The sequence below is a fragment of the Acipenser ruthenus genome, chromosome 1, assembly GCF_902713425.1.
Source record: "Acipenser ruthenus chromosome 1, fAciRut3.2 maternal haplotype, whole genome shotgun sequence".
Classification (NCBI taxonomy): domain Eukaryota; kingdom Metazoa; phylum Chordata; class Actinopteri; order Acipenseriformes; family Acipenseridae; genus Acipenser; species Acipenser ruthenus.
In genome coordinates, this window is record NC_081189.1 from 29,966,269 (window position 1) to 30,072,368 (window position 106,100).

Below are 106,100 nucleotides of genomic sequence, written 5' to 3' on the forward strand. Positions count from 1 at the left end.
CTGTTACAGGCATATAACACTATAATGAATCTCATTATTATTATTATTATTATTATTATTATTATTATTATTATTATTATTATTATTATTATTCATTTCTTATCAGACACCCTTACCCAGGGCGACTTACAGTCATAAACAAAAAATACATTTCAAGAATCACAGTACTAATACAAGTATTAATACAATGAAGAGCAAGTAATATAAAATACAATGACTTCAGTTCTAGTATGTACAGGTAATCGGACAAAATATGATTCAATATCGGAGCAGATAACAGCGTCAGTGATAGTTACATCAGGCTACGATTAAATGCAAAACACTACAGATTGAATAACACTTGTGGCAGATTACAGTACAGTACTCTGTAAAGTACAGGATTAAATGCAGTAAAATAGGGAGCAGGTAAGTGCAAGTAAAGTGCATTAAGGAAGAGTGATAAAGTGTCCAGAGGGAAAAGAGGAGTTCTACAGGTGCTGTCCGAAGAGGTGAGTCTTGAGGAGGCGCTGGAATGTGGTCAGGGCCTGGGCAGTCCTGACATCTGTAGGAAGGTCATTCCACCACTGCGGAGCGAGGGTGGAGAAGGAGCAGGCTCTGGAGGCAGGGGAGCGTAGAGGAGGTACAGCCAGTCTTCTAGTGCAGGAGGATCGGAGAGGTCGAGTGGGTGTGTAGGGAGAGATGAGGGTCTGGAGGTAGCTGGATGCAGTCTGGTCATCCTAATATTGAATAAGTTAATATCATTGACATCAGCATAAGACCTGTACTTACCTCTCGACTACAGAGCTTGCTCTTTAGTTGAATGGTAAGGCGTTTGTCTTTGAACCGTATGGTTTACGGTCTGTGTCCAGCCCTTGCCTTTCCATTCAATTTAATCGGCTGAAATATCTAAAGGGAAGAATCTTGACATCTTCTTTGCATTATTATAGCTATAGCACGTATGCTGGCTTGTGAAACACGCGCTTCCATTCAATTCAATGGACTGAGATGCCAATTCATTACACTTTGCTTGAGTGAAAATTGGCTAGAATATACAGTTTCTCATATTTCTCCCACTTTGCTAGATATCTGTCTCCTGTACTAATTATATTATTATCTACCAGCCAGTGCAGTCTCTTTCAACCTATGTTCTGCATTAAGCACTACCATGACATTGAAATATTGAGACACAGTAACGGCAACAGTTTTTCCTTCTTTTCAAAATTAAGATTAGAAAAAAGTCATCTTATCTCCAAGGAAGTATTCAGCCTTTTATTTTCAGTAACAGTCTATTTTTTTCTTAGAATAAATTTGTCACATTGATGTATTGTCTTTATTAAAACATATTTATTACATGTGTGTATTGTTTAGTAACCTATAGATATTTTGAAATTGCAGTGCGTAAAATTCTAAATCTAGATGAGTTAAAGTTAAAGTTAGGATACCAAATATGAAAAAAATCGAAACTGTTTAGATTTTTCTGTCAGTTCACACAGTGTCAGATGTCTTTCAGCCAATGAGGATCACACTTCTGGATTTAGCCTATGAACTCCCCCAGCCAGTATGTCTTTACTTGATGAAAAAAAAAAATTGAATATTACATCACTGTTTACTTTTTGTTTTTAACTTAGCATATGATCTCAATGAACAGGAATTGCACATCCTTATAGAATTTTAATGTACACAATTATTGTAGGAAAATGGTCAAATCATGTACATTTCATATTGTACTTTGCCCACCAAGTCTGTGATTGTCATACTAGAGTGATGCATTGATTTTGGAATCAGAATTTGTTTATTCAATCTGATTATTTATGTGTTACAGGATGACAATGACCAATTATATTCACTGAAGGAGACACCTGACATTGATACAATATCATCGCACAGTGCAGGTCTTTACTTGTGATCTGCACATGCATCACACATTGCAGGTCATCACTTGAAGGTAACTTGACAAAGAGCATGTTAAATATTTACAGCTGTCTATGTATTTTTTCCAACATTTAAATATTGATTATTGATGAAGAATTTGGGAGACTATTACATATACAAAGATGAGACAAGGCATTTTTAGTGTTTTACAGAATACGATCACTACTCAGAACAAATTACTATACTAAACAGGGTCCAGTTTCAAATTATTTGGATTTCCGAGCCTAATATACTGAACATACTGTATTTACTAACTGAAAAACAACTCCACTCTAGATAGAGAACCCTATTCACAAAACTCTAACTTGCCTTGATTAACCGCTGGATAGACAGAGGTTAAATCTGCAGTGTCTAGGTAACAGACCAGCAAGCTGTGCTAAAAGAGCAGTGCATACAGAAGGAACTTTATATTAGGCAACTACTGGGGGCAGTGCATTTCAATGACTTACAGTTTTCTGAATAGCTCATAGAATGTCCCTCTTTAAGCCAGATCAATTTTAAAAAGTCCATAAACGTTGACACTGACAATTACTTTACATGACAATGACTTTTGCAACCAAGAATGGAACATTCTTTTTCTAGAATTTAGCTGTCGATTCTGCATCTTACTATACTTTTCTAGATTTTGCAAATGCATCTTGCAAGCATGGATTTACAAAAATATAGGCAGCTTTATTTTTTTTAGAATAAAAGTAGGAGTGGGGGGGGGGGGGTCAAACAATATACTTGTCCCCCGAGAAGGGAAAGTGGGGGGCCATGACCCCCTTGGCCCCTGTGGTGGCGGCGCCCATGGTGCCTGGTAATAGGGCTAAATCATTGATTGGATAATAGGTCGTAGTTAAAATATTTTGAAAAATATGATTGTAATACTGGTACTCTAAATATGCTGAATATGCATTTCTTGTTTATGTTATAAGCGACTTTAGCTATCAACATTATTGCATTAAAAAAGGGCAGCAGTGTGGAGTAGTGGTTAGGGCTCTGGACTCTTGACCAGAGGGTTGTGGGTTCAATCCCAGGTGGGGGATACTGCAGCTGTACCCTTGAGCAAGGTACGTTACTTAGATTGCTCCAGTAAAAACCCAACTGTATAAATGGGTAATTTTGTGTAAAAAAAATAATGTAATTGTATGTAAAAATAATGTGATATTTTGTAACAATGTAAGTCGCCCTGGATAAGGGCATCTGCTAAGAAATAAATAATAATAAAAAAGGGAAAAACAAAAGCATTCGTGTTTTGCTAAGTGCACTTCAAATTAAGAGCATTCATGACAAGGCATTCTATGTGTGATAAGGTTTTCTTAGCTACTGATTATTACTAACCATTGTAATTATTCTTAATGGTATATTGCAGAATGTAGTTTCTGAAACAGAGCCATTAAAACAATTACAATAAAAGAAGTATTTTAATGCAATCCATCACAGTGATTTTACAAAACAGAATGTCAAATGCCATTTCTCTCTTTAGACAAACATCCAATGTGCTTCACATCAGTTTTGAAGCCCTCTTGTTACCATGGCTACATCTTCAGTGCAGGTTATTTATAGCTGCTCATAGTATTCACTACAAGCAGACATCTTTTCTTTGGGAAAGATGAGGGTAAAGGAATGGAAGAAATAAAGAAAATATTATTAAGTAAAACCTGCTCATTATCAATGAACTACAAGTTTTAATACATACATCCATGCAGATGGATAGACATGGCTAAGTGTCTGTGCAACGGAAATTGCTTTGGAGTTATAGGGGCAATTTACGTTGCATTCATTTAACAGGACCAGCAAATAAATTGCCTGGCCAGCAGTAATGCTTATGAAAGTGCTAGAGGTTATTGCTTTGAATTTCAAACTAGGTTTTTATTCACAAGCTTTGCCATTGAGGTTCAGGAATCTTCCCTTAAATGTATTTTACGATTTTAAACTAAACACTGTTGGAACTCGGTGGCAAAATTGGATACCGGCCCTATATTTTTGATTAAATAATGAAATAAGCTGAAATATAAAATATATAACCAAACCTTGTCCAATATGTTAAATGCTGGATTATGTTACTTAACAAAAATACTATAGTTAATTAAACACACAAATGCTTACCATTCATTTGCTCAACAATATTGCAGAATAATATATTTTTATATTAGTTTAAAATGACATGACTTGCCATTGACAGACCCAATGTTTTCTGATCGATATACAGCAAAACAATCTATACAGAGTAAAACTATTGTTTATAGCAGTAAAATCACGTTTCATGCTGTAACTATTGTTCCGGTTGATTGCAACATAATGAAAATTATTTAAAAATTAATACATTTTTCAGTTCTATCTCTGATATATAATTACACTATGGGCTGAATTAGTAGAAACCAATTTCCTAAATTCTACATTACAACAGCAAACAGTCAACGGTGACTGGTTTATCATGTTGGTCTTTGTCCTGTGCCAGTGCAGTTCACTGTATTTATTTTCAGTGTTTATCTTGATTGAAGAATATAATTACAATTATCCATTATTTCTTAAAGAATATATATATGTTTTTTACTATTTGAACTATAACAACACTCATCATTGTTATCATTCTTATTTGAATTCTGAATGTGAAACACCAATACAGTTACACAAACCTCTCTACTCTGGGGTTACAGGCCATTCTCTGGTGCCTCATTTTCAGAACACAATGCTCCAACCAAGGCTGGTGACACATTGATTTAGAGCCTGGGCCCCTGAAACATACAGGCCTTCACGTGCCAGCATCACCATAGCAACCACGGAAGAGTCATTTGCAGAGAAGTCTAGGAAAACCTAGCTTAAGAAACAGAGAATGCCCAATCAATACTAACAAGATTAAATAGACTATTATATTGAGAATGCAAAGTGGATTCTAGTACAGCAGATTTATCAACAGACCTACAAGGAGTGTGCAGATTGCATTCCCCTGAGAGATATAAATCCAGTACTGGATAACTGCCCGCTTATTGTTTGTAGCATGGAGCTCTGCTGGTATCAACTGGTGTACAACAAGAATGGCCCAAATACTTTTTTTGTGTATTTCATGAGGAGGATATGATTCAGTAAAAAAAAAATTACCTTAGTTAATCTGCCAATCTGAGTCTGCAATTAAGCTGTTTGTGAAAATATACAGCATGTTGTGTCTGGGAGTGTTGAGTTGGAAAATGGTTGAATAAAAGCAGATGCACATTTTATCATTACCCAAATAACAGTGATATTCCCGGGACAGTTAAAGGATCATTCTGCTCAATTACCCAAATATATTCAATTGGAGCCTTCCTGAAATGTGTGGTTATAAATGTACTTCAGCTGTCAGTCATCAGAGCAGGGATAAAATAAATAACTATTTATTCATCTTTTTTCAAGCAAATACAAAAATTATTTTATCGGACACGTTTAGGTGTTTGGTTACTTCTTATGTTCTGAAAAAAAGGTGTTCTCCACACAGAAAATGTTTAATCTGAATGTCAAAGGATGTCAAGGGGTGTATTTGAATGTTAAATACCCATCTAATTTAACAGGTAGATGTTTGTTTTTATGAAATTGCCATTTAATACACGAATAGTACATTTTCAATACACACTAAAGGTTTTTCTCTCAAACTTACTAAGCTGTTTAGTCATTTTGAATCTAACAAGCTTTGTGTAAAGAATTTAAAAACTAAAAAAGAAATGCTTTGCCATAATCTTTCAACCCAGATCCTATTTTTTGCATTCCCCTACTTTCTTTAACCTAGTACCTGTACCTGTACAGTACCAGAGGGCCTGGAGTGCAGAAATAGGGGTCTGAGATCTTGTGCAAATTACCTACTAGATAATTTACTACAATGACAATGAATGTGAATGGGAAGGACTGCGGCACTACGCAAACTGACACGGAAGTCGTTTGGTCCACATATCATCTAATGCTGGTTTACAATCTAGGGAAATTATGCCGGTTACCGGCCATCGATGTGAAAACAGCCTCTTAAATTATCGGTCAGCTTCTCTTGAACACCACAAAACCTGAGTCGGATAATTTCCTACACACACACACACACACACACACACACAAAAAACTCCTCCCTTGATGTCAAGTGCCAATGCATGTCAAGTGCCAGTTTAGCTGTTCCGTGAATCCTGTATTCAGGTACTATTTTTTTTTCAGTGGAAGGATACATAATACATTTCTATTTTTTCCTTAAAAAAGCTAGTTTCTGTATTAAAAAAAAAAAAAAAATGTAGCCATTTTATAAGTGAAATAAGCCACACCAGAGTGTACGGTAAGACAATTCTTACCGCACTTCCTGGGTGGGTTATTTCTTACATGTTAGGCAATGTCTCTGTCAACAACTTTAGTTTGTGCTGTACCCTATATGAATACGGGCCACATTGTTCTATACATGTAGGAGCTACAAGCCTAACTTATTGGCAGATACAGACACTTAAAAACCTGATGATGTAGCAACGTATATTATAGTTTTGTGTTGTAGTTGAAGACAGTCCAGAACAACCTCAACCACTGTCGCTGAAGTAGTTTGACAATTTTCCTAATGCTGTAACTGTTAATTGTATCCCAGATACACGGTATTTACTTTTCCAGGGGTATGCTGCTATGCACACAGCAGCTGAACAACTTTGTCAATGGCATTGACAGGACTGCGTTCTTGGAGAAGGAAAGGCACATATAACCTGGTAAAGCACCCTGAACCCTAGAATGCTAAGGAACTATTAGCTGAACAAAAATAACTTCTGATGAGGCATGCATTCAGAATGATTACCAAATACCCAACCCTGAAAGAAGGATGATAATGGAAAGTACCCCCACACCACATCCAAACAGCGGATATAATTGGTGCAATTACTGCAATCGTCAAAGAGGGCCCTTGCTAGTGAGAACTGTTCTGATAATGAAGATGATTCAGTAACTTAGAACTAAGCAGTGTACAGTAAAATATATTTGTATTAATATCTTAAATGCATTACTGGCTGTATGTTTTGTAAAGTATGAATGTGCAACGCTGTTCATTTTGTGTTCTCCATACTTTATGATAAATAATTGAGTCACTGTATAAAAATTGAGTCGCTGTATTAAAACAATACAAAAAATCTATGATACAGCTGTATTAACTGTGCTATATGTCATGCTTCAATTTTCTGGTTATGTACACCTCACACAGAAGCAAGGCCTCAAAGACAAACAAACTTGTTGCCAGCTGTTTCTAAACAGAGGACCCCATATAATGAATTTAAAAGTATAGCTTTCAGGGGTCAGTACATACCCCACAAGGTATTGTTTGTTTATTCTGTTGTACACTTTAAACCCAACTAAGCTGTCACATAGAACAAAACATAGTGGCTAGATAACAGTATGTTCTCCTTAATGTCTATATTTAATGCACTACTTGAATACATAGGGAATTCCTATTGTCGTGGCTAGGGAAGCTGTTCCTTTAGTTAACCCAACTGACTTCTCCTTAGACAGCAGCAAGCCTCAGACGTGCCTGTGTTTACCATGATGGTGATGAAGTTCTGGAAGTAATAAGTAAGTAGGGATAACAGTAATCACCAATTTCAAAATGGCCCCCAAGAGGGTTTTTGGGCAGTTCTGACAGACTTTCTGACCATTACTTCCCATTCCATATTCAGCAGGAGGCTACTGGGAGATCAGGTTGGCTAATTCACCCAAAAGAGCTACAAATGAGAAACAAACAACTTATAAGATGTTTAAGAAACCATGAATTATATTAGTTAGTTGTTTGGTTCCAGTTGAAAGACTGTAGACACAAGCAGATACACTCTTGGGTAATACCTTTACAGGGTAAATTACTATTTATAAAGTAAATATTAGTTTCTATTAATAAACTTCTGTCTAAATTTCACAAATATTACAGTTTATCTCCATAATGTTAATCCAAATACACCAACTCACCATAAAACTAGATGCAGGCATCAATGTACAAAAATGTCTTGATAAATAATATTGTGTTTGAAGAAACATTTGTTTTCTATGTAAACGGTCTGGTATCATGATTCTGTATACAAAACAATATCAAATTTAGTATACAGCACATGCTGCAATAATGTGGTGACAGCACTATTGAAGCTCACAGCTATCGTTTATGATGGGCAGTACATTTGTTATATGCTCATAGATGCCATTGGCTTGGAATTAACAAGTCTAAGGCTTCCAACATCCATCACACAGCAAAAATGTAAAATGCTTATATAGTATTGGTGTGTTAATGTGTCACTACTGGGGTTCAGATTTATATACTCTGTGTGTGTGTGTATATATATATATATATATATTATATATATATATATATATATATATATATATATATATATATATATATATATATATATATATATATATATATATACACACACACACACACACACATATACACACACATATAAACATACACATGACTTACCCAATGTTGTTCTTTTCAAGACCTTTTATCAAGATAACAAAAAAAGTATTCAAATTGTATGTAGACTCATTATAATCTTCTTTAACATGCATGCTATCAATACAGTAAATCACAAAGGCATTCCCAAAGACAATAAAATAAAATTATTAGTTTCATGCAAATACAGCAACTATTTACAGTAAGTATCTGGTTCTGAGAGAAAAACAATTTTAAAAAAACAATACTTATAGTACTGTAACATGTTTGCCTCAATGTGTGCAGTTTTGCTAAAACATCATCACTGTTTTATCACTGGGGCTGATTCAGTCTTGAAGTCAGTTGCTTGTTATTAAAGCAAAAATTGAAGGTACCACAAAAAGGGTATTTTGTATGTAGGGGGTGTGTCACATGATTATAATGTTAACATACTAGTACTGGTATAAGTGTATTTTTATAAGTGAAATACAGGCCCTTCCTGGCAGTTAATGACTGCATCATAGCTCAAGTACCTGTGCCACTGCAACAGGACCACTGAACAGTATTTGTTCCAAATTCATCATGTTACAATTACTGGTAATGGTTCTGCTAGGGTTCTTCTAGGTAATAGGATTTGTGACATGAAAGACATTTTCTTTCTACTATGCCATGCACATGTTTCAGCAAGGGTACTAGTTTGTTTTAATACAAAATGAAAACCCAATAAGCAATTTCCTTTGTTTAGTTCTTTTTATGAAGAAGACCTTGCGAGATGATGTGAGCAACAAGAAGAGTTAACAGAACTCCTGCCAAATGAATCCTCTAACTGTGTCCTGAAAACAGTGATTTGCTCCAATAGGTTTAGAAAATCTTTGTTAATAGCTCTTGACTTCATTTAGAGTTTCCTCATCAAATATTCCTGATGAGGTTTGTGTGATTTTAATTGGATGTGCCTATTGGAGAATTGAAGTCCCTTGATACTCAACAATAATTTGGGCTACTTGAAGTCAATATGTTGGCATGCACAATATCCCAGAGCTCTTTGTTTAAAATGTGTCAGGATATTCACAATAGAATTAATACCACATATTTAAAATGCGTAATTACTTAATACACCAATAAGTCATTTCCCTTCATACTAAAATTATTGGAATTAGGATTGATTTTATTTGACATACAGTATTTATTTAACTTGGCATTGTACATTTTTAATAGGTTTATAAAACATGTCAACACATACCTGCTTTCTTTATTCTTCTTTAATGGTTTGTTTCAGGTCCTGTCACAGATTATTATTGCACCAAAGATAAACTTGATGAAGAAAGCTGTTCTGCACTTAACAGCTGGTTATTTCTTATTTGATATTGTATACTTAAATCTGCCATGCCCTAAACGGTTAAAATGTACAGACAGCGAACTGCTTACTGTATGTATCAGTACATCATTTGTTTTACATATTTAATTTCTGCTTTAATGAAAGTCCTACCTTGACTCCCAGTATAAGATCATTCAAGTTGAAGGGTGAGGGGTGAAGGCAGTGAAGAGAATAAAGGTTATTACAGTTTTAAAAAAAATGTTAAAAGGCGTAATTACTTATCAGCAAGCAATGTTCTTGCCAAAACATTATGGCAACATTTTGAAGCAACGCAGAGGCACATACTGTAAATAATGGTATACAAATAATGGTATAAAAATACTCTGAACAGTAATTTAACTGCGCCAACCTACAACTATGTTGTTTTATATTACTGTATATAGTGGAAAAAAATGTATTCCTTTCAAATCAACTGCCTTTGCACTTGCTTCACCAAAGAAATTCTTGTCAAAAAATAAACGAGTGCTAGATTCTAACAAGCATTTACAGGAAGTAAGAAATGCAGGTGCGTAATAGTCTGGGCTAATTTCTAATTTGCATAAGTATAAGAAACTATGGATTATAATTACCCAGAACCAATTATTATCCATCTGCAGGGTTTATGTGTATACATTATGGTGGCACAGTACCTTTGTCAACCATTGGTTACTATCAACAGAATAATTATAGGGGGCTGGATTTCTGGTAAGGAGTGACAATTTTGCTCTCGTAATGCTTCTATTCAACAAAGGTTTTGTAAAGTGTCAATGTGCAATATGTGTAGCCTAAAAGCCGACATACACAATGATAACAAAAAAAAAAATAGCATCTCATGCCCAGGGCTCTAAATTTGCAACAAGGGCAAAATGACCTTCAGTTCAATACATTTGTAAAAATGTATTGAATATGTGTAAAAAAAATAATGTAATTGTATGTAAAAAATAATGTGATATCTTGTAACAATTGTAAGTCGCCCTGGATAAAGGCGTCTGCTAAGAAATAAATAATAATTTGTAGAGGGCACCAAGGCCACTAAACTTAACTCAGAGTGTAGGATGTTGTGTAATTTTGCTTATAATTCATATATAAAGCTAATTATTGGCTACAGAAAGAAGCAACACAGTTTAACTTAATAGTAACTATTTATTTAGTCCGACAATGCAGTTTTATTTATTTATTTATTTATTTTTTTTGTCAACCAGCAGCGTAGACAGGGCTCCAGACTAAATGTATGCCTTCGTAGCCAATGGCTGTTAGGCCAGAAAAAAACTGCCAAATCCAGTTGCTGAGTGCCACTTAAAGAGCAAGTTGGTTGCTACCATATTCAACTACTTAAAATATAACTACTTGTTAAGACACTATAGTACTGCACTATGGATACTGGAGTAGTGGTTAGGGCTCTGGACTCTTGACCGGAGGGTTGTGGGTTCAATCCCCAGTGGGGGACACTGCTGTTGTACCCTTGAGCAAGGTACTTTACCTAGATTGCTCCAGTAAAAACCCCAATGTATAAATTGGTAATTGTATGTAAAATAATGTGATATCTGTATAATGTGAAATAATGTATAATGTTAAAGTTGTAAGTCGCCCTAGATAAGGGCGTCTGCTAAGAAATAAATAATAATAATAATAACTAAAACAGCAACTTATGTTAGTACTCGCTTGTTTGTTGCCTCATTCTGTTGAATAGGTAATCTGTGCAGCTGATGACTGCAGTGAACTCCACATTTTATATATGAGATATTTTGCAAGTGTTGTGTTGGGAATTGGTGACCGTACCTTGAACTGTGTCCAATTGTAATGGTAAATAGCATACTGCAACTCGCATGCTCAGTGTTAGTGGAGTCCTGATCGGAGAGCATGCAACACAGCCATATCTCTCTCTCTCTCTCTCTCTCTCTCTCTCTCTCTCTCTCTCTCTCTCTCTCTCTCTATATATATATATATATATATATTACTGTACATGTAACAATTTATTGTTTCAGTAAAAAAAAAAAAAGTTTCAGTGAGTTTGCCTGCTCCATAATTCAATTCATGATTCTAACCTTCTAAAATCCAGCAATGGAAAAAGTTAATGCTTTACTATTTAAACACTGAAAAGCTTGGCACAAGATAAAAACAAAATAGCTCAATTTGAAAATATCTGGGGCAAGATGTTGGAGGATCTCCGGCTCTCCGATTCTTAGTTGAAAAAAAAAAAAAAAGTGGATAAATACATGTTTTATCTTTTCTTTAATTGTTTGTTCGCTGTGTTCCTTATTTTGGAAATGTAGAATAACAAGTTATTGTACAACAGTTCCTATGGTATGTAATGGTTTTGCAGTGTGGCAGTGTGGTCCAGTGGTTAAAGTCCAGAGCGTGTACCCAGAAGGTCACCTGTTCAAACCCCATCTCTGCCACTGACTGACTCACTGCGTGACCCTGAGCAAGGCATTTAACCTCATTGTGCTCCAACCTGAGGATGAGATGTTAAATCAATGTCTTATTGTATGTGACTCTGCATATAAAGCACAGTTCACAGCCTACCTCTGAAAAGCACTTTGTGATGGTGGTCCACTATGAAAGGCGCTATATAAAGATATATTATTATTATTATTATTATTATTATTATTATTATTATTATTATTATTATTATTATTATAAGTGCATAGGTTCAAATACCTTATAATGTGAGACCCCCCACCCCCCTTCCCCCATTGTTTTACTGTCGTTTATTGTCTTTTGGTTTTGTGTAATTGTCTGTTAAAGCAAAAGGTAAAACAATAAACTTAGTCCAAGATTATTGCTAATCAGGGTCTATAAAACCATTTCACGTAGGGACATAATTTAGGTTTTCTCATTTTACTATATATTCCTACTTAAGAAATCAATACAAAAGAGTGAATTGGTCTGTGAAGATAAATCAATAGGGCATTGTTTACTGCTTCTACACAGAAGATGCTGTAAGCTTTTGACAACAATAAATAGAAACTGTATGACAGATGATGATTGGGGGGGGGAGGGGCTTCTTGAGAGATTCCAATTTAAAGAAACCAGTGTAACTGCATGTATTTCTAAAAGGCCAAAAAGTAATACTCCATAGCATTTGAAATACAAGCTTACATCTACTGTCAAATTATTACCAGTAACGTGTCAAGAAATCAAATTCTAAATATCCTACAATTATAGCTGGTGGTTATAGTACAAGACCTTTGATTTTCTATGTTATACTAAGAACATTCAACTCAAGTTTCATCGCACAAGTTTCTCTGAATCAAATCTACAGTAAGTTTCACGAAAATAAATAAATAAAATAAATACTGTAAATAGTGAATATGTGGCCAATTCACTAATCTTGCAGAAGAATTTGGGGGAGAAATCTGTAGTAAAGTCTTTTGGAAAGAGTTCCTGGTTCACTTTTGAGACTGTTCCTTGTGAAACAGCACTCTCTATCCTTTACAGTCTTCTATACAAATGTAGCAAACACTGTCCATTGGACCTCTACCAAAGTCTGCCAGGTCTCATGTCTTGCCCACCATAAATAAAACTGACTTGCAACAGGGATACGCACATTTTTATACAATACATTTCAGGGAGGTCATTTGCATTACAGATGAATCAGGCATGTGGGAGACAGGTACTATCAATACCCTCCAATTCAGATAAGAAACATGCATACTGTGTTTATTTTGAACATGTGTTTAGTAGAGAGTTTTACTGAACCTTACATCTTTGCACAAATGGATAAAGGAGGTTGAAACAAGGCTGTCAATCAATTAGTTGTGCTCTTGGCATCTGCAGTATTTCTCCTATTCTGTATGGAACTGCAATGACTCAGATTATTATCCTTTCAAGTGCCTCTTCATTTGCCCATCACCACAACCCATCTATAAATACAAAAACATTCTTTAATATTAGATTCTAAGGTAAGACCGATGAGAAACTAAAGCAGATAAAGATTTTGACCAGGGACTCAGTCAGTCTAATCTGTTCAGCTGATATTTGCTCTGCTTTGGATACAGAACCCAATCAATTTAGTTGCTAGTTTTAATCATAGTTTTCATGCAACTAGTATTGGGATCTGGGTCTGTTCTTTATGGGTGAGAAATTGTATAGCATTTATATATAAATGCTATACAATGTGGCTGTTCCACGCTTTAAAAACCAGACCTGTGGCTATGGGATTAAGGTATTTATGCAGTTTTAGGGTGTCTAGCTTCATTGAGTACTTTTAAGCTTGTTATTTTACCAATTTTTCACTTTTTTCTCACTCTTCACTCTCTTCTAAACTATATTATATTTCCCTACTGCTTTGATGTTTTCATTTGATACCTTACCCCAAGCTACAGGAGCTCACAAGCACAAGGTTGGTGAAGCTTTCTGGACTTTTACATTGGATCACCTGAGCTCTAATGGGACTCAATGAAGAATATGACTTCAGCTGCTTTCTCCCTGATAGATACATTATTGGATACTTGTGCTTGGTAATACAATGATTTAATTAATCACAAACATTTTCTGGGTATGTGCATCCATGAAGATTTTTTAATACGTTTGGGAAATATAATTAAATTGCGTTGTGAATAATGTAATACTGAAATGTATCATTATAAATATACCTATTTTTAAATATTTGCATTGTAACACAATAGTTTTGTTTAAAAACATCATTATGATGATTTGAATTGTTAACTTTGAATGTTAAAATCAATAATGAACTCATTGAGGTCCTGTGCTAATGTATTTTAATGGCGAGTGCTGTGGCCTTGATGAAGGCCACCTGGCCGAAACATTGCTCTGTTTTTAACTTTGTTCTTTTTATATAATAAATAATAAAGAATGGAAATGTGATCTACAAGCTATTAGTATGGTGTTGCACCTCTACTTGCATTAATAATGACATGGTAACAAAATGTGTAATGTTCATGAATATTTTTTAAATGATATGACTCACTTGGCAGAGCTGTTGCTGTTCTACGGCATTACAGAAAGGGCAATTTATTTTTCTGCATAACATAAAAAAAGAAAAGCCAATGGAAATAAAGTCTTCCACATGCCTCTTTCCTCCATTGAAGAACATCTGGCCTGCAGAATGTTATGTGCAAGGGGCACATCCCTAATATCGTGTATGATTTTGTGTCTGCGGTTTGTACAGACATATGATTTACTTACAGCGTAGCTTCTCCCAAGTTGAAAAAAATAACACATTTCTATAGAAATTCTGTTTTTAATGTGAAGAGTTATGTGTGACAAGTGTGCGTGGCACAACTGAACACACTTACAAACATGTATCAAGTCGTAAAAGCAAAAGCGACAAAAAAGAACATGATTTAATTTCCACCAATAAATGACAAGGAAATAAAGGGTGTGCAGCAAGGGGAACATATTGATTCGAACAGCACACAACTCCTATTCTGTATATGAGATTCATTGAACAAGTCTCATCTCAAGCACAGATAAAAACAGTTCACTGGTTGAAAGCCTTCAGAAAAGATGTCAAATGTGTTCATGTTGTTGTTATTACATGTTTTCCCTATTCATAACACGATTGCCATCATTGGGTATAGGGCTTTAGAATTGTGATTGACTTAAATATTTGCATAGGTTTTTTTTCGTTTGTTTATTCCTTTTACTTTGACAAAAAATGGTTCTTGAACTCCTAACTCTGAACCTACTGTAGTGGACTCCAAACCTCCAGAGTACTATTGTGAGCTTCAGTGGAAATCAAAGGCAAGTTGGGAGGGAGCTGAGGTTGTAAGAACAGGTCACTAAAGTAGAGTCAGTCACTGCGTGCCAGCCCTGAATGTTCCCTTTTCACAATAAGAACCTTGATTAACATCGGTGCTAACCCATTACACAGAAGCTTGTCTATTTGTCTCTTTCTCTTCATGCCTGACTGACTGCTGTGTGCCTGCGCGCGCACGCTCCGCCCCCTACTCACAGCCTCTATTCAGCCTCCTAAACAAACACGATATCCTTTAATCACAACCCGAACTGTGAATACCGTGTTGGAGAAACCCTGGAAAAGAAGATGAAGAAGTATTTTGGATTTTTCTTCGGGGTTTCATCACTATAAGAAAAAAAAACAAACAAATAGCAAGGTAAGTGATGGAAGGGGGCGGTGGGTACAAATGCAATCATGTGCGGAACATTGACTCGCTTTGCTATTGTCTTCAGTTGCATTCTGTGATTTCAATATTGTTGTCTGTGTTTTTGTCTCAGAAGTTTTTTTTTTTTTTTTTTTTAATTATAAGGAGTCATATAATTAGTTTTCTTTTTTTGCGACAAAGAATCTGCAAAAGTGTATTGTGTGCGTGAAGTAGCATCACTTTGTATAATTTATTGACTATACAGAAAGCTGTTGAACATTCGATTCCTTTCTTTCGGTGCTGTATATATTTATCACTGAAAGAATGAACCAAATCTTTAAAATATCATGCAAACACATTTACATTTTTTTAGCCTAACTATTTCTTGTTCTGTATATTTAATATTGAGACGCATAGCATAGCTGTAGTGTAGCTATAGGGAGCACAGTCGCTTTCAGAATACATTTGGGATTTCTCATCCCGTTTGGTTTGGATGAACGGTGAATTCTACGGTATACTAGGTAGGATGGAAATTCGAGGAAATGTGATAGGTATGTCTGTGTGTGTTTGACTTCATTAAGTATGCTATGTCTTAAATTTTAGCCTATACTCTTACAAAAGGTGCCTTGGTCACCAGAGGCTATATTTTAAATAACTTGAGGGGGAGGTATATGTACCGTTGCATTGATTTGTAGCTTTAAATGAAGATGGATGGAACCCCATGAGTGAAATGAGCCCTTGTAAAATGATTTTTTTTACCCTGAAATGGTTGCCCTATGCATTTGTAATTACAAATGGTTTAAATTTAAGGTATTCTAAGGAATTTGACTGGGATGCCTTCGCTCCACCCTAAAACAGAAAAGCCTCCAGAACACAGTGCTGATCAAACACCTTTTTCTTTTCTTTCTGAATTTAGAAAGCAAAATACATTTTTTGGTTAAATTTCGAGCCATGTTTATTTGAAAACAAAAGGGGGCTGTTTTGTTGTACATTTCTGTACAGTGTCCTGGCTATACATTTAACAGCATGGACAGTTTCTGTTTATGTTGTCGCGAGAGGCTTCTCAGTTTTGACATGTTTGAATGAATCATTTTATATAAGAACCAAGTAGGATAAGGTGTTTGGTTGAAACTATTACCGTCATCACACTGCTGTATACTTTTTTGGAGCTCTGTGCAGTATGGAAAGCAATTTCAGCACCAGGGAGCGAATGTCCATAAGGGCTGCGTTAGTACGCCAAAAGAACAGGGACAGAAACAGACCTGGGCAGTATTCAACTTCAAAGAGACATATTCAACTTCAAATAGACATATTCAACTTCAAATAGACCATCATTTAGTAAAAGTAAAACGACAGATTTAAACAACGTTGCCATATTTGTTCCAAAAAAGACATTAAATTCACGTTAGTGATTTCAACATTAGATGTTTTTTTTTTTGTTTTGTTTTGTTTTTTTTATTAACGGTTTGCTTATGATTAATAGTTTGTTTGTTTTTTGTCTTAAAAAACAAAACATAGTACTCTGGATCTAAATTCGCCAATAATCTCTCATCAATCATTAAGAAATCAATTTTTTAAAAAGCCAATTAACACAGACCTCAGCTGTTTAAATAGATCCTTGTTTTTTACTGCACTTTTATGGAGCTTCCATTTACCATTCACTGATCTGTTTCATTTTGCATTGGGTGTTTACATTATGAATGCATGCAGTATACAGAAATATGTACTGTATTATCCCATGCTAGGGATGCATATTGATGTCACAATGTGTATGTCACAATTCAGACTTTTACATATAGGCCTACTGTATCAAGCCCTTTCATTTGTAATGAAACTTTTCGGGGCATTCTTTGGTAAACGTAAATCAATACATGTGGGTTTTGCATGATTTGTGATTTGAAATAGTGTTGATTCCCTTCTGTGGATACTTGTCTTGTCTTTCAGTAAAGAACAAGTAAGGAGCTAGACTGAGGCGTAGAAGATACAGTACAAGCCATAATAAATACTGTACCACCAAGAACCAATGCTCTGCCTGCAGTATATCACTTCTTTCTGTGTAAAGTGTTGGTTAACTAGTGTTTCAGACATATTACTGGAGATCAGGGTGAGAAGAGTTCCCTAAAGCATTGTCACAGCCTTCAGACCAGGTTATCAGATCAGAAATCTTTTTTTGGCCCTGCTGTCAGGAAGTGTTAACAGCTGACAATTGTTTTAAACATGTCTTTAGGCTTACATCTGCTAGCACGCTGATAGAAGTAAAGCTCCCATTGCATCGCCACTCAAGTTTTACTATAAGCCTAATCACGTGAACAGTAGAGATCACAAGAACAGGTGCTGAAAACCAGGAATTGCTTAAGACTGCTATGCTGTGGGAGTCTGGACCATCTTTGGAAAGTTGTTGCATTGCATGGTGCAATATGTAGAATATTGACAGAATAGAGCCACACTCGTGGCATGTGGAAATTCCTATTGTCATGTAGATTATTATGCACTCAATCAAGGTCCTTCCCTCATACCTGTGCAAGGTGTACTAAATCTGCAAAAAGCTCTCTCTAATTTGGTGCTCAGCACCTAAAAACATGACACAGGTTTTGTGTGGTAAATTATAAAAAAGCTTCACCTTCAAGATGTTGCTCACTGAGAACATTTTATGTTTAGTTTTACAGTACAAGTATGAATGCCGTTATCAGAGGTGCTACAATAATGATTCTGTAAGCAACAAATTAATAAGCATGCACATTATTTTATATAAGCTTCAATGATATGTACAGTGATCACAGTTATTTTTGTATAAATACAGCATCTGAGTCTGTCACAAGGAACTGTAATGCAATTATGCTTATATGAATATATTTAAGGGAAACAAGATGAATGCAAATCATGTTTATCTCTTGCTGTTCAAATGACTGTCGTAAGCAAGATCATCTGTGGACAAGCTTGGTGTACTGATCGCCTTTCTGGGGCCATCGGTTATCTAAGCAAAACGCAATGATGTCTTCCTTGCTGTTTTTTGGAAGATAGGCCTACTGTTTTAAGTGCAATCTGTTTCCTAGCAACTAGAAATGTTATATCTTGTTCTGCAGTGTGTTATGTTTATGTTTGTGGTGGGAAGATGGTGAATGCCTTCACCATGTTGGCAGCGTTGTCAGTCACTATGCCTGAAACTTTGTCAGCCATGTTGTAGACTTCAGTAGTCTCCTCATACTAGGGCTGTCAGTTAAGCCTCAAAATAACAATTGATTAATTGGGCACACAAAATATTATCATTTGAATAAATATCAATGATTGTACCATTTTCGGTGCATTCCTCTTCCTGTGACTATTATTTTAATTCATTGCAGTTAAGTAAAAGCTTGAGCACAACAATTGAATGCGAGGGGTAATTACGCCTTGGTAGCGTCAGGACGAGAAAACAAACAAAAAACAAACCAAACAACATTCGCAACAAGCATAAAGCAAGATTAACATACTACAGGAGTGTTACTAAAATATTTATTCCAAGAAGATTACAGTACTTTGGAATTTAATCTATATAAACTAGATACGAGTTTATGAAAAACGTCTTTTTTTTTGTTTATTCAGTGGCAGCTGCAGCATCATGCATTGCATCTTGTTAATACTGTACCACCTAACCTTCACTATGTGTGAAATACAATGCAGAAATCCCAGCCTAGAACATAATAATAAATTAATTTACTTACCACAAATTGCATACCCGCTAGCTAATCCTTACTCCAAAATTACGTTTAACATCACTGATTGTTTATTTAACGTTATTGAATATTGTTAAATATTCATTATAACAGTTCATTTTGAAACTCTAAAAGCAGCACAAACTATATACAGCCAGTTTTCTTCAATGTGCACAATTTATTTACAGGCTGTTTGCCAGGAATACAAGCCTGTCGTCCTGCTTTGGATACAAGGTGGTAAGCTTTTTTGTTTTGTTTGTTTATAGAGTGAATTTATACTGGCAGAAATACTGTAAATAGCAAGGTAGGGCGTTCAGTGCAGTTTCATTGATCAATTTAACTAATGTTATTAACTATGCACGTTACAAAAATTAAATTATTGAATCCATTATCCAGTATTTATAAAATCGATGTATATGATGAGGAATGGAATCCATTGAAAAATCAATTTTCGATTTAATCGTAGCAGCCCAACCTCACACGTTCTGCAGATGTTCTCTGCAGTATGAGGGCCCCTAATACACAGACAAGCCAACATTACAGTTTTTAGTGTGTTGTCCACGATGAAGTGGCCTGTGATGCCAATAAAGGACCTCATATCGCTACTTGACCACAGATCTATGGTGAGGTAGATGTCCCTACCCAGGTAGATGTCCCAGGTAGTGAACCTGTATTAGTTATTGTTATTTATTTCTTAGCAGACGTCCTTATCCAGGGCGACTTACAATTGTTACAAGATATCACATTATTTTTTACATACAATTACCCATTTATAAAGTTGGGTTTTTACTGGAGCAATCTAGGTAAAGTACCTTGCTCAAGGGTACAGCAGCAGTGTCCCCTACCAAGGATTGAACCCACAACCCTCCAGTCAAGAGTCCAGAGCCCTAACCACTACTCCACACTTTACACAAATTTGCTCTAAATATTTTCTACCTGCATCATAAAATTCACTAATTAAGCATAAACACACCAAACATTAAAAGTATAAATTTATCTAAGAAATGCAGACATTCAAGATATGGATTGTCACATAATATACTTACTTTGAGGTGCCTTATGAAGTTGGAAGTAGAGACAGGTGTTCTGCAATGTTTACATATAGCACAATGGTTTCCCTCTTTGCTACCTTCACTTGGCTCATGAAAGTGATCAAAGACTGAGGTCTTTCTTGACATTGTGGCACTTAAAGTAAAGAGAACAATGTTTAAATCATCTGGTAAAGTTCATGGTCAAAAAGCAAGCAAAATGGTCGTTATTCCGTTCCTCAGTTCCGTGTCCAGTCCAGGGTCAATCACATGACCAGGGTTCTCTGTTCCAGTCCAGGTCCAAAATCCAAGCAATCCTTCAACTACTCTCCAAATCCTAACACTCCCAGTCGCCCTCCTTGTCTTTCCAAAAATGACTCGCTTGTAAAGATGTCAACAAGCAATTTATCAATAGAAGTGGCAACTAGTGATCTGCCTAGCTCGGGCTCCTCTTCCTTGTGGAAACTTAAGCTGTAATCAGCTCATCAGTCCTGACACCTGTTGTTGTGATTGTGTAAATTACATACAGGTGTGTTGACTATTGAGCCAGGCTACACTGGGAATACTATTCCTCAGGTTTTTTTTAAAGCAATTCAGTGCAATAGTTTTTTGCAAAATTGGGTGTTGTTCAGTGCAATTGAAATGGAATTGATAATTCCATTCACTAAATTCAATTCAATTCCAATTCCAAAGCTTTGAGATTTTTCTCAATTCCAGTTTATTACCAATTCCACACTTGTTCACAGTTGAATTCGAATTGACCTCTGAATTTCAATTCAATTTGGAATTGACCCCAATTCTGTAAAACAGTCAAATAATGCTAAAAAGTAAATCGAGATTTACAAACATCAACCAAGGGAGCGTCCCTCACAGTACTGGGCAGGTCCATAATTTCGGTGCAATATAGCAGAAACTTTTTTTTTTTTCTGAATAATGGGTATAGAAAGGAACCTGGCATCTTCAGATCGGAGTGTCTGATTGGGGACGTATGGTGTTAAAAGATATTTAAAGTAAGGTGGAGCAAGGCCATTTAGAGCCTTACAGGTTAATAACACCTTCAAATTATTATTATTATTTATTTCTTAGCAGACGCCCTTATCCACATTATTTTTACATACAATTACATTATTTTTTTTTTTACATACAATTACCCATTTATACAGTTGGGTTTTTACTGGAGCAATCTAGGTAAAGTACCTTGCTCAAGGGTACAGCAGCAGTGTCCCCCACTGGGGATTGAACCCACAATCCTCCGGTCAAGAGTCCAGAGCCCTAACCACTACTCCACACTGCTGTCAAATCTATCCTAGATCCTATCCTAAGACAGGAAGCCAGTGTAGAGATGCCAGCACAGGAGTGATATGATCTTGTCTCTTAGTCCCAGTTAAAACTCTTGCAGCATCATTTTGTACAAGTGTGACTAGAATGCATGAACAAAAATATAAAAACTAATAATGTAAACCAAATTAGAGTTTACTGGAGATGTGTGCAATACAATATATTACGAAGACAGAAGAGTGTTTTAAAATTAGTTTACTCTGACAGTGATACTTCTAGCAAAATGTTTTCAAAATGCGATACACCTCCAACCCCGTTTCTCTAGCTTTTTCTGTTATACCAGAAAAAAAAGATACTAATAAAAAATATTATATACTATAAAAAAAAAATACTACAAAGATACAAGATCATAAGACATTTTATGACGGGAATGAGCTATTCAGCCCAACAAAGCTCACAATTTTCCTGAAAGCCATGTGGCTAGCAGCTTGAAATATAACAAGGTATTATCGCTAATTTATTCTACACATTCATATTAAATAATGGTAGAAAAGTGTTGCTAGTTTTCTGGTACTGCAAACAAAAAGTACAATTCTATTAAAAAAAAAATCTTTAAAACTAAATAAACAAGCCTGCTGTGTAATTTAAATGTATCTTATAATTTAACAAAATACATACCAACAGAGGTGATTTTTTTTTCTTCATAACAGCTTTTTTAAACAATTCACTGCTGCAAGTCGTTCTTTTGAACCTTGACAAAGTCCATCATAGTCTTTTTGTTCACAATTACTGCATCAATCTCATTATATATTTACTTTATATCTGAGGGCCCCATTCATCCTTAATGAAAATCTATTTATTTTAAGGCTACAACCCCTGCCTCTAACTGTTATCATTCAGTTTTAAAAGGAAACCCTATAAAAAGGTGGACATCCAACATACTATATTATATGTAAATGTATTAAATTGAATCTCTCGATTACAGCACCTGTTCAGTGCATAATTCAATACAGTTTATGGCCAATTCTGTACATTTACATAAAAGGTACAGTTTAACAACAGCCAATCTAACAGACCAGGTCTAGAGCTGTTTTTTAGCTTCGGTCTCTTATTGACTCCTGACAACCCCATGTGCGACCTGAATACATTGTTGTAGTTTGGGGTCATGCAAATTAATCCTTTTTACATTATCAATATTAAAAGTAAGCAGTAGCATTTTAATTGTAGCCAACTGTAATCATGTTGTAATTATATTCAGCTTCAGAAATAGTTTACCATGGTGGAATGCCTAATGAATTTTCTTTATAATTAGATTAATGTTAAAGGAAACAATGTATATCTCTATATTTTGTTTTACAAATGTGCATGGATGCTTTATATACAGTATATGATGGTTTAAATGTTTGTTTTTTGTGTTTTAACAGATATACTTTTAAATAATGCTTTTTAAGCACCTGATTAAAAGTGTAGCAAGTCTAAATATGTATCAGCATGTTCTAACTCCAGTGTGTTTAAATGTAAATGAAAAGTTTCTAAATTAAATACATGGTATGACAGTAAACACATGTGCTGTAGATATAATCAGTTAGTTTTACAACATCTTTTCAGTTTTGATTAAAATGTGCAGTTCTTACTGTTGCCAAACAGGATTTTTTTGAGCCCAAAAGACCTTTGACAGGCTCGGTTTCTTCTGCTAATTTACGGAATGGGGTTAAATCTGCCAGTAATCACAGGTGTGGCCATTACCAAATTAGGTAATTAATGATTATTGGGGTGTGGCCATATGTATAAAAGTGGGAGGAGAGAGTGAGTGAGTGAGTGTTTGTGCTCTGATTTTTGTATTGGTGTTCAATGTGGTAGTGAAGGCAATGACCAGCCTACACAGTTATTTTTTTGTTCCTGTTTTTGTGTTTGGTTTTGTTAAATAAACGTGCTCACTAGCACTTAAACTGTAGTGTAATGTCTCTGGGTCTCTTTCCTGCCGGTAAAAGCTTGGCCCGTGGTGCTACCCTGTCACATGCAGTTCTCTAGGTAACCATACTAACCATGCTTAGCCCAGTAAGTCAGCGGAGGCAGGGACCTTAAGGATAGATAGTTACAGGAGAGGGGTATTTATTTGGAGACGTTAAATAATAGAAGTAAACTGTAAAATAGTATTTGCCGTTATGGAATGTACTGATGCGATTGGGAATGAATGTGCATACTGAATGTGTGATTAAACTAAAGTTTATTGATTGATGGTCGCTTAAATACAGAGTGAGTTGTAAACAAAGAAGGATTAATAGATAAAGTGCAGTGATCACTTGTTCCTGTATTATGGTGTGTTGCCAAAAAAAAATGGCAACCTTTCAATCTTGCATTCGACAAGACGAAAGGAAGGCTCCCGCGGGCCGCCAATTGAAGAACTGCTGTATGGACTTTTAAGGACAAACAAGGGACAATTGGCCCCTGTCCATCAAGTCTGGCCCCCCCATCTCATATAATTAATTTCACCTTTATCAATCATTCTGAAAATGTAGAGGTAACTTACACAAGTAAACTAAGAATAAAAATAAACTAAAATATTATTTTGGCAATAAAACTGCTTTTGATTTGCAAAAAGCTGGTGTACCTTAAAAAAAAAAAAAAACCTCTAGAATCAGAAGTTATATATCGTCATTTGAAACAACAACTCTTAATTGAAATTCATCTATATTTTTCCTATAGTGTCTCTTCTTCCACATACTGTAAAAGAATGTTGAATACTGCTTCATGATAAACAAGCAAGGCATTTTACACTCCACATGCCAACCTGAGTATTCATTTGGCAGGAATTTGAGTCTGGTCAGGTGCTTGTGAGTCTTAGCAAGCGCTTGTACCAGTGTTGGCATACAAATATGTATAAAGAAAAAATGCGAAAAAAACAAGGTTATTTAATTATGAACCAGAATGCCATTCAGTCAGGATGCGATTGCAACATAATACACAAATGTATCGTGGGGGTAAACTGGAACACTGCCGTTAATCCTTTGGCAGGGTTTCACTGTCATGTAAACCCTGTGAAAGATGTGGACAATGCACAAGTGTTGTGCTATAGCTATAGTTCAACTTCTAAAACCTCATTTTAATTGGAAGACAATTTCAAATAGCCTAATTTTATTTGTTTTATGACAAACTAGATATTTTTGACTGAAATGCTATCAAAACTGTCACCTAAATATTAAATTGATACATTACTGTTATTGTAAGTACTGCATACCATGTTATTATTATTATTATTATTATTATTATTATTATTATTATTATTATTATTATTATTATTATTAATAATAAATGTAGGATAAGATCGTCTAAATTTCATTTTCAGAGTGAATCCCTAAAACAAATTTCGATCAAACATATCTTGTTCGCCATGAACAGTTTGAAACAGGCTGTTTGTTTGTTTTTGATTAATATTGAGTTTTGGTAAGTTTAATGTTGAACTGAGAAATTCTAGCACAGCTAGTGAATTGAAATACTTGAAATTCGAGTTTCTAGCCACTTAACACACTCTAGCGTGCAAAACACATAATGGCTGCTTAAACAAATGGGGTATCGCACCCACCAACATAGCAGTTCCTGCTGCAGAATGTGACACATTTAGAAAGCAGAACAAATGTAACCACCTAGCATAATTAAAATGGATTGTTCATGTCTTTTTATAATCACATTTAACATACTATAAGCCAGGGTATAGAATTTGAAATTGGCAGCAATATTTGATCGTTGTGCACTTTGATTAGGGCACACACAAAGCTTTGATCATGCAATTTCTAACTCAAGGGCTTTGTCACTTTGTTTTGAACCCCTGGTTTAGAAGTTTACAACGAAAAGAAAAAGAAACCAAAGTTGTCATGTATTATTTTTTCAATGACAAGAAACTTAATATAATTAGTCCTCAAATCGCTAAGTATCAAACTCATAAACATGTATTCATGAATGTTTTCATATACATATCTTCTATAATGGAAATAACAGGATTATAGACTTGCCATCAGATATTTTCTTACCAACATAAAAATGCTACATTTAGTTAGACATATCAGGCCAAAAGGATCATTAAAGAAATAGTAGGCCAAAAAAATTTTGACCCAAGATTTAAAATGTGTTGTTGACTCAGAATAGAGTCCAGGGTCATATTCAGTAAACATTGTGCTACCATAGACCTAATTGAATTTGTAAATTGGATGTACTGTACAAAGATAAAAACAATGAAAGTAACCACTTGTGCAGCGTTAATGAAATCATCCTTTCCTTTAGGGGACTGAAAATGGAAGCACAGACACATAGATTTAAATGTACTGTCATGTGGAGTTCATTACTCATTTTATTAAATATAATACAGAATCCAATAAAATATGACCGTGTGAATTATACATTCTGTACATTATTTCCAAGGACACGAGTGGAATACTGGTTTGGAACATTCTATTTCTATATTATTCTAGAAGTGTAACCTGGATAACCTGTTCAAACTAAAAAGTCTAATCAAGTATAGACCCCTGGGAAGGCAAAAACAAAGTACAATAACATAAATCAGTTAACTGTTGGAAACTGAGGATGACAGTCCTCAAGAGGGTCAGATGACACGTCTACTACTTCATCTTTCCAGATGGGTCACAATTAGAAGTGTTTCTAAACATCTATCAGTTCCTAGTTTTTCATGCAATTGCCCCACATTATTGGTTTCTCCAGACTTCCAAATCCCATTCAGAAGCTGAACTTTGAGCCGAAGCCACATCTTTGCAATGCTCATGTGCACAAGGCATTATAAAATGTCATTCTTCTGTCACTATTAGTTCTGTATAGCTCTACTGCTTACAAAGTGGAATGCTTCCATAAGGCCTGATATCCTTGATCCATATCACACTTGAGCTGCTTACTTGAGTGGCCAAGATACATCCAAACAGCTGCTTGTAACTGAAAAGTGAAATTGACAGAAACCATTGGAGGATTTTAAGGTGATTTTTACTTCATTGGAGTGTGCAATTGTGTGCACATTCTTTTCCTCAAATTTGTGAAAATTCACAGGTAAGACCTATTCTATCATGAAAGAAGCCTCTTGATTGATGTAAGTGTTTTTTTATTGATCTGTCCAAGGCCTGTTATAGGTAATTGTGTCTGTCATACTGTATAAATACTGGTTGTGCATTGATTGTTTTCAATCTTGATCAGTCTTTGACATTTGTTTTGGCCCTGTTTAAAATGCTGTGTGTTTCTCTTTTAGACTCCTGTATACCTCAAATTTTAGTACATTAAAAACTCAATTGAAAAGTATTAACTAGAAAATAATGCAACCATTGCTTTCAGTTTCAAAGATATACTTACAGAATTCTTGTATGCCTATATTATTTTAATAAATGTTCACAGTATGATTAACAATAGCACTATATGTAATGCTGCTAGAATCCATAGGCCTGTTTGATAAACAAGACCTGCTGTTTTGATGTAGCCTACTGGTACCTGTAATGTCACTCTCTGACAGTTTTCACTTGCAGCTTTGAACACAGACAGACACTTCCGACATGTACATACGATAATTCCTAAGGAAAAGGATAATTAGTTGACACTCGCTCTGTATGCAAAAAGCTTATTATTATAAAACTAACTTATGGCAACAAATCATCTGAGAAAATCTCATACATTTTAATAGGATCTGTTATTTATCTATAAAGTTTTGATAAAAAAAAGACTGAGAGTGTTAAGCTACAGTAGCTTAAATGGGAAGGGAAACAACAGGAGTTTGTGCATTAAAATTATTCATCAAGTGCTAAAGATAACATTTCCCCACTCAAAACACCCATGTATTTATCATATAACACAATAAAAGACTTTTAAAACTACGGCAACCCGCACTTAAATTGTGCTGTGTTCCGCCATATTGACAGAGTTTTCCTGTGACATCACTGGTTGGAGCGCTCGACCGGTGGGTATAAACAAAGATGGCAAATCTCACAAGAACACTGGAACTAAGTGACTTTGAAGAGCTAGAACCTATTGGTAAAAACGTTCTCTATGAATTTGAGCCAATCATAGAGCACCCAATAGGCCCTATTGAAACTGAAAGAAAGGATTCAGATTCCTGTTAAACTGATCCAGATAGTGAGAGAGATCCGGATCCTGACAGAACAGCATACAATTTCTGTTGCAGCTGCTGTAACTGCACAATAATCCCGACCCGTGATGAATGTGTTTTTGTTGTTTTGAAATTCCTCGCATACAGAATTCCTGAAAAATTGTCAGGCTGTAGGTCAAGCTGATCGTTACTCCATCACGCAGAATGCCAGTTTAAAAATTGTGTGCCTGGATAGAGAGGTCCTGGATACTGCACTGCTGGTTTTTACAGACACCCGAGCTGACTATGTACGACTTATCGCCAGCGTAGCCTGTATTTGTATTTATGTGTTTCATAATTCTCGTAGGCATTGCATTATTACTATTATAATAATAATAACCGCCCTTCATAGGTGTTAAAAATACATATAACAGCTTTAATGTTATAAATTAAATGATAAGTTGTTAACGTATTATTAATATTATTTTTATTATTATTATAATAATAATTTATTATTATTTTTAAAGTTTTATATTTTCCCCATGGGTATAGTTTCTTTCTCATGAAACAACACCGCTAAAGCCACATCTTCTCCACCTTTGAATCTCTATTGCTACTCTGTTTGCAGAAGCCTAAACATGCGTGATCTGGTCAAAAAATCCGCTTTTCATGATCCGGCTTTTTTATCCCATAGTACAATCATCCTCAGGTCACTGATTCCAAGTGCATTTACTTTATTACTAAGTACTATGGACATTTGGAAACTGGACAACTCACGTAAAAGCTACATGTAAATCGTATATAAATGACTTTGTTATAATGATATTGTTCAAAATCATCATCATTAAGTCACAATTACAAAGCTCTGAATCTCATGTTAAAATGTGACATTTTCCAAACAATTTGCATGAGAGAAATCACTGACTGCATACACTTCACATACTTCTCCCGCTGCTTTCTCCAACCAGTGACGTCACAGGAGGGATTTCCAGCAATGGCGGATTACAGTTTGATAGACCGCGGAATTTAAACAGCTCGTTTGACATATACTGATCAAAGCAAACCCGAGATTACATTGCTTTCCCATCTGTCTTATCATTTACAAACAAACCGAAAAATGTTTCCTATCCCCTTTAACCCACTGGAGTGTTGGGATCTACAAGGTAAAAAAACCCTGATTTCCCAACTGATGCAGAGATGTGCTTTCAAAATCTTGAATTAACCCAGTGAGAAATAGTACTACAGTAAGGATATACTTAAATCAATACGTGCTAGTGTAAAACTGCTATATTTCTGCACTGGGAAAAATAAAATTGCATTTTGAGAAATACACATATTTATAATGTGCGAAGCTGTATAATTAACAGAGCTCCACATTTATTTTCTATTTTTCTATAGTGAAAAAAGCCAACTTAACTGTAATTTACATGCAATAAAAAAGGAGAGCCTCGAAGATTGTTTATTTCTATTGGGAGCATTCGTATCTGCAGCTTTGGAAGGAAGCAATATGCGTGATGATTGCAGTTTAATCCCATTGTGCTAAAAGAAATGCATTCAGGCTGCTGTGTGTAATTGTTGTACTCTTTTTTTATTAACTTACACGATGTGCATCTGTGGATTCGACTGATTGACTGGTTTCTTAAAGATTTATTATACAAGGATTTTATCACATTTTAAGACTGCCTGTTTTCATTTTTCTAGGTTATGTTTACACAAACACACATGAAGTCACATATTTGTACCGTTTACTTAAAATCGATTGCATCTAATTCGGGGAAGTTAGGGATAGACAATAAAGGTCCCCGTTTAAACTGACTGTTCTGATAAGTCCTGTTTAAAAATAACAGAATAGTAGTTTTTTGGTCTAGTAGTGATGTGTTGAGAACATATTCAAATGTTTCCTGTTCCAGAGTGCTTGATTACTATAAAACAGTGACTACATCCATCCGGTCGTCAATGTGTTTCTGCTGTATAGAGACAGTCCACATGGGGTTATTGTCTTCATATTTGGTATACCACAGTATACTGAGTTTAGTTACTTGTGCATTCACTGCAAAATTGGGTAAATCTCTTGACATATCAACTTTACAGATCGCATACTTTTTAACATATTCATTTTACTTACATTATGCCTTGGGATTTAAATAAAAAACAATTTTGTATTTTTTATTTAGATCATTATTTAAGTAAAGTGTCTGTTGCTGTGGAATGAAGAGACAGACCGAGATGGATTTTTTTTTGGTTTTAAAACAAGTCCACCAAACTGACAAGTGGAGGACTGAAGAAAAAACGTTTTTAATTTTACATTCACATCACAGCCACTTTGACAGCTGACAAACAGTTCTGAGGCTTACTGATTTTAAAATTCTAAACAGACTGTGTATGGAATATAGATGGGAGAAAAATTATCCTTCAGACTTTAACCCCTTCAGTGCTAGGGGACGTACAGCGTACGTCCTAAAAATATACTCCTAAAGTGCTAGGGGACATATGCTGTACGTCCTCCCATTTATCGCACTGTCCCACAGGCTGTGAGTAACCAATCGTTTAAAAAATTTCACGGAGTGTGTGGGAGGGTTTAATCTCTAGAAATATGTGAATGGTTGATCAGTTACGTCATTTAAACAGTGGATGATTCATGTCTAAATTAGCCTGTAGGAGTTATCTGTGTTATTCAGTCTAGAATCCAGGAAGTCGAGTCAGCATACTAAAGTCTGTATTATTATTATTTATTTATTTAGCAGGCGCCTTTATCCAAGGCGACTTACAGAGACTAGGGGGTGTGAACCATGCATCAGCTGCAGAGTCACTTACAATTACGTCTCACCCGAAAGACGGAGCACAAGGAGGTTAAGTGACTTGCTCAGGGTCACACAATGAGTCAGTGGCTGAGGTGGGATTTGAACCGGGGACCTCCTAGTTACAAGCCCTTTTCTTTAACCACTGGACCACACAGCCCCCTATTATATTGCGGGTCGTGCTTTAATCTGATCAGCTCGCAATGGCTACAACATTTAGGGGATCGAAGGAGCTATTTAGGCAAACTCGATCATATTTTCAACAATTATTTTCAGAACTAAACAATCACTATTGTTTGCTGCAGGCTGCCTTATTTTGTACCGCACGCAATCTAGTATATGTCAGTGGCACAGTGCCCTGCAGGCTGTGAGTAACCAATCGCTTCCACAATTTTAGGACATGTGTGGAAGGGTTTAGTCTCTCAAACTTTGTGAATGGTGCACCGGTCACATCTATCAAACATGCATCATGATTGATGCCTTAACTAGTCTATAGGATTTATCCTTGTTGTTCAGTCTGGAATCCAGGAAGTCATGTCAGCAACCAAAGTCTGTATTTATATAGGATCGTGCTTTGATCTGAGCAAATCGTGATGGCTATTTTTGGCATTTTATTTTGATGTTATTTTCAACGTTATTTTCAGAACTAATCGATCGCTAGTGATTGCTGCAGGGTGCCCTATATTTTACCAAATGAGATGTATATCAAAGGCATTGCCCTGCAAGCTGTGAATGATCAATTGCTTTGAAAATTCTAGGACATGTGTGGGAGAGTTTAGTGTCTTTCGAAATACTGTAAATCCATAAATATTTGGTGAATTACACCTATAAAACCTGTTTTGGTCCAGAAATGTTTGCGACCTGTTGCAATATACAAAGCATGTATTGTTAGTGGAATTTGATATTCATGCAAAAAATGTTTGCAGTTTTTTTTCATATGCGAAAAAAAAAGGTTTGCAAATATTTATGGCTCTACAGTATGTGAATGGTGTACCAAACATAATATCAATAAAAACTGGCTATAAGAATTCTCCTTTTTGTTTTTTTTCTAGAATTCAATTATTGTCTGGAAACTAGCTAATCTTTCATCACTGTGCCGCGGTGTGAGTTGAGCGATTGAGATTGCTATAACACTGAAGGAATCAAATTACTTAAAAATAATTGCTTATTCAATAAATAGATCTGAATACATTTCTGTATTTTGTACAGCTCTGTTTGAGTGTTCAGAGGTCAGAGTTCTTTTCACAATTCTAATACTTTTTTTTTTTTTTTTTTTTTGGTGTGAAATGCTTGTGCCATAGTATTATTTCTTATATATGTGCCAACACCGTCACAGTTCATTTCAGAACTTTGGTAGCTCTGTCAAATATATTTACTGCTCTACATTTAATTAATTCCCTATATCACTTGTTATAATACGTTTATCTTTTTTTTTTTGGTGAAATAATTGTTTTTTGTCAACACTGTCCCAGTTCATTTCAGAATCTTTGTAGCTGGTAGATACATTTACAACTACATTTAATTCCCAATACTAGTTCTAATACACTTCTTATCTAATTTTTAAAGCAATTTTATTTGTGAAATAATTGTTATATATTTGCCAACACTGTCCCAGTGATTTTCAGAATTTTTATAGCTGTCAGATACATTTCCGACTGTACGTTTAATTCCCATATTTTTTTTATTATATATTTTTTTTCTTATTGTGGAAAGTTTATTTTATTCATTGCTATATATTGCAGTAACTACTGTAAATTAAATTTCACGCAAAATGGTTGCGACAGAGGAGGTGGCAAGGATGATGATGGAAACTGACAGTGACTCCAGAGTATGACCCTGGTCTGATTCCATCTGAGTCTGGCAGTGACTTTGACTCCAGTGACACCCCCAGTGATGTTACTGAGGAAGAGGATTCCCCCTCTTCCACGGAACTCCAGTTAGAACTCCAGAAAATGAGTCTGAGGAACAACCTGCACGTCCCAGGAGGCAGGTATAGCCGGACATACCAGACTTTATTGGTACTCCAGGTCCAAAGGTGGATACTGCTAGCTTCACCCCTCTGCAGTATTTCCAGCTTTTTCTCACAGATTACCTGTTGGAGCATATGGTCACCATGACCAAAAGGTATGCTGCCCAATTCCTACAGCAACAAAGAGAGTCTGCAGCCACATGCCCGTGCCCACAAATGGAAAGAAACAATTGTCCCAGAACTGAAAAAGTGAGAAAAGAACGGGCCTCAAAAAGATGCAGGGTGTGCGCAAAAAAAACCAATATATAGTTTTCCTATGTTTCCTAAAGACATGTGAGAAACTTGACTTTGAAATGATTCAGTCCCAAATTCAGGATAAAACTGTAGCAATAGCCCTAGCAGCGAAAGGGTTAAGAAAATGTACTGCTGGCTGGCATACTTTTGAGTTACTTCTGTTGTATCAAGAAAAAAAAAAAGATAAATATAAAAATACTTTCTAATAATGACCTCTTCCCTGTGTCGTTTGGACAGTATCATTTGAAAGGTATCTTTTACTGTTGTATCACACTTTGAACGTTTTAGATTCATATGTGCCATTTGCAGAGGACTTGACCAAAACAAAGGAGGAGGCAGTGGCCTGCATTTTCCATTTCTCCTTATGACTAGGATATATCATAGTAAAATGAAGGGTTAAAAGAAGTGCAGATGTCATGCTGTTACAAAAAGAGTAGTTGATCAAACTTAATTAGCGGCACTTGTCAGCCATATTTTGGGCACTAACCACCAATTGTATCTTACTTGGCTGAAGTAAGGAACCAGACCTGTAGTGTGTTGTATGATGGGCCGGGGTTAGAAACTAACAATATTGTGCTACTAGTCCAAAGGAATAGTACCTTTTGAAACTTGCTAGTCCTGATGTGAAGTGCCTAAGTTGGAATCAACAACAACAGTTGGGGTTCCTAAAAATAGGCTTAGATTTTATTTTGCTAAAAAATAAACACCGTTATAAATTGATTTACATTTTTTTTCAAACAAAGAACCTTCAAATACACGCTCATACAGATTGATCAGTCACCTGTTTGCACCTTGTTACTGAGCGACTAGTGTACTGTGTGCTGAGAAACTGACACTGACCGCACCAGACAGGATGACAGAGGAAAAAAGTCTCTCAGCTGTGTCACTTTGCCGACCATGAAGCTCCGCCTGGAATTGACACTGATCACACAAATAAAATGTTTGCTATTTACAAAAATGCTGGCTGGCTATGAAGTACAAATTTAAAGACAGTACGTTTCACTGTAGCCCTTGGGATGAAATTGTTAGCTAGGTGGCTTTTTTTTTTTCATTAGCAGTGAGAGAAAACCGCTTCAGCAAGTACAGTAGAATCTGCCAGAACTGCTGAACCTACTAGGTTTAGATACAAATGAGAGCATAACAAATACAAAAGAAAAAAGAGGGAAACGCAGATCTTTTCAAGAAAGCTGGAAGACTTTGTATAAATGGATTTTATATTTTTAAACGCTGCAACATATATTTTTAATCAACATACTACAATAATGTTCATTATGGTAATTGTTTGTTTATTATTTTTAAAATGTTTAGTAAAATGTGGCCTATTATTTGACCTCGTTCGTACAACCGGCCCCCTTTGTGAGTTTCTAACCCTGTGGGCCTTGTAATACAAGTCCCTGGTGTGTAAAATAAGTGCTAGCTGGTTGGGTATCCTAAATGTCTGTTGGGAGGGAAATACTTTTGATCATCACAGAGTATATACAGTGGATGTTGATGTGAGATTTCAGCTATTTTAACGATGGTATATTTATTTATTTGGTGTTACAGTTTCATTCAGTGATGAACTGAAAACGTTATTGTAAATATAAAACTGCTGTAGAGTTATGCTTCTGCAATGCATATTAAAGTTTTTCTTGTGTACAACGACTGCCTAATTAATATTATTATTATTACTATTATGATTAACATTATTATTATAGCTACATAAATATCAAACCTTAATCAGAGTACCATGATGAATGTTTAATCGTAGGAAAACATGTAAATAACTTGTATGCTGAGATTAATTACTACAGTACACTAGTCATACGATGGGGTGGGCAGAAATGAAATCTGTTACTTCTCACAATTCTGCGATTCAAAATTCGCGCAGAGTTCTACACTGCCGAAATCCTAATGTGGACATCCTCACTTCAACACAGTAAGGTAACATTTGTATATGTATTATAAAAACTGAAAATTGATGTGTTTGAGAAGTGTTTATTTTTAATAACCGAAAATAACTGCCCCCCCCCCCCCCCAAACTGAACAAAAAATAAAAACCGAAAATTTCAAGCCCTACTTATTATCTACCTCGTTAACAGCAAGGTAGCTTTTTTAATGCCAGGTGTCAGCAAAACATGCAATCTGAAAGTTTTAAATCATATCTGTTCTTTTAAATGGATACTCTGGTCTGAGGCCTGAGGCCTATTCTTCTCAGATCTGCCTTTTGGACTTGAGCTACAATTTAATGAGCAGTTTGTGGTCTTTTAATTCTTTAAAAATGGTTGTGTTGGATGCTAGTATGGCAATGAAGTCCTCTGTAATTATCCACCAAGCCTGTATAGTACTAGCCATATCCTGTATAGTACTAGCCATATCGTGTATAGTACTAGCCATATCCTTGCCCAGTCAACCATTGCCCTCTTGTTGATACTGGATACAAAGGTGTATTGTACCAATTGAGGCTTTATGATGTGGACTACTGAGGGATATGAAAAGACTCCTAGTCTGATTTTTTGCCGTGAGGTGGGGAAGCATATCAGTGTTGCACAGGCTGCAGTGCACAACGCGTCACCTTTGGGCTTCAGCTCAATGTTAATGTGCTTCCCCTAATATACAAAAAGTGAATGCTCTGCCAGATCTGCTAAACGAGCATCTCCCCTGCTGAGCTAGCAACATATTTGATCACATTCTCCTCCGGCTTAAATGGTTGCATTCTATTGTTGCTGCTCTACTGCTGTATTACAGTGATGGGCATGAATCTGCAGATTGTTGTGCTTGATCTTTGTGCAGTACTGTTCATACCTTGTGTTGTGTCTTTTGTACCTGGTGCAAAATAGTAATAACTCGTACACACAACAATATCCAGAAAACTGCTGCCTTCTTCATTTGAGGCTTTATCAGAACTAACAGGCTGATGGGTATAGGTCATGTAACCAAAACTAAACTCCCACCTGGGTCTTAAAGTTCATTACTATTAAGAAAACTTATAGAAATATACTACACCTTGCATTAGAGTAAAACACAGGATTTGTTTATGTGGATAGCAGAGGGAGGATTTAAACTTACTGTCCAAAGATGACGTTTCTAACAGGTTGGCTAAAAGAGATGGCTTATTTCCTGAGTTATGGCATTCATCATAAATTACTGTACAATAAGTAAGGCATAACACATGACAAGGCGTGGGTTGTGTTGCACTAACATACAAAAACAAACTTTTTTAATATTTTTTTTATTCTTCCACTTTGGAGAAAAAATAGTCCGTCAGACATGGTTAAACTGGAGGTTTTCAACATTTCCAACAATAAATACAATAATAGAATACTATTTTATCCCAGCTGGGATCAAAATAATGAATTGTAGCCCTGTCCAGCTACTTACCTCAAATGCCTGAAGCTAGTTAAAACACGCAGTCGAGAACGTGCTAGACCCGGGGGAAGGGCGAAATTTAGTTGCAGGCTTTGCAATGCGCTAGGCTTCGACAGGGGATAACTAGCCAATACGGCTAAAATAAAATTAAAACATGGCTAAAAACTTAGCGACTGTAAATATATATGCTGCTTTTAGTGAAAATGTTCGAGAAAAACAAGTAATAAGGTATAATAGAGTAGTAATAAAAAACTATACTCAGTGTCCAGTAGACATATCAATAATACAGATCTTTTTGGCATTTTGGCATATCTATTTTACTTTGTTTGAAAACAATTCACTCTGATATGATGTTCCCTTAGATAGTTCACAAAAACATTCTAGTTATTTTAATGGAGTTTAAATTATTTAATACAAATACATTTAAATGAATGTCTGCTTGAAAGCATTTATTATTCAAAAATAATTTCTGGAGTTCTTCAGATAATTATGAGCCGCAATAGGAAGTTAAAAAAATGGCATCTTCAAACTCTACTGTTGCTCAGGGAAGCAAATAAAATTGGAAACAATTGGATATTATGTGAATGCCTACATATGAATAGTTTCAACATGAAAACAGAAACCAAATTTATACCTGTGTAAATGTACAAAATTGCAATTAAATCATACTCCTATTCTGACAAAGATAAAAAAAAACAGAATGGGTCTGCATCTGTTTCATGGATATACTTAATAGGAACCAAGTTTAAACAATTGTACCTGACTAACTGTACAGAAGTTTAGCCCTAATATTCCATAACCTTGACCATGAGGTTAATGGTCAGACTAATAACAATCCTTGTCCTATTTTTCCTGTGTGACTTTGACCCCCTTGACCATTAAGACATGTTTTGGCACACAGAATGGAGCATTCTTTGTCTAGATCTGTGATGTCATCATACCACCATTGTACATTGTGCCACCATTTTTTTTTTAACATCGTAGGTCATAAATGAGTATCAAGATCAGGTTCCCTCCTACAATGCTTGTTTTCTGCTCCCACAATCCATGTATTTGAATCAGAGCACCAGCATTGTTGCGGGATAGGCATCCTGCATAAACTACATTCTGATGTTTAGTTGGGGAGGCCTATATGCAAATTAATATGTATATTCTGGGCAGCTCAGACAAAACCTGGACTGTCTGTAACTGTTCGTTGTGCTTGCCTTGTGCAATAAAAAATGTAAGAAAAAAGAGGTATAGTTTCCAGCCAGAGTGCTTTTGTTGAATCTGAGAACGTTAAATGTAACTAGACTAACTGGAATAACAAAATTAAAAGTATTTCAGAAAGTCAGAACTACATGAGATCGATCCCCTTGGCATAAATGGTTATTTCTATAATGAATGTCTTGCAGTATATAATACTGCTATTTGTCAGCAGGGCTTTTAAACTATGATTTAATAGCTGTCTGTTTGTGTGAAAAATTACTTTAAGTACTGAAGCCTGTAACTTTTTGTGGATGAAAAAAAAAACAATTCTAAGTTATACAACCATGGTAAAATGTCAGCTTTAACTGTGGCCTTTTAATATACATATTCTAAATAGGCCTATTACATTTATTACAGTTTCCATTTGGCAATCCACGTAATGCCCCATATTGCATTATTTTTCTAAATGTTTCCCAAGGGAGAGTACTCATAAGAACCAGTCTTGTTTCATGACCCTATAGGTCAAAATACCCAGCCAAGCCACTGCCTCAGTCCCATCTGTTCATGTCAAACTTGTGGTCTTGCAAGGCCAATTTATGGGTCTAGGCTAAAATTATTATTTTCACAATACTGGATTATGGTATTAATCAAAAGTTATCAGGATTTTTAAATATATTTAAAATAAAAATAATGCACTTATGTTTTTGTGTGTGTGTGTGTGTTGTAACATGAACCTTGTGGCTCGGGTTCGTTGGCCCTTTAAAAACTTGACCCAGTACAGCAGACTTTGATTTTTTTAGCGCTTATGCGCAATTCGTTTTAATTAAACACAAAATGAACACCTGGCTCTTTTTGAGCATTAACTACACATACAATGACCCACACTAAATACCGGACGGCTACCCCGTTTACCGGTAACACAAATACCTTCAGCGGTCCTGAGCAGATTAACTGCCCCCTTTAAATACCCTGCACCTGGTCCTAATTTATAATTGTTTCCAGGTGCAGGGAATAACTAACAATTAAACAATAATCAAATTAAAGCAATAAATCAATCAACAAAACCCTTCCCCAATTAACAAACTAATCAAACAATTACATTTCCCCAAACTAACACAAAACCACACATTTTACTGCAGGGAGGATTTCAACCCCATCCCCGCTGTGCTACAGTGTGTGTGTGTGTGTGTGTGTGTGTGTACCATATATTTAAAAACATTTACCTCAATACAATAACTTTTCAATAAAGATAAACATTAACAAATGTTACATCCTTCTCCTCAGATCTCCCTCTTCCATTCATCTTCTGCCAAAGGCTCAGCTGATATCCCAAAAGTAATCGTAATACTTTTTAATAATAGTAGCTGTTGCAAATATTGTTTTAGGCGATGGGTCGCGGCAATTAGCGGCTTATTTTGAAAACCCTGATAGTGTTATATATGCATTCTTGTTCAATTATAAGCATTTTTCCTTTACCTGGAAAACTTTCCATGCAGTGTTTTAGCATTCTCTCATTTTCTCATTTCGGAGAGACCTGCCTTGTTGAGTTAACTGAGCAAATCATTTGTGCATTTTTTATTTACATAACAATTGTTTTCAAAAGGCTGCAAGAATCAGTATTTGCCTGCTCATCACAATAGATGTACTGTAACCTGTTATTCAAATATTGCTAATGTACAGTGGAGGAGAACGACACTCGGTTTGGCTTTTTCTAAAGTGACCAGTAGCATTATAAGTTCTTAAAATCATGTTTTTATAAACATTTGCAATGCATTTATGAAGAGGTGCGTTTTCTAGACCTGTAATATTGACCACAGTCAAGAATAAAAGGATAAATATAGGCAAAATATTTGACAATTATGGTCTACACAGATGCCAATTATTATAATACTGTAGAGCTAATAAAAATAACAGTACACATTTATATATACAGTGCTCCCTCACTATAACACGGGTCTCGGGGGACACACAATATGAGCGTTAAAACTGAAGAGCGTTATAAACGGAGGTGGTGGGCGGTGCCACGGGACACACAACAACACACATCTGACTAAAATACAAAATAAAATAACTCCCTCTCTATAATGCACATATAGTGAAGCAAAAATGTAACGTTCCATGAATTAACCATGCATAAAGCACCATGTAATCAACGCTATATTTTGTACAAAAAAAAGGTAACATCCCCACTCATGGATCATTTTAATTAGCAGTTTTTAAACTTTAAATAGCCTGGCTAAACGGCGGTTGGGAGTTCAGTTCAAAGTGACAGACAAGCAAACCAAGTGCGAGAAGGAGAACGGATCGGGAGAGGGGAAGAGGGAATGGGCTCGTCCAGGTATGGCTGCCAGAGCTGGGCTGAAGCGTTTGGTCTTCCGGAGAAAGCCGCAGCTCCTCTCGCAGCAAAAAAGTAAATACAGTGCTCACCCTTTATAACACTATAGTGGGAAGCCATAGTTACAAGACCGTGCTATTTGTGTTCTGCCTTATAACGAGTATTATTATTATTATTATTATTATTATTATTATTATTATTATTATTATTATTATTATTCTTAGCAGACACCCTTATCCATGGCGACTTACAATCGTAAGCAAATACATTTCAAGTATTACAGTACAAGTAATAATACAATTAAGAGCAAGATAAATACAATGACTTTGGTTCAAGCAAGTACAAGTGTGACAAAATACAATTCAATAATACAGCAGATAACAGTGTCAGTGATAGTTACATCAGGATATAAGTAAATACAAAATACTACAGATTAAACACTTGGCAGATTACAGTACTCTGAAGTACAGGATTAAATGCAGTAAAATAGGGGGCCGATAAGAGCAAATAAAGCGCATTTAAGGAAGGGTGATAAGTGTCCCAGGGGAAAAACAGAGTTCTACAGGTGCTGTCTGAAGAGGTGAGTCTTAAGGAGGCACCGGAATGTGGTCAGGGACTGGGCAGACCTGACATCTGTAGGAAGGTCATTCCACCACTGCGGAGCGAGGGTGGAGTAGGAGCGGGCTCTGGAGGCAGGGGAGCGTAGAGGAGGTAGAGCCAGTCTTCTAGTGCAGGCGGAGCGGAGAGGTCGAGTGGGGGTGTAGGGAGAGATGAGGGTCTGGAGGTAGCTGGGTGCAGTCTGGTCAAGGCATCTGTAGGCTAGTACAAGAGTCTTGAACTGGATGCGAGCGGTGATCGGGAGCCAGTGGAGTGAGTATACAAGGGCTACTGCAATGGCATTATGGAGCAAATGGGAGCCATGACCCTACCGTGTTATAACCGATTCCGCACTATAACGAGATGCGTTATAACGGGTGAGCACTGTACATTAGGAAAGATAACCATGTAATAGGCGTGTTATAACTGAGAGCCTTATAGCGACGGAGCACTGTATGTGTGTATATGTGTGTGTGTGTATATATATATATATATATATATATATATATATATATATATATATATATATATATATAGTATTTATTTATTTGGCAGACGCCTTTAACCAAGGCGACTTATTTTAGCTCAAAATTATCCTGTCAATAGGTGTTGTAAAGTGTATAGCTTTTGCTTCTTGCATAGTTTTTTTTTCTATTGGAATGGACACTTGAAAAAAATAGCAGAAACTAGGTTCTACACAAGGTAAATGGAAACAAAATAGTGAACAGGTTACTATACACATATAAAGGGTTGAGGGTCTTATAGGGGGATCTCAGTTATATGACAATAAATCTCAAACACCAAAATGCCTTTACTGGTTTATTTACCTCAGCTCATTTTGTGAATTATGTTTACTAGTGCTTTGTATTCCAGCTGTAAAGTAGACTAACAAAAAACAAACATTGACTAATCTAATTAATGTTTGTGAAACACTGATTGTTGGGCAAATGATAAAGAATCTTAAGCAAATACATTGACATATTCCAAAGTTTTTTTTTTCCTTTCAGTCAAACTTTGTGGGTTACTGAGGCACATTGCCTCGGGCATAAGTGAACAGCAGTACCCACTGAAATTTCATTAAACAAATGAAAGCCACCGCAAGCCCTTGAAGCTTATTAACTCCATTAGCATAAACAGGAATGTATAACCAGTCGTCAAAGGAATTTGGCACAGGATGCCTGCAGCAAGAGTTCCAGTGTATTTGTCAGTTGAATGACAAAGCTCAGTTTTGAGCACCAAGAACCTTCACTTCGCTTTGACTCATGAAATGGTCCCAGGATACCATATAACTGCATCTGCTTCTTAACTAGAAGCTACACTGTTGGGTGAGTTGGCATGAATTGAGATGTTTCTAATTAACATAAATCTATGGTTACATTAGGAGTGAGAGAATAACATGAATGGTGCATACTCTCGCTCCACTCTTCATAATGTGTGTGTGTGTGTGTGTGTGTGTGTCTATATATATATATATATATACAGTGCCTTGCGAAAGTATTCGGCCCCCTTGAACTTTGCGACCTTTTGCCACATTTCAGGCTTCAAACATAAAGATATGAAACTGTAATTTTTTGTGAAGAATCAACAACAAGTGGGACACAATCATGAAGTGGAACGAAATTTATTGGATATTTCAAACTTTTTTAACAAATAAAAAACTGAAAAATTGGGCGTGCAAAATTATTCAGCCCCCTTAAGTTAATACTTTGTAGCGCCACCTTTTGCTGCGATTACAGCTGTAAGTCGCTTGGGGTATGTCTCTATCAGTTTTGCACATCGAGAGACTGAAATTTTTGCCCATTCCTCCTTGCAAAACAGCTCGAGCTCAGTGATGTTGGATGGAGAGCATTTGTGAACAGCAGTTTTCAGTTTTTTCCACAGATTCTCGATTGGATTCAGGTCTGGACTTTGACTTGGCCATTCTAACACCTGGATATGTTTATTTGTGAACCATTCCATTGTAGATTTTGCTTTATGTTTCGGATCATTGTCTTGTTGAAAGACAAATCTCCGTCCCAGTCTCAGGTCTTTTGCAGACTCCATCAGGTTTTCTTCCAGAATGGTCCTGTATTTGGCTCCATCCATCTTCCCATCAATTTTAACCATCTTCCCTGTCCCTGCTGAAGAAAAGCAGGCCCAAACCATGATGCTGCCACCACCATGTTTGACAGTGGGGATGGTGTGTTCAGGGTGATGAGCTGTGTTGCTTTTACGCCAAACATAACGTTTTGCATTGTTGCCAAAAAGTTCGATTTTGGTTTCATCTGACCAGAGCACCTTCTTCCACATGTTTGGTGTGTCTCCCAGGTGGCTTGTGGCAAACTGTAAACGACACTTTTTATGGATATCTTTAAGAAATGGCTTTCTTCTTGCCACTCTTCCATAAAGGCCAGATTTGTGCAGTATACGACTGATTGTTGTCCTATGGACAGAGTCTCCCACCTCAGCTGTAGATCTCTGCAGTTCATCCAGAGTGATCATGGGCCTCTTGGCTGCATCTCTGATCAGTCTTCTCCTTGTATGAGCTGAAAGTTTAGAGGGACGGCCAGGTCTTGGTAGATTTGCAGTGGTCTGATACTCCTTCCATTTCAATATTATCGCTTGCACAGTGCTCCTTGGGATGTTTAAAGCTTGGGAAATCTTTTTGTATCCAAATCCGGCTTTAAACTTCTCCACAACAGTATCTCGGACCTGCCTGGTGTGTTCCTTGTTCTTCATGATGCTCTCTGCGCTTTAAACGGACCTCTGAGACTATCACAGTGCAGGTGCATTTATACGGAGACTTGATTACACACAGGTGGATTCTATTTATCATCATTAGTCATTTAGGTCAACATTGGATCATTCAGAGATCCTCACTGAACTTCTGGAGAGAGTTTGCTGCACTGAAAGCAAAGGGGCTGAATAATTTTGCACGCCCAATTTTTCAGTTTTTTATTTGTTAAAAAAGTTTGAAATATCCAATAAATTTCGTTCCACTTCATGATTGTGTCCCACTTGTTGTTGATTCTTCACAAAAAATTACAGTTTCATATCTTTATGTTTGAAGCCTGAAATGTGGCAAAAGGTCGCAAAGTTCAAGGGGGCCGAATACTTTCGCAAGGCACTGTATGTATATATATATATATATATATATATATATATATATATATATATATATATATATATATATATATATTATATTTTAATTGTCTCAATGCAAAATTACACAGTATAACAAAAATAACATAAGTAAGTAACAGCTTGGCAAAATCTTTGAATTTTAGAAAACTGTATACATACCTGCAGTAATCTTTGGTGCCACAAACAGTCTTGCTATTTATGCACAAGCTTCCCCAGTAAGGGTGGAAATGCTATTAAATGTACTTTTTTGTGTCCATGTAGCCTTTTTTTTTTTTGTCCGTGAAATCTACTTTTGACGTGAAGTGAAGCTACAGTTACGCACACCAAAAGGCCAACCAATAGAATGTTGGCAAAAGCTGTGAAGAGGCAGTCACCCTAGCAACCTGCAGCAGCCCTCAGTCAGCTCAGTTCAAATGTTTGCAGTTGTCGGTGGTTGGCCATTTAAAGTCTTGCAGAGGTTTCAATATTTTATGACTTAGCTTGCTGTTTATCAGATACGACTGATGGTGGCGGCTGTAGCGTCAAGTATTTTTTTTATTTATTAAAACGGCACTGCCAGAAAACAAACTTACAAACGTGCGTAAAATAAGTTAGGAAGCCTATTTCGTTTCCAATATTTTAGAGAAATGTGCTATCCAAGAAAACAAAAATAAACACATACTTTGTTGGTGACAGAATGTGACTGATAGTATGCACTTGTGTATACATAGAATAGAGAAGTTTAAGTTGCAAGCTCAATACAAGCCTCTTTTTTTTTTTTTACGAACAGTGCCAAAAGCGCAAAAACATTGTACGAGCTTCAAAGGGATTGTTCGAGGCTTATTGAATTCCAGACGAACATTTTCATTGCATCTCAAGTTCCTGGGTGTAAAAGAGGAAATTGGCTTGGCCGTGGGATCAGAGGTCGCCCGCTGAACCTTCAGTTCTCCTGAGCTGTGTGGGGAACTGCTGCTGCGGTGAGGGGAAAAGAGCATTGGAATTTGTAAATTGGGAAGAAAATCGAGGTTACAATTTAAAAAAAAAAAAAAAAAAAAACAACTGCAGTTGCAATAGCTGCTCTAAGAATATTAACAACAAATACATTCCATAAACACAGAATTTCCAGCAGTGGTGGCTAATGGCCAAAAAAAAAAAAAAGATGGGGAGGGGCTTGGGGGTCCCATTAAGCCCTCAGCAACAATAGAATCTTATTATTGTTGTATTCTGACTGGCAACACTTCTCATATTATTATTTATAATTTATTTGTCAGATGCCTTTATCCAAGGTGACCTTAGGTGTTACAGGGCAGGACTGTATAGGCTTACAATGCAAGATTAATATTTCAATACAGTATAGTTTACAGTAAGTGCAAATACGACTACTAAGATTCAATATGAACTAGGATGCAATAAGTTAGCATTAAACAAGTTATTATCTACAATGACATATTAGTAGTGCAGTAGTGCAAGGATAGTGCATCAGCTGAGGATCCAGTAACATGGTGCTGAGGTCAGGCAAGTCCAGTGCACAGCAGTAGGAGAGGTAGTTCAAGAGATCTGCAAGGCATTCTAAACAGGTTTTACCCCAGTTCAGCTGATAAATGCTGTGAGGGTGACACCCTCACTGTAATATTTAAATGCATGTTATTGTGTTTATTATTTTTATTGTTATTCTACTGGCGATAGAGCCGTGGTTTATGTATTGTGCATGTATCTGATATGACGGTATATTGCTTTATTTAGATAAGGGCACTTACCTTAAAGAGGCTGCCGTAGCTTTACACGTGGGATAGGTGTTTTGTTATAGCCATATGTTCAGAAGGGTAATGCTAATGTTCAGTTTTTACTGATAAGAGTTAGGGACGAGAGAATGATATTAATAATAATGACAATGATAATGATGATAATGAGTAAACCTAGAATAATGGACTAGTTTATCGATCGTTTGTAAACAAAGATGTCATTCATGCAGGTTAAACAAAAACGTGTAAAGGGGAAGAAACATGTTTAATGTAAAATATCTGAATGTTTATTGTAAATGGAATAAATGTTTAATAATGTTTTATTTTTGTATAAAATCATTCCAGGTGTTAATGTTTATTGAATAATTCATCCTGTTAGGAGTAGGCAGGGCTGGGGCTTACTAACATACTTTGCATACTATATTTTCTAAACAAAGTTGTTAAGGCAGGAAAAAGGCAGGCAAAAAATCAAGCACATCCTATCGACTTAATTTGCTAAACTTAAATTAAATGACCAACAAAATAATTACATACCTACCGTACATGCGAAAAAAGAGAGTGAACAAGTTTGCCTGCGCTGGGGAAAATAAACAAATACTGCTGTGGAAGGGCTAAAATAATATAAATACGACTTACAACAAACACTCACAGAGGAAAAAAAAAACCAACGACTGCATTTGTTCCCAGAGAAAGAAAGTGGTATCATAACATGAAACTTTGAAGATATATCTAATTTTACCGATGCTATCGTCCCAATTAAACCCTGTGCTCAGATCACATGATCTGCTACTGCTAGTACTGTGGTTAATAGCAGATAGGAGTTTATAAAGGAGCCTTGCCTCCTCTGAGGCGCCAGAACTGCTGTTAATATAGGAATGTTGAATCTAGGGTTTAGGTTAATATATATATATATATATATATATATATATATATATATATATATATATATATATATATATATTGTTTTATTGAACATTATTATATTATACTACTACACAACTGTATATCCACTGATTTCTAGGCATATGTGCAGTAGAGTATAATTTTTAGGATCTGCCATAAGTCTATGTGGGTGTTTTATAGCATATAAAAAGATATATCAATGTGAATGTAGCTAATTGGTTTGTTACCGTCTGGGTAATTTGACATTCAGAATTTATTTAATTTAATAAATGGCAAAGAACATTTAGAAAGGGTGAATGGTTTCTTAAGATTACTGATTGTGCACATCATCGACTAATTAAAAAGAATGATGTCATTATTGTTTTTTTACTTGAAAATAACTTTATTTTAAAGTGTAATTTTATTTATTTCATATTATGGATTTCCACTTTAGCTTAATTTCACTTTAACTTAGTCATTTTTTTTTATTTGTTACATTAATCTCTTCTCTTTCTTGAAACTAATTTACTTTCCCCAAATGTATTTGCAAATAGAATATATAATGTTGAAAGTAGCAGTCGCTTGTGCGGTTTTTGAGATACAGAGTGAAAAAACAGAAAGAAATGCTACTTTTTTGCAATTTTTTCCCTCTCTCTGCGCCAAGACGGTTTGGAATTTTGAGGGGTCGAAGACGCTAGAGTGACTGAGTATACCTGCGTTCGTTTTGTCCACTGTTGTTTTCAATGGGATTTCCACTTTTTTTGGACAGATGTCTGATATGAAAAAATATATATTTTCATCAGACCCTATTCTTTTGTCGTCAGAGAAAACTCCTTTTTCGCGAGGCCGTCATCTTGTTCATTTTTTTTTTTTTTCAGCATCTGGGCTGGTTGCACTCGTTTGGACACCCGATGGTCTGCCTTGTCTTGTTTTTATATTATAGAATGTTAAGAAATATAGATTTTAAATCATTTTTTTCGAAAGGCCAATTCTTTTTTCACCATCTTTTTTCACAAGTGTGAAAGAGGGATGGGACCTGACGAAAAATATTTTTTCAATTATTTTTTCGCAAGGCCAATTCTTTTTATGTGAAAAAAGAAATCTCTCACACCAGCTCCATTTTCTCTTCCTGCTGTCAGTTCTGTGTGTGAGGTATTTACATCACTGTTGGGGAGGGGCATGAATGAAGCACGAGCCTGTAGTGTAGTGGTGAGCACGTTTGCCTAGGACACCAAATATCACTGGTTTGAAAACTGGTGAAAACATTTTTTATATTAATTATACTTCTATACTTTTGTTCATGAGTGCGAACATCCCAAATGCTAACAGTGTATTACATTTTATATATTAAAGATTTTAATGGTTACAGTAAAATTAAACGTCCTTGCTTGAAAACGATCAGCTGTTATGTTTTTACATTTATTTTTTCTTCCTGAGGGAGATTATTTGTATTTGGTTTTATTACTTTTCTTTTTTAGTCCTTTTCTTTTTTTTTTTTCTGAACCCACTTTAATGACTAGACATTAAAAAATAAAGGAGGTCCCTTCTACTCCACTGGGATTACAAAAACAAAACAAAACCTAATGTTAATGGGTCAGTGTGAAGGTCATGTGATTGCTCTCTACAGAACAATATCTACCGGAAGCCATAATAGTTTACAGTTGTATTTAATGTCACATTTTTTTAATTGTTGTCAGTTTTTCATTAAGTATGGAAAACTACACAGCGGTATGTAATTCAGTATGTTAACATAGCATTATTCCACAGGCTTCATTCGACTCTGTGAAGCAAAATGATTTAATTATATAGGGAGATGCAAAACTTTTGGCCATAGCTGTACTGCTAATTCACTGTATTCTACTAGATAAATTACAACTGTACATGCAATACTGGCAAAATACAATAAACGCAGCCTTGATTTACGATGGTCTGCACTGTATAGCGAGATGTGTTTATATATTTAACCCATAATATTAATGTTATAGTATTATGGTCAAAATTCGGTAGTTAAAAAAAAAAATACATGCTTTTGGGATATTAATTTGTTAGTTTGTTCATAGAATTATGTTTTCGTTTATGAGTTGTAATGAATGCATTCACTGTGGGCTAGGGTTTGACATGCATGTGTTTTTATTTTATATAAACGTTTTCATACTAACTTCTGTATTTGATAACATTAATTTAAAAATCCAATTGATGCCTTTGATTAATATGTTTTAATGTATTTTGTGACTAATTTGAAGCTATGAATATATTTAAATATTAACTAAATTGAGTTATTAATCAAATTGGTTCCTCTTGTTACACAATTGCTTTATTAAAATGTTTGGATATACTGATTTATTACTGTCTTGTTCACAGTCATCTTAAAATAAAGTTAGTATTTGTTTTGTTGAAAAAAAAATGTTTTTAACTGATTTTGCTGCTGATGTATTTATTAAAGGTTTTCTTTAGGTTGTGCTGTGTTGTGCAGCACTGTGCGTTTTTTTCTTGGGGGGGGGGGGGGGGGTTATTACTTCACAGTCTTGCACCAAGGCCCAGTAAATCGTAGCGTCGGCACTAGATGGTGGGTGGGTCTAAGATCGCTAAACACTTTATGTGAATAGGTGAATAAAAACTATCATGTGTGTTATATATAAACCTGTGTCAGTGTTTAACATATATACACTTGTGACGTGTTTAATCAAGTTTACAAATATAGGCAGTTTGTGCTCTATAATAGAATATACAGGCTTTCTAGCTATAAATATATTCTCAAAAAGTTCTCAAACTTTGGTAATGCATCAATTGGGTTGATTAAAACGACAAAAGTAGGGGAATGCGATTGTTAGGGTGTCTTTTGAATTTCACCAAAGGAATATTTATTATAAGTGCCTGTATGAATTACTTCTATTTTGTGATCTCATGTTTACTTACGGGTACAGTAAGAGAAGATGACACATTTGAAAGCCCCTCCCCTCCAGCAGAGAAAAAAGCTGATTAAGAAGTAAAAGTAGTTGCTATTTATATATACAAGAAAGTTAGACTTGTATTCCTTATTTGTTATTTATACTCAAAACAGCAATGAAGGGCTGGACACCCTCAGCTGGTGTGAGGTTGTAGTCTGTTGCATATATTCTCCCTTGTTATTGCAGCACGGTCCATGTCAACCCCCTCACTTCATCCATTCATCATGAACGTCCCACTGGATGGTTAATGTGCTGATTGTAGATCCTTTAAACTTGTCAATGTTCTTGCATCCTAGATGTTTTCAGACCTTTAACCTCGACTGTATACATAGAGTTCTTTATTCCCTAAGAAGTGTCAATAGCCATGTTTACTGATCTGGCATATCAGCTTGAAGCTTCGGAGTGTTGCTCCACTGCATTTCTTATGGCGTAACATGCTAGGAATCAGAATAATCAATATGTGAGACAATCAATGGACGGTTCAGTTCTTTTGGCCTGTCTTGTCCTAGTGCTGGTGTCACTATTGCATGGGTGAGTAAGCTCTTGGCAGATGGATGAGTTGTAGGATTTAAAATATATATATATATATATATATATATATATATATATATATATATATATATATATAATATATATATATATATACACCTACATACTGTAGCAAGAGCTACATGTGGATAAAATTAATTCTATGCAGTCAATAGGCTAAGATAATAGACAGTAAACATTACATTCAATTATAAACCGCTCAAGGTTGTTTCAAATAGTCACAGAACAAAATTATAGCCATGCTGTTATACTACACCCCTGGATGAAATGTGCATCACAAGTGAATTTGATGCAATTTATGTACCATGTTCAATTCACTAAAGCTCCATACGCCATACCAGATGCTGCTACTTCACTAGTCTATATTTATACCGGAAAAGTCCCATTAAGAAATGCCAAGTAATAGTAATAAAATACTATGAATATGTGTTTGTGAAGTGGTATGTTTTGGTAAAACCCTCATACCCTTTATTCTGCAGGCACATCTTTAAGACTCACATTAAATAACTTCTCCACGCTTTTCTTTTCCAGATTCCACAAAGCAACATTGACATCATCTGAGAAAGAAGCATGGCTTCACAGAGCACACGGCGCAGTTATTCCATTATACCCTGCTTCATATTTGTAGAGGTAAGCAGAAGCACACTTTCTATTAAAACATATGATCAATGTCTGTAGCAATTCATTATCTGAGCCTAGATGTTTTACAGTGTTGTGTCAAATGTACGTCTGTAAGGAAACTACATTATTTATGTATGTATTTCTCTATGAAGGAGCGCACGCAACAAGGATTTAAGCAGAATTGAACAAGTTTACCAAAAATCAAAAGTTCCACTTTACAGGATAATCATTATCATTAGGCACAATGATGAGGCCGCTAGTTATTAACAGAAATTAAGCAATGATATCAGTTAACAATTTCTGGAAGAAGCATCGGACACGCCGCTGCAGTGTGTTCTGCAGGCTCTTGATGCATCTCAAATGCACCTCCATGTACATGCTGTTTTATAATTTTTACACACCTTTGCTTAAAAAGCTTAGTTGCTGGCTTATCTCTATATGTCAGCAACATTTTGACCAGACAGCTCCTGCTTGCACTCTTTGTAAGTCGCCTTGGATAAAGGCGTCTGCTTAAAAAAAAAAAAAAAAAAAAAAAAATCTAGGAGGCTGTGTGGGCCAGTGGTTAAAGAAAAGGGCTTGTAACCAGGAGGTCCCTGGTTCAAATCCCACCTCAGCCACTGACTCATTGTGTGACCCTGAGCAAGTCACTTAACCTCCTTGTGCTCCGTCTTTCGGGTGAGACGTAATTGTAAGTGACTCTGCAGCTGATGCATAGTTCACACACCCTAGTCTCTGTAAGTCGCCTTGGATAAAGGCATCTGCTAAATAAACAAATAGGTCAGATAAGGTCAGTTTTATTTACACTTTCCTAGTCAAAAGTAATAGACGCATCCATCTACACAGCTCTCTAGTGGACTCAACACAAGATGAATTTGCTAGGAAGTGTTTCTGGCCCTTATGCATTTTCTGACATTTGTCTGCCACCTAAAAAAGTATAGTTTAGTTTTTAAATAGGGTGGTGTTAGCAGAACCATGAACATACCTCAGACATTAAAAGGTATATCCAAGAATAAAATATATTGGTTAGGTTTTTCATCATGCTAAATCCTATATAATACACATTTATAGCAGACCAAAAGCCCCAAAATTTCACTAACATAGATCATTGTTTGCTTATTTTTTTTGCAATTTATTTATTTCATTTAAAAATGTGTAATTTCCAATATGTTCTCGGGGTAGCAAATACATTTAAATACATCCTTTTCAATACAAAGGCATCCATCACCAGCAAAACATATCAATTACAAATAATTAGGTTCAGCAGGTGGTACATTAGTCTTATCTTAAACACACTAACATTGACAGCTGCCTTCAAGTCAGCAGGGAGTTTAGTCCATAATTGCGGAGTCCTGTAAGCAAAGGATTTTTCACTGTCTCATTACTCTGGGCATCCTGAAATTCTATTCCTTATACAATAGCGTTCCAGAACAAGAAGGTGTATACATTGTACGTTCCAGAACGGACATAGGTATTAAGAAGTTTGTAATACAGTCAACCCTCTTTATACCGCCAGATAAGGGCCATGGGCAAAAACGGGCAATAAGCGAGGGTGGAGTTATAGTGAGGGTCAACAAAAAAAGAAAAACACACACAACCTTCTATGTTTGCAATAAATTCAAACTTTTCATTTTTTTTAGTTATAAAATTACAGTATCTCCAATCTTTTTTAAAACTAATGTACTAGTTCTTAACACAACAGTAGGTCTACTAGTGACGTTTTATCATAATTTCCCATCTGAGTGAAACATACATGGTTACTTTTGAGGAACAGTTTATACTTAAAAAATAAAATAAAAATAAAAAATAAATACTTATTTAGTGTCAAATCACCCAGACAACAGTTCCATAAAAACAAAAAAGCATACAATTTAAAAGAAAAACATTTTTATTTGACTTTACTGGTCATGTGAACTTTTCTGTTTGTGGCACGACTGTAAGCCTGCTGAATACTATCCCCCATTGAACGATGCCATCTATTTATTTTACAATGCAATTTAAGCTCAACCGCATCCACTTTTTTTAAACAGAAAGTAAAAATATATATAACGCGGGACAACTGTATATCTGTTAGACAAACAGTCTCCCAATTTAAAGTAGTTAAGAGTGTTGCTCCATTTCATTCTTCATTGTCTAACATGCATCGTCACAACACTTTTGGCCTGACATTTCCTATGAGGAGTGTAAGACAGCAGGGAGGGGGTTAATTCCTCCCTGCATAAAACATGTGCGTATGCACATTTTGTTTAATTAGTTTAATTGTTTCATTGTTAATCATCCCTACACCTGGTGGTAATTGTAAATTAGAACCAGGTGCAGGGTATTATAGGCCCTGTCTACACTATGCCTTTAAACCATATTAGTTGCATTTAAGCCGGCTTAAAAGTGCTAAATACGGTTTGCGTCCACACTACACAGCATTTAATACTGTACTCGAGAACCGGACTCGAGACCACCTCAGGAGGTAGTCTTGAGTCCAGTTCTAATTAGATCACATCAGGTAGTGCGGTTTATCAGAAGTGTGGACGCTGTAATACCAAACTACATTTTATTGGGTATCCTCCAATATCCCAAAATGCTTTGTGGTATGTTTGGTGAAATACTCAGAGCAGGCACCGGAAGGACTTCGTTACTTCGGACTTCGGACTTCAAAACACAACGTTAAATTAGGCGACTGCAAAAATGAAATGCGAGTTAAAAGTAGGATCGGGGATGAACAAATCACGTAATTTGTCAGCTCTGTTTGAAATAAAATTAAGAGGACCAGAATTAGGCTCAGGCAAGATATGAAGGTAAAAACAAAGATTGTTTTGTAATTAACAGATTTTTCTGAGTTTAATTATAAAATGGAATCAGCTCAATTTGTTTAAAGGGAGTTCACCTAATTAAAAATAAAACCTGAAAACTTCAAGCCCTACTTGTGTGTGTGTGTGTTCGGATTTACTTTTTCCACAATACTTGTTATATTTCTTTTTAGCAATATGGACCGCTGTTAATATGGGGCATAACACATTATTTAAAAATAAAATACAGTGCATGGTGGGATACTATCGTATTAATTTCCACGGTTCGTTGCGCTGCTGGGAATTGTAACTGAACTATTATTCTAATGGTGTGTGGACGCATTAAGCCTGACTAAACATGAAACGGTGCCTCAGTGTACGGTTCTCGAGATCGGTTATGTAGTGTGGACAGGGCCTAAGAGAAGCAGTCAGTCTGCACTGGACTGCTGTGTTGAAGGAAGCAGAAGGCGGTGTGCTGTTTCCAGGCAGTCACCCTTATGAGTACTGGGTTGTTACTGTGTGTTTTGTTTATGCCAGGTAAACGGCTTAGCCGTCCTGCGAGCTGGTCAGGGACCTGCATACTGTTTAGTTAGTGCTCCAAAGGAGCTAGGTGTTTATTTTGGTTTTTGTTTATTTTGTGAATTAAATATAGCGCATCAGCGCTGGAAAAATTCAGTTTCTGTGTCCTGGGTCTGTTTTTAAAGGGGCAACGAACCGTGAGTGAGTGCAATTGTTTTACAGCAGGTTCAGACAGAACTGTGCTGCAGGGACAAGTAGACTCTTGGCAGATGGATGGATGGGGATGCCTGTCCTTTATTCCTACATAGCAAGTGTTACATAAGGTTAAAATTGATTTTATATAATCAATAGGCAACCATAACAGCCATGTACAGTACATGTACAGTATAGCCTACTGTATACATCTAATGAGCATGTAAATACCGTATTCCTTCGAATTTAAACTCTCCCGGATTTAAGACGCAGCCCAAATTTATCACCCTCAATTTGAGGAAAAAATAAAACATCAAATAAATATGCATTTACAAAGATACAACCTCAATTACGCTGTTGTATCGTACAAAACTGACCCGAAACAGTGTTGTTGCAGATTAACCACAGAGCTTGTTTATTGTGCTGTGTACTATAGTACTTAAGATGGCGTCTCTGTCGTGCACACACCCCTCACTCACTTATGACATCACGCATCCCGGCAACAGCAAGCACGACACAACACTCCACTACATCAGGCAACATGTAACCCAGCAACCACAACAGCATTGCAGACACAACAGTAAAACGGTATGCACAGTACCCACAGAACTTAACATACGCATATGGAGATTACTCGCACCTGTTTTTCTCCCAAATACGGGGGTCTGATCAGCATTTCTGATCTGTCCACGCTGGTATTGTTTTTCAGAAATGCTGAAATTGTAAAAGCTTCTTTGAATTCCTCAGGAAGCTAATGACTCTTCTTTGAAAATGGATGATTCGAGATCGGGCAGTAGCGTTCTGGTTCGTCTTTTATCAGCAGTAAGTCACGTTGCTGCTTATGTATTCGGGCAGTGACGTGTTTGTTCGTCTTTTCTCGGAAGTCAGTCACATTGCTGTTTGTGTACTTGGGGACACTCGTGGTGATTTTAATACACGCATCACTATACTGTACTTGAATTTAAGACACAGGCTAATTTTGAGAAGCAAAAAATGGTTAAAGTGCATCTTAAATTCGAAGGAATACGGTATGTTTGATAATATGCTAGCTATTGTAAACTGTTTCAGAATACCTGTAGCAAAAAACTACATACCTGTAGCAAAAAAGCTGCCAGTAGAGTTAATACACAGATGAGTTCTATCAGCACACCAGATAGATGTCAAGCTGGTGCAGCCCTGAGGATACTTTTAGGCAATTCCTCTTACTTTCTCAGAAGTGCCCTTATAAAAGCTTACTGTGGTATAAAAACTAAGCATACTGAAAGCCTAGTTCAAGAATGATGAAAATATAGTTAACTGAAAAAACTAAAGCAAATATATCAGGACAAGTTATAAAAAAAAAACTGTTAGTCAAAATCCTTTCAAGTTGAAATTCCTTTGATGGTGTTTCTCTTCTCAGCGGTTACATTATTTTTAATTCCACTTCTCTTCAAAACACTTTCAATGAGCCACTTTGTTAAATGAAGGTGCCCTTCAAAGACTACCTGATTCTCAGGCATGAAGAGACAGCATGGGACTGTGACTTTCACAGTTACTGTATTGTCAACTGGGCAGTTCTATGTGTTTATACTAAAATGCATCATATTTTCTTTGGACTAACCAGTAATTTTACAAACCATATTCCAAATCAGCAGAACCCATAACTAGTGGGTTGTGAGTGAGTGGCTCTCTGTTATACATTATAATGCTAATGTAAGAATAACCAATAACAGGCTACAACATCCCCAAGCAATTGATCATAGTGAATAATTACATCTGGTAGCATACTGGACTCATACATTGTGTTACCATGGTACTGCAGTTAACCACTGTGGTGCCATTCTGCAAATACTGTAGCTACCTGTGTGTTACTATTGCTCCCAGTATAGAAATGCATTGTTATTATAGTGTAATTACATTGCCACTCAAGATAATTTAGGAATGGTTCTGTATTTCACATGCTAATGAATGTAGTGGCGTACTGAGGGATTCTTTAAATGATTGATTGCAAATCTGGTTCAGATGACAGACAAATTACTGTGGTCATCTCATCTAAGTAATCAATTATACACAGTTTTGTGCTTTTGATAATCGATAAATGTATCCCTGACACTGCAGCATGGCTAACTCGTAACATCATCAACATAACATAATATAGCCACCTACTCTTAAGCAGTATGTATGGTGCTGTACTATACAGAACAGAATCAATCAATCAATCTTTATTTTATATAGCGCCTTTCATAGTGGACCACCATCACAAAGCGCTTAATCAAAAGTGGTATGTGTGGAATGATGGAGTGTGCGCTATCCAGTTCCTAATATGTAAAGCTAAATATTTACTCTACAAACTTCATTTTTAACATAATAAATCAGTTTTGTTTAACAAACCTTCTCAGCTCTTTGTTTTAGGGTCTGTAGCAAGGCACTGGTGCTGTGATACATCTACAGATGCTGCTCTGCACATACAAATCTTTTCCTGGATTCTGTTTTTCTTTTTTTTTTTTCAACAGAATTCACGTGCAACCGGCATCTTTGAATGCGTGAATGTCAATGTGTGGAGTATTCGAATATAAAAAAAATACTGCTTAAATAACTCAAGTAACTATCCCAGCATTAAATGTGTATAACCCCCAACAACCTAAGAGGAGTTGCATCACTATGTGACAATGATTTCCCTATTCTGAGAAAGTGAAGACATTTGAATTTAAATGTGACAGGTAGAATTGAGCCAAGTCAAGTTTGGATATATAAAATAAAGCAGAAATTAAAGAAGACAGTAGTCTAAAGCACTGTGGTCAAAAAACATTAAACAAGTACAAAAACCGCCAAGCTAGCATAAAGGTTCCAGTCATGTAAAAATGTGATATCTACGAAAGGGCCCAAGTAGATATCATGTCTTTATATGGCTGGATCCTTTATGCTAATGTGGTACATGTGAAATGTTCTGAACAGATTGTTAATACTATAGCTGCTTTATCTCATCATACTCATATATTTATTCATGAGCTCTTTTGAAATCTCTTGTTTTAATATTCATGGTCCACAAATATAAAAAGAAATATCAGTTTTAATATCAAGACTATACTAAAATATACATTTCTGTCATAATTCAGGCAATTTGATGTTCAAATATCACAATGGTATTGCATTTTACTGCTAGGTTGGTTCTGTGAAAGCAAGATATTGAAAATGTTACTTTGACCTTGCTATAACATTGTCTTACTTCTGAAAGTGATCATGTACAACACTGCATGAAATGGTAGACAGAAGTCTTGGCCCCTGTACACCTGCTTTTGCATAAAAAAATAAATAAATAAAAATTGAAAAAATATATCAAATTCACTTTAAAGTTAAGCAGTGTGCTCAAACGTTCAGGAGGATAGTGGTGTGTGCCTTTTTATGTTCTGTGTTACTGAAACATTGTACTGGTTGTATAAACAAATACTCCATGAAGGTTCAGTCGTGTGGTGTTTTTACTCATGAGCATGGCTGTAAACATTCAGGTTGATCCTTTCGGGGGCCTGTAGGTTATGTGGCTGTCATCGTTGTGGAATAACTATAGTACTCTATGAATATTTATGGTGTATCCTCTAAAGTATGTAGCTCAAGGTGAACAAAAATGTAGTTATTAAGAAGGCATGGCAGAAATGCACAGTGCATACTAACAGTACCAAATATGGTTTTAATTGACATTCAATAATTGTTCCTTTTTAAATAGGAAACTATTGTGTGAATGGAGCTCACATACATTAACAGATTATAAAACTCTCAGTAGCTCTCAATAACCAGTATAATCATAGACTAAAACATTTAAGGAAAGGTGATAATGTAAAACTTTTGCCAGTTTATAACTCAAACTTCAATGGATTTTATCATTGACCACTAACAAAACATTATCTTATACTTCATTATTTTTTGGGTTTAATTTAAAAAGTGGACATCTGACTTGCTTTGAGATTACAGTACGTATACATGCTGTGTTAATCCTCTTACAGTGTATAATCTTATTAGTATTATCGGTATGCGTGACATAAAATAATATGATTTCATATTAAGTCAGCCTTAACTGAATACATTAATCATTAATTTGCTAGAGTTAAGCCGAAGTGAAACTTTGCTGATCTTGTATTTTAGTGACAACCAAATAAAGTTTTTAATATCAGATAGAGTATTTTGTTAAATTGTTAATTGAATACAAGTCCTTATAATGCATGTAAAATATACAGCTCTTAACCTAGCATTGAGATAGGTGATATTACTTTCATCACAACAACAAGAAAAATTGAATATTTTAGCACATAGAAATTGATGGTTAACCTATCATGAAACAAATATACATTGTGTCCAGCAATATCAAAAAGAGTCAGCATTTATTAAGCATCTAATTACATTTAGTAAATGTCTCAAAGCAATTCACAATTGGGAAGCAGCAGCATACTGGCATCCAAACTGAATTAAAGCAGTTATTATACATAGGACTGAGGCCAGGTTTTCAGCAAGATTTAAAAACTATTTTGCTGATGAAGCTTCCCTTAAAATGAAGGTTGGACAACATTTCAGCCTAAGTAAACCACAGATCGTGATTCAGAACATAATGTTGGATGGAATTCACCAAGTAGTTGTTTGTACTGTAGCTTGAGTTTTGTAAACTTGTGAAATGATCAGTGTAATGCACGGCTGTCAAACTTCTGAACCCTGCAGTTTAGACAAGGTATGAATTGGGGAAAAAACACCACTCCATGTGAATGAATCGTGCACATACAGTAGATAATGTAGCTTCAGATTTGACTGTTGTGACGTTTGTAATCATGCTGAGTGGTTCTTATAGCACTTTCTCAAAGCTTCTCTTCAGTTACAGTTGCCTGCCAGATATGTGATGAACAGGACTGCAGGCTTGATCAGTCTTTATATTGGTAAGTACCAATCTAGCTTTAATTGGTAACTGGAACTGAAAAACAGCCCCTAAACTCAAAACACTGAAAGCACAAGTGAAATTGCAATAAGAAACCACTCGGATCTTATTGCAAACAGGAACAGTAAGTTTGATCAAGGTTGGTGGTTTACCGAACCATCCTCTGTGCACTAGAGAAGGAGAGCCATGTTGAGTTTGGACAGACAGCATGTCAATGAGAAATGTCGGGAAACAGGCAAGCTCTGCAGCTGTTTAAATATGAACTTGAGCAGGAGAAAAAAAGTGCAATACAGTATCCAGTTAAAAAAAAAAAAAACATATACTTAAAAACACACCTTTGGGTATGGGTTTGTAAAAGGTACCCTGCATGGTTAATGCAGACTAGCAGTCCATATAAGCTGCGTACCTGCTGTTTTTACGCATTAAAAAAATCCGAAATACGCTGTTGACAGGCATTTAGATTCAAGTATTCACCGAAAGAGAAAGGCGGAAATCCAGAGCAGTACTGAGACTGCTTTACATGCAAAGAAACAAAAAACTGTGACTTCCATGTTCCAAAAGTCCACTGAAAACCATGAAGGACTAAACACATTAAATTTTGATCTGACAGAAGCATTTGTTTGCGCAAATATCCCTCTTGAAAAACTGGATAACCAAAAGTTATGTAAATTCTTCAGACTGAGTGTAGCAAATGGAGTGATTCCTTCATCAACCAGCTGAGACATGAATACTTACCTAAAGCTGCCGAATATTACAAGCAGGAGATTATGGAATTGGTCACTGACGAGTCGACTAATGCCCGAGATCAGTATGGGTTACACATTGTATTTGTTTTGCAAGACATAAGTGGTGAACATGCATCTGACGTACTAGAACTGAAAGCTGTCCTTGCAGATACACTTTACCTACAGGCTGTTAATTACAACACTGTTCCACAAACTATTGTAAAGTGTTTGAATAACTTTGACGTTGATTTTGATGATGTCAGTGCATTTATCTTTATATTTGATGTTTAAAAAATAATAATAATCTACACATAATTTATAAAATAGTTTTGTGCACATCCTGTGAAAAACAATACTTTACCCATGACACTGCCGTTAATTTTAAAGAAAAAACAATAAAAAAAAGGAACAGCAATATGTTTAATAAATAAATATGTTGATAAGATCATAAGTACTAACACCCATAGCAATGTAAAATATGGTATGACCAACTTTAAATTTATCACTTTCTATTGCATGTACAAACTTTCTGCACAAACCTGAGAGATATCTTTCACCACTCTTCTCAACAAATCTGTTTCAACTTCTCAGTACGTGAAGACTGTATTCTTTTCACACACCTCATTAGCTCGATCCAGCTGTGCTCAACTAGATTCAGAAATGTAGATTGGGTTATGTACCAAGAACCCCAGGAGTCAAACATTACTCACAGTGAACATGTATTGCATGGATAATATTAAAATGAATAGAGGGTGTCATCTGAACCACTTTATTTATGTATGTTTGTGAGCATGGATGTGCAAGCATTACACAGGAATCGACAGTAGTATACAGTATAAGCCTTTCTTTGTGAGGAAAACAATGTATTTTGTGCTTCATGTGAAAGTGCAACAAAGATGTTTGACTGTTTGGTATCTGAACAGAGAAGAGTTCAGTGTTGTGGTGGTCAGTATTGTTATTTAATATATATATTCTGTAACATCTGACCGGTACTTAATTACACTCATATCTTATTACCTCGTCTTACCAACAGGGGGCTATTACCTGGAACAGAAGTGTTATAAAAAAATAATAACGCCCACTACACAAGCTAACTCTGCATTTTATATTCTATAATTCAAAATGTATTTATAATACAGTTAATGTGGTTTTCGTGCCTCCCATAATATATGTATTCATACACCTACAAAAGCAGCAACAAGAAAGCTGTGTTCTGATGGTGTCAATGACTGACTGCTTTGGTTGAGCTATTGTATCAGCCCACCTGTTTTGATGATTCATATACCTAATCCAATAGAGTTATACACCATAATTATACAGTATTGTACCTCATAAAGATTTGTAAAGAAAAGACTCCTGCTGTCCATTTAAAAACGCACACAAAATAAAAATATACATTAGTTTTACATGATAGTTTGGGTAAGGGTATGGTAAAGGTAGAAATCCATCAGTTTTTATATGTAAACTCATGTCATCAGATTCAATGTATCTTAACCACTAAAGGTTTATTACATTGCTCCGAACCAGGGTCATACTTGCCTCCCACATGTTGTTGTTGGATTTTGTTTACAGCATTCTGCATTAGCTTAAACAGTTAGTTTACATTCCCAAGAAACACTTCGGCTTAGGTAACAACCTTGTGGTAAAATTGAATTTTCCCTTTGTAAATGCTCCGCCCAAAGGAACAGGAGATGTGCTTAAAAGAACACCTTCTGGCACCAATACCGCTTCAAATCTGATACAGGACTGTTTTGTAACATGATAACTCATCATCATCAAATTCAAATGGTTGATTCAATCATTCCAAAACTCACGTGTCATCACAAGAGTAATGTAGCGCTGCTGAGACCGGCGTTTATATTAGATCACTAGCTTCACATGCTACATGCAGTCGTTGAGAAGCTGCTAACACACAACGTATCATTATCAAAAATAATTCATTGTTTATTCTCAAATTTGTACATTGTTAATACAATAAAACATGTTAAGGTACACCAACAGGTTTGTATCTGGCCTACTTTCAGCACGCTTAAAATTATCAAAACCTTTAATAATGTAATAACTGCAGTAAACAAATATGCATTACATGTAGGCCTACCTTAAATTACATTTTCTATTATTATAATTTATTAATCCTGAGAGTCGCTTCCATCGCTGTCACTTATTAGCAGTTCATTACGCTCAAGCTACTCCTCATCTTCCTCAGATTCAACGGCAATGACAGTCCCGCTGTTTATTTACAATATTTGCACTGAACCATTCACATTTACTTTCTCATTCTTTCCTCTCCACTAAACTGACACTTTTGTAAAGGTTTTTCTTCCCCATTTCAATATATTGATGCTGTTGCGTATGAATCAACACATGTGCGTGCAAGCAGCCAACCATGACTCCCTCAGTTTCTGCAGTACCAGCTGAGCCAGCCCCCACAGGGCGGAACCTTGGGCTATGATGTAGTACAACACCAGAATGATCTACTGCAGGCATCAAAAACTGCTTATAAGAATGCCAAAGGGCTTCTCAATCAGAAATTGTGTGGCAGCATATGAGTCAGCAGAATTGAATGCCCCCAGTATTTAGGAAAATGCAGCTGGAAATACAAAATAGTATTTGTTCAGGATACTTCTCCAAAAGGTTTTTGCTTTTTTTGTGATTTGCATAATTATCAATTTTAGAAATTCTCACTAATTATAGTTCTTTGTGCAGCAATGAATTACACATGATTTGCATGAACAAATAGGGATAATGCTTTGCTCCAACTGGTATACTTGACTGTTCATTTGCAAACAATGTGCCCACTGGCCAGCATGTTGCCATTATCTCCCTCCAGGGAAGCATGTCCCTGCTGGGGGATACAGTGCAGGTGGGTGTACAGCAGTGGTGTGCCGTCAGGACCTTCAAGGTATTCTCTGCTGACCAGACAGTGCCAAGTAAACCGTCAGTCAAATGACATTACGTTGCCTCACTCACTTGCGTACAGTGTGCTTGCTTATACTATGAAGCATACTACTCTAATTATTATTTGTTCATTTGTCTGACGCCTTTATCCAAGATGACTTACAGGGTTTACTAGAGGTTTTTTTTTTAGAGTCTATGGGTTTCCTGAGGGTATTCTCCATTTCAGTTGAAGGTCCTGCGTGAGATTAACCAATAGGCGCGTTGTACAATGTCCTTTTTTTTAGACAGGTGACCAATCAGGAGTGAGCAGAGGCAGGCCATAAATCTCCCAGGGTATTCTCTGCCTCACTTGAAGGCCCTACTTTAGCAACCAATGGGAAAGTCAAAGCTCTGACAGCTGACCAATCATTAGTGAGCAACCCCAAAACATGAATATTCCTTGGTTAGCACTGCAGTTAGGAGGATAGCTGGATTTTGCACGATATTGCTTATAAATATACATTTATAAATACAAATACTTTTACAACATCTAATTATTTCGAATTTTATTTTACACTAAAATAAAAAAAAATGTGAGAAAACAGAGACATCATAGTCGATTTGGTTACGAATCCTTTTTCAAGGAGAACTTTCCCTGAAAAATTGGAGATTGTTAAAAAAGGATAGCAGTTGAATTGAAAAAAAACAGGTTGCATAAAACGACGAAACTGCACCGAACGCCCTGCCTTGCTATTTACAGTATTTCTGCCACAGACAAGCAGTAGGCATGCTCTTCTTTTCCTGCTCATGTTAACTAGCATCTGATTTGCTGGTCCCATTCTACCAGCAAATCAGTTTTGAAAATGCAGGTACGCCTCTCTGTGTATACACTGTAAACAACAAGAAAAAAAAAGCGCGCCACGTATCCAGAGCAGGGCGACAAGCTTGTATTCCTGGCAAACAGCCTGTAAATAAATTGTGCACACTGAAGAAAACTGACTGATATAGTTTGTGCTTCTTTGGAGTTTCAAAATGAACTGTTATATAATGAATATTTAACAATATTCAATAACGCTAAAAAAAATTTAAAAAAAATAAACGACCAGTGATTTTGGAGTAACAATCAGCTTGACATAGCGAGTCTGCATGTAGTGGTAAGTAAATCAATGTATTATTATTATTTTTATTATTATGTTTTAGGCAGGGGTTTCCACATTGTGTGTTTCACAGATAGTGAAGGTTAGGTGGGACAGTATTAACAAGATGCAATGAGTGATGCTGCAGCTGTCACTAAATTAAAAAAAAAAAGACATTTTTCATAAACCTGTGTCTAGTTTATATAGATTACATTCCAACGTACTGTAGTCCGTTTGGAATAAGTATTTTAGTAACACTCCTGTACTATGTTATGCGTGTTGCGAATGTTGTGGTTTTTTTTTTTCTCCTGACGTTACCAAGGCGTAATTACCCCTCGGATTCAATTGTTGTGCTCAAGCTTTTACTTAACTGCAGTGATATTAAAATAATCACATCGGGGGAGAGGAATGGAGTTAAATGTATGAGGGCGGTACAATCATCGATATTTATTCGAACGATTGTATTTTGTGTGCCCAATTAATCGATTGCTATTTTGAGGCTTAACTGACAGCCCTAGCAGTTACAGCAGCTGCACCAGAAATTGTGTGCTGTTCTGTCACAGGATCCCGATCTCCCTCACTATCTGGATCAGATTCCCAGGAATCTGAATCCTTTCTTTCAGTTTCAATAGGGCCTATTTGGAGCTCTATGATTGGCTCAAATTCATACGGCACTAGAAAGTTTTTACCAATAGAGTGTAGCTCTTCAAATTCTGATAAAGAACTGTCACTCCAGTGCTCTTGTGAGATTTGCCATCTTTGGTTACAAACCTGCCGGTCGATCACTCTAGCCAGTGACGTCATTAATACACATTAATATGTAACTAAAACAGAAACAAACCCTCATATTCAATTACAATATATTCAACAAAATATTATAAAAAAGAAGGCACTATTTACTGAGGTGTTTATGCAGTAGGGCTGCAGATTGCCCTGTGTGTGCTAGTTATGAAAGGGGCTTGTGTTTATAGGTTTAATTCGATGTGGCTCCACATACGTACACAACCTTATGGCAAGAGCTGTTTTCACATCGGATTCTGACCGTGTTTTCATGTACAAGAACTGCCACTACTTTTACATTGCAGATTCATTTTCTTTTCATACAAGTTTGACCGGCACTACTTTCTTAATGGAATTGGTCCCTGATGTATTGAGCAGTCACTTAAGGTGCAGCTGTGTCTAAAGTTTAAGATAAAGTACAGTGCTTTTTTGACAGCTTTTTTTAATGGAACTTGAAACGTGTACCCTTAGTATCTTTAGAGAAGTTTAAATTGGGAATTAAGGGGCTAAAACTATAACAAGTTATTTAAATAATGTGGTTTTTTTTATAAAAATAACTTTTTTCTTTTGATTTATAGAAAAAGTTGTATGTTCATGAAAATATTTGAGTAGTATGCTGCGCTGAAGGTGCAGAGGAATAAGTATAGTAAAATTATTCCTAAAGAGCAATAGTTAATAAACTATGAACTGCTTACAATAACCCCTGCAGAAAGTGGTATTTTGCTGCCATCTGCTGGAACATGGTAATATTGTATGATGTTGAAGTAATATTGCATTGCTGTACAAGTGCACTTTTTAAAACTCTTAGAATACAACTTTGCAAGGTTATAATAGACACGTCTTATATATGATACAGCAGCAAACAATAATGAAATTAAATAAATAAGTAAACCAGCCAAATAAATAAATATATCACTTGTCGTGTATCAACACATGAAATTAAGAGAATAAGAGTAAAGCAATAGGCAAGTGTATGTTGGTGGTGCTCAGTGTTATTATAGAAGGTTCTAACACGGATTGTTGAAGGGGAAGTAGTGTACCTGAGCAGGAAACTCTTGCCTAGAGAACAAAATTACGCTACGGTAGCGAAAGAATGCTTAGCAGTAAAATGGGCGGTTGAATCTCTCCGATATTATTTGCTGGGTAGGGAATTCACCCTAATCACACACCATGCAAATGCAACAATGTAATCGTGCATGTGCAAGCTAAATATTTGACTTTTTTATGCTGTCTCTAATCCTGAAACCAGGAGCTACGAGAGCAGGCCTGCAGCTACAAACTAAAGATTGCAGGAATCAAGATTTACCTGCTCACCTCAATACAATTAAGATACTACATCATTGGCAGTGGAAGCAGCACTCAAAATAGCTATTTCCTGTAATGAATAGTGACACTATACAAATCCCACTATGTATCTAATGAAGCCAATTATGTATGATCTGGTCTCGATATTTAATTTATACAGTTACCGTTTTAGTAGTCATTCTCAAACTGGTTCATAATACACACAAATGTAATTCAGGTCAACCCAGAACATTGTAAACAACTCAGCAAAGCCCGATACATCTGGCTGTATAGTAAGAATTTATATAGACATACTGGGGCTGATGTAAGGACAGGCGGAGTGCAAACAAATGCGGCTGCAAAATCCAAATTGCCTAGCGGCCAGGCAATTATTTTGCACTGCGGCCTATGTAAGCTTAAGAGCAGTGCAAGTTACTCAACACACACAAATAATTAGCTGCAATCATGATAATGAGGGTCGCAATGAGCGTCGTCTGTGCATCGGGGTATTTAGCGGCCGCACTTACAGCCCAGAGGTGAGGTGAGTTAGGAGTAGAGAGAGGAAGGGCAGCAAAGTCCTCTTGGTGTACAGAAAAGAAAAGAACAGTTTTCTGAGGAGGAGCTGAGAGTCCTTACTGCTGAGGTCACTCAGCATGAAATTTAGTTATTTGGAAAAGCCTCAGCCAACATTATGCTACCAAAGATGCCATATGGTCCTCTATAGTAGAGAAAGTCAATGCTGTCGGTGTTACCAGGAGGACAGTCACCCAGGTGATGAAAAGGTGAAATTCAGCTATTAGATCTAGGATGACCTGCGGAGTGAGACGATAACGCCTTGCCACCGCATCCTCCAGCATCCCAAACAAAGTGACCCTGGGTTTAAATATGCAGGGTCTTCTCCGTCTTGCCCTTCTCTAAAGATACTAAGGGTACACATTTCAAGTTCCATTAAAAAAAGATGTCAAAAAAGCACTGTACTTTATCTTAAACTTTAGACACAGTTGGTAAACAAGGAGGCAACAGCTTTACACATTTACTTTTAAAAAAGTAATCTCAGCCAATCAGTTTCCTAGTACAGTGGTCATTGTCCCCAAGGTAGAAATCCTTTATGAGCTAAAAGGAGTTTAGAATCTTGAAACTCAATTCAAACGGCAACATAAATTTCAGGTAGCTTAAGCAATTCAGTCCAAAATAAAACCTAAAAACATGTTTAAAAAATGTCTTCATACAAAAAAAATAATTCCTCCAAAAGTCACTTTTTTTTAGCAGGAACATTAATTCTTAACACTAGAAGGACCGGAGATATACTCATACCTAGAAGCCCTGCAGCAGTTTCTGACGGCTGTATTCAAAACACTATAAATAGTATAACAAAAGGAGAAACAGTCGGATGTAATTCGTTTTTTTTATTATTATTATTGAGTATGTCACATAAACATCTGAACAACCAAAACATATATATATATATATATATATATATATATATATATATATATATATAGATGTGTGAACATTTATTTATTTTACAAATCAAAACAAGAAAATATAAATAAACATGTGAACAGACATCGGTTTACCACATACATATTTATATGAAATGATAGCAATACATTTTCAATTCATCAGATGAGCAAAAGCAACTGAATAACATAGATAAATAAACTTAGAAAAAAAAAACATTTTACAGAAGCGTACAGCACAAGAAGTTATAAAAAAAGGTCTAATTTCTTTCTACGCACGTACGTCAAATGAAAACCCACTTACAGTACCGTGCCGTACGTGCGTACGTCACATTTCCCATTCTATTCTATGATCGGTTTCTCAGTCTAGCGTTTCAGGTTTCATTCTCTAAAGCAGTGCTAGTACTGTAGAATGTGCAATGAAAGTTGGGGGAGGGTCAGGTGACATTTTTATCCAATTGCATGTCATGTAGCGATTCCAATCTACCTGTGGGCGTTTAGAAGACTGAGATATATTATATAAATTTCAGATGGCACCTGCAGCAACTTTTACAAGTATATACTGTATATAGCATTTTAAATTATTATGTTTTGTTTTATTATTAGTTTTACTTGTTTAGTTGTAGTTTATATAGTTTTTAGCGAACACTAAACATGGCAACGTACATGGTCTTTCTATAATGAGCAATGGGAGTGAAGTTGGTTCGGAGGATTTTGATACCGGCGACAGTGATGCTGACTTATCACTCAGCGATGATGATGAAAAGGGTGTGGAGCTAAGAACAGTACATACAGTACAAACAGAAGAGCATGCAGCTACTTTACAGGCAAGCCGGGCTGCAAATGGGAAGCTGTTTGGTTTGAAATGGCAGTGCTGTGATGAAATACTATCAAAACACAGCACTGGGTATAAGGCATTGAGGCAGCCAGATCCATCACAATGCCTGCACAAAGTAGCTGTATACATGCATTTGTGACTATCCCTCCAACTCAAGGGAAGCAGAGACTGCAACAAAGGTGCAGGGTCTGCTATGAAAATGAAAACAAAAGACACAAGAAAAATGTGCAGTCCGGGTCCTGTTGTATTGAACATTTCAATAAATGGCACAGAGCAAGTCGATAATGGCACACGTTTTGATGTTGTTTGATTTTTATTTGATAAATACTGTTTACTGATTATTATTATTGTTATTAGCAGTGTTTTTGTTTTCATTGTTAAAAAAAACACAAACGTTTCATTTTTACATCTGGAGTTGAAGTGGTTAAATGCACAGGAAAGTATATTAAACTGAGGTCAAACATAAACTAGGGGATTTTATACTTAACTTTTAAAACTAAAGATTCTGGAAACTGCAGGGTTTCCTCAGGCAAACAAGTTTTCAGTACTTGCTTTGAAATTCATGTAACATATTACTTCACTGAATGAGAATGAGATGAGGATCATCTGCCAACGCTGGTGCAGCTCTTATCTGTGAGAGCACGAAACTGGCAGATTCATAAAAGAATCGAAATATACTTTGGGGGGAGATTCAATCTAAGTTGTCAGTGTCTATGAATTATACAGCAGGTGCCGATACCCTGGATTTTTTTTTTTTTAATATGCTTTTATTCTGATTTCAGGTATATACAGAGGGCTTTGAAAATGGTTAGTGTTGTTGACGTCATACTGCAGGTAAAAAGTCTGTCAAAGCCTTATATCTCACAGACCATTTGAAGTACTTTTAATAAGGCTGACCATTAAAAAAATACTTCATTTTGCATTTAGAAACTGATGTTATATAAAAGCAGAAACTAGAAGAAAATACACACGCACGCACACATTCACGCACACACACACACACACATGCACGCACGCACACAGTCGCAGACAAAAGTATTGACACCCTACACTTAATATAAGATAATTGAAGAAAGCATGTTAAATACAAGCATTAAGTGAACATTAGCCAATAATTAATGACAAAGACCGAAATACACAATTTCTGGTAATTTAACTAACAATCTTTATATTAAAAAAAAGCACTTAAGCAATTTCAAATATTTGTTCATGACAAAAGTATTGGCACCTTAACAGTCAGTACATTTAAAAATCTGTAACAATTTAATAGAAGGAATTAAAAAATATATGTTCATTGATTGAAAACCATTACACTGTAACTGAGCTGCATTATAAAGTCAAAGCCCTGTCTGCATTCACTAACATGTTACATCCCTGGGCACTGCCAGATGCTCTTTTTGTCCTGCATATGTTTTCTACAGTATGGCTGTACAGATTGGTATTGCGGCATTCTGTACGGCAGCATCAATGCTCGGAAAAGACTGGGGTGTTCTGCACGACAGATTTGTGAAGGTCTTTGAATCATCTTCAAACAACAATGACAAGTTTAAAGGAAGGATATGAATCTATCATTTTTAAGCTGTCAGTTGAATAGGTGTTATGACTTCCATCACAGTAGTTGTTGTGTATCATGTTTTGAAAACAACATTCTCCTGCTGGCAACAAAAATAAGATTTTATGATATCATGGGATAACATTTTAGTGAAAGTACTTGATAAGTCTCACGTTTTTTAAACCAACAAAATGGTGTTTGACATTTAACAGGTAGTTGATCCTGACTCGGTAGGTACAGTACCATAAATACTGTGCAAAAGGGGGTTACATCTTTAGTTCTTCACCTACCTACATGTGCAAGCCACTTACTTGCAAGCATACAAACACCAGGTGTCTGGTATACAACTGATAGATACATTTACGTAAGTGGTAAACTTACATCACCTATTGATCGCTTTAATAACGCTTTGGGGCATTGAACTAAGGTGTCATTACACTGCAGCTGAATGTTTAGATATGTAAAAGAAATGTCAACTTGAAACCTTCCCAGATACAGGATGTGACAGGCTGTCAATGACTGAGTTCTAATACAGTTTCACTGTTCAAGATTTAACTGCCGTGAACTTATGAGATGTGGCTGTGATCAGCATCATTCACAGCTGCCTTCGTTCTCCCTGGTTCCAACTTGTGCCTTATTTCTTTGTCACTGGACTGGAACAGGCACTAAAAACCAGTCCTGTGCTTTCCCATTGGAAGCAGACAGATACAACTGTAAAAGGATTGTGGGTTGGGGGAAATTGGTCTGTCCGAATCGCTGTGGTGGAGGAAGTTCTCTCAGCATTCAATGTGAAAGATGCTAGAGGCAGAAGTATGACCTTTGTTTAATATCTGGTTGCATATTTTAAACTTACGATTTCAGATGGCACCTGCAGCAACTCTAGACTTTTACTGCCAGGTTTAATAGCACATCTAGAAATGGCACAGGTTTAAATTAATAAGATTTTTTTCAGGAACCAAACTTGATAGGGTGGTTCTGTTTACATCCAGTTTCTCCATTGCCAGTGGTGACTGTCAGATGACAGTGGTGGAATAGCTGAAACAGTACTGGAGAACATCAAGGGCACCCATACTTGGCTAATGTAAAGCCAGAATGCCTAATGCCCTAATGTTTGTCAGCCTTTTGAGAAATACGAATCATATTGCAATTGTGCTTGAAGTGCACAATGTATTCTGTGGTCTTTCTTTATCACAAAGATGGAGAAGGTCCTACCAGATCACATGATGTATTCTCTGTGTACACTTTAATGATAATGTACATTGGAATCTTGAAAGATGAACGACTAGTAAAGTACACATGATCAGAGATTATTATTTTTTTAAGATTCTATACCTAATTGACTACCTGCAGTGCTTGCCAGCTGTGTGATATAGAAGTGAGTGGCTTCTCTGTAATGTTTTATGACATGCACTAAGTATGTGAAAGGAAAAGTAGCTATTAACCAGACAATAGGTCAGCATTCGGCATGCCACTGCCAGATGTTTGATCACCTGGAGTTGCCTTTACATACCTCTTTCGCATTTGTCTATTCCTTTATAATACTGAAGGTGCTTTAGCATGTATAAAGACAACAGAAGCACTGTTGTGGGATTCATTGAACTACAGTACTGATACACCAATTTATGAATATACTAAAATAAATAAAATTTCTTGAATGTTGCAAACAGACTAGAAATAATGACAATACAATGTACAGTGGCGGCTCGTGACTTTTTTGACAGGTGAGGCACAAATTACTAAATAGTTATTACCAACCCCCACTCAATGGCTAACGTACAAAAAGTAAATGTACTTTGTTCACTGAGAGCATTTTAATGCATTCAAATAACAGACTGCAGTTGCTGTGTAAAATATACAGTGCTGAGCATCATTAGCACTGTAAACAACACACAATTTACAGAATTGTGGATACAAGTTTTTATAATCAATTCGCAAATCAGAAACTGAAAACCATGTTTTATTTAGTTCTACAAGTCATTACGTGACACCAGCGTGGAACATTCGCTATAAAGACACAAAGACAATATCACAAAATCATTAATTTAAAAAAAAAAACAAAACAAGGCAGCTTGTCATATTGTGGCAAGAAATTGACAGAGATTAATCTTCCTTATTTAGTTGAATGAAGGAAACATGGCCAGCAATAGTTTTTTCACAGCGCTGCCTGCCATTTTATGCACTACTTGACGCATTTGTTTACTGTCTTTCTTAAAAATCTCCAGTGCTCGTGTTATTCTGCCGTCCTTAAAAATTGAACGTCTCTTTTCTTGGGATCTTACTGTAAAACTTATTTTCCTCAGGTCGCATATAATATCAGATTCAACTACATTGTTGAAAGAAAATTAAATTGCACAAATTCGAACTGCTCCAAATCCAGTGGGTGCCTCACCAAGCTGCGATTACCACAGCAACACCTTCAGAAAGGGACCCCAGCATGGTGAGTTGCCATGGGAACAAGCAGCTTTGTGAGGCACTCAAGGTTTGTGCCTCACACAGCAGTGCGGCAGCACTACATTGTTCTACATTTCCGGCATTGCGCTTTCACTACTGGTGAAAGCGAGTTGTGACTTTTAAAAAATGTCACAAGCGCGTCTGTGGCCTTTAGTGTGTTTAATATGCTTAACTTTGAATGTGTTTCTCAATTAAATAAAATGTTTTTTCAGCCTTTAGGAATTATTCTCACTTGCCACGCCTGACGAGCCGCCTGTGATATCAGACCTATGCAGTCTTCTCCTGAATTAACACCTAGTTAGTTTTACCCTTTGATGTGGATTAAAGTGCGGTTCGCTTGGAGTTATATTAGGGTGGTCAAACGTATTTTTAGATTTCAACAAACAAAACCCAGAATAGGTTATTATCAATAGTTTTTATTTAAACATATCTACAATTAAAATACAAAAAAGTGTAAAAACATATTTTTTACGCATCAAATTAGACTACATTTCCTGCCCAGTGGCCATCTTGGATTTTACGCTACAACTGGTCCTGGTTTGTGCAAGAACGATCCCTTGGCACTTACACTGTCTGATGTAATTCTTTGTGAACAAGAAAGAATTTTTTTATGAAAAGCTAAACTAACTCAAACTTAATGCTGAGAATTTTATTGGAAGCACAGGTAAAGCATTTTAAAGAAGGTCACGATATTAGGGAGCTAGACATCGAAAGTGTGCAAATGTGCTGTAGTGTTGTTTTTCTAGCGTACTGTATTATATATTAAGCCTTTTTTGCAGTCTTTTTTTCTTTTTCTTTTCACTCTGAAACTGTTTCAGTACTGTTTTTTTCTGTCCTATGTACTCCATCGTATTGTTGTTTTAAACTTATATAAATGTTTAAATGTGCTGTACTGTACTTTCGTTTCTTTCTTGAATAAGTACAGTGTGTTGTATAGAAAATACCAATATACAGTGCTTAATGGAAAAAAAAAACTAGATACAGGACAAGAACTAAAAATCACAAATCCGAACGACCACAATTCCGAACTGAAAGTATGTCCCCCCCAGGCGTTCGGATTTGAGACATTTTACTGTATATGTGAAACCTCTGAGAATCACGTAATTGCACCAGAATGCGCATCAAACCAAGTGAACTGAGATCACTTGAAATGGTCTTCTCGGTTTGCTTGGAAGTGGACGTGGTATGTTTGCCACTTTGCTCCGTTTCAAATTTTTGAAATGTGAAACCCAAATGTATTCCAGTTCACTTGGAAACAAACCGCTCCAAACAGCAATGTAAATAGTGGAAGTGTCGTACTTCAGCAGCACCAAGGAAAGTGTCTCTCCTTGTTGCACGTGCGCAATGCAGGGCATGTCAAAAACACACACACATACATATCGGAGAAGAACACCATAATGTCACATGTACACAACAGCACATTGGGGTTATTCAATGATATGACGCTAATACAAGTGTTTGAGATTTACTATTGCAGCATGCACATTCTTTAAGCATAATAGCAAAACTGTCACAAGGCAAAGTCACAGGCAATATCTGAAATGACAATTGAATAATGATTTAGCACGTGTATTGCGTCTGGCTTTATTGTAGTTGTGCCATATACACTCGCAGGAAAACATTGTTCCAAGACAAAGCATTGCCTGAGTTTAGTAAACCAGCTCCTGTTAAGAACATAAGAACATAAGAAAGTTTACAAAGGAGAGGAGGCCATTCAGCCCATGTTGCTTGTTTGGTTGTTAGTAGCTTATTGATCCCAGAATCTCATCAAGCAGCTTCTTGAAGGATCCCAGGGTGTTGGCTTCAACAACATTACTGGGGAGTTGGTTCCAGACTCCCACAATTCTCTGTTTAAAAAAGTCCCTCCTATTTTCTGTTCTGAATACCCCTTTATCTAATCTCCATTTATGACTCCTGGTCCTTGTTTCTTTTTCAGGTCGAAAAAGTCCCTCGGCTCGACATTGTCAATACCTTTTAGATTCAATTCAATAGATTCAATTCAATTCAATGCAATCAATTGCATGCAATCACACAATCAGATTGCACAGAAATTGTATAGTGTATCGTGGCCTTTAAAGGACAACAGGTGGAGCAGGAAGTAGGAATAGATTGCTTCTCAACTTAAATCTTCATTTGTCTTCTACCTTGGCAGAATTGTATTTACCATAAACCCATATCAGCTACTGTTTTGTTTGATTGAATTTTATGGTGCTTTTGTCCTTAATAATAAGTAGTCTGTTGATGTGAGATCATTTGACATTAGCTTAAATTCAGTACAGTATTATCTGTTGTATACCAGCTCAATATACTCTGCCTTCAGAACAATATTAAAAATATGTTTAGCTTAAATTGATTTTATCAAAATACATTTTCTTTTCACAATTTAACATGCACAGTATAACCATATAAACCCATCTAAAATAATGTCAGACATGCCCTGTTGGTATCTGCTATTGCAAATGCTGAAGTCATTTTCATCTACAGAGTACTGTATCATTTCAAATAAAAACTATGTAATAACAGCTTGTGGAGGTGCCTTTAGGCAATCCTACAAGACTCATTAAACTTAGAGTACTTTAAAATCATGCATCAATACCAAACCATTGAGAAATTCCATAACAATGATTTATTAGCTAAAGAGACCCAGTATGCTATTAGAGCCAGAAGTAGAAAATATCATTACCAAGCTCCGAAACGTGTTATAGCTTTCAAAGACAGCAGAGATACTATGCTGTACACTTTTTATAGAAACTTGTTTGAGGTAAATTAGGGATGCAACGAATGGTTATACCTGACCAACTTTCCAATGCCCTTGTTTCCAGGTTGCTGTGTCTTTTTGATTACTTACTTATTTGGCAGTGTTTACCCCTACATTTGAACCCACTCCCTTTTAATAATTCTACAATTTTGTCACAACTTTCAGGCATGGTTCATTACTTGCACTTCACACTGGGCTTTAAGACGGTAGAGATAGTGCAGTCTCTACATTTCGTTTATACACAGGAGGAAAACGTGTAGCTCACCTTACTCCAAAATGAACTATACCTCCTACAGTAAAAGGATTGTGAACCAGGATCTGCATTGCACAAGATTGTACCTTGCCTTAGCATAAACATCTACCTCACACTACTTGTTTTTTCCCAGTGTGTACACAGTCATGGTTGAAAGCTGGGACAAGGTTTGGGAATTTGATTTGAACACATCCAGTATAAACATCTGCACTTTGGGCTTGATAACTAATGTGAAGACGAGGAACAATTGCATATTAACTACAGTAGACAAGAGCTTGATACTAAATTGTATGGTGCTGTGTGTGAAAACAGTATTAACTTATTTTTTTCACATTGTAAAACTGGGTTTCACCTGCCCTTGTGTACTACTGGTATATAGGCAATTGCTTAAAGTCAGCTGTCATGGTGACTCCTCCATACTGTACAAGCAGGTTGGTTGAGACACATTCCGGACATCCCACTGGACTAACTACTAGATATTAATAGCTGTATGATATCTTCCAGATGTAGATTTACTTTTCTCAGTAGCTGTCCATTTAAGACAATAGCTATGCCAGTGTAGCTCTATTAATATTGTACTTTCTACAGAATTCTCGTTTGTATGAATTCCAAGGGACCAGCAAAGAAATGTGACTTACTGGTAATTTGTATTCTCAGTAATCTAAAGCCAAATGCATACTGTCAGTTTTTTTTATTGAAGTTACAGTAACACTCAAATACATTTTGCAATTACAGAACAATGAAATGTATTATAAATTTAGAAGTACTGTGAAAACGTATACATTAAATGAACTGCACTTGAAACCTGCCGGTCCCATTCTGATCACAGGCATTTTTAAACCACAAAAGCAAGGCGTCCTGAACATTAGGTTATTGAGCAAATCAGAAACTGTTTGCATCCTGTTCATCAGCCTGTATTATTGTATCCAGTTTTTTTTTTTTTTTTTAATGGGTGACAAAGTGCCGTGGGAATGTTGAAATCTGTAGCAACATCTTTCTTTTTCTTGTACGCAAGGATAGTGCACATTTATTATGTGAGCACTGTGGTAACTCAAAAATCATCATAGCATCTGTCGTCCCCAAACAGCACTAAAATACAATGCAGAGGCGCTAATGTGGATGCAAGTTAATATATTTCCCAATATCCTTTACACTGTTTGAATAGTTTTGTTTTATTCACATTTTTCTTCCCTGGGAGGGTTCCAAAGTAATTTGCACCAACAGGAAATTTGTGTTAAGTGAATTCATATTATAAGAAGTAATTTACAATAAACGACTGCTAAATTTAGCCGGAACCTTGTAGAACATTCATACTATCAGAAAATTTGCCTAATCTGTGTTTGTTTTAATGAGAATTGACTGTATAGCAGTGATACCATGTTACACCGTGTTTGTTTTATGGTTCAACAATGAACTATTATCATGGTCAACTCTTACCGGGTTGTCTCTTACTTGGTAAACCAACACCAGACCATGGCAGATATATAGAACCACAGCCAAGCCATGTTAAGCTCTTACAAATGTTCATTGTCAAATCTGAGTTTTGAAATATAGTTATTAGATAACCAGTAATTAATGTACAGCGAGGACTAGTATAAAATGGTACCATGGTTTACTGAATATCCAAACAATGTATTGGTTTGGGATGACAATATCTGAAACTTGGTTTGATTTCTGACTTGAATACTTATATAACAAATAATTTTAATAGAATATAGCATCTACATATTCTTTTTAACAGACATGAATGCTGAATGCTTTTTAGCACATCCCAGATTTTTGACTACTGGGCATATTGAATAGTCACCTGCTGCCAAATCAATATCTTTATACATAAGTAGCATACAGAGTGCTAAAATCACAAATCAAATCGACTGAACTGTCTGCTGTGTCACAATGGGTGGCTCACATTGAGGCAGAGCAAGAGCCGTTTCATATGCATGCCTTCGATTTTCAGTGTTGATGTAAAAAAAAATGATGTCAATAATGCAGAACAGACCTAGAAAATGTTCAACTATTGCGTTGGTAAACTAGAATCATGTATTCCGGTATCTGCAGCCTTACCCATTACCCTACACATCTGCCCTACGCCTTGCAAAGAAGGATGTACTTAACTGTGCATTTGTATATAATTTAATCAGATGAATCAATTCTACCCCTACTGTTTTGAAGGCTGTCAGGACGTATTTATTTATATATTTTTGCTTTTTTAATTAAAAATCATTACTCAAACTATATAGTATGACAGTGAAGCTTTGCTGCTGGTGCATATATTGGCTGCAGAATGGATCTGTTGTGTGTGTATAGAATACCAGTACATTATGAGTGCAAGTTGCACACTGCCTGTGTCACTGAACAAATAGCAAGCCATAGCTCATACAATTGACTTGCACTAATCACTGATACAACAAACTGCATTCTTGGGAGTGGTTGCATTGATTTCCCTCACCATATTTACACCTTGTATGCATGCACCGTATCACAGTCTTAGATAACTGTTGAGCTCTTGTATCTCAGCAATGTAAAATAACGTCCCAATGGAGAACTGCTATAGGGAAAGCAATACATGAGCTACTAACCTCTGGAATATGCTCACAATTGTATTGAGAATGCTGACAATATCACGATTTATACAGAACTAAATTAATATGTTAATATCCATTTGTTTATATTAAACTGCTCTTGCATAGTTAAAGTAATTGTGTCTCGATATTGAGCTTTTGCAAAACCAGAGACAGCCACATGCTCTTTAAAGATTTTAAATTAACATTATATCATATGGTAATATAATATGTACAATAAGTATAATATTTTTTTTATATGAACAGATTGGCAATAACAATTGGTCTAAATTGCAAAGATGCTCCCAACTGTTGTTAGTAAATTATTATAAATACATTCATTAAATGCAAGTAACATTCCTATTGGCTAAAACAATATAGGTAGTGAATGTAAGAATAGTTTTCAATACAAAATTATCACTGATACAATTTATTTGAATCCGCTATCATAATTTTTGATATTATTAGCGTACTGTCTCTACAGATTTCCTTTTGGGTGAATTTGACATGACCTGCTCCTATCCTGGTGCTTTTACAGTATAACTTTTATTTTTTATATGATGACTGTAGTAAAACATAAAATACATATATCTGATCAGTAATGCAGTAAAATTCTGAACACAAAGGAAATCAAGTACCTCTGTCTTTAGTATATTAAAAAAGTATTGTTTATGCTGCAGGGAATACAGACCTGAAGCTTGGTGATGTGATAAATCGTGTTGCTGCTTTGCCCAGTGATGGAACTCTGGGTGTAAAATGGCTGTTTAGTGTTCTGTGGAGCCTAAAACATTAATGTCAGATTCAGACGTCGGGTAACAGCCAATAATGACAGTTTTGACAAATCAACCTGCATTTCATACTGTTCTCTAAAGGAGTCCACAGAGATGCAAATAGCTCCTTATCAATCATCGTTATATCTAAAAGGGAGGCTTGTTTTGTTGTAGCAATTTCTTGGGTACCACAAATCAAAAATAGCACAAGGCAGAAGTTCTTTATGGGCATCATTTTGGATCTGCCAGCCATTAAATAGCTACTTACTCACATGCTGGCATACCATGGAATAGAATTGTTTGCAAAATGGCACCATTCAATTACTGTCAGAGCCATTCTTGTACATTCATGTCTTGGCCATGGTTTTTAAGAGCATAAGAACAGTATGAAACTAATTTCACTTCAAACTCAGGCCTCGAGAAATGAAAACCTAGTCTAGTGTCAACCTGTCAAGTGGAAATTTGATGAGTACAAAACTCATTTGATTTCAAATCCACATTGATTTGTTAACCGTGGTATTGTCACTCTTGTGTCCTTTGATAAAGTTGTTGCTGAAAGCATCATTCCTCTATGAGTCGTTTGTGGTCCATCTTTGATTTGAGACGTTCATTAGAGAAGTCTGCCAAAAGGTTTATATAACAGATGTTACAAAGTAGGGAGCAAGCTTGAGAGAGAGAGAGAGAGAGAGAGAGAGAGAGAGAGAGAGAGAGAGAGAGAGAGAGAGAGAGAGAGAGAGAGAGAGAGAGAGAGATCCAGTCTTACAAAGGAGCAGTTGGCAAGGAGATGGAAGCAGGGTGTACTTTGGGACTACAAAAGATTTAAAGCACTGCTCAATCTGATGACAGATACTAATGTGCCCCTGTAATCATGCTGTACTTTCAGCTTGTCATCATGGCTGGGACTGTGCTGCTGGCTTACTACTTTGAGTGCACAGACACCTTTGGAGTGCACATCCAGGGTTTCTTCTGCAATGACGCTGACCTGATGAAGCCCTACCCAGGTGTAGAAGATGAGAGTTTCATCCCACCACTCGTCCTGTACTGTGTAGTTGCAGCCGCCCCCACAGCTATTGTAAGTAAAATCTTTCACCTACTGTATTCAGCTATTGGGGGTAACTTTTACTGCCCAGAATGAAAATTGTTAAGAACAATGGTTTATTATGTTCTGTTGGCTGTTTTTCTCTAAAAGGGGCTAACTTGTTTAATGTGGTGTTTTATAAATACATGCTGAAAAAACAAAAAAAAAATCATGGTTCTATATTGGTTTAAGCATTCTTTCTCAATGCTAGTTTTAAACAATTAGCACTTTGCATTGTTTCAACGGCACTAATAAAAAATACAAATAATAATATTAATAATAATAATTCTAACAGCAACAGCGACAACATATTTTTTAACTAACCCGTAAAATAACATAACTGACAAAGATTAAGACACCATAATCTACAAAGCATTTTGAAAATCAAATAAAAACTAAAGAAAACTAATGAATTAAAGAAGTGTTCAATCCTTACAGTTATTATTATTACTTTTTGTATACATTACTTTCAAATTACTGGTATGATGTAATTGTGATCAGCGAATACAGTCATTCTAAAGCCAGCACCAGTCTGGAGGCAATTTTATGCTTTATAAGACATTATGAAATATTGAAAGAAAACAAGATAATGTCCCTCCCCAACAGCCAGTTTAGCTTGTTTCTTTCTTGATTAGTGTGTAATATATAGCAGAATTTAGATTGACTGTTTAAGATTGTTTTCAATGAAGACCTCAATACTGGTCTGCAGTGTTAAAGGATGTTTTCTTTAATATCTGGTCAAGGCAAACTTGGGTCATGGCATGACTTATACCCACCAGACAGAAAGGTTAATAACAAAAGTAATACTGATACCTGCATTGTAAATTATTATTAATTAGTCATTTAGCAGACACTTTTATCCAAAGCGATTTACAGAGACTAGGGGGTGAACTACACATTAACAACTACTGCAGAGTCACTTACTATAGGACCTTGATGTTACGTGTCATCCGAAGGACGGAGCACAAGGAGGTTAAGTGACTTACTCAGGGTCACACACAGTGAATCAGTAGCTCAACCGGGATTTGAACCGGGGACCTGCTGGTAACAAGCCCCTTTCTTTAACCACTGGACCACCAAGCCTCCAATTAGGTGATTTGAGACAGAGACAGAGAAAGAGAACAAGAACCTTTGTAATTTTTGGGGCTGATTCATTTACCGGTCATTTTAAAGCCAAAATCTGCAGGCAATTGGGAGCTTTAATTTAATTAGCAAGTTGCTTCAATGTAATTTTGTTTATTTGTTTCACCTTTCCGTTGTATTGTATTGCATTGTGATAATTGATGAGTTATTAACATATTTCTCTATATCTGTCTTTGCCTGGCTTTGAACTTGCTTTAAGTTTGTTTGGAGAATTCCAACTGCCCAGCACATTCCATTCAAACAATGTGACAAAAAATACTTTCCAACTGCTGGCCCAACATACTGCAACCTACATCTACAATCTACATACACACACATAGAGAGGGTGAGTTGGTAGGACCAATATGAAGGTGACTTTATCACATTTCAGCATTTAGACTTTTCCAGAACAGCTCAAAGAAAAATGATAAGAACTTAATATTGGGTCAGCCGAGCTCATAACTTGGTATTACCATTATTTAGCATAAGGTTTTTGATAATATAAGATTATATATTATAAATAATATAAGAGTATATAGGCGGGTGTCTGTTCATCTGTACTACCCATCTGTATGTCACACATATTTACATTTTTGTTCCATATATATGGAAAACCACTCTGTCAATTGTCATGAAACTTGCTATTGACATTATTAGCATGCATGAGAATATCAGATTCTGGATTCTCATGCATGCTAATATTCTGGGTGTTTGGCAGTCTGTACATCCATCCATCTTTATGCCAGACTTTAAACCTCTGAATTCCATGTATTTGGCCCAGTGTTTTTCATAAATAATAATAGAATGGGTGGTAGAAAAAATCCACATGCATAACACATAAGAATCACTGCAGTAGAAATAACGTTGAGTATATACTTTGTTTAGTGTCATCCTGGGACCTACTGAATCCTCAACATTTTTCTCCAGACCGTATCTACATTTTCTTAAAGGGGAATAACATTTGACTATTTGTGGCAATGTGCTCCGCCCCTGTGTGCATTTCTGTGTTGTACGTGTTGCGTGTAAATGTTGGTGTATAGAGATGGTACACGGGATATAAACGGGTCTGTGTTTCACGTGTAATTAAAAATGTAGATTTGTATTTAGGCACGAGGATGGCACAAATCACTTCACGTGCTGGTTAAAATGTAATGTGTGGTCACGGGAGTGCACTTTAATTAATTCACGTACAGTTGTACCGAGATTCCAATTGAATGATTGACTAGCAATCGAGTCTCGGTACAACTGCATAAAAGCAGCATGTTTTCACACACTTGGGGTTGGGTGTTCGGTGAGTGGAGAACGGGTGTGGAGAAGGAGTTAAACGAAAAGAGTAATAAAATAGTGTTTTCACTCACCGTGTTTGTTCGTTTGTCTGTGCATCCACAGTTTGTTAATGTTAGTGCGTTTTGTTTGTCTGTTTATTTTGGCGTAGAGTGCCGTGTCCTGTTTTTGTGTTCTCTTGTTTTGTTTATTAAATGCTGAGCACAACCAAGTGCTCAGCTTCACCAACCTCGCTGTCTCTGTCTGTCTGTTTCTTCCGGGTCTGACGTGTCACCACTCAGCCAGCCTTGTGACACTATTACATATTTTAAGTCGAGTATCACAGAGAATACCTTTGCACTTATGCAGCCTGGTGAAACTACTTTTAGATTGTTCTCTTAAATGTAAGTGCCTGCTTCAGGGAACTGTTTCTCATACAGATGTCTGTGTATTTGGAAAGACATGTCAATTATATTTTACTGTTCCAGAAGAGTCAGTCAAAGAGTACAGCAACTAGATTATCCTTCTATTCTATGGCAATATAAGATTTTTCCAGTGGCAAAGTATTAATGTATTTATTACTAACACATCCATATCAGACATGGTCTGTTATGGAAGATTTGAATTGTGCCAAAGAATAAAAAATTAATAAAAAAAACAAGGACATGCCCATTTTTAATTTGGTCATTGTAGGGCTTTTGCACTGTAGTTGGTGAATTTGCCTCATCAGAATAGTATATGATTTTCAAGCTGGTCATCGCAGTGTTTTCTTTTAACCAAGTAGAGGCTGCAGGTCCAGTGTTATCCACGGACATTCAAAATTGTGTTGACGCTGTTATTTCCTTAACAGCTTTGCCTTAATGCTTGCAATAAGATGACAGATTTCAGCGGAGCCTGAACTTTTAAATTACCATACAACAGAGATATCTTTATATCTATTTCTAACTTAAAACTAGTATGTCATGATAGGGTTGGTGATTGTTTTTTTTATTTCATTGAGAAGGAGTGAGTTTTTTTAGACATGTTTAATGTTTAAACAAATGTTCATTTTACATTCACTAGGGTGAATTACAGTATCAAGTAGGCAGAAAACAAATACAATCAAAACACAAACACCAGGAAATACAATCACTTTAAAAATGGCTCACATCTGCATCAGGCTTGAAAATGTAGTGTAAAGCCTATTGATTATTAATTTATTAAACTATTAGTTGCAAAATTGAATGCCATTATTCTTGTTAAGATGTATTCTCCTGTGAGTCAATTTGTATTTTATTTATTTGTGCATACTTATTTACTTCAGCCATACAGTAGATAACATCTGTAAACAGATAGAATGCCAAAATCAAGCCTGAAGGTAAAGAAATTCCTTGTAATTCAGGTGGGGCTGAATACTGAAAACTCTTCGAGCTTTCATAAGATGAAAGAGGCAAAGGCACCCTGCTGGCTCTATTGGAGACAACAACCACACTTCAGCCTCAAAAAGTTCTGAAACTGAGTCATGTTTATGCAAAGCACAGTGGGATTTTTGCCTTGATGTTGATAATGATTGAAGTGGCGTATGATTCTTCAAATGATAACACCAGTTATTTACTTGTAGATTACCTTGCACTGTAAAAGAAAGTGACACTGTAAAGTGAGTTAAATCAGATCAGCGTGTATTGTTTCCTTATCATATGAATTAAGAGGCTAGCAGTGTGAAAGCAGGTTGCGCAGTGTAGCTGCAGTCTTGCAGAAATGATTCTCTATTTATTATAATTGCACTATAATTAGGGCGCTCCTAGTCAGTTGTTACACAGATAGAAATCAAAGGCTAGATTTACATATTATTAATACAAATAATACACAGTGTCCCAGATATATGGAAGGGAATTTGAATAGCAAAATTAGCTTTTCTCAAAGAAAACATCTACATTGGCTAAATATGTCCAGTTTACTGATTTATTATTAGTTTTCAAATGTTATGTTAGTAACATGGTTTGGCAGCATCTTTAATATTTAAAAGTGTTTAGCACAGCCAGAGAGAATACGCCATTACCCGCTTTCACTCTGGGGCTTGACTCCGGCCAGGCGAGCACTAGGCCAGGAAAGCAGCCAAATCCTTCTCATTTAGAAAATAAATTGATGTGTGGAACTCAGTTAGTCACTTGGAACCATATATCCAGAGGTGACTAGGGATATCAGCAGAAAAGCTGCATGGAAATGAGTTTTATAACAATGGTTGAAGTGTGCTTTTGCTTTGCATTTGCAGTTGTATCTGAGTGTGCTGTTGTTGTAAACTGCAGACTGTTCTAATAGTACAGGAAAGATATAACATGACTGTTTATTTCCGTTGCTTTTTTTCAATATACACTGAAGCTGTTTTTATTCTTTTATCTCATAAAGACTCACATGGAAACTAATATTAATTAGCTAGGTGGGTTCCTGTTGGCAAGGAACCTTATTTTAAAAGTATTCCAATGTTATTAAACTTGACATGTAGGTTACATATGTTTATGTGCTTACCACTGGTCCCTGTGTAAATTGTTACCAGGTGTTGTCTCTGTAATTGTTGAATGTAATCAATATAACACAGTTAGTACTGTTTACTAAAGCATACACTATCCGTACATTGTTTTCTTGATCTGTACAGTATGCTGTTTTTTTGGGGTATTTTTGTGCTATACAGGCAGTCCTATTTAACAGAAAGGAATGTCATTATGTGAAAATGCCTTCTCAATTGACTGACTCTGATTAGTACTTTAGTCTCATCAATAAAAGCTTTACTTCTGTCCTTCACTGAGTCGAGACCATTTTCCCAAAAGCACATTCAGGATTTCAGCTCAGGAGAATCTAAATGGTATCTTGCAATACAAGGTGGGAAGTCGACAATCCTGAGTTTAATGATGTGTAAAAAAAAAAAAAAAGTAATTGTAATTTAAAATCTTCTTTAAAATAGGTCAAAACTGATTATTATCAAATGTGTTATTTCTGTGTTCTGTACCTTGACATATCCTTATAAATGACATCTGGGTATTTGGTTTTATATTCAGAGTGTGTATAATTATCAACAGTGACTTGCAGTCATTCCTTCATGAGTATGTTTATACTTCTGTGTGTATGTGCTATAAAGGATATATTTAATTACTGTGACTTCAGTGTGAGTTATTGTTGTTTTGTCATAACAAAATAAAAGTGTGCTCTGTGGATATTGATATGCTGAGGGTCTGTAACAACCACCAGTCTGGTAAGAGGCAATCCAAAGCACATCATCAATGTATTGACACGTTTGAGTCAAGGTATGACCTTAGATCAAGTAACAATCATGCATGCATGCTATACACAAGTGAACATGCTGGTACAGATCACACTCAGAATCTGTCTGCATGTTGCTCTGTAACAAACACGGTTTAACTTTAGATTACACTGATAGAATAAAATATGCTAAACAGAAAAGGTTAAGAAAATCAGTCAAATATGGGAGAATGATACTTTAACATGATGAGACAGAGAAAGATACATCAACAAAAGCAAAAAAAAGCTATTTAAATACATTGAATGAAATGCCTTTCACATCTATGCCCCATATACAGTTGTACTGTATATAGAATACCATTTAAATTACAAATTGGCAATAAAAGTTGGAACAATTAATCACTGGCAGGTTGAATACTATTGCTGTTTGCAGAGAAAAGGAGAAAAAAAATGTTTCAGGACAGCTGATTAACTTATCCAAAAGTATGTACCGAAGAGTATCAAGTAGAGTTTGTAGATCATCTACAATGTCTGCTAACAGGTTTTTTTTTTTTTTAACTATAGATTATTCAGATTTCATTGCAAATGTTGTAATACCCTTCAGCATTTTTTAATTTAACTTTTGTACGTCCTAGAAACAATTGTACTAAGTCTAAACTAGAGACAATATTAAAGATGACATTTAATCAGGCTGCTTCCAAATAAAAAAAAAAACCGAAGGAGGCACGATTAATTTTTTTACTGGTTATTTTTGAACACAGAGCAAAAGTAGCAGATCTGAGAGGTATAAGGAGTATTTCAAGATCAGATCAATCAGAGCTTGGCTGAAGCTGGTGTTACAGTAAGATAAAGACTCCCAAATTGTTTTTCTCTGTGTTCCACCTGACCTTCAAGTCACTTCTTTCTCGACTAGTTTCTCAGAAGAAAATGCCAATCTGCCAATCAGGTTATATACAAGGTTTAGATGCAACAGACGCTTGATTCAGAACCTTAATTTCACTGTAGGGGTTGTGCGGAAGTACTGAACATTGACTGACAATCGAAATAACATCAGCTACTGAATTACTGCCTAAGGGAGAAAAAATGAAACACACTGGTAGACGGAACTGTAATTAAATATAATAATAATAAAAAGTAGTAATTATAACAGTAATTCATGTTATTTCCAAAAGTAGTATTTCCAGCAAAATTGTTAGCTGCTTAATAGTTTCCTTGATTAAAAAAAAAACAGTAGTAATCAGTAGGGCCTAATCATTGATCCATAGCAAATGTGCCTTCTGCATTAAATAATGTTAACTTCTTGTGGTGCTGTGGTGAAAAACTAGGTCTCAGTGTTCCCTAAGGGAACAAACAGTGTGAGGAAGCAAATGTTTTTTTTTTTTTTTTTTATTTAACAGTCAATGTACGTATGTTACTCATTTGATATGATTTATGCCTTTTTAAGCTTGCAGTGTAGAACAGGTTTGATTCTTTCATCGAAATAAGTAATACAGGTATTTTGTACAACAAGTAAATGCTTGGGGCACAAGTCTTGTGGTCTGAATAACATGTTTAGAAAATGCTTTACTAATATGCAATGAGGGACACAAAGAAATGCATATAGGCAGCATTCCATATAAGGTTTTGGGTCATTGAGTAATTTACTCTCCAATTTAGACACAATGCAAGTAAAATGTATTTTGCGTGAGTAAAATGCAACATAACCCTGAAGTCATGAGTACTATAAATACAGTACATACTTTACTGCTAACATGGGGTATGCATTAACTACAGCCTTACAGTTTAACTGTAATGTTACATTGAACTACTGTACAAAAACCTGGTCTTACAATAAAAAACAAAAACAATTATTATTATTATTTGTTTTATTGACCTCAAAAAATATGGCATTTTTTAAAGATGAAATATACTTAACAAAAGGCCTGCGTGCACCTGCTATACATTTCTAAAGAAACGATATACAGTAATCCGTTGTGTATCCGCTCTTCAGCAACGTTAGTTTATTATTGAGCAGAGAAGATTAGTTCAGAGATTGTAGATCCTACCAATGTTTTCGTACACTGTGTTGTATGCGCTCTGTGCGCTGCCATTGCTGGCAGTGTCACGTGAGCTGTTCAGTGTGTTGATATATAAATAAATCCTGTTCACCTGTGGGGCGTAGCAACTTCAACTGCCGTCTCGATTTCCTGCCTGTCACTCAGCAGCGAATGCAGGCACCCAAACGTATCTTTCTAAACAAGGGATTTAGGGGAGCTCTCTAATAAAAGCTGAACCTCAAAACAATAATTGTGTGAATATAGTAATTGTTACAGCTGTGTATAATGGTATTTAAAACAGGATTCATTCAGCCGACTTTTTACATATCTGCCCCCACTCTGGTCTCACCAGATATGCAATGGATTACTGTACTGTATTCCTGACTAATCGCATTGCTATAGCAATATAAAGCATTTTGACTCTCTTCAAACACAGAATATAGTATTCATTATATAGATTTACCTTCCTTTTTGTTTGTTTCAGATTTTCACTGGTGAGATTTCTATGTACTTCATAAAATCAACAAGAGAAAGCCTTATAGCCCAGGAGAAGACTATTGTGACGGGAGAGTGCTGCTACCTGAATCCTCTTATTCGGAGAATTATACGATTTATAGGTAAGTTATTACCATGCTTCACTTTACTGCAGTCCGGGGCAGAAATCTTTTCAGGAATAATACTTAATCGCCCTATTAGGTATCTGTGGGACATTCCCTATTTTTATATGTAGCCTAATATAAACAAACCAGGCATCTTTTTGCTATGACTGTGATTACTTCTGCTTCTTCACATCATAGAAATGTAATGCTGGTGAACAAGTGAACTAACAAAGTGTTTTATAGTTATGTATGAAATACCACACTGTGGCAAAGTGCCCCCCCTGTGTGTGTTATATGTTACGTGTTGTGTGTAAATGTTGGTGTATAGGCATTGGTACACGGGATATAAGCGGTCTGTGTTTCACGTGTGTGTAAATTGTATATTTGTATTTAGGCACGGGGATGGCACATCACATCACGTGCAAGTAAAAAGTAATATGTGAGCACGGGGAATTGCACTTTAATTAATTCACGTGCAGTTGTACCGAGATTCCAATTGAATGATTGACTAGCAATCGAATCTCGGTACAACTGCATAAAAGCTGCATGTTTTCACTCACCTGGGGTTGGTGTTCGGTGAGTGGAGAACGGGATAGGAGACGGAGGTAGTAATTGTTAGTAAAAGAAGTAGTAAAAGAAGATCACCGTGTTTGTCTGTGTAGTTCGTTTTGTCTGTCTGTTTATTTTGGCGTGTAGTGCCGTGTCCTGTGTTTTTGGTTGTGTTTAAAACCTTTTATTTTCTGTTTATTAAATGCTGAGCGCAATCACGCGCTCAGCTTAAACCAAACTCCACATCTCTGTCGTTTGTGTTCCTGTTTCTGGTCTGACGCCACCCACTCCGGCCGTCTTTGTGACACGTGGTGTCAGAAGTGGGATAACAGCGCCTCCAGGGCTCAGGCCAGAGCGGGAACCGCAGTTTTTTTTGTGGAAAAGTAAATAAAAAAAATAAATAAAAAAAAAATGGAAGGCTGGAACTGGAGAGACGGCTGCAGTGAGCTGGAGGATCTCCTCGGCAGGTTGGAGGACCAAGGTTGGTGCCTTGCCTGCGGGGTGTATGGGCACACGGTGGCTGTCTGCCCCTTCCAGGAAGAGGAGGAGGAACCAGCCCAAAGGAGGAAGGTGAGCAGAAGGAGGCAGAGAGGGGGAAAAATGAGGAGGAAGCAGAGGGAGCCAAGGTGGTGCACCATGTGCATTGCTTATGGGCATGAGGACGAGGAGCCCGAACGTCCTGCGCCTGAGTGGGAGGAGCCCGAACGTCCTGCGCCTGAGTGGGAGGAGCCCGAACGTCCTGCGCCTGAGTGGGAGGAGCCCGAACGTCCACAGCCCGAGTGGGAGGAGCCCGAACGTCCACAGCCCGAGTGGGAGGAGCCCGAACGTCCACAGCCCGAGTGGGAGGAGCCCGAACGTCCACAGCCCGAGTGGGAGGAGCCCGAACGTCCACAGCCCGAGTGGGAGGAGCCCGAACGTCCACAGCCCGAGTGGGAGGAGCCCGAACGTCCACAGCCCGAGTGGGAGGAGCCCGAACGTCCACGTCCCAAGAGGGAGGAGTCGGTGCGTCCACGTCCCAAGAGGGAGGAGTCGGTGCGTCCACGGCCCAAGAGGGAGGAGTCGGTGCGTCCACGGCCCAAAAGGGAGGAGTCGGTGCGTCCACGGCCCGAGAGGGAGGAGTCGGTGCGTCCACGGCCCGAGAGGGAGGAGTCGGTGCGTCCACGGCCCGAGAGGGAGGAGTCGGTGCGTCCTGTGTCCGGAGGGGAGGAGCTGAAGGCCCAAACCCCTATTTTTTTTTGGGAGGGACGAGGGCGTGAAGCTCAGGCTCCACAGCAGCCGCTGTTTTTGCTGCTGAAGGGAGCCCAGCGGAGACGCCCGCCACCAGCTCTACCCCCGCTGTCGGAGGAGCCGGCAGCGCCACCAGCCCTACCCCCGCTGTCGGAGGAGCCGGCAGCGCCTCCACCACTACCCGAGGGAGAGGAGCAGGAGCTGCCTCTGCCTCCACCACCACCCGAGGGAGAGGAGCAGGAGCTGCCTCTGCCTCCACCACCCGAGGGAGAGGAGCAGGAGCTGCCTCTGCCTCCACCACCCGAGGGAGAGGAGCAGGAGCTGCCTCTGCCTCCACCACCACCCGAGGGAGAGGAGCAGGAGCTGCCTCTGCCTCCACCACCCGAGGGAGAGGAGCAGGAGCTGCCTCTGCCTCCACCACCGCCAGGAGCAGAGGAGCAGGAGCTGCCTCTGCCTCCACCACCACCACCGCCAGGAGCAGAGGAGCTGGAGCTGCCTCTGCCTCCACCACCACCACCGCAAGGAGCAGAGGAGCAGGAGCTGCCGCTGCCTCCGCCACCACCACTGCAAGGAGCAGAGGAGCAGGAGCTGCCGCTGCCTCCGCCACCACCACTGCAAGGAGCAGAGGAGCTGGAGCTGCCGCTGCCTCCGCCACCACCACCGCAAGGAGCAGAGGAGCAGGAGCTGCCGCTGCCTCCGCCACCACCACTGCAAGGAGCAGAGGAGCTGGAGCTGCCTCTGCCTCCACCACCACCACTGCAAGGAGCAGAGGAGCTGGAGCTGCCTCTGCCTCCACCACCGCCAGGAGCAGAGGAGCTGGAGCTGCCTCTGCCTCCACCACCGCCAGGAGCAGAGGAGCTGGAGCTGCCTCTGCTGCCCGTACCTCCGCAGGGAGTACGGTGGCCGGAGCCCCAGAAAGGGGAGCTGCCGGCCACGAAGAAGGGGGAGGAGGTCTGGAGACCACTTTCCCCAGCAGCAGTTTCGCTGCAGGAGTTCTTGTGGCCGGAGCCCCACAGGAGGGAGCTGCCGGCTATGAAGAAGGGGGAGGTCGGGGGACCACCTGCCCCCGCAGCTTTTTCGCTGCAGGACGGGACCAGCATGCTGTCAGCCGTGCCACTACCGGCAGGGGAGCTGACAGCATTTCCAGCCATGGGCCCACTGAAGCCTCCCTTCCCAGCCCGAGACTTTTGCCTGGACTGCTGGGTATTTAAGGGGGGAGGTGGCCGTTGAGGCCATGTGTGCGTTGCACAAGGGGGGGGTATATGTGGCAAAGTGCCCCCCCTGTGTGTGTTATATGTTACGTGTTGTGTGTAAATGTTGGTGTATAGGCATTGGTACACGGGATATAAGCGGTCTGTGTTTCACGTGTGTGTAAATTGTATATTTGTATTTAGGCACGGGGATGGCACATCACATCACGTGCAAGTAAAAAGTAATATGTGAGCACGGGGAATTGCACTTTAATTAATTCACGTGCAGTTGTACCGAGATTCCAATTGAATGATTGACTAGCAATCGAATCTCGGTACAACTGCATAAAAGCTGCATGTTTTCACTCACCTGGGGTTGGTGTTCGGTGAGTGGAGAACGGGATAGGAGACGGAGGTAGTAATTGTTAGTAAAAGAAGTAGTAAAAGAAGCTCACCGTGTTTGTCTGTGTAGTTCGTTTTGTCTGTCTGTTTATTTTGGCGTGTAGTGCCGTGTCCTGTGTTTTTGGTTGTGTTTAAAACCTTTTATTTTCTGTTTATTAAATGCTGAGCGCAATCACGCGCTCAGCTTAAACCAAACTCCACATCTCTGTCGTTTGTGTTCCTGTTTCTGGTCTGACGCCACCCACTCCGGCCGTCTTTGTGACACACACCTTTCCTGAGTAGTATCTATAAAATACACAAAGGAGATTCTTGCAAATCATAAATAAAAAGATTCCTGTATAAAGAGTGGTAATATTTTACAGTAAATAATGCCAGAACAGCGTGCTGGATTACAGTCGCTCTAAAATAATCTAATAGGGTACATAAAAATGGTTAAATGACAAAATTATTTGAACACTGTTATTCTGTACATACAGAGTATGATAAACACAACAATGCTTCGACAACATCTTGACCTGTTATTATCACGAGCCTGTTTAGACCATTCCCACAGAAAGACGTTCGCTTATTCGCATGCAGAGTTCATGTGCTTCATTTTAAGTAGGCATCTTTTATTTCAGAATGTCTGAAATGTATTTTCACTTAGCTCTTTTTGTGTTGGTTTTGGTAAATGTTCAGCTTTTTTGATAAGCATAAATTTCTTTCAAGAGCTAGCTCGTTGTGTGGACGTTTAGACATTCTGTTCTACAATTCCACAATTCAGAATGGTACCGGCAGGACATGTGAGTATACATGCAGCGACTGGCATTTGTTTCATTTTTCTATTGATTTTAGGCAGAAGAGACTTAATCATGCCGGATTCCAGAATAGACAGTTTCTGTATTGTAGTGGGTATCACATAATTCAATTTAAATAGCGTTTGGTCGGGACTCAAAAATCATGCAAAATTATACAGAATGCCAGTCTGTAGAGGGGCTGGATTAGACAGGTTTTACACTGCTTTATCCAATGCTCGTGTAAATTACAAATTGAGTTACATGTATTGATTCTTTCCCTTACCTATATTGTTCTGTTATTTACATTTCTATTCAAAGATGTATCTTAGTTTTAATAATATTCTTAGTGCTTTGGCATTGCAGTTCATTAGCGCCATTCTTGTGATGGCTTCCCTTTCTCAGTATAACACCTTTGAGGTAAAATAACAATTCTTTGCACCCGTACCTGTAATTGCTTGCCAATTTTTTTTTATGCAAACGCTTACAATCAACCTGGAAAAAATAATATAAATTTAGAGAGATTTTATTGGTTTATAGAATAAAAGTGTTAGGAATCTTGACCATAATACTGTTAATAGATCCACCATCAGCAGTTCTAAAGGAAATGTGAACATTGCTCAATGATGAGTGCCTTTAATTCCTTCAGTTGTCATGGTTACAGAGGCAAGCACCTATAGTACAATCATCCCTCATTCAGAGTCTGTTACATCCTAGGACCAGGCATGCCCCCAGAAATCTTTCACGTGGTACACAAAACTGAACCACACCAACATCCCTTCTCATGGCCATAACGATTCTGCATCACCGCGCTGTAAAGTGTTTCAGCCAATCAGTGCTGCATTTTTGTTCTTTTCTGAGTTTCACAGCACCTACACTGTCACATTAGAAAACTGCAATCAAATTGCATCACTGTTTCTCTTTCTAAAAATGCATAAACACAGCTTACTGCCATCGAGACAGAATAGCAACTTCAGTGATAGCAGGATTCTCCACAGCAACAATAAAAGCTACAAATAAACCTATTTGAAATACAGACTTAAACTAGGGGGGAAACTAGTTCACAAATATTTTATGCTGGTTTAATTTCTAATCGTTTTACTCTCACAATCACTACAACTGATCATTACTCATCCCCCTAAGCATGGTGTATAAATATAAACTTTTTATGTTACACTTGACAATACAGGCAGTAAATAAAATAAAACATCAATAATAATAATAATAATATTAGGAATAAACTCTAGTGGCAAGATAAATGACAAGACCGAAGGTAGAGTATCCATGTCACCAGAAGCCCAAGATACAATTACAGGGTTTTTATTGCACACCTTGGTGTACTTTATTTGTTATAATTAGTTGTAGCTGTTTGCAATAGCTTGAAAAAGCAGCACACATGACCATTTCCCTTCCCTTGTTTTTTTAATGCTTTTGTTTTGCACTAAACTTTGTTTTGTTTCTGTGAAGTCTCTGTTTTCATCAGTAACATTTTGAAATCTGGTCGTCATTTTCATTAAACTGCCAGTTTGTGTGCTGTGGTGAAGTCAGTTAAGATGCTCACATGATCTGTACATAGTAAACTTTATAATCTTACAGCTGTACATAGTAAGACTGTAAACTCCAGGAGTTCTAATATAATCTATAAGGCTGTAAACAGCTACTACTGATTATAATAATGCTAATAATAACACAACTTACCAATTATGTGTTAATGATTATGAAAATGTAATATTCATTTTAATATAAAGCACTGATAAAATTAAAATACAAATGAAACTTCAAATGTGCACTTACTGTGCTCAATCCTGGAAGAGCAGCAGAATTCAGATCATGCAGTAGTACTATACTAACATTCGATGCTGCCAACAGCATGGCCAGAAACAAGACGGTTCGGTGCTTTTACTAATTTTTTCCCTCTGACATTCTGGTTCATCAGAAGAAAGATTTTTGCTCTTTTGCAAGGCTTCAACCAAACATATCTGCTTCCGTTTGCTCATTACTACCACTAAATAAACAGTACAATCCTATAAGCTTAAAATGTCTGTTTTGCTTCAACCGATCACACAAGATACATGCGAGTCCACACTTATGAAGATGACATTTTGCAAATCAAAGGTACGCACAGTGCGTAACGTGCATACGACTGCGGGCGCCAATGATAAGGACCACCGCTGTTTAAGAAAATCTCACAGTTGTGATTTGAATATTACAGCTTTCTCAATCTTATTGTCCACCTTTTGCCAGTGAAATAAATATGGTCGATAGGTAATTGTTGTACGTGCTAAACTGTCCATAGAGCATTGCAAGTAGACTACACAAAAAAGAGTCTGTGCCTTCCAGCTATTCAAGTATTTATATAAATCAGTTGTTAGGAAACAGAAGGCATCCTAAAATGTTTAAAGAGCTCATATTAAAAATAAATAAATGGAAATAAATTGTGCCAATGCTCTTAAACTCAAAACAGAATTTGTGTTTAGATCCAGACACATTTACAGAGCAAATAAATGTCAGAAATGTTTTAAAGGACTCGCCTGTAAGGCAATTCCAGTGGTAGCCTACATCCAGCACAGATCTTGAGCTGAGTCTTCAGCATACCCCACATTCCTCCAGTCATTGCATTACACAGAGATGAATGTCTTCCCATTCACCTGCTGTGGTGTTTGCACAGTTTCAGAAGACTTGGATGACAAGGTTGTGTGTGGGGCAGGAGATGCAGAGACTAGATGAAGCGCAGAAAGGCTTGCCTTTGAACAGCTCATAAAATACTGCATGGAATTAATTCCAAATGTCTATATAGAGATTTTAAATGTCATTCAACAGTTAGAATAAATTACTGTAAAAACTATGCAGAGTCCTTCTATAAACCATGTCTCTTTTTATGGGGGGTGTGTCAGGATGTGGGTGGTGCGGTAAGGATACAATGTCCACAACAGCGGGTGTATTTACAATGGTCCTTTATTTTCAATTAACTATCTCTTCTACCAGCAATGGCTTGAGGTCCCAAAAACGATAAACAATAAATACAGTTCCAAGGTGCAAATGCCTGTGCTCAGTGGTGCTGTAAGGCAGTGCAGGTGATGTGGGTAGTTGTGCTGGCTCCGTAGCTTCAGCTCCTGTGATGTTCGTCTTCTCACAAATAACAAAACAACAACGCTCCGGCGTCATACTGTAGCGTAAGGGGCCAATCTCACATAGCTGTGTCCCCTTTGTACTGCTAAACTCACTGTGATCAGTAAGGCACCATGCTCTATCTAATCACTGCGTGCATCACAGCTGATCACAATAGAGCTGTTCAGCTGTCTAACAGCTATGCCCTTTTACCAAGATGGCTGACTTCCAGTTCCGTCCTACCATCAAGTCAGCCCATCCCTGTGAAGGCGTGTCACTAACCTTACTTAGCGCCCTTCCAGGTCTGGCGGTGGATTTGCAGTTAAGATTCATTCTATCCCTTTAACAAGGTGGTATAAAAATACTTACTTGGCCAAGTATATCCCATTAATCTTACAGTGAAAAACAAAACTTTGCGGCAGACGATTTCAAAGGATCACGACTCTAAATTGTGAGCTTTTCAAAGACACTGCAAACCCTCTCTACTTTGCAAACACCAAGTTACCTGCTGTCAAATATTTATGAGCTGAACATATAATGTTCTCTTTCATGTGTTTCTAGTCAATTCACAGAGGCACAGTGTAGGTGGGCACTGTATAAATTACTTGCAGTGCATTTGCATTTTTTACTTTGTGAGTACAGAGTGAAAGGGGAATAGTTGAGAAATGAAAAAAGCATATGTTTTATTTTCTTCTAGTCTATCTTACTTGTAAATTGCAATATAATGGCATCACAGTTAAACGATGTCCAGAGGGCACTGTCACGATTAGAAAACGATTTTTTGCATTATGAGAAATTATTTAGCAAAACAGTCCAGCAAATTTTCATAAAGAATCAGATAGATAATGAGAGAAAAAAAAAAACAAATAGCTTTATGAAACAAAAAACTTTTTACTTATCAGAGTTGTTTATAGTTTAAACAGTGCCAGATATAATTTTTTGTCCCGGTCAGAAACAGTAAAATTGTTAAATTGTCCCTGTTTTCCCCTGTTTCTTTAAAGTACCAAACTGTATCAATCTGCTCAGCAAATTATCAGAGTAATTTGTTAGGTTGTGTTAGCCCCATTCAAAAATAAAATAAAACAATCTGATGGATTATTTGTTTAATAATGCTGATTATGTGTATATCACATGTTTAAATGTTAACCTATTAAGTGTGGTTCAGGAGGCAGGAGCTGGGCTCCACCCTATTCTTTCATCTCCTATCATCAATTAAATCTACTTCCTATTTAAACCATTAGTCACACGCTATGCAGCTGTCTTGTGTTTTTCATTTTTGGTTCTGAACCTAAGCGTATTCCAAGACCCCTAGCTAATTTCTTTCAGATAAAAGCTAAATCAAGTATGGAGTACTTACCGCACATCTCTTTTTCGAGGATAACTTCATGTCTGTATCAGAACATTCTCCGACCGCATCAATCCAAGTGCCGATCACCCCACCACTCTTCCATTTATCAGACATCTCTGCAACATCTGAACAAGTGCCTCCCGAGCAGGATACCATACCATTGCCCACCATTCAAGGAGTTAATCCTCGCCGATCCAAACGACTCCAAACCCAGGATATCTCTCCTGAGCGTCTGTACTTTAAGGACTGGAATTCAACAAGCTCATAAAGACCCTCCTCAAAAATGGCAGTGCAATCCCAGCAGGGAGCAATCGAGAATCACTTTTCATTTTTTATTGTGAATCCATCTCAGCAGAACCTATATTTCTACCCAAGAAAACTCCCAAGCTGCGCTCAGCTGTTCAGCGGCCCATGTCAGACAGCAGGCAGATCGTCTCAGAGCAATCTAATCTCACTGCCAGCACGTCATCACACCAACAGGCAGCCGCTCCAGCCACTGAAAGTCAACAGGAACATTCTTGCATTTTCAATGAAATAAAAGCATTCATGTAACCATTTGCGAATACCTTATCCTCAGTTAACACCAAACTTAGCAATTTGGATAAACAGGTGTCCATCATCGAGCAGGAGAAGCAAGGTTATGCAGTTTCAGTATTCTCCTTCATTCCTGCCATAAGTGCAGCCGCTGCAACAGCTACAGTCACTTCTGGTTATATACCAACCCCAGTCCCTACAATAGAGCCTCCCGTCTACAATCTTGCATCTGCAACAGCATATGTTTCTGCCGCCTCAACCACTGCACGTTGTCATGCAATATCCCCGCAGATTCGGCGCAGCATAATTGAAGTAAGGACGTTAATCTGGTTTCTCTGGACCATAGAGTTGTGGATTGCGGAGATTTATCAGTCACTCTGAAGTCCAGAGATCCCAGATTACTGAAGAATCTTACCCTGGGGGAATTCATCCTTGCCTTTGCTATATTTAGAGATGTGCTATGTTCTGTATACCCGAACTACAGGCAAGAACTGGATTCTTATGAATTCTACATCGTAGAGCTGTCTGTCAGGTATGGAGGGACCAGAAGACCCTGCGGCCCTCGAAGACTGGAGATTGACACCCATGTGCTATAGCATCAACTTCCAGATCAGCATTCTGCATCACTCCTCCCCGTTTCTCTAACAGAATCTTGATCCCCAACTCCATCCATTCTTCTGCCCCACCTGAACAATCTACAAGAGATGACAGGTTCGAGCATAGAATCAGATACGCAGGAGGAAAGGAAATATGCAATAATTTCAATTTCGGTATCTGCTCGATGAGGCAATGCAAAAATATTCCTATGTGCAGTTTCTGCAGGGACGCTCATTCAGAAGCCATCTGCCCAGGAGCTCCAAACTTTCTTCAACACTCATAGTCTCCACTCCTATTAATATTCCCAAATTGAAACAGAAACATCTGGACATCTGGATCATCCAGATAAAATATTCGTCAAATATTTACTTGACAGACTAAAAAACGGGTTTTCAACCAGACTCAGTCAAATCCCCCTTCCTCCTATTCAAGAGCCCAAGACAGTACAATCTCTTATTCAAAAAGAGATTTTAAAAAGATTTGTGGTCGGGCCGTTTGCAGCTACCCCGTTTTCCAATATTCAGGATTAACCCCATCGGCACTCGAAAAATGTCAGGAAAAAAGCATCTCATCATTGACTTATCAGCACCAAGGATCAGTAGTATTAACTCGCTCATTCCTCACAATCAATTCTCTCTACAGTACATTACCATATCGGACGCATTTCATTCAATTAAATTGTGGCTTCTGATTAGAAAAAGCAGATATATCTGACACATTTAAAGCAATGCCAATCCATTCTTCCCTTCGCCACCTGTTCGGGATATGCTGGGAAGAAAAATTATATTTCTCTACACAGTTAACTTTCGGCTGCCACAGCAGCCCCAAAATATTTGATACTCTGTCAGAGGCATTATGCTGGATACTTCTCAATTCATATCTGCTCCACCTACTCAATGATTTTCTCTTGATATCTCCTCCCTCAGATCCACCAGCAGAAGCGATCACCAATCTTAAAAGTTTATTTTCAGAGGTTGGCGTCCCGCTTTCAGAAGAAAAAACAATAGTCCCCCTTAATTCACAGGAATTTCTAGGAATCATACTGAACACTGGAAGCCAGCCTCCCCGGATCTAAACTCGATAATATTTGTTCCCTTATTCAGAACTTTCAGATCAATAAAACAATCAGGAAATACACACTGCTGTCGGTCCTGGGTCATTTTAATTTTGCAATTTGCATTATCCCCCAGGGTCTGACATTTATATCTCGATTACTTGCTGTTTCATCAACAGAAAAAAAACTTGGACTCCTACATCAATATTTCATCAGAAGCTAGGAAAGACATTAAAATGTGTATCGGCTGTCATACAGCATTTGAACGGCTTCTCTATGTTCTATGAAGATTTCATTTTAGCTCTGCACGAACTTGCTTTATTTACGGATGCTTCATTTAAGGGATTCGGAAGTCTTTTAAACAATCAATGGTTTTCTAGTGCATGGCCACTAGAAGTCGAAAACCGCATCTAAAATCCACAGCTCTTGAAATGTACACAATAGTCGCAGCACCACATCTATGGGGTCATCTTTGGTCAAAGAAATCACTACTTTTCTTTTGCGATAACAAATCTACAGTTCATATTATCAATAAAGGCCGTTCCAGTCCGTCTCTTATTATGCAACTACTGTGGCGGTCAATATGGATTTTAGTATCAAATAATTTTCTAATCCAAGTGCACCATCTACTGGGCATTTATAATAATGCATCTGACGCTCTTTCCGTTTACAGAGTTCCAGATTTCACAGTCTGGTCCCTACAGCTCTGCCAACTCCAGCAGTGAGACCCCAGTTCAACCAGCTAATTTTCAGTTGAACCCAACTATCAGCAGACTACTCAATACAGCGCAAGCATACATGGCTGCAGCACTTGCTCCTTCCACCAGATTAAAAGTAGACATCCTAACCTTTCTGCAGGTTTAGGCCCTAGTAATTTGGACGTTCAGAAAGGTGAAAAAATCCTTCCTTTCCTTTGAGATTTCAAAACCCAAAACAATCAGGGCTGAACTAAGATTTGCAATATTTGCTACTTAAAGTGTCTATAATGCATCGCCATTGAAACCAAGAGCCAACCATGCTCGGGTTTTTAGTTATGTGTGTGGAAATATCCATGCTTGGAAAATTGGCAAGCATATTATTTTACAACGAGGATGTAGTCGGAGGACGGAGCGAGCTTCACCCAGTGCTCCCTCTTAATAATGATGATTGCAAGACAGGGATAATACTATTTTCTTAATAGACTAATACAACACATTAAAAAAAAAAGACTTTAACAATTGTGTTTTGATATATGTAAACAAAATCCATGCCCTTAAAAGTGACACATATGCATATATCTGCAGTAAGGACTTGCAGAACTGCTCTTCCCGTTCCATGCCGTTCTTGACAGTCTGCCCACAGAGAGAGGTGTGTTTTTGGGAGGCTTGCTTGTATACTTGTATACTCTGATCTTTTAATTTAAAACCATCATCTAGCTTAGAATTTTTTTTTTTAATTGGTAAAGTATTGATCTATTTGTAAACATATTTTATTTTTTTTAATTATGAAGCCTCAAAATCAGTAGAGGGCAAAATTCAAATTCCTGATGGCCACCGTACAGAAAAAGTAGCTGAATTTGATGCATTAAAATACATTTTTACATGACTAAAACACATTTGGGGTGCATTTTGATTTCAGATAAAAACGATACCAAGATGCCTTCCAGGATACTGTAAACATCCAGTTCACAGACCATATAAACAAACCGAGTGCACTTGCAAACTGCGCTGTGAACACAAACAAACTCGGTCTGGAAAAAAAGGTTGAAAAGAAACCAAAAAAACTAACTTTAACTTGCAACAAACGAACTCGGTCCCTTGGCTTGCAGATAAGTGTGAACAACAAGCAAAGTGGCATTGTTTCAAACTAAACGAACCAGACTGAGTCCATCTGAAACAGACCCAGTGTGAAGCCTTCATTAATCTTGTCATTAATTCATCTTAGCATGTAAAATAATATTTATTTAACCCCTACAAAAATGTACTGCAATATTACTGTAGTTGTTAAACAGCAGATACGGTATTTTACAATACTTCAAATACTGCAGTGCTTTTTTTTAAAGAGAAATCTTACTAGATGTGTTTTGTATGGTGCCACTTATGAATGTATGGAATTTTTACTGCCCATTGCCTATTTTATCCTAAAAATTAGATGCGTCGTCCCAATGCAGGTAATTCTTGTAAAACAATTTTTAATAAAAAAGAAATACATTTAATTACTTTAACTGGCACAATACACCATTGTTGTTTTGTTTTGTTTTTTTTATTTTTTTTACAACATTTTATTAAGATTATGAAGTTATGAAAGTGTTATGATTTTCTGAATTTGAAAATGTAAAATAAAAGGATGTTCTAAAATATACACAAATACATCTATTAACACAACTCTTGGACATATCACAATAAAGTAAAAGACTATGTTGTTGTTACTTATCTTCAAACATTCATGTACTTTGCTTCTACAGGTGTATTTGCTTTTGGACTGTTCGCTACTGACATATTTGTGAATGCTGGCCAAGTTGTAACTGGGAATTTGGCTCCATACTTTTTAATTGTTTGTAAGCCAAATTACACCGGAACAGAATGCCGCTTTAATCACCAGTTCATCTCCAATGGAAACATCTGCACGGGTAACCAAGGGGTGGTTGAAAAGGCCAGAAGATCGTTCCCTTCAAAAGATGCATCTTTAAGTGTTTACTCTGCAGTATATGTGACAGTAAGAATGCTTTGTTACTCATATATTGTATATATTGTAATATTTATATTTTATAGCTTTAATTTAATATATTGTTTGCATTTAGCAACGTTCTATGTATGAAAACATGTAGTCCTGGAAGAATGGTCGAATCAAATAAAAGAAAACCTGGAAAGATGGACGGACTTATGTGACAGAACCTTATATTGCTGATTGAGAACTAGGTTAAGCCATCAGTGAAAATCGTAGGTAATGGCAATGCCTAACACTGGAGCATTATAATTCTGATGTGGTAAGTGGCCCTGTTAAATGTGTTTGTTCATTTCAGATGTACATCACAAGCACTATAAAAACAAAAAGCAGTCGGCTGGCCAAACCGGTCCTTTGTCTTGGAACCCTCTGTGCTGCATTCCTGACAGGACTCAACAGGGTATCTGAATATCGAAATCACTGTTCCGATGTGATAGCCGGATTCATTTTGGGAAGTGCAGTGGCTTTGTTCTTGGTAAGCACAGGTTTCAAATTATTTAATTGATGATTAAGCACCAAGAAAACTATTTGCAGAGCATGGAAGGATATTAGCTATTACCCCTGAACACTTTATTATTTGATAGAGAGGATGAAAACACACTTTTCATATAGCACACAATATCATACATACATTATGTAGGTGTAGGTATTGCAGTTAATGTATAGATTTTTCATTTGCCATTATTAAATGAAAGTAATTGGAGGTTATAAAGTAAGTGAGACATACAGACGGCAGTTGGATAAACAGACAGACAGAATGCTAAAGAAGGTCCTTAAGCCACAAATGATGAAGTATGACCAAGTAATTTACTGAAACGTGTATGGTCAAGTGAAATTACAAATGTTCATTCCTTGTGAGTGATGTTCACATAGTTTTACTTTTTTAATTATGTCTTAATCCTAAAATTCTAGGCGATGCTAAACTAAGCCTTCCTTATTTCAGCAACAAATATCACATAATGACATAATGTTGCAACTCCGTAGCTTTAAAATGAGAACATTTTAGAATGGTAAACATAAACAACAGTTTAGGGTTCCAAGAAATACATTAACCGAAATAGGCTTTTCACTGCTTGTTTCGATGTACAGTGGCTGTTTAGACAAGGCTGTTTGTTTGCAGGGAATCTGTGTGGTTCACAACTTTAAAGGAGTCCATGGAAGCCCCACAAAACAGAAAGCAGAGGACTACCGTGGGCTGCCACTGATGACATTCCCTCGGGTGGAGAGCCCCCTGGAAACACTGAGTGCACAGGTATCACATGAAATCCCCCCCACGACTACTAAGGCAGTCCTGTTGCATTCGTGTGTTTTTGCTTCCTCTCTGTAATAAGAGCCTAGTGTTCACCTTGGTAATAAGATACCAATGTCCATACACTGGTTTCTGTTTGCTCAGGACACTTTTGTTTAAAATATTTCCCAAAAAACTGTGGTTTTGGAGAGCATGATTGTAACTGAATTTATTTCATTTTCAAAACCCTACTGTGGCAGTGTGGCAGACTGAAAGCCCTGCCGGTGCATGTGGGGGGGGGGGGGGGGGGGGGGGGGGGGGGGACTATTGGGTGGTAGGGAGGTGGTTAAATTCCATGAACTGAATGAATGATGCTCCAGCCACAGGTGTATAAAAAGGGTGATCACGGGTGCTAGTTTAAAATAGTGATGGTGAAGGAACAATGCTGTACTGTGTGTTTGTTTTGTTGTTTTTAGTGTTATAAATAAATGCTCATGAGTGCTTAAACTACTGCATTCAGATCTCTGAGTCTCCTGTCCAACGCTACCTGGTCACAGCTTCTCTTAACTATGTTTCGATCTCTGAATGCAGTTTAGAGAATGAAAATCTCCACATTCTATAATACTGTTATGATGCTCATCATGGTTACTAAGACACAAGTTATTTACCACATCAGTAAAGGTTAAAGCTTTCATACCGTAATTTCTAGCTTAATTTTATCGTACAATACTAATACTAATACTGTGTGAGTTTATTAAAAATAATGAATAATATGTATCTTTTATCAGTTGTGTAGGCTAATATTTTAATGTACTGTATGAAAGGGGCAGAGAAGGAACTGGCTGACTGCTCTGTTTAAATTGCCAAAGTGTAGCCTATGCCGCAGTGGAGCATACAACCTGGGCTGGAGTACTTTTCAGTTTGTTTGTTTTTTTGTAACAATTAACTCTAGTACTGTTGTCTTTTTTAATTTTAATAATAATTTTAATGTTTAAGTATTCAGGTATTAGAAACGTGTATTTCTCAGCATCCATAATCACATGTAGCATAATGACACTTACATACTTTGTCAATTCAGGCTTTATTGTACAACAGCTGTTACACTCTATCCTGGACAACAGTTTAAAAGTGACATTAAACATTTTGTCTTGTAGAACCACTCTGCATCAATGACGGAAGTGACATGACTCGGAGGGCAACATCAAGTTGTTTTTTCTTCACCTCAGCACCTCTAGGCACACAGTTGTTTTGTACTCAGTGTCAAACTGTAAAAAAAAAAAGAACAGTATTATGTTGTACCTAGTTAGAAGCTGATGTTTTTGTACATTTTGTATAAGAAAGTGATGTAGCTTACCTTAATGTTGTCAGCTTTGAACAATTACACGTCAGGATCTATTCATTCCTTGTTATGTTTTATAAGGTATAATGTTATTTAAATATCAATGTTGTTATGTGGTATTTGTATAAGAGAATACTTTTTTCTGTTTTCTGTAAAACTTTGACAAAAGTCACCTTTTGTAGCTTTTTGTTCTCTCTCTACAATATCGAATACTCTGCCTGCAAGTTTTACAGGAATGGTTTAGTATTCATATTTTTTTTTTTAAGAAAGCCACATCACTTTGACACATTACTGGCCGTTTTTTTACTTGCCCTTTATTCAGCATGAGAGTAAACCAACATGTTTCAATAGCCAAGCAAAACATGTTTGTATAATGTTTTATTTGAAGTTTTAATCGTTTAATTTGCTCTTAAATGCTGTATATTTTTGCTGATTTTTAATTGTCCTCAGAAATAAATACAGACTGTAGTTACATTTTAAAATGTGTGTTTTTAAAGCTCACTAGATTACAGATTAAACCAAATGCCACTACCTGATTATTTAAATAAGTGTCTTTATGTAAGTGTGACAGGCTGGACGAGTGGTCTGACGTCAGGCAGAAGCAGGAAGGTAAACTGACACCAGGCAAGTACTGCAGTTTAAGGTGGCGTTTGCCGTTTTTATTAAGCAAAACAAAAATAAATAAAATATTTTTAACAAAAATAAACTGTGCTCACAGAGCAAAATAAAAGGGTAAACAAAAACAAATCTCGAACACAAAATAAATAAAACACAGGTCAGGCTGGGCAGATTGCCTTCACTGTTCCTATGTTATTTTTAAGTTTCGTTTTAATCCTCTTGCTCACTCTCTCCTTCCAACACCCAACCCCGAGCTGGAGAGCTGCAGGCTTTTTACATTCAGGTGACCATCTCCTGATTAGCCCCAAAATTAATCACTTAATTAATTTGGGAGATGGCCACCTTCTGCACGAGTTTTTCCATTACTCCTTGCAGAGGACGAGCACCAATCTCGCCTCTGCCAGGACACGGTTTAAAAATAAACAAAACAATAACACGGCGGTACGCCATCACAAATTACAATAAATAAATCATAATAATCAAATACAAAATAACACAGGGGCGGAGGGGGACCCTGTTCTAAAATAAAATAAACAAATCAATGTACAGGGCTGCGCGCCCTGTTACAGTAAGATTAGGAGGTCATATAAAAAGGTCTTGTTTTTTATGATGAAAAAGGAAAACACCAATAACTTGTACAATGCCTTGCAAAAGTATTCAGACCCCTGACCAATTCTCTCATATTACTGAATTACAAATGGTACATTGAAATCTCGTTCTGTTTGATATTTTATTTTAAAACACTGAAACTCAGAATCAATTATTGTAAGGGGACATTGGTTTTATGTTGGGAAATATTTTTAAGAAAAATAAAAATGAAAAATCAGTTTTGCACATCGAGAGACTGACATTTTTGCCCATTCCTCCTTGCAAAACAGCTTGAGCTCAGTGAGGTTGGATGGAGAGCATTTGTGAACAGCAGTTTTCAGTTCTTTCCACAGATTCTCGATTGGATTCAGGTCTGGACTTTGACTTGGCCATTCTAACACCTGGATATGTTTATTTGTGAACCATTCCATTGTAGATTTTGCTTTATGTTTTGGATCATTGTCTTGTTGGAAGACAAATCTCCGTCCCAGTCTCAGGTCTTTTGCAGACTCCATCAGGTTTTCTTCCAGAATGGTCCTGTATTTGGCTCCATCCATCTTCCCATCAATTTTAACCATCTTCCCTGTCCCTGCTGAAGAAAAGCAGGCCCAAACCATGATGCTGCCACCACCATGTTTGACAGTGGGGATGGTGTGTTCAGGGTGATGAGCTGTGTTGCTTTTACGCCAAACATAACGTTTTGCATTGTTGCCAAAAAGTTCGATTTTGGTTTCATCTGACCAGAGCACCTTCTTCCACATGTTTGGTGTGTCTCCCAGGTGGCTTGTGGCAAACTGTAAACGACACTTTTTATGGATATCTTTAAGAAATGGCTTTCTTCTTGCCACTCTTCCATAAAGGCCAGATTTGTGCAGTATACGACTGATTGTTGTCCTATGGACAGAGTCTCCCACCTCAGCTGTAGATCTCTGCAGTTCATCCAGAGTGATCATGGGCCTCTTGGCTGCATCTCTGATCAGTCTTCTCCTTGTATGAGCTGAAAGTTTAGAGGGACGGCCAGGTCTTGGTAGATTTGCAGTGGTCTGATACTCCTTCCATTTCAATATTATCGCTTGCACAGTGCTCCTTGGGATGTTTAAAGCTTGGGAAATCTTTTTGTATCCAAATCCGGCTTTAAACTTCTCCACAACAGTATCTCGGACCTGCCTGGTGTGTTCCTTGTTCTTCATGATGCTCTCTGCGCTTTAAACGGACCTCTGAGACTATCACAGTGCAGGTGCATTTATACGGAGACTTGATTACACACAGGTGGATTCTATTTATCATCATTAGTCATTTAGGTCAACATTGGATCATTCAGAGATCCTCACTGAACTTCTGGAGAGAGTTTGCTGCACTGAAAGTAAAGGGGCTGAATAATTTTGCACGCCCAATTTTTCAGTTTTTTATTTGTTAAAAAAGTTTGAAATATCCAATAAATTTCGTTCCACTTCATGATTGTGTCCCACTTGTTGTTGATTCTTCACAAAAAATTACAGTTTCATATCTTTATGTTTGAAGCCT

General features: G+C 37.0%; 1 protein-coding gene across 3 annotated transcripts; it reads left to right on the forward strand.

Moving 5' to 3' along the window:
* The first annotated feature begins 15,539 nt into the window (after window positions 1-15,539).
* LOC117408624 (phospholipid phosphatase-related protein type 1) lies at window positions 15,540-104,014 on the forward strand. Of its 3 annotated transcripts, none has more exons than XM_059023406.1 (8): window positions 15,540-15,724; window positions 50,067-50,165; window positions 78,870-79,058; window positions 87,204-87,336; window positions 100,544-100,794; window positions 101,102-101,278; window positions 101,924-102,055; window positions 103,186-104,012. In XM_059023406.1, the coding sequence occupies exons 2-8, from the start codon at window positions 50,106-50,108 to the stop codon at window positions 103,216-103,218; spliced, it is 975 nt and encodes a 324-aa protein (XP_058879389.1). In that variant the 5' UTR covers window positions 15,540-15,724; window positions 50,067-50,105; the 3' UTR covers window positions 103,219-104,012. The 3 variants fall into 3 exon arrangements, with proteins under 3 accessions (XP_058879389.1, XP_058879401.1, XP_058879394.1); XM_059023411.1 differs by lacking the exon at window positions 15,540-15,724 and adding an exon at window positions 41,542-41,637 and having other exon boundaries at window positions 103,186-104,013; XM_059023418.1 differs by lacking the exon at window positions 78,870-79,058 and having other exon boundaries at window positions 103,186-104,014.
* Window positions 104,015-106,100: the final 2,086 nt, after the last annotated feature.

Excerpts from the sequence above, each read along its gene's own strand:
- LOC117408624 (XM_059023406.1), top strand. The coding sequence starts at position 50,106 with ATGGCTTCACAGAGCACACGGCGCAGTTATTCCATTATACCCTGCTTC. Across the intron at positions 50,166-78,869 it reads CCTGCTTCATATTTGTAGAG|CTTGTCATCATGGCTGGGAC; the intron begins GTAAGCAGAAGC and ends CTGTACTTTCAG. Across the intron at positions 102,056-103,185 it reads TGGAAACACTGAGTGCACAG|AACCACTCTGCATCAATGAC; the intron begins GTATCACATGAA and ends TTTGTCTTGTAG.